This window comes from Paramormyrops kingsleyae, chromosome 11 (genome assembly GCF_048594095.1).
Source record: "Paramormyrops kingsleyae isolate MSU_618 chromosome 11, PKINGS_0.4, whole genome shotgun sequence".
NCBI classification, from domain to species: Eukaryota; Metazoa; Chordata; class Actinopteri; order Osteoglossiformes; family Mormyridae; genus Paramormyrops; species Paramormyrops kingsleyae.
In genome coordinates this window covers 4833182-4977360 of record NC_132807.1, presented here as the reverse complement: position 1 = coordinate 4977360, position 144179 = coordinate 4833182, and the positions used below count along the sequence as shown (strand labels likewise).

The following is a 144179-nucleotide window of genomic DNA, read 5'->3' as shown; positions in this document are numbered from 1 at the left end:
GGATGCTGACCCCCAGACTGAGGGCTGTGGTTCCCGTGTGCGGAGAGACTGTGTTCAGGTGCTAATCTGGGCTGGGGAGTGTCTGCCGACTGCAGGATCCGTCCCTGCATCACTTCTGCTTTTCTTATTAGCCTCCTATTTGGAGCTAAAAACAGTCAAAAGTCTCCTTAGAGCTTAAATGGGAGCTGCAGAAACATCAGAGCCTGGGAGGATTTTGGTCGTTTAATATATTCCTGCATTGTGTGTGTGTGTGTGTGCGTGTGTGTGCGTGTGTGTGTGTGCCCTATGAAGGTCTGACATGCTATCCAGGGTGTACCTCAACCCTGACTGAAACCTGTATAAGCGTTTAGAAGATGGATGGATGGATATTTTCCTCTATTCAGGTAATAAATACTGGCACTGATTCCATGTGATGCCTGTAGAGGGAGCACTTTCTGTCACTGAAGTGTCTCCCTCCCCCTCTTCCCTGTGCGGCTGATTTACAGCCCTCCTCCGCAGTAAATATTTCAGATCGGTTGGCTTATTTACATATGGCCACACCCCTTACCGTAAAGGAATTACTCCAATTTGGCCATGTGCTCCAGTTGCTGTGTCAACAGTTTTTCTGTGCTGCTCCCCTGGGTGTCCTGTTGAATTGGGGGGGGGGCACAGATACAGGGAAGAGAATGTATCACCAGCTTAGTCTAGGCGGTAATATGTGCTGTGCTAGACTCGGTGATCACCTTCAGCTACCCCTGACCTTAACCCTAACCTGATTCCAACCTATTTAACCTCCAAGAACAATCTGGTGAAGAATACTAGGACCCCTGCCCCGCCCCCCCACTTTAGAGGCAAGGTCATTTTGTTTTTGTTATGCTTCTGTTGTTTTGCAAAAAAGAGCAGTGTTTAGTGAATGGGGATTTTAAAAAGGCTGATTTAAATATAGTAATGTAATGAGGGTCTCACACTGCCAATCCCAGCCCTGCATGTGGGGTCCCTGTGTTTGATGGGTTTCCTCCGGGGACGCCGGTCTCGTCACAGCGTCCAAAAACATGCAGTTAGGAGAATTGGCATCATGCTGTGTGACTGTATGTGCTACACTCTGTGATGCTTGTCCTGCAAGGCAATGGAAGTCCGTTCACGGAGTCCCCTGCCTCGTGCCCTCTGTTCCCTGGGACAGTCTCCAGGCTCATTTTGACCCGGTGGGGGGGGGGGGGGGAGTACTGAGAGAAAGTGTCTGTTAAGCCTCAGATTAAAAAGTGGGGTCCTGTACCCAAGTTTTCCTAGAAAGGGTTAAAAGCCATCCTGTCACCCTTGAACCATCCAGAACACTCTACTTTCTCTTTCCACAGACAAAATGTTTCCCTTTTATCCTTGTGACATTTAGCTTCCAGCGTAGGGCACGCTGTGGGGTGGCCCATGTAGGGTGGAGGGGGGGGGGGGGGGCAGATACCTGTGGACCCTGGGGGGGAGGCGGGGACACAGACAAAAGGTCAGAGCCCACCCCCAAAGAATAGTAGAGGGAAGGAGAAGCCACATTTCTCCCAGGACAAATGGAGAAATCACAAGATGGAGGTAGAGTGTGAGTTGGCCTGGGAGGGGGGGCTCCCTGTAGGCAGAGTCTCTACAGAACAGACACTCAGAGATACAGATGTTTTATTAGCTGTGCGGAGGCTTGGGGGCTGACATTAAACATGCTGCTCCCCAGATTTAGACCCGCTTGTTATCTAAATATCCAGAGGAAATGTTTGACTTCTCTGAGATACTAATGTCTGACTGAGGCCAGATACTCTTTTCTGCTGCCCCTTGCTGTGTATTCAGGTAGGAAACACAGCTGTTAGTTTGATTTCTCATCTCTTAATTCATTTTGCTTGAGCTTAGTTAATGTTCATATGCAGTACCCTGTCACATGGTTAAACCAACAGGGGTGTGCGGGAACTTAACGGGATAACTGCTAAACGTCATAGAGGTACGAAGTGCATTGGTACACGGGACCCAGTCTGCATGTTGAAGCTTCACTGGCAAAATGCTTGTATCAAAGACCAAGACACGAAGACCCAGAACTCCAGGGCAGCCAAATTGTCACACAACTGGCGTGACACTCATGCTTTCAGACTCTCACGCTCATGCAAGAAATCCTACGGCAAATCTATTATATTCCATTATAAACCTAAAATTAGCTACTCCAAAAGCATTGAGGTAGTTTGCAAACCCTACAGACTGTTTGCAAGGTAATAAAGCTGTTACATACATGTAAATAGGTGTGCAGACTTTTCTCGAATTGAAAATCTCACGCCAGCCAGCGGTCCAAAGCTGGCAACCCTGTAAGTCAGTGTAAGGAGCAGAACACCTGGACTTCTGAACAATAAAAAAAGAAATATGATCTGATGAGTCATCATTCCCCCAGCATCTCAATATGGGTGGGGCTAACCACCCTCAGTGTATTTCAGTAAACCTGTGGTCCTGTATACCTGTTCTGTCCACAGGTCCCAGAGGCCCAGGAGTGCCCTGTGCTCTGGTCACATGACAGAAGACCTCTGCCTTGATCACATGACAGAAGGCTTGTGCCCTGGTCACATGACAGAAGGCCTGGCTAGTTGGATTACCATCCCACTCCAGGCACAACAGAAACCACGGCAATTACGAAAGATCCGCAGTATGATTCGCCGACACGTGCACGTACATGACATCGTGTTTTTACAGTGGGTGTGTAATATGTCTCCTTAACAGAAGCATCGCTGACTATTTTAGGACTGACTGCGATGTGCAGAACTGAAGGTGACGCTAACTCTAGACACAGAGATGCTAACCTGAGTTTGAATGAGGCTGGGGACCGCTCTGGTAAAATGCCATGTTAGTCGTAATTACAGTCACGCTGGCCCAGAGTTCCTCAGCCAAAATCAGACATCAAATGGATCAAAACCTGCTCACTCTGCTAGACACCCTGCATGAATGAATTGCGGCCTGTGAATCTTCACAGATGGCTGACAGGCCGTAATGCGGCTCCGATTCCACAGGCTTGTGATGAACCCCGTGCCGATTTAAGATGGATACTCCCATGTAAAATACGACGTATGATGTTCTCAACATTTAAATTACATTTTCCTTATGGGAATATATTTAAACGAGTACACAAGTGTTAGCTTTTTATTAACTAGGAGTAGTACCAACAAAAAAAATTAAGTTTAATTTTGCTTAAAGGGAAAATGTTGCATTTTCTCCTCTGGATTCTTCTTCATGATTTAATGAAACAAAGCAACATATGAGGACATTTCCCTCCTGGGGCCTAACTGTCTCGGGCTTGAGAAGTGGGGGGACTAGAGGCTTTTCGATGGCCCGCCAATTAAGGAGAGGCGGTACGATTCAGCACCGCCACCCATGGGCCGCCGTTCCTGGCTGTGAGCGTCCGTGCAGGAAGCTGATACTGTTTTTATATGGCATGTGTCCTTGGGTGTTCTGGTTCCACGGAAAGTCACGGATGGTGTATATAAGTGCTCACGCCATAAAGCACCTCTCTGTGACAATAAAAACTTCATTCTTTCAAAGTTTGAAGCACTTAATCACTAAATATTCACAACTGCTCCTGTGTAATCTTTAACGCAAAGACATTATGATACCTTGACATATGTAATAGCTCTAAAGGAACATCATTTCAATTGAAATGTAACTTAAGGTTTGCCGGCAGCCCTAAGGAACTCCTTTTCTTTTACAGAAGATAAATTATTGTTTTTTTGCCCGTTTTACAGCATGTTAGAGGCATTTATTGTCTTAGATGACATTTTAAACAAATTTTGATGTCTAAGAAATGCATTTTAGATCCACGCAGCTTTTGGCTGGGAACACGTCTGAGAGTGCCTCTGAAATAGCGTCTCTGCTCTCCCCACGGACGCTGTGCTTCGTGACATATTTACTCATCAGGAACGGTCATAAAAAGAAAAGGGGATTTAAAACCACGCGTGCTATGAGAAATCCCACTTTTTAAACTGGAAGAGAGTCGGCTGAGGTCTTACAAAGGCAATGTTCTCACTAAAGCTTTGACGCACTACTGGCTGAGAAGTATTGCTGTAAGAAAACCATATATCTTAATAATAAAAGTTCTGAGTAGTTTTAGGGTAACTCCGTGGGTGTCGGTGCAGCCTCCGCCTGTAGGGGGCATGGGATGAACTCCCACCGCTGGCTCTCCATGTTTTTCCTATGTTTTTGTGGGTTTCTTAGCTGCCTGTGTGGTGTGAGTGTTTGCCCTGCAATGCAGGCAGAAAGGGGGTGCTGGTGGGCACCTGAGCACCTGCCCCCTTTGCCCAAGTTATTTAAAGTGCATCCCTTCCCCTTTAAAGGTACCAAGTGCCCCTTTAATGTGTGCATCAAAGGCTTTAACTGCCCCTCAAGTCTCTGCAGGGTACAACTGCAATGGGCTTGTACCCTGTATTTCCCTGCCTTGTACCCTGTATTTCCCTGCCTTGTACCCTGTATTTCCCTGCCTTGTACCCTGTATTTCCTGGGATTTGCTCCACGCTCCGTGCCACCCGGGATTGGATAAGCAGCTATAGAGAACAGATAATGATATAGAGTGGAATGTTGCTGGCATTTTAAACTTTCACAAGGAGACACAACAATAATCCGATCCATAGTCACACATCATAAAAAACTCATTTTTACTAAGTTTGTACCATGATATATGATAAATGGAAAGTTCTGGCCTCTCGTCAGGAGTTTGTGGGGCTGCTGTTATTTCTGAAATCCAATCAGGACTTTCCCATTGACTAAATGTCAGTTCTGGCTCGCTGTAGTGACGCGTGGTCGTCCCGGTGCGGCTCACAGAACACCGCGAGACGCAAGGTGACGGCCTGACAGTTATGGATAACGTGGGCCGGCCGTCGTTCTGAATGCGGCTGCTGCGATCCGGAACCCAGAGAGCAGGAGTGGAAAAACTGCCGGCAGTATGATAAATGTTGGGTCCAGAGGGTTAGCGAGGCCTGGTGGAGTATAAAACAGGCAGGTCCAGAGGGTAAAGGAAGAGCAAACATCTTCTGAATGTTTCTGAAGGTGACGAACATGGTCGAGGCCTGAGGACCCCACCGGTTGCTCAAATGTTACAGCGGAAGAAAAAATCTGAATGTTTAGCAGAAGGAACTGAAAAGAGATCTGCGAAGGAATGAGATGGATATTGGAAATACTGTCGAGGGTTAATGACACTGCAACCCCATACTGGATAAATGGATAGTGGATGGATGGATGGATGGATGGATGGATGGATGGATGAAAATGTTTGAGGGGTCACTGTGGATCAGGGCTGGGGGCTTTGCATGTAAATGTGCATCGATCACCAGGTGCGCCTGTTCATGCTATCCTGCTGAAGGCCTCTCAAACATCAGAGACTCCTGAGGACACGCCTTTCCGATGTACCGTAATGAGTGTGCCCCCCTCCCTCGACTGTGATCTGTCCCCCAGCTGTAAGAGCCGGCATAATGAACGAGGACAATTAAAGAGGCTTGTTTGCGTAGCAACATGTTCTCCATAACATCAGAATTCTTCAGGGTGCCAGCAAATGGATCATCGACACTGATGAACGCGTCGATGATAAAGGGCATCGTGACATCCTTTGAAAACTCCCCAAGTGTTACTGGGAATCAGCCGCAGTTTCCTAAATGGCGACTCAAGCCGTTACAATGCATGGCGTAATCTACATTAATGGAGGTCGTCATCCTGAAATGCGATCAGCCGCAGAATCACGTCCTTTCGTTGCCCCCGAGCGCAGCGTGGCATGCCCCCGCTGGCGTATAGAGGAGCACAGGGGATGGGGGCTCCGGGGGGAACTGCCCGTATGACCTGACGGTGCAGCAATCCGCGTGAATCATGATCCTTCATTTTTCTGACTCATTCGGGTTATGCAACTTCTGACAGTTTGTCATTCATGTGCTGCTCAGATCAGTCCCCGGATCTTCTGGGAATAAGCCAGTGCACTTTATGCAATCATAACCAGCAGCCACTGCAATCGCCACGGAAACAATATTGTTTGATGCAATATAATGTCATACATCTTACAGTGTTGTTTTCATAGACATGAATACATTTTTTGGTCATTTTGATTTCTGTTAACAACTTCAATTAATTCAATTGAATATTTAAAAAAAAAAAAAACTTTCTGTTAATGCTTTGGTCATAGTCTGGGTATTATCTTTATAATATATGCTTTACAAAAGCCTTTTTGAAGTGTGATTGGAATTATTAATTATTTAAAATATATTCTACGGCCCCAGTGACCACAATGATATTCGATATCTTTCATTTTTAATGAAACAGGCGGGTGATGAAAGCAGCATTCTTAGAGAGCAGGTTTGTATGGCAGGAGTTGGAGATCCGGATGAGGCGGTTCTGCGGGCCCCGGGGCTGATCCGGCTCAGCTGTGGCCCGCGTGTTTAGGTGGGAGTCAGAGTAGCGAGGTGTGGTGAACCTTTGTACAGTTTCTTGTTGATTCAACAAGATAAAACTTCTGACAGAAGTTCACTCCTATTTTTATATTTTTGTATGCATACCACAGACTTCAAAAATTATTTTGGGGATTTTGGATAATATCTTTTGGCTTCCAAGAGCTGCCCGGTAGTGATAGAGGGGAAAAAAAGCAACATCCGGGAAAGAAGATAAGAAAAGGACCCTGGAGCAAGGGGGCGGGGGAGAGTAAGCCTGGATGGGGGTGGGGGGGGGGGGGCTTTTTTGACATGGGAGCTAATCCTGGACCTCGGCGGCAGAAAGGCTCAAAGATGCCGGTATCTGGCGTGAAGAGAGTGGAGAGATTACATTATAAGGTGCAGAGAGGCCCCCGGAAAAATCACCCTTAACGTGCAACAACAGAACGGCAGCATTTACAGGGGCTTTTCATTAGCAATCTCCAGCATTCACTCACTCCTCAGAACCTGGTCCTTCTAATACATAATTTTCACAATTTTAACGTGAGCAGCCCGCCGCTGCTCTTGAGGAGTCGAGGCAGGTCTTTGGTCGGGGTTCAGACACATACTTTGAGTCTCGTTTGAGTAGTGTTGGGACGGTTACTTTCAAAAAGTACATTATCTGTTACCCTGTTAATTAAACACAGAATGAGTAATATAGCTATTTTGATTACTTCATCAAAGGAATGAAGCTTATTACATTTGATTATTTTTTGATTACTTATTTTTTTCTCAGTAACTGTGACTGATTTCAGTTACATTTATTTTTGTAATTTTGTAATTTAATTATGTGTTTGAGGATGAACTTCACCTGCAGTTCCCAGGTTCTCAGCCTCACTTTTCCATGAGTCTTAGGGAGCAGGACACTCTTTCAGCACAATTTCTTATATTTTTATGTCCATCCATCCATCCATCCATCCATTCATCAATCAATCAATCAATCAATCCATCCATACATCCAAAGATAGATGGATGGATAAATGCAACTGAGAGAAGTGAAAGCTCTGAAATAGTCAGGACTTTGTACCCTTGGGCCCACGAGGTGGGGGGGGGGGGGGAGAATCAGCGGGAGGACAGCAATGAACTCCTGACCGCAGCGAAAAGGCCCTTCAAGGGGACGCTCACCTGCAGAAGGGTGGCGAATCAGCACCTCTGAGGTGCATCTGTGGCTGGTGAGGGAGGACAAAACCGTGAGCGGGGACGTCTCCTGGCTTAAAGCAGAAGGAGCGTAAACAGCCCTTTAATGCAGTCCCTTAATGCGGATGACAGCGCATTATTGTACGGAGAGAACACATGAAGACAGGGCTGGTGAGTAAGTCTGAAATGAGAGCTTTCCCTCCTAAAAGCTGCAGCCTCCCAAACATGCATGGACAGCAGCGTATTCCAAAAAAAAAAATGACGCTAATTAAGTCACAGGTAAGCTGTAGCTTCCCCATGGTAACGTGACTGTAATCCTGCCCACTCAGCTGTTCCTCTGCAGAAAGCCAGGGAAATGAGGATTTCAGAGTACCGACGGCAGTAATAGGCACTGAGCTCGCATGATTATTTATACCATATTTTTAGGGCTCTCCACCAATGTCTGCGTTCTGCCTGGCAGCCCTTAGATTACAGCCTGCTGTTTGCTGTCTGTGGCCTTGTGGGGGCTCTGATCCGGGAAATTCTCAATGCGATCGACAGGCCGGCCTCGGTCCTCGACGCATTCTTAGGACATTGATGACACGTTAGCGAGAGATCTTAGTAAACCCACTTCAGCGTAACTCTGCATTGCTACACGTTCATTAGCTAGACGGAGCTCACTGCCGGTAGAATCTGGCTGCAGCAAGCTAACCTTCAACGAAACGGTGATGTTGTTTGCCTGAAAGGGAAGCCGGCTCATTCGCATTCGACAAACACCATGTGCCGCGTAGATATGCGCTGGGAAGGCCGGGCAAACAGTCCCCCTCAGCTACAGATGTTTGCCGTCAGATGCGTGTTCTTGTTCACGACAAATCAAATTTGCGCAGGGTGAAAGCTGAAAATGACGGAAACCTGTTTTACAAAGAGAAAACATCACCGCGACTAGCTCAGCCTCTGTAGGAAGATGGCCGTCTCCGCCGTCCGGTCCGACGTGAGTGGGCATCACATGGTATGCTCCAAGAAACGTCGGCCTTATCTGCCAACAGCCAACAACCCACTTCCCTGCTGGATTCCAATAGATTAACTTTATTTATTACTGGATGAATGACCCTGACCAGAAGAAGGGGCTGGCGGATGGAAGGATGGATGGATGGATTGTTTTGACACTGTGTGTTACTCCAGCCAATGACAGTGGGCCATTTAGGACCAGTCTATTAATTCCTGCCCAGTCATGAGCTCCGCAGCCCTGAAATAGCGTGGTGATCCTCCGTCATCTCAGCCGCTGCCAGTTAGTGCTGTGGAGGCGGAATGTTGTCAGGGAGACCTGAGTATGAAAGGGGAGCACCGGAAACGCCGCCCCCTGAAATGTTGGCGCTCGTGCCGCCTTCTCCGGTGACCCGAGGACAGGGTCTGATTCATTCATTCATTCATTGCGCCCCTCACTGTCCACCCTGAACGGAAGGGCCAGGCCAATACCACATTATCCTGCCTCTGGTGGCAGCATACCTGGTCGCAGAGGTGTCTGCGCTCTGCCGGGCTTGTGGGACTGAATCGGACATCTTGTGCCCTCTGGGTCTGACGTGTACTGCAAGCTGCATGCGGTATAACCATACTACAGAAAGTCCTCATGGCAGGAGTGTATCTAAGGGGGGGTGCCCCTATTGCCACCCCACATCAATAAATCTACCTGATCGGATTGCTGGCACCCCTGTTCCCCCCCACCCCAGCCACAGATTATAATATTGTTGTTTGTTTCTAATTCTCCATCGTTTCACTTTTAGCTACATGGCCGCAGAAGCGACAAACTCGCCCCTGGCTGCCTCCATAAATATGTTTTAAGTGCATTAGGAGGAGCTGCAGCTCATACTGGTTCCCACCCTTCCTCGTAGACCTGAAGCTGACAATATTTTTATTCCCCCGAGTATTCTCATCGTTTTTTTTTTCCCTCTCCACCCCCCTGTCATGATCGCTCTTGTGATTTCAGATCTCAAGTGCAGGCCAGTATGTTTTGGCTCATGTGCAACTTTGAAAATACATGTTAAAAGGCTTCATTCGGAGACCTTCAGCCCTGCTCATGTTAAAGTTAAAAAAAAAAAAAAGAAGTTTAAAAAAACACCTTTATCACAACACTTTTTTGAGCATCCAGTGTCAAGCTCTCCGTCAGAAACACAGAACAAAAAGAGGAGAGCTGTTAAAAAAAAGGGCTCTAACAGAGTCGGACTCAATCAGTCAGTCTCTGGGGGACTGTTTTAGTCCTTGTGAATCTCCTGAAAGAGATCAAATTAAGGCTGACTGCTTTATTTTCAAAAGGTCTTTTAACCGTCCCGTGTCTGTGGCAGCGAGGGGGAGGGCGTGGGGGTTCAGGTTTGACCCCCTGTGTCTCCAACTGTCACAGGAACACAAGGCCCCCAACCTCTGCTTCATTGATTACTTGGGACAGCTTCAATTTCTGTCTTATTTGGTGAGCTTGTGTTTCTTTGGAGGTCACGTTGACGGCATTAATGGACCTTCTCACAATGGTCCACTTGGACAGGAGCAGACCTGAGAAAGAGAACACAATTTAACCCCCCATCCCATATCCTCCACTTCTGAACAAGGCCCATTCAAGCAAACCGATGAGTTCAATTAAAGGCACATTATAGAGATGTGCACCCTGCTACAGTCTCAATTCATCACCAGGCAACTCTCTCTTTCCATTGCCACCCTCCTCTCCCTAATTTTGTCATGTGACTTTCCCACCTATCACCCCCCCCCTCCACCTCCAGGGCCATGAAAAGGACCTGAGAATAGCTTTACTTAAACGAATAAAGATTAACAATAATGGAGTGCGGTCTTTGTGCCAAAGGAGACCACATCCCTCAGGAAGCAGACTGCAGCTGTGCCCGTGTCTCTGAAAGGGAGGTGTCCCTTCCAGTGTTGGGATGGGGAGGAGGTTCTATCAAATCTGCCAAATGGCAGCACCGAGATCCGGAGAAGTCACGCCCTTTGAGAATTTCTGGCCTGTGTCTGGATGACTTTGCCAGCGGGCTGATCACAGAGAGGCAAACCAAATGATCCAGTTTCACCTAGGTGTGCAAAATATACAGTACCAGTCAAAGGTTTGGACACACCAAGCCTCCTAGGAAGGAGAGTGATAGAGTGTCGCATCATCATTAAAAGATAGAACTTACGAACGATGTAGCATTAAGAATGCCTCGGGAAGCTCAACCCTGGTTAGCTGACCTTAACACAGTAAAAATGAGAGGGAGATTTGGAGGAGTTTGCAGGTGAAGGAAAGCAGCCAATGAGTGCTGAGCATACATGTGGGACCTCCTTCAGGACAGATGGAAAAGCATCCCAGGAGGCCACCTCATGAAACTGGCGTAGAGGAGACAGTAGGGGCAGCCAATCCCTGGGAGCGATTGGGATTAAGGGCCTTGCTCAGGGGCCAGCAACCTTCTGTGTCCCAACCCAACAAATTATTTTTTTTTATACTTTTTTGCTCAGCGCATAATCCATATATGTTTTTTTACAGTGTTGATGTCTTTATACAGAAATTATTCTGAAATGTAGAGAATAGTGCAAATAAACCTTTCTATAGGTAGGTGTATCCAAACTTTTGACTTTTGACTTTAGACCCAGCCATGAGCTTTACTGAGTACTAGTTGTACTGGTTGCACCAAGCAGATGAAGGGCCCATTTCGTGGGGATTTCACGTTGGTCCGAGGAGAAAACGGTGCCGCCGCAGGACTTCGTGGATCTGTGAGACGACTTCTCACTTAGAGGGAACGTTTTTCATCTGGTGAAACAAAAACAAAGAGCGAGAAAATCTGAATGTGTCTCTTATTGGCCTGTTCCTCTCTCATCTGACTTTCCTGGTTAAAATCCGTGCATCTTCACTTCCTCAACGACATGCTAAAGATGAATCCTCTCCCCTTATCGGCTTCCAATCAAGCTCTGATTAATACGTTTCAAATCAAAGATGACAAGGGAACAGCTTTGATGTGCTCCCTACTTAAAGCTGGTGAGAATGTTCCGTGCGTGAATGACGTGACGCAGATATACCAAAGGAACCGGTCCAAGAACTCAGCTGTCATCCAGCTCAAGGTCAAAGGTCGGCACCTACTGAGCCTGCTGACAGAAGCCTTAATATTTGTTTACTTTGATGGGCATATTTGGTGGTTTGTAATTGGTGTTGGCTGGTGGCTGAAGAAATTGAGAAGGAAAGAATATAATACATTTTGCAATATTACAATAGTGAATTTTTCCAGAGAGAAAATGTTTTCAAATAACAATAAAATTAAAATTATAGTGATGAGTTATTTCAGTGTTGCTTGTTTTATAATTTAATCTCTAAACAGAGGAAGTCCTAACTCCTCTACCTCTATGGACCAACTGCCTCTGTTTCTAAAGTATTAAACATCAAGTCCTACAATCATTGAGGTCCCTTGCTATAAGTAGAGCCTTACCAGTGTCGCCCCATCGTTTGAGTTTGCATCTTTTTTTTGTTTTCAAACTGCCATATCACCTTCGCCATGCTGCACAAGTTCATTCATCTGAAACAAAGGGCAAGATAAGAAGAATTACTTTACATTTATGACTTACTTTCTGGTTGTCTGAATTGCTCCCTGTCAGACTGTAGTAACAACTGCATCCCTGAGGAACATTGAAGAACAGTTTGCCCAACATCTGCCGTTGTCCTGTGATGGGCTGATGTCATGCATATGTTGCCTCCTACCATAGAGTTCCTGGACTGGATGATCATGATCTGCACTTACAGTGATATTTATTTATTCTGTCCAAAGTGATGTACAAGAAAGGCACCACAGGCATACAGCGGTCAAGAAGTCAAGCTGCTGCCCAGCTGAGCCCCAACGGGTGACTAGTAACAAGTGCAGGTAGTAGATAGTACAGGAACAAGATAGCAGGAGATGGTACAGGGACAAGATAGCAGGAGATGGTACAGGGACAAGATAGCAGGAGATGGTACAGGAACAAGATAGCAGGAGATGGTACAGGGACAAGATAGCAGGAGATGGTACAGGAACAAGATAGCAGGAGATGGTACAGGAACAAGATAGCAGGAGATGGTACAGGAATAAGATAGCAGGAGATGGTACAGGAACAAGATAGCAGGAGATGGTTCAGGGACAAGATAGCAGGAGATGGTACAGGAACAAGATAGCAGGAGATGGTACAGGAACAAGATAGCAGGAGATGGTAGAGGTACAAGATAGCAGAAGATAATACAGGAGAAAGTAGAGAAACATCATTATGACCCGATATCAGAAAGCTTTTCAAATGAATAACACCAGGAGACTCCAGTAGGAACCAAGTCTAAAAGACATTATCAAAGACAGTGGTGAGACAGGTATTTACTGAAGTGTGTATGCAACTGGGATCCACCTCACTGATCTTCAGACAGAGCAAAGTGACACACCATTGATGGCGTCGATTCCCCCATGGATGGATGGATGGATGGATGGGTGGATGGATGGATGGGTGGTGTAATCATTGCATTTTCAAAAGGTCTTATGGGTTCTGGCATTATCATGCCCCCTCCATCTCTGAGATATTTCTGCTCCAATACTGGGAGATGGTACCACAGTGCTTCATTCTGGCCGACGCCTTTCCAGCTGAAATGAGCAGATCGCACTACACCCCCATCCCCGCAGATCTCCTGGGGTAAACCACTGCCACAGCAGCTGCATAAAACCAAACCAGGTCCGCTTGCGGTGAGGTTAGGGGGGTAGCGGCTCATTGACAGCTTTATATGTAGCGGTGCTCTGGGAGAGAGCGGGCGAGAGTGGGATCCGGATGTCGCCAGTGCTCGCCAACGCAGGAACCGAGGCCTTGATCTCGCAGGATGCGAGGCTGCTGCCTCTGTGTTTGTCACAGCCTTCAGTCCTGCTGTCACTCCACCTGTGACTGATGCTGGGTCTCTCTCACGATGTCACATAAGCACTCAGTCACCTATGAAGAAGTCACATTCCTCACTTCAGAGTCACTTAATTTCATGCACACATACCCTCACACACACACACACACATACACACACACGCACATGTAGGGTAAACATATCCTTATGGGGACCGCTCATTCATTTCAATGGGAAAAATGCTAACGCTAAGTATGACAACCATAACCCCCACCCTGCCCTAACCATAACCATAAGTAACCTAACAAAATACAAGAGTTTTTGCATTTTTAGTTTTTTCATAGCAGTCACCGATTTTTATAAAATAGAGTTTTCCCTTATGGGGACCAGGAAACCGGTCCCCATAAGGGAAAAAAGAAACGGATATTTATCACGTTATGGGGACATTAGATAAACCCGCTCACACACACACACACACACACTCATGCAAATGTACATGTTTCACATTTCATTGAGTGCCACTTTCACGCAAAATAAGGTTTCCATCAAAATTCAAGGACTTAGGAAATTTGACAACAAACAAAAACATTCTGCTACTTTTGGTTTTGTAGAAAGAAAAGCTAATTCCGTTTTTAAAAATCAAATTGTGGGGATATATATTTTTTCAGGATTCATTGCTGTGCTGTGGACATTTCCCACAGAAATATCTCCAAGGTTAGGAGCACATTCATGCACAAAGTTACACAAGAATGTCTCTAAATCTGTGAGGACGTCAAACTTTCGATAATAAACAAAAATTCTGGCCCATCTTTAAATCTTTTCTAAAAGTCCATGAACTTTTTAAAAAAAAAATAACAGAGCACAGTCTTGAAAACCTTGCAGTATCTTTATAAGACAAGCATCTCCATAATGCCAGGTTTTCAGGACTTAATATCTTGGTGGATGCATTTTCCAGAAGTTTGGAGAGCACAGACATAGTGGGATGTGCACAGACACCCACACACAGACTTCCTGATACACGTGACACATCCATTGAAGTGTCTGTCTAGATGTGTGACAGGAGATGCAATGAGATTGCTCTCCTAAAAATGATGTTCAGTTTTGAACTGATTATTACATTGTGATTGCCCAGGTCATATGTGGTAGTTTTACAGATGGTTTCCTCTCACATACATGTGTTATTTTGACCTTATGTGCTATGGGCACCTTTTACATCCTTGTCCTGGTTTAATGGACGCCTCGCTACAGTGTCTTTTCTTTGTACCCAGTGAAGCTGTAAAGTCTTTAGCATGTAATCTATCTTCTCAAATTTCTTTCCTAACCCAATGACCTTCATTCGAATTCATTCTGGGTTCTGAAACAGGAGGTTTGATGATGACGTCCTAGATGGTATGACCTTGAATTAATCTGGGTCATCCATCTGTCCCTACCTGTCCTTGCCACATTCATCAGCTTACTGTTTTCTGGTACAACAGAAGGGCCTTAGTCATCAAATCAGTTGACTGGATCTATAATCAATACTACAATAAATCAACGTCAATGGCTTAGTAATGGTGAAAATGTCAGCGCTCCCAATATGCAGTGAGCAATTCCCTGTGATCACACCTGTTACTCGACCTGACACCTTTACACCGTCACAACTCTGGGTTGTGACATCACTCTGGCGTTCTGCGTGACGTCTGGGTCGGCAACGCTGCCCCGCTTTACGTTGTATTTGTCAGGTCATCGCTAAGGCGTCGTGACAGGCCTGAGGTGTCAGCCGTCCTTCTTCCGTGAGCGATTGCCGTGGGCTCCATCTAGCCCGACACCCACGAGCTAACACTGCACAGACTGTTGGTGAAATATTTCGAGAACTGGCATGTGCACAAGAGAACATGTTCATCGAGGTTCCCGCCAGCGTATCTCTTACGTAAACGGTAATCTGCTGTTGTTCTACACAATAATTATTTATCTTCGGCCAGCTATTTATCTCGGACGCAACGATGGAGACATGCTGCCCGGCTTCTTTGTAAGTCCATGGGGAAACAGGGCGTCCAGACAGAAAGGGACGGGGAAACAGCTCCCATCGCAGCAAGGAGTGGGAAGCAGACGGCGCATCCACGCCTGTGATTGCATAACTGAATATTAATTATTTACCAAAAGATAATTATCGCTGTTTTTTGTTTTGCTCTGTACGATATTTAGCGATCGTTGTGTTTCTTCTCACGTTGATGAAAAAACGAGAGCCACAAGCGCAACTCACAGAAAAAGAATCGAACACAGAAATAATAAAAAAAAAAGAAATATAGTGTCCTCCCCAGCTCTCCCATGGATACCTCCTGAGCAGATTACTGTGGTGCTGCTTGATTGTGGTGTCACCATGGCAACGCGGCAGCCCAGTTCGTAGCCCCGCTCTTTTTGGGAGAAGGTAGAATTTGAAATGTATACATAATGAGTAAGTGTGTATATGCTGGGGGGGGGGGGACAGCCATGCAGCTGACACAGAGCAGCTTAAACAAACCTGCCTTTTCCTTCTGCAGGCAACAAAACTATCACATGTCTTCAGAGGAGCCAGGGCTGCCATTAAACAGCCTCATCTACACATTCAAAATGTTTACAACTTCACAGACTGTAAAATGTTCGTAAAGTTTGTGCCATGACATCTTAGACAATATCTAACGGAAAGATGAGGGAATCAGTCCAAGAGTGGCTGATAGCCCAGCAGACAGACAGCCAGACTTCAAACAGACAAGCGTGTGTTGGGGGGTTGTACTTCTTTTGACAGGCAGGATCAGATCAGCCTCAGATCAGGGAGGCAATTAAGGTCACAAATAACCATTATTTAATATCCCCTAAGAGACCAGCTCTGAGTCTGTCCAGTGTTCAGGTATCGAGGCGTTACAGGTGTTGAAGACTGAAGATGGACAGCAGGGCTTGTGTTTATTTCCAGCCATTAATGACTTTGATGAGTTAAAAGGGCTTCACTTGGCTAGATTCTTCCCCCTTACCTCCTCCTGAGAGTGCAGTCAGAATTCTGCTCTTTGGATTATCAAATCGTCTATTACATCATATCTGCCTAAACTGGCTTCTTTGGAGCAGCAGATACCTACATCACTGCAGTGGAACAGCAACTGGCAATACGAAAAGTCCTTCAGCTTCAAAATATCATTTTAGATGGAAGTGGTCAAATATCCAGGTCCAGTAAACCTCTAATGGTACAACATTTGATATTTGCTTTGGTGAAATGTTCATTTAATGAAATACAGTCGAATAAATCGAATTAGCACCTTATCCTGATGCAGAGACAAACTTTTTTATGATCTGGGAATCATAAACTTTATCATATTACTTATTTCTTGCATGGCTCCATGATTTTAGTATCATAATGTAGCTAGACTCATACTACCGTTTTCTAGAGTAATGTTACTCCAATATGATATTCTAGCTACATAAGGACTACTGAATTATAATGTTACTCCATAATTTTAGTACCATAATCTAGCTGAATAAGCACAATTAATTTCAAGTGTTACTCAACTTAATTTTAGTATAATTTTCTACATTGGTATGGCTACTGATTTCTAATGTTACTCCAGTAGATTGTAGTATGACTATCTATCTGGTCAAAAACTACTGATTTCTAATGGTACACCAGTTACTGTAATTGTAGTATCATCTAGCTGGACAAGGACAGCTGATTTTAGTATAATTATCTTGTAGGATAAGGAAAGTTGATTTTTATATTATTATCTAGCTGAATAAGCACTAGTAATTAGTACCATTGATCATAGTATCATTATCTAGCTGATATTACTGCATAGTTACTGCATCCCACTAGTACTGCAGTCTTGCAGTTAGAGAGTAAGAGACCCCATTGCACTCTGCAGTCTCGCAGTTAGGGAGTAAGAGGCCCCATTGCAGTCTGCAGTCTCGCAGTTAGGGAGTAAGAGGCCCCATTGCAGTCTGCAGTCTCGCAGTTAGGGAGTAAGAGGCTCCATTGCAGTCTGCAGTCTCGCAGTTAGTGAGTAAGAGGCTCCATTGCAGTCTGCAGTCTCGCAGCTAGAGAGTAAGAGGCCCCATTGCAGTCTGCAGTCTCGCAGCTAGAGAGTAAGAGGCCCCATTGCAGTCTGCAGTCTCGCAGTTAGGGAGTAAGAGGCTCCATTGCAGTCTGCAGTCTCGCAGTTAGGGAGTAAGAGGCTCCATTGCAGTCTGCAGTCTCGCAGTTAGGGAGTAAGAGGCTCCATTGCAGTCTGCAGTCTCGCAGTTAGAGAGTAAGAGGCCCCATTGCAGTCTGCAGTCTCGCAGTTAGAGAGTAAGAGGCTCCATTGCAGTCTGCAGTCTCGCAGCTAGAGAGTAAGAGGCCCCATTGCAGTCTGCAGTCTCGCAGCTAGAGAGTAAGAGGCCCCATTGCAGTCTGCAGTCTCGCAGCTAGAGAGTAAGAGGCCCCATTGCAGTCTGCAGTCTCGCAGTTAGGGAGTAAGAGGCTCCATTGCAGTCTGCAGTCTCACAGCTAGAGAGTAAGAGGCCCCATTGCAGTCTGTTGCTGTGGTGCAGGAGCAGGCTGGTAAATTAATGCACCTGATAAATAATGCATTCTGCTGATAAATAATTCATAGTTATTTTGAAACTTAAGTGTTTTGAAGTAATGATGTGTCAGTGAAGAATACACATTGGTGTCTCAGTCAGAAAACCGGACTTTCGGCCTTTTGCTTAAACGTTTTTTCCATGTCCAGTTGCAGCCGCTGCTGTCAGGAGGTTGAGCACTGTACGGGTCTGACAGATAAAGCCAGCATGATAAACAGCTCTCTGCTGAACTGCACTGTCACAAAGACTAACATCGTTACATTCAGGTCCTTGAATGTGTGTTTCACCTATAGAAGCTGTATTTCATCAGCATATCTATAACAGCGTAAGTCGGCTTTGAACATTACCTGTGAGGTTTAGGGAGCAATCAAACAAGTGGAGAGGACAGACAGGTTATTGGAGGGAATTTTATCAGCTAAGTACATGAAGGAGCTGACATTTCCTCATGTGCTGTTGGTTTGTTCTTAGGTGGTCTCAGGGTTAATGGAACTGGATACTCGCTCAGCTCCCTCTGCAGATGGTTTTTATTGGCACTGGGGTCTCGCTGCCCTTATTCCTTGTGCTGTAAGGAGAGTTAAACCCATTTCTTTGGTCAGTTGTTCATCTGAATTGCATCTCAGGGACTGAAAATTAAAGTCCGACTGATGAAACGCGTCTTTTGTTCATAAAGGTCTCTTCTGATAGTGCCTGCAAGATGTGTCTGACAGATGGTCCTAATTCCCTACCCTGTCAAAACAGGCCGTCAGCCATGTGCAGTTGGACGGAGATCTCTTAACATCTCATCGGAAGGGAGGTGTAGCGACACGGGCAGGTCGGCGCAAAGGCGGCGTGGAGGGGGGGTTACGCGAGACACCTGCCGCACGCCAAGTCATCAGGGAAGCTGTTTCATTATTTCCTGCCCACAGGTCGTTGATCATTTTGTTGCCAAGAACATGGGTTTGAAGCTTCGATTGGAATCAAAATAATGATGCCTACTGCCATGGGCACCCCAGGCTTTGTATTATTTCCCATCATGTCACTAATTTAAGTGTCTGTATTTATTAAGAAAGTAAAATGGCAATCTGCAAATATACTATAATACAGTTAAAAACATTTTTAAACAGATTTCTAAAAAGTTACATGATAACATACATGTGTGGAGTGTGGGTGCTTGGTGTGGCTTGGGTGAGGGGGGGTGCGGAGTGTGGGTGGTGGGTGTGGCTTGGGTGAGGGGGGGTGCGGAGTGTGGGTGGTGGGTGTGGCTTGGGTGAGGGGGGGTGCGGAGTGTGGGTGGTGGGTGTGGCTTGGGTGAGGGGGGGTGCGGAGTGTGGGTGGTGGGTGTGGCTTGGGTGAGGGGGGGTGCGGAGTGTGGGTGGTGTGTGTGGTTTGGGTGAGGGGGGGTGCGGAGTGTGGGTGGTGGGTGTGGCTTGGGTGAGGAGGGGTGCGGAGTGTGGGTGGTGGGTGTGGTTTGGGTGAGGGGGGGTGCGGAGTGTGGGTGGTGGGTGTGGTTTGGGTGAGGGGGGGGTGCGGAGTGTGGGTGGTGGGTGTGGCTTGGGTGAGGGGGGGTGCGGAGTGTGGGTGGGGGGTGTGGCTTGGGCGAGGGGGGGTGTGGAGTGTGGGTGGGTGTGGTCTGGGTTTGGTTAATGTTCATAGCACCTTTTTGACTTGTACATGAACTTTAAACCAAAATCATACCTGGACCATTTCTTGTCCATCTGTACATGAATATGGACACTCTGATGGTTACTGGGATAGATTTAGCCTGAATTGTTCCAGTAAAATAGTCGAGTATAAGTAGGTACAAGTAGGTGTGGAGTGTGGGTGGTGGGTGTGGCTTGGGTGAGGGGGGGTGCGGAGTGTGGGTGTGGCTTCGGTTGGGGGGGTGTGGAGTGTGGAGTGTGGGTGTGGCTTGGGTTAGGGGGGGGTGCGGAGTGTGGGTGGTGGGTGTGGCTTGGGTGAGGGGGGGTGCGGAGTGTTGGTGGTGGGTGTGGCTTGGGTGAGGGGGGGTGCGGAGTGTGGGTGGTGGGTGTGGCTTGGGTGAGGGGGGGTGCGGAGTGTGGGTGTGGCTTGGGTGAGGGGGGGTGCGGAGTGTGGGTGTGGCTTGGGTTGGGGGGGTGTGGAGTGTGGGTGTGGCTTGGGTGAGGGGGGGTGTGGAGTGTGGGTGGGGGGTGTGGCTTGGGTGAGGGGGGGTGTGGAGTGTGGGTGGTGGGTGTGGCTTGGGTGAGGGGGGTGTGGAGTGTGGGTGGGGGGTGTGGCTTGGGTGAGGGGGGGTGTGGAGTGTGGGTGGTGGGTGTGGCTTGGGTGAGGGGGGGTGTGGAGTGTGGGTGGGGGGTGTGGCTTGCGTGAGGGGGAGTGTGGGTGTGGCTTCGGTTGGGGGGGTGTGGAGTGTGGAGTGTGGGTGTGGCTTGGGTTAGGGGGGGGTGCGGAGTGTGGGTGGTGGGTGTGGCTTGGGTGAGGGGGGGTGCGGAGTGTTGGTGGTGGGTGTGGCTTGGGTGAGGGGGGGTGCGGAGTGTGGGTGGTGGGTGTGGCTTGGGTGAGGGGGGGTGCGGAGTGTGGGTGTGGCTTGGGTGAGGGGGGGTGCGGAGTGTGGGTGTGGCTTGGGTTGGGGGGGTGTGGAGTGTGGGTGTGGCTTGGGTGAGGGGGGGTGTGGAGTGTGGGTGGGGGGTGTGGCTTGGGTGAGGGGGGGTGTGGAGTGTGGGTGGTGGGTGTGGCTTGGGTGAGGGGGGGTGTGGAGTGTGGGTGGGGGGTGTGGCTTGGGTGAGGGGGGGTGTGGAGTGTGGGTGGTGGGTGTGGCTTGGGTGAGGGGGGGTGTGGAGTGTGGGTGGTGGGTGTGGCTTGGGTGAGGGGGGGTGCGGAGTGTGGGTGTGGCTTCGGTTGGGGGGGTGTGGAGTGTGGGTGGTGGGTGTGGCTTGGGTGAGGGGGGGTGCGGAGTGTGGGTGGGGGGTGTGGCTTGGGCGAGGGGGGGTGTGGAGTGTGGGTGGGTGTGGTCTGGGTTTGGTTAATGTTCATAGCACCTTTTTGACTTGTACATGAACTTTAAACCAAAATCATACCTGGACCATTTCTTGTCCATCTGTACATGAATATGGACACTCTGATGGTTACTGGGATAGATTTAGCCTGAATTGTTCCAGTAAAATAGTCGAGTATAAGTAGGTACAATTTATAGCTAAGCAGCCCGGTAATGATACTGGAAAATCAACTTGCGTTATGGAGCCAAAAAAAACAAAACAAGTTTATTATGCTTTTATGTGAAGTTACTGATGTTTTGGGTGATTGTAAACTAACTGGGAAAATGCACTTCATTTTATTTCCTACTATAAATGGGATTCATCTGTAATATGAAAGGCTTTATGTCCACCTAAGCGTTTGCATTTCCATGTTAAAAAACTCTTGCTTCTTTACAGGCTAACTAATGTTGAAATATCTGTCAATAGATTAATAGATTAATTGTCACACAATTTATTTGACACTACAGCATCTGTATGCGTCTGTTTTAAAATATTTTTGTTTATTTGCCAGTTATTTGCTTTGCTGGGGTGCAATTCGCTGTTCATTGCTCACCTGTGAACCTGTCTGTAGAATTCAGCTTAATAAAACATATGGCACAACTTTTGCTCATGTTATCATTACGATGGCTAGTGAAGTCTTTGACTGAAATGTCATGTTTCCTTAGTTTGTTCTGTGCTCAGTCTGACTTTCAGGGTGTCTACATTCACGTCTGAACTCTGGAATCAGAGAGTGTGGGTTAAAAAGGGCATGTAGCACTGAAATACGCCAGCTGAACTGAAATGACCGTTCGCTTCAACGTTTACGCGCTTAAACAGAAAGGATAAAAATAAGCGTCATTTGGCATTGTGAGGGACTGGCATCCTGTCAGTCTGACTGCAGCCCCGTGAGAATAATGAGTCAGTGAGAGTTTTATGTGTGAACGATCCTAAAACCTTGGATGTTATGCTTCAACAAATAGCGAAATCCAATATAACTGGTCATTTGTCTTGCTCACCAGTTTTATTGGGTGTTTAACAAGGAGTAGTGGTAAAAATTGTGCCATTGTCATGTGATTCCTGTAGTGATTGTGCTCACATACTAATTAGTTAAACTGACAGCAGCGCACCACTGTATGCAGGTGAAATTTCGCCACCTTTGGGTGGCATGCTGTCTCACTGAGTAGCATATATGTGGAGTTTGCATGTTCTACCTGCTTCTGTGCTGGCTTCCTGTGAAGACTCTGCATTCTTCCCACCATTTAAAAACACAGAGTGCAGGTTAACTGGTGTCTCATAATCACCTTTAGTCCATCTCCTGGCTGCCCTGTGCTTCTCAGATTAGCCCACAGGCTCATGGCAAAGACAGAGGACGGGTAACAGTCTTTCTGCTCAAAACTTACCCTGCTTATTAGCATTTGAAATTTAATTTGGGCACACAGCATGTTCCTTTGCTATATGGTGTTCTGCAGTGGGCTGCTGGCTGTTTGAAATAGAAAGGTGAAAAATAAACGTGCAACCAAGATGAGACATTAACCATGTGTCGTTCTACCACCCCTAAGGCCAGATCGCTTTGACTCTCATGCATAAGTGAGAAATGAGTTTAGCCTGGATGAATTGGGCAGTAGCCTTTTCAGGCTGCGAAAGCTATTCTTTGGCTGGTCGTGTCACTCAAGATGCTGAATAGGCCAGTTCTCATCTCCCTCAACAACCAAACCATCTCTGTGTACCCTCCTGGGTCTGGAAATTTGCTGGGAAGGCTAACTCCAGCTTTATCGCCCCCGCGCTGTTGATCTCAGATGACACAGTTCCACTGTTTGATTTATTTTAGCTCTAGGCCAGCTTGTCTTGCAAGTTCCCGAGATCTTCTCCTCATATCTGCCTGAGATAGCTGTGGTCAAGCGTGGTTCTGTCTGGGCATGTGATGTGTGGGGTCTCTTTCTCTCACACCATCTCATTTTTGCTGTCTCCTGTCCAGAGTCTTGCATGACTTCCTGTAGCAAAAACCATATTTGTTGAACTGACATAAATTACAAACAGAAATCATCTTGGAAAAGTGTCGATTAGTGTCTAGTCCTGTGTGATAATTTTGTCCCCTATTTCAAAGATACCTACACACTGTAGAATCTTCTTAAATTATTTCTCAAATGAAGATCAAAGAAGACAGTTGATCTGTATTTAAATCTTGTGTCAAAGACAAGGTCAAATTTATTGTCATTCTTCTCATTACAGACAAATGTGAGAGAGAATGAAATATAACACCTCCAGGGACAACAACGCAATTAAAAACAGCAACAGACAATGAAACTAAATAAAAGAGGCCGGTACAGATAGTAACTCTATCTTCTGCTGCAGCATTTTGAATATCCATTGCCAATTTTTATAGCGAAATTTATGACCCAAGAAGTCAAGTTAAGAGGTTTTGGGCTGTTAATAATGTGGGTGTGGTTGCCAGAGGTTGGAGAATAACTAATGTTGTCAGCCATGGAATTACTATTTGGTATCAGAAGCTTGAGACAAGGTTCCACTTGCCATCCATGGAGGTGTTGCAAGGTGTGTTTTGTAGCACAGTTCTGTTCTGGCAGGTTTTAAGCTAAAGTGTTAAGGTTCCTGGAAATTGTGCACAGGGTGGGGCAGTACGGTCCCCGAGTCTGTAAGAAGCAGGTCGGGCCTGTAGTTGGTGCAGCAGATTGGGATGCAAGCCAGACCGTGACTCTCCTTTCGTGGACGTGCTGTATTAATATTTCCATGAAAATTGAGTAATTGATATCTAAGGAGTATTTCATGGATGAAAACAGCACGCAGGAAAACAATCTGATGTCTTATAAGTGACAAGATCTATTGCCACTGGGAAATAAATGACATCTTCAAGCATCCCACTAACTGCTCGTTACAGTTCAGGCTCCTAATTCTCCATGTTGGTGTCAAAATGTCTACAAGAAAGAAAAGTCAATGGAATCTCAGTGAAGAGCGAAGGGTTTCCTTATTTCGCAATGGAAATTACATATAACGTGTTTTTGGAAAACTTCACAATTCTGTATGCATATATCAGCACATACTGGAGTGAAAATTGGCCATTTCTGTAATGTGTGCAAAACCAGGCTTGGCAGACGTTAAACACAATAGGCTAATTCGTTTGTTTTGTAATTCTTTTAAAGCCTCGGTTCCTTTGTTTGACAAACAGGATATGCGAAAATCAATACTCTGCTCCAAGTCCAGCTCCTTTTTAATATTTTACCACTGTGTAGTTATAGCTGCCATTGAGTTGCCAATTTAACTTTAATATGATTTCACAAAAACAAAACAAGTGTAAACGCATGTCCTACAGATCCCCCTTGTATCTGCCCTAACGCTTTCAAGTAAGATACAAGAAAACCAGGTTCCTGCTAGGGTCACGTTTCTTGCATTGGTCCGAAGGAAAATTGGAAAATTTGACCTTTGCATGGTATTGGAGAATTTCGAGCACGCAGCCGTATGTATGCTAAAGCGTAGAAATATTTAACGGTGGACATATAAAAGGCAGAGGCGTGTAACTGTGGTCTGCGGATGTTTCCTCATATCTGATGGGGTGCCTTTCTTGTTCTGCTAGTGTGTCAGTTTTAATTCTGCCCAGTAGGTGGGACTTGATGTTCAGAACACGGACTTCTCGCTTTCCCGTCCTTCTTCCTTATATCATCCATATAAGTCCCAGCGCTGCGCAAGAGCAACCTGGACCGAAGCGACAGCAGAAGACCATACCATGCTAGAGAGGAGCGCCGACCGGGAGTACTGATTTTTTTCCACACCGTCCTCTTCTTTAACGGAGTATTTTGGTTTTCTTTTTTACTTTTCAGGTCTCTGTTATACAGGAAGAAGGCTTCGTTCGACTAATTTTAAATACCGTAACACTTATTAATACCGAGGCGTTAATCTTTCGCACACGCACACACACACACACACATACATACATCACAATTTATATACTACCGCAGAAGGGCACCGACCCTCTACTGGCTCGGGAGTCATGGATCTATCGCTCTTTCCATCCCGAATTTGCTGGTGGAGGGTACTGTTTCTCCTGAGCATCTTCCAGGACTATCTGAGCTCCATGCTGGACTGTCCGCCAAGCTGCAGTTGTTCGCCCACAGAGATCTATTGCAATAAGTCCGATAATGGGAAATTCTTTCCTTTGCTGGCTCTGCAAGACACGGGGAACAATGGGAATAGCAGCAACAGTATTCCCGATATGTTCAAGAACATCTCCTCCATGTAAGTGCAAGATGAGTGAATGTTATGTATCAGAAATGCATATTTGAAAATGCTCCCTGTCCGCTGGCTTTTCGTCTCCCAGTCACACCTGCATATTTCATTCGAAACGCCAGCGAGAAACCACTTGTTCATTTCATTGATGGTCATTACACTTACGTTATTACCATGACGATATGTAGCAAGACGATCAGTCAGTTGATAATGAATTAATATTTTAAACGATTATGAGTGTGTTTCTTTTTATTCCTGTTTCATAAGGACTGCTGGTCATTTTCAATTCTGGTGAAATTTAAAACAAAAGTTTTCCCCTGGTGTTTGGCTCCTATGAGTTTTTCTTTCGGATTAATTGAAGAAAACCTGTTGTTAAAAATGGTTCTCGGTCGATTAACGTCTTCTTCGGTAAAGAGAACACCGGAGGGATTTTCCATTTGTATATGAAATTTGTCTGCGTTTGCGGCTGCCCTTCTTCTGACAAATACCCAGCTAAAGTGGGGGAGTATTCCCCCAAGCATGATAATAACAAGGTTGGTGCGACTGTAGGAAAAGAAAATCATTAAATGCACTTTTTAAAATCTAATTGCCTAGTCTCATAAGTGATGCCGTATGTGACTGTGCCTCACAGAGGCGTCTTGGAAAAGGGCTTGCTTTATATTCCTGAGAGGAATACAAAGAGGCTGACTATAAAGGAATGCAGTCACAGACCTTGCCATCTGTGCTATGTGAAAGTTGTCATGTACTGTATAACTGTGCCTCTCGGGGTTGGCATATTACAGCACATGAATGGGGTATTTACACCTTAGAGCCTTGTTATATAAACAAATGCCAATACTTATATAAAGCTCAGGAATTTTAGTCCGTCCCATGTTAAGCAAACTAAAACCTCTGTATTATAATCGTTTAAGAAAATCAGACAATCTATTTGTAAATTAAACTGGAATGTGTGTTTATAAAAAAAAATGGGTAAGTTACACACTATGAATATGTATGAACCATTGACGCTATTTTATAACTGGTATATATGCTGTAGCGCAGCCGGACAACGCTTCTCTTTTCTTTTTTGAAGTAGAGTAAATCTGCCATCCTAGTTTTAAAACCTAAATAGAACGTATTTTTAAATATACTCCCATACACATCACTATATGCGTTACACACCGTGTAATAGTCTTTACTATAATGATTCGGGCTTGTACGAAGTGATTTTTTAAACCGCTCCACGGTCATTGGTGACATATGTTCTGTAAAAGGCTTTCGCTTTTATAAAAGCCTTAAGGTGTAGATCATATTATCCCCAGGCTGTGTCCTTCTGCTCTCAACCTTAAAGCGATCATATTCTCCTCATTCATTCTCTTATGAACTCCCCCTCCATCCCGAAACACAGACACACACACGCACACAAAGACACACACATACATATATATATATATACATATGTGTGTGTGTGCATCTCGGAATAACGCAAAGCAAAGCTGTTACCCCAGCAGTGCGTCACGGAAATAAAGGATGTATCATCGATTTCTTAATGAGGTCGGGAAGACGCCGCGACAACCTGCTTTGTAGACTTTACAGTTCACACGATTTCTAAACATAATGTGTTTTTGCTCGGCACAACAAGCACGCGTTTTTTTTTATTTTTATTTTTTACTGCGTTTACACGGTTTTGTTTGTGAGCTTAGCCCACTTTACAACTTTGCATCCCGCACACGTCCTGCTTGGGAAGGTGGGCATCCATCGGCTGTCTTTGATATTCAGTGAGAAATGCCTCTTTTTCCTTTGTGGTCTCACATCCTCGGGCCACCAGAGGGAAGACGCTGGTACTGTTTTTGCGCGGTTCTCGGAGGGGACAGATCACGCACAAATTGCCGTATAACAAGATGTCCTGTGTGCACAGCACCGCTTCGCAAACGGTGTCAGGAGATCGCTGCAGATCTTCTCCCCCACGCACGGAAGGATGGGCTGAATCCCGGTGCACCTGTACCGTGTCTATCAGCACCCTGTCTTCCGGACAGCTCCCACGTCTGTGTAAATTACTGCACGGCTGCGACGGGCGCATGTTTTAAAAAGCTGGTTTAATCCCTTAAAGCAGACCCGTATTCCATAAGACGTATGTTCTCCTCCTCTTCGACTGTTTGAACTCAGTCTACATAAGGATGTATTTCTGCAGACCTCCATTGCCTTGAAACCAGTTCAAGTGTTTTAAGTGAAACTTCCCCTGGTCAGTTGATGAGCGTAGCAGGTGTGCACCCTCTTCTAGGCTTAGCTAAGCATAAGCTAACATGTCTCAAACTGCCTGATAAGCACGTAACATTTCTGGGTATCTTTACTTAAGCAGGATTTTGAGATCTTGCAAATCCAACAAATGGGATAAAGCACAACTTATCGGGAGATTCCATATTTTGTAGGCGCCCTGCCAGCTTATATAAGATAGGGACTGTTTAGCCATCCCGTTGGAATCGCCACACTCCTGAGGGCCGCGATTGGGGAATGGATTAGGTAGAGTGTCGCTTACGATGAGGGGGCTGACAGGAGATGCCCACTGAGCTCTGCCTTCATGTGGACTATCCCTGCCTGCCAGCCAAGACCTGGATGCTATTTATTTACTTGAAATGTTCCTACAAATTGGTTAATGGAAATTTATAATGCAACATGTTATTAGTCAACTTTCAGACACATTAGTCATGTGACCTCTTTCTGCTCCATGCTCTCAAAGGGTGAAAGTGAAAAATTGTCATCGTTGTTACACCACAGCACTCAACACTGAAATGTGTCCTCTGAATTTAACCTATATGTGACATTGTGACATAGCGGGGAGCAGTGCTGGGGGGCAGAACCTTGCTCAGTGTACCTCAGTCAGTACTTCGCTGGCCAGGGATTTGAACCAGCAACCTTTCAGAAGTGTGTTTCCCTAACCATTAGGCCACCACTGCTGTACCCCATGGGTCATGTGTACGTTCAGAATATCGGGCTAATTTTTGACCAGAAATATAGCATTCAGTGCATTCTACATACATTATTTTGTTTGGATATGTATAAGGCTTCCTTTCTATATATACAGTCTTCCGTACGAGTTGTCTTCCTAATCGAGTAGCTTATCCATACCTCATCCATTCCCATCAAGGGTATCCATTAAGCTAATTGCCTTTTCTCTACTTAATAAGACGGTTTCTGTATTAAGCATTAAGCAGTGTAATTTTTTACATTCCTAATGGAATGTCACAGCTCATGGCGTGACAAGTATATATGTGTGTGCAAGCATTGGTGTGTGCCTTCATTATTGAATTATGAACATTGCTGTTTCCGCACCAAATAATGCGTTTGTACATATTAATAAAACTTAAGTTTCATTAGGTTATAGTGAGGCTCTCTGCAGTATGTTTGCAACAACACGGCTGGCCTATACCCAGTATAGTTCTAGTGGTATACTGAACCAATATAGAGTAGAGTTACCAAAATATGTTGCAGTATGGTTCTGGTTGTATAGTGAGCAGACATGCAGCACAGTTATCAGAAAAAATTGAGACTATACAGTTTATACATTATGCTTCCAGTGGTAGAGTGTGCCGGTGTAAAGTAAAGTTATAAGACTATGGTGCACTATGGTTCCAGTACTACAGTGAGCCAATATATAGTATAGTTACCAGTGCAGTATGGTTTAAGTAGTATGCATAGTATGAGCTGATATGTTGTATAACCCCAGAATATGGTTATGAATAACTATGGAGGTTTCTGTTATAAAATGAATATATATATGAATGAATGATCCCCAGTCTGATCAGGCACCCTCTCTGCATTTGTTTCTCTCATTAAATTCACACTCTCCGCTTCCTCCCTTTTTCTGGCATGGCATTAAGCCACCATGAAACCGCCTTAGCAGACAGCATAGTCCGGGTTTCCATGGAACAATTAGGTGGTGTCTATCTGAGTCTGCAGAGTCTGACCTTGGGGTCCCGCGTGATTTCTCAGATCCGCAGAGCTGGAATATTAAACAAATGCTCTCCTCTCAAACATCCAACCGAATCATACTCTTGGTCTGTAAAAGCAGGTACCACCCTGCTTCCAAAAAAGTTAGGACGCTGTGTAAATAAAAACCAAATGCGATGATTTACAAATCATACAAACCCATGTTTAATTGAAAACAGAACAACGACAACATATGAATTTTTGAAGCTGAGAAATTTGATTGTTTTATGAGAAAAATGTGGCAGCAACACGTTTGAAAAAAGTTTGGACAAGGGCAGCAAAAGACTGGAAAAGTTATGCAATGCTAAGACAAAACACCTGGTTGAATATCTTGCAACTAATTAGGTTAATTGACAACAGGTCAGTAAGATGATTGGGTATAAAAAGAGCCTCCCAGAGAGGCAGAGTACCTAAGTGAAAGGGGGGGGGGGGGTGTTCACCGTTCACCGTTCACCACTCACCACTCACCACTCACCACTCTGTGAAAGACTGCTTCTGCTGACTTTTTATCATTTACTCTGTGTACCGTGTTATTTTTTTGCTATCTAAGTATAGCTTATTAGTAGAACATAAGACTGAATACAGAAAAAAAAGCTGGCCTTGCGTAAAAGCCTTTTGGAGTTTGGTACCTTTGTTTCTCATGGTTGGGCTACTTCTGTTTTTCCTGTTGAGCGATACCAATCTCATGTTCCCAGAATGTTATCGTTGCACTTTCTATTCATTGAATTGTAGTTTTATTAGGCTTTTACATTGTTTGAAAGATGCTGCGTAGCTCTTGTTCCAATATCGCTTACTCTTATACCTGGGCGGTCATTGGAAGCTCAGCCTAACTGCACTTATGCCTGGTTGACTCATTATTATCTGCCTAACTTACACGTCGCTTCAGACGAAAGCGTCTACTAAATAAAAATAAATGTGAATGACATGTATTCCGTTTAGGAAGGTGGTGTACGGCTCCTCAAAGAGTGTGTAAGTGTTTCTCTTTGGTGAAATATCCATCTGTCTTTCTTTTTCTGAGAAAAACAAGTACCAATTTGTACCTTTGAGGGTACAAATACTCGTCAATGAGGCTGAACCCTTAAGGGTCTGCCAATTGTTCTTTAGTTCTAGGTAAATGTTCCTTTTAGTCTAATTTAAGGTACAAAAATGGACTCTGATGAACAATTTTGTGCCATTGTTATTGTTTGTACCTTGGGGAACAAATCTGTACCAGGGTTCTACCTTTGTTCTGACAGTGCAGTCTTTGTTGAAATATGCGATTCTGAAATGTTTGATTTGAGTCAGGGAGACCGCAAACCTCATGTTTAAACTGTTTAGTCATCTTTAACTAACCTCCAGCTAGACTGACACAGCAGTCTCTTGCTAACATCAGCGCTGTTTGTTTCCTGTTTACGCTGGGCTGAAAGCAACAGGGGAAGGTGCATGAATGATTTACCCCGTAAAGGTCCTTCCTCAATGGCACACACGGCTGTCCTTTTCTTCAGACGGCACGCGATTTATACGGCGCTCTGCCGTCGGTGGAATGGATGACGGCGTGTGGATCGATCGCAGTCCATTCGACTCGCTGACATGGATGTTTGTGTCAGATTTGGCTGGAAAGGAAGCTGACGCCAGTGACACTGGGAATACTCGGGTTTATGAACAGAGCGTGATTTGTTGGTATGAAACAGCCACCCAGCTTTAGTGGCAGGCTGTAGTTATTTCTAAGGTATCGACGTACCATTTTTTATGTCCTCCTGTCCCAGGCTACGATGGAAATATTTCGAATGAGACTTTTATTGACTGGTAAAATAGGAACACTGGGTAACACTTTACTTGAAGGAGCACTAATATGTCATAGTAACTCAGTAAGTACTGAATCTCAAGTCATAAGCAAACATAGTAGCTGCTGGCGGTGAAGGATTCGATATTGATGCAAAAACGCGATCAGTATTTCTTGTGTTATTCATTACTAATTCCTTCAGTAGTTCACGAAGGTTTACAGAATTAACAGATATAGTAACAAATATAGTAACTGCTTGAGATAAAACATGTCACGATTCATTAATGATGAATTGACATGAAATCAGTGTAAGCATCATTAACACATAAGTAATAGTGTAATGCTATATTATTTGTGCCTCCTCAAGGAAAGTGTTACTGAACACTGTAGCTTTATTAAATGGTTCTTTGTACTTCTGTCCCTGTGTCAAAATCAGGGACATTAGATACCCTATTCCATACCTTAGTAAGAGTTTATCACAGGGTACAGATTGGAACGTGAGATATCATTAGTTAAAATGGAAAGAATTTCTGCATGGGGGGTTGAAAGAAGGAATGGAGCAGGACTGATGTACCCCTTGGGGGGGATGTTGGGGTTAATGTAGTCCACTTGTCTCCAGGTGGAAGCCATACCCACAATGCACCCAGTCCGGAATCCAGTTCCCTGTCAAATGAAACATGTTTGCTTGATGTTTTTTTCATTTTCGGTGCCTTTTATTCGCCCCCCCGCTGAGGTGATGGGCAGACTCTCTAGAGCTCTGCGAAGCGTCCCACTGTTTTTGCACGTCTTTCTAGGAGGTGTCCAGTCACAGCTGCCAAACCGTGATTGGATGCTTACAGCAGGTTTTAACGGAAGGCTGGGTTTTGTGTCCTGAGAGACTGCTGCTGTTTCATTAGCCCAAAAATAAAGAAGAAATACTGTAGAATTATACAGAGCGCTGCAGTTACCCAGCAGCCCTGTGTTGTTAACTTTTTCTCCCCTGACTTTAAAATCCTGGACAAAGCAGACACTGCAAGGCCACTGGCAAACAGGAATGTGGTCTTTTCCCCTTCTGTCCTCAGACATTATTCCGTTTTTTAATAATCCGATTATCTGTTCACTGGAAATATTAAGGCCTCGGCAAGATACTTGTAGCCCTGCAAACATACACAAAACATACACATATTTTTTTGTAATACTTCACATTGCTGTAAAACATGGTGTTTATTTGATCTTAATTTATTTTTTTGTTGGTGGTAAGGGGTTCTGCTTCTTCGAGAAGAACCTTTTTGCGACATTCGCGAAAAGACCACTAGCTATCAGAGCGGAAGCCGGAAAATGGAGCCTGCTTTTTCATTCCAAGCAGAAGGAATATTTTTATACCGCTTGTATTTGTCCTCGCATTGCTCTCCAAACATCTTCCAACCACTCATCCAGTACAGTGTCGCTGAGGGAGGGGGCTGGAGGCTGTCCCAGGCACACAAGGCAGGGGTACATCCCGGACGGGATGCCAGTCCACCAAAGGGCACACACACGCGCACATAGACAATGGCACACTATAGGCAAATTCATTTATCTGAAGACAATAAAACACATTGCTTCACACAAAGGATGGTTAAGATCCCAGCAGTGCAGATAAAGCACTGCTTAGATTCATTTAAATCAGCTTGACATTAAATTGTACAATCATTTATTCAACAACCACTTTAGCTGGATGAGATAAATGGTCGGCTCTCATTTTTCATATTTGTTTTGTACTTATATTCTAATGTTGGAAACTTCTCATTTAGCCAACAAGCTCACACAACAATATCTTTTATCCCATCATATGGGATCGCTGGATTCCCGTGATGCCGTTTGACCCAAATGAAAAGCAGATTAAGTAGCTTCTCTGTTGCTATCTAAAATGAACCGGCTGTGCTTAACATGCGGCGTTCTAAAAATAAATAAAGCAATGTTAGGTGTGGCTATTAGCCCTAACTAGCAAAATCCTGGGGGTTGGGCACTCGGAGTAAATAGCTGAAAAAAATGGTCCATTTGGGTTATATACTTGCTTAATTTTTGCATTAGTTTTTTTTCCACTTGCTTATTGAATGCTTTATTATTATTATTATTATTATTTATTTTACCAAGGTAATAGATTTTGACATGTCACAACCTGTAGCATAGGATAGGGTTTGCTGGTTAGATTACAACCAACTTACTCTGCAATAACATATAATAAACTAAAAAGCTGCTGTATATGCATATATGCAAGCAAATAAAATTGCTTATCTTGTTAGAATGGCACCTGAGGGGTATCATTATATATATGGCAAGAGAACAGTCGGATATTGAGGTTGTGTTAGAAACAGGAAAAATGGGAAAATGTACCTTTCTGAGTGACTGAGCATGAGGGCTAGATGACAGTGCGAGAGCATCTCCAAAACGACGGGTCTTTCTGGTATGCAGTGGTCAGTACTTACCAAAAGGGCTTCAACCATTGAACCGGCAATGGGGTTAGGGGTGCCCAAGACTCATTGATGTGTGCGGATTGCGAAGGCTAGCTCGACTGGTCCGACCTCAGAGGGGAGCTACTGTCACAAATTGCTGAAAAAGTTCATGCTGACCATGATAGACAAGTACTGGAACAAACAATGCATCACAGCTTGCTGTACATGAGGCTGAGCAACCAAAGACCAGTCAGAGTGCCCGTGTTGAGCCCTGTCCACTGCCAAAAATGCCTACAATGGGCCGTGAAGCAACGGAAGGAGGTGGTCTGGTCTGATGAAACACATTTTCTGGTACATCATGTGAACAACAGGGTACATGTGCATTGTTTACCTGGGGAAGAGATGGCACCCAGGATGAACTATGCGTTTGATACAAAGCACCTACTTAAACATTGTTACAGACCAAGTATACCACTCAACGGTATTCCTCAATGGCAGTGGCCTATCTTAGCAGGATAATGCGCCCTGCTACACTACAAAAATTTGTAACCTCACTGGCTCTAGGTCACATAGGAGACCAGACTACGCCACCTAAGGTCCTGCCCCTTAGGATGTCTGTTATCCCCAGAATTTGCACACGCAGCTACGTTGCATAAACATGCAGAGACTCATATCCCAGTACTAAAACAATTTATTGACAATACTTTAAAACAACCCAGCTTATCAACAATTGCCAGCATGTCACAGCCTGACTAAAACCAGATCATTGAACAGGGAGGAGGGGTTTAGGTCAAAACCCAGGTACTGGCAGTCCAATTCTATGATTACACCTTGACCGCTAAACCAGCCAGGGAGAGTGATTACCTGGAGAAAGAGGGAAAAGGAAACACCACAGCACACACGGCAAGAGCTCACATATCCAGGTGCAAGTTAAACACACAAAAATCACAGCAAACCACAGCAGAGCGTTAGTGCTTCTGAATTCACCCCTCAATCACTCCATGCAGTGCCGGGAAAGCCACACCAACCCCCAGAACTCCAACACCACGTTCTCCGGCTCTATGGATGGAAAGATGATCAATAAACTACCCTCAGGACTTACACCAATTAGACCGGCCAGTACCCAGTTAGCCTTGGTAGTGACAACCATACCAAAAACACAAACCACATCATCTTCTCACAGAACAAAAAGGAAATAAAAACAGAAACAGGCAAAACAGCAATGACAACTCCTGCAAACATATGCACACAATTTATACCATACCCACAAAATACATGAGTTCAGCATTTATTATATGCACCATATATCCACCTGCATCCTACCTGGGCTTCGGCACAAACCCAGACACGCCCCCGTCACCTGGCACCCAGTCTAAGAAAAATCGGTAGTTATTACATACCCAAAAAAAGAAATAAACACATTGCCCTGGCATTCAACCACCATCGCATAATACCTTACACTGCAGCCCGACACAGGACAACCAGCCGCTCACCACCATCCCAGTCGCTCGCATAAATGTCACGGAAACACCAGACCACGCCCCCCTACCACCGGCTTCCCGCGGCTTTTATCCACTCCGATCCTAAACAGTAATTGCGCGCACGGCTGTTTATACCAAGTTGAAACCTTAGTTGCGAAATGCCCTAATTACCCTCTAACCAGCCGCTCGTGCACCGCAACTCAACACGGGACCTGTGGGTGACGTAACCACCGTCAATCACCGGTTACAAATTGTTTTGGGAATGATTTGAGGAACATGAAAAAAAAGAGTTCAAGGCCTCCAAATTGCCCAGATCTCAATCCGATGAAGCATCCGTGGGATGTGCTGGACAAACAAGTCCGATCCATGGAGGCCCCACCTCCCAACTCACAGGACTGCTGCTAACGTCTTGGGGTCAGATGCCACAAAACACCTTCAGAGGTCTTGTGGACTCCACCGCTCTATGGATCAGAACTCTTTTGGTCTTACACAACATTAAGCAGGTGGTCTTAATGTTATGGCTGATCAGTGAAAATCCTACCTGAAAAAGTCACGTGTTACGTCTCCCACACTTAATTGTCTACTATGAAAAACTATTCTGCATGATTTTCTGGCAGTTTGGCAGGTAATAAATCACGTCTCAGCCAGGACATAGATATTGAAACATTTCAGTATTTACATACAGGGTTGCTCTCCATGGCCTCACCAATTTCTGGGGTTCCTGTCTGTGTAGATGAATGTCCCCTGTCGTGTATCACCCCTGAAACATTAGTAGGCCTACAGTGACTGCTGAGCTCTCTACACAGCGGCCAGTTTGTTAGGCACTTCTGCTTGCTAATGCAAACCAGCCAATTATGTGGCTGCCACTGAACATATATTGCACACACACAAGAGGGTCAGTTAATGTTCAGTTAAGCGTTAGGATGGCTAAGCTGCCCGACCTAAGCAATATGCATACCTGCAAAGGTTTAGGTTTCAAAATACAGCAGTTTTTTTCTGCAGGGAAGGGTGGATAAGTAAACAAATAAAGAAACAAACGAATGAATAAATAAATAAGGATGAGTAAGTAAATAAATATCCCAGATTCATTTTTATTTTTATTTATGTAATGACAAAAACATCAACATCACTTTAGGTGTATATAGCTTTTTTGATGGAACTCTGCCCTACCCTGACATTTTGACACCAGCTAAGTTAGCCAGCTAATTCATTCAGCATTCGACTGCCTGTGGGTCTGCACAGACAGCAGCTGTGCAGAACCCATGAATCAGGCTGCGGGTTGCCAGGTTGTGGTGACAGATGGGTTGAAATTGTATGTAGTGGGTGGATTGTGTGTCAAGATTGTGTTTCATAGATGATCTGGCAACCTAGGTAATGTCAAACAAACATGCATAACTTAAGGATCCATCTACGACAATTAGTTTGAAGGCTAAGCAAATTATGGGAGTTTCCCAGGAGAAACAACATAACGGGAAGGTGCTGGGAGAAGGTCTCGGAATGTAGGAGATTCCCGGAAATGACGGGAGCGTTGCCGAATATGGGTATGATTGTTGGTGTAGTAGCTGGTGGTTCCAGCATCTCAGAAACAGTCACTCCCCTAGCATTTTTATGCACTACTGCTTCTACATAGAATGAAACAAAAACATCCATTGGGTAGCATTTCTGTGGCAGGAAACCACCTTGTTAATAACGATGGTCAGAGAATGGCCTGACTTGTTAGAGCCAGGAATGAAGGCAACCGCAAGCATAGAAATAACAGTGCAGTAAAAGAAGGGCATGCAGAAAGTTTTCTCTGAATGCACAGCTTATCGACACCTGCTGCGGTTCTGGAGACCATAATGAGTCCTACCTGGTACTAGGTGTGCCATAATAAAGTTGGCCCTACTCATTAATAGCTAGGCATTCCTAATAAAATGGGTCCTACCCAGTACTAACTAGGTATAACTAAAAGCGCCTACTGAATGTACATTCAAATATAAATCTGTCTCATCTTGTCTGGTCTATTTTCATATTAGTCTTTGTTTTTATAGCATCACTCAATAGCAATTTGGTTATAAATGTATAGGCCTACTCTAAAATATACTGTAAATGAACACCAATTTTCCAGATAAAAAATCTGGAAAACATTTTGGTTTGCTCATAGCTTCATTGATGATTTTGAGTTTGATATCTGCTCAGTGAACAATCTGTGTATTTTAAAGTTGTCCTTGGCTCCTCTGTTCTGTTGACAGACTTTGTAAGCATCTGTGTTCATGATCCTATGAGCTTCAGGTTGCAAAAACACAGAAAAAGATCAAACTCCGTGCCCAGGTTGTCATGTCCTCAAGATTCTCATGTAAATATTTACCCCGTCTCTTACGTAATAACCTACTTAGTGTTTAGCGATTAGCTTGGCCGCAAGTGCCTCCCTCCTAAGTGCTATATTTGTAAATGCTTGCGTCTTCTTTAATCGTTCCCAGACTTTATAAGGTGTGAAATTTCTACAACGTGAATCGGGGCCGTGTGGTGCCCAAGAACAAGCGGCAAATGGGTCCAGCCATCTGGGCTGAAGCCCCACTGGTTTTATTGGTTTTATTTCAGAGGCACTTAATGTCAGATAAGGAGCCAGATGTGTGGGGAGTCACCTTCTCCCCAAGGTTTCTGACACCAGTCCAGTCGTCCTTCGATGTCCTGCATCTGTGGAGGTTCAAGATTATGGTTCCTGCTGCACAGAGATCATTCTTCTTACACTTTCTCTGTACCCTATGATACTTTGGAAAATCAAAGCCACCGTATTACAGAGTCTACGATGTATTATCTTCCTCAATTGCATCTCACTTTGGACAAAAGCATCTGTTAAATAAATGAGCATAAAGTCGTCCCTCGTATCTGTGGTGTCAGGTTTCCGTGGTTTACTGCGGTCCGGGAAAAAAAAAGTAAAATGTGTAACGATATGTTTTTTCATGGTTCCTTCATCCTTTGAGGGGTATAAAAAGCATGATTTTCATTGCTCCGTTATCCCTTGATACATATTTTTTAATTGCTCAATCATCTCTTGAGAATTAGGCTAAAACATCAGAATTCCCTTCATTAGAGAGAGTACAGTACTGTACAGTACTGTGTAATAATGTACAGTGTACTTTATTATTACTGTACATTGCTAATGTATTACTGTGTGTCCTTTATCAATTATTTTTTACCATATATATGTACACGAAAATGACGTTCTATATGAAATTTGCAGATGTTCACTATTATCTGCAATTTCGGATATCTGCAGCAGGTCTTAGATCGTATCACCGGGGGTGTAGCAAAACATTCTGGCCCCCTTACAAAATGTCACCTATTCATGGGCCCCCGTAAAATGCTGGCCCCCCTGAATCTGACTGGGTATACATGTCCCTGCAACGCCGCTGCCTATCACACATGGATACGGGAGAACCACTGTAAATATTCAAGTGCGAAAAGTACAGTGTACAGTGTAATGAATCTGTCAAATCATCACCGACCTACATGTGCTGCAGATTATTATAGTAAGTATGTTTAATACTATCAGTCAACAGCAAAACAGCACACAGTCCAGGTGGCTATAGCCATCCTTAGCTTTTTCTTAAACTACTGCCATTCAATGTGTTAAACTACTATAATTAAACTGCCCACAATCTAATCTAAATTGTTTTCACCCAGCATATAAATCTTACTTTCATGTCAAACAACCTTTCTGCAAATATCAGAGAAAAGTATTTAAAACAAGTTATGAAATGGAACTGGTAATGCTTTACATTAACTGCACCTTCATAATGCATTCATAGAACATTCATAAGTTGCATATAAGTACACCATAATGTCCTAAAATACCTTAACAGCTATACCAAACATTAATAACAAATATTACGTGATCATTATATAATCATATGCTAGTTGTTAATTTATTTAAAAGTTATTCATTAGGTATTCACACCTGGACTGTGACATCTGGATAAATGTATTCCCTCACACAGACGATAGAGTCTATCTGTTGGTAACCTACTTGTTATGCAAAGGCCCTCAATAGCCCTTTAATAATCTGCAATTTTAATCTGGGTAATATATTAGCCATGATTAGTTTCTTTTTAAAATGATTTCGGGAAAGATTAGCAACCACTTATAGTTCTACAGTTGTAACTCATCAGGTTGCATATGTACTTGACATTATGTATGGGCAAGGTCATGAAAAGCCGTCTAAAATGATAACAATGAATCTCACATGGCATGAGAGCCATAATTCTATGAATGTGATAGTTATATTACTTGGAGTATGGAAGACTTTTATTTTGACGACGTGTTTTGGGAAAACGCATTGATTAGACTGGACACTTGGGAAGAGTACATCATTTAGATTTTGAAAATGCTCGTTTGACCTTAAAGTGTGAAAATATCAAGTTATACAGTACCTTGGAAAGTTTATTTGAGAGGGAGTAAAAATGGCTCCAACCATCTCAAGGTGGAACATACAAAGCTTTATGTTACCGGGAAGGCTGCAGTTACAGATAGAGGCTTGAAACCCTTGAGGTTGCTTGCTGAGGTCCCCTGCAGGGTGAGGGCGGGGCTGTTGGAGTAGTACCCCTGAGTACCTAACCTGTACGCTTTGGTTATGGACTGTTTCCAAGGCTTATTGACTCACATTTCAAATATACTGATGCTCGCTCTATTTGCCAGGACCAGCTGAACATTAACAGTGTTGGCAGAGTTTGTTTGATGAGGTTGCTGCTCCGTTCGAAACGCTCCTAGGCTGTACTGTACCTGCCATACTGGGGACTGTAATGCACCACAGAACAGCAACAGAAAACAGATCAGCGGCACGTCTTTCGACAAGCACGGGATAAAGCTCCCAAATTGATTCTACTTCACAGGCCTCTTAGCTATTTAAAGGATGTTTAAAGCTATGAATAAAGTAAGAGAAACAGTCAAAACAGGAATAGTGCAGAGAGAGAATGCAATAGACACGCTGGGTTAGGTCCTATCAAGAAATCCAAAAATATATATCTGCGTTTCCAGGTCTTTTAGAGCTTGGCTTAAGAGTAGGAACTAACTGGCTGACACACAGAGGAGCAAGGCTCACATTTATTACACCTATTTCTTAATACACTCCTTTTTCTGTAGTGATTTACAAATTGTAACATACTGTAAGTGAGATAGTCTATTCAATTCCTTTATTTTGATACTGCCCACCGGTCGCCCATCGTGATGTGTTTCCTCCCTGCTGAGAAAGATCTCTACCTGCACAGGAGAGCCTGGTTCCCCAGGGGCCGCGTTGCTGCATGACGAGATGAAGAGAAAGCTGGCCGTCATCCATTGGACTTTCTGACGATGTCGCTGGTGTAGAACGTTCACGGGCTTGCCTGGTGGTATCCTCCGGGTGGGGGATGTGGGTGTCGTGGAAGCAAAGTGCTGATCTCACGTGCACCATTTCCAGAGCAGTCACCCCCCCCCCCCCCATTCTTAGCTGCTTCTTAAATAGATCAGCTCCCACTTTTAAAAACATTACAATCAGGGGTGGAATTTAAGAATTATTTTTCTACTAGCCAACTGGGCTAGTTCAGTAAAACATGCAGTTTGAAATGCAGTTACTGAACAGTGGGCTAGTATATGTTTTTTTTGTACTCACCTTTCGTCTAAATTAGCTACCTCAGGCAAGTGGCTGAGCTTAATTTCTAGCCCTGGGTCCGTCCATCCATCCATCCATCCATCCATACATACATACATAGGTACATAAATACATGCATACATACATCAGTTGCTCATAAGATCTTATCAGCTGCAGAATTCAGGGACATAAAGCCCAGGATGCCCAGGACAGAACGCTCCTTCATCACAAACCCAACGACCTTCCCTGAGAAATGTCCAAATGCCCATTAGTAAAACATATAACTTTAAACATCCAGCTGCTTGTCCATTAGGGTGCCTCCACTTTTAGCAGCAGTGCTGTGCTCCTCTAATTGTCTGTTGTAAACAGTTTTAGACTGGGTCACACGGTGCGTTCGACTTTCGGGTGAGATATAGATCTGCAGAGTAAAGGTCACTCCGAAGCGGCAGAAAACGTTCTTTGAGACGTGAGATGGTTATCAATTAGACTGCATGCGTGCCAGTCTTTTTCAGTCTTCTGAAAGAGCAGGTTGGCGCAAATGATTTTTGTGAAATAAGCATCTGCTAATCACGGCAAATCTGGAGTCAGAGGCAGAGATATTTCTGCGTCAGGCAGGTGCAGTTTTTGTCATTGGTGCAGCCAATATTAATCCAGTCATTTCATCATTGCGGTTAATGAGATCTTTCTGTGGATGTGTCAGAGTCCTCTGCACACTTTGTCTTTCTTTCTCTTGTAGCTTGAGTACATTTTGCTATTTGGATGACCTGTCCACAGTCCCTAGATGGATTGTATTCTGGAATTTGTACATACTTAACATTTGTAACGTTTTTTTTTTTCCCATGTCTTTTGAATCCATAGACACTGTCTATTTTTTTAAGTCCTGGTTAGAGTTTCACTCCCTGAACTCTGGGTCTTAAATGGCAAATGTTTCTCATCCGCAGATAATCGGTAACACTCCAGTAAATAACCTTCGGAGTACCTTCAGCAGATCCATGCCATGCACTGGGCCTAGGGAGTGGGAGATGTGGGCAGGGTGATGTCCCCTCCTTTTCAGAATCAGTTCAAAAGCAACAGCATGATACATCCTCCCTCCCACATCGTCACCGGAGGCTGCTTCAGTTTGCATCAGAAATGAAGGATGTCCGGCTTTAGCCTTTAGCCTGTAGCCACAGCATACCGCTGCGGCTTAGTAACGGTTTTCCTGGTTTAGGTTGCGGTTATTATTATGATCTGGGTCATTATGTAACTTTGGTGAAATCTGCATTCACACGCCACATCGGGGACTGTGTTTTATGCCAATAGTTAATCGTTTTAGGCTCCATGGAAGGAATAATGCAGTTTTGATCCTTTGTTCCTTTGAAGATTGGTAATGAAATGCAATCAATATGCATACAATAGCGTAAAAAAGGGCGATAGGTATAGCGCATCAATGGAGAATACTTGACCCATTCATTCATCCATTGCAAATTCTCTAGGACATCATAGCTTAATTAATTTATAATTGCCTTGGATATTCAGGAATGCTCTCTGCTGTACTATTTTCAAAATAATTACAACTTTGCTGCCCGATGGGATGGATTTTAAGGCTGATCATCTGGTCTTCAATTAAATTACTCCTGGAGTATCTTGGACTCAATGAAAAATTTACCTTTAATTAATGACGGTATTGTTCGGTTTGAGTGTCACACTGAAACTATCTCATTATATGAATATTAACGTCTAACCGTGCGTAGTCTGTGTAATGAGCTGAAAAGTTGTCGTTTTCATTTGCGTTGTTTCACAGAGGAAGCTGTGATTTTTCCCGTTAACAACCATGTTTATAGTACATTAAATCTTACTGATTATAGTAAGGCTAATTAGATTTAGTCAATTTTAATTTAGTGACTAATATTTGTTCGGAGTGAAAGTGAAGATTCTGCTGTAATTCTGCCGCTGAGCAGAAGCATCGATTGGCGGCTGTTTGCCAGCTACTTTCTTCACTGCCAAAGCGCAAAGGTCGTCGGTGACGTCTAGGTCACCCAGACTTTCCTGGGACTGCTGTTCACGGGCCGCAGCTAGCTGGCTTTCTCCTTATCACACGGCTTTCAGCAGAGGGAAAAAAAAACCTTTCCGTGTTTCAATTAGCTTGATGAGTGTTTCTGGGCAGATAGTGCCAAAGCTTTCCATTAGAGGAGTGAGCCCCGCTCTTACATAATGGGGGAGGGGGGGAGCATGCGGGTGGGAATGAAAGAGCTCCTCGCTGCGATGCAAATCCAACAAGACCCCCCTGAGACAGGGTATGACGTTTTTGGGCTGTTTGGTGCAAAATCACACAGATGACGCTCGATGATCTCGCGACCCTTGTGTTTCGTCATCGGCACATTTCTTCTCCACGGGGTGATTTCTGATTGGCTACTCACCCATATTTTTCACAGATTTAAACACGCGGGAGGGGGAATTACTTGTAGCTTTCCCACGTTATCTGCGGAGCGAGAGGCATTGAAAGTGGCGCTGGGGTGGACACCCAGAATAACGATATCACTCCTCACACTCATCATGGAAACGTGCGAATAACCCTCATGCTGGAGCTACCACGTGTCTCCTAATACCGCAAAGCATCCCCTGGCTTTCCCCTTTGGTCCTTGAGGTGGCGCTGTTGCTGTTATCACCCTTAATTTGAAATGACCATGCCATCGCGTCAAGGGGTCCGCAATACATCAGAAGTCGCACTGAACTCCAGGTTCTTCTTTACCAGCTTGGTCTCCAGGGACGCGACTGGCTGTTCTCTGCAGCGCTGCTGTAGATTCATATGAATATACGGAAAGATGACCATTGTGAGGACTCCCATGTGCAAGGAAACTAGACAGACCAGGTATCTAGGCTCTGTCCCAGTACAGCTTTTGTCCAGCGAGGACAGACAGGTATTATTCATGGTGTCAGTGGTGCCCATGACCACTGACCACTGGCAGATGTGCTGGTTTAATGGCCCCCAAAAAGGCTTGCCAGGCTTGTGCTAAGCAGTCTGGATCCTGAGAGAACACAGAAGACCCGCTATCATCAAGCTGACACGCTGCCGTCTCCAGGGCGACATGTCACACGCCATCGCTGTCCTTGTGGCAAGGACTTTGCGGGTTCCGGTTATGTAAGCATCCGTTCCGTTCCCTCTCGCGGTGGCATTCTGAATCCTTTCCCTCGTAATGCAGTGGTGTGTGAATTATTCCCTGGAATGTTTCCTCGTTTCAGGTGCCAAGGGAACCTTTCAGAGAAGCTTAATCCCTTTGAGCAGTGAAATACCCCCGCTTCACTGCATTTGTTCACAGGTCTTACAAGACAAAACAAAACAAACAAAAAAATGCAGCTGTTAGAGACGGCCGGAGAGGTCCGGTGGGTACAGGATTTCATTAATATGATTATCTTAAAATTAACTCATGAAAACTGTGGAAACAAGAGTTTATTTTTCTATTTCACATACAGAAGTGTTTATACCAAAACCTCCTGGACAGGGCAAAGCCTCTACACCTGTGTTATGGGCCGATTCAGGTTTTAATTGGACCGCCTACATTAATTCTGTATAATAGGATGCGCAACAGACTGAAGGTATCAGTATTCAGCACAAAATTCATTTTCACTTCTGATATTCTGATATTAAGCACAATGGTGCCCATAAATACCCTATAATTTAACTTTATATAATCAACGTCACCAATACACTGTAAACCTGAAGTCTTTTGTCGTTCTCATGTGTCTGGGTCCTGTCACGTTCTCCAGTTCTCCTGTCGGCTGTGGTGATGGTTTGGTGTCACTGTGGCCTGCTTGGGGGACACTCTGGTCCTCAGCCTGCTGTCTGTCCTGGGAGATGGACCTCGTCTAACGTCTCATTACTGTGGAATGTGGGATTTAGCCTTTCAGACCTATTGTTGGGATCAGTTTTGTCCCCATAACTACACCGACAATTCTCTGCAGCATGTTTTAGTATAAATGGTAACATGCATGATTCAGCCCCATGCTTGTTCGGTAATTTCTTACATTTCAGTGCGTATGTGATTTTTTTTTAATTAAAGGTAAATGATTGTGACATACAGACAAAATTGTAATTAATGTATTTTTTATGGCAATATGTAGAGCCACATGAATCACTATCTCCGTTTATTCAGTTTATCCCAAAGGGCATTCCACTATGAACGTACTTTGATTAAAATTAATGTAAATATCCTGTCATATTTTACCCTTATTTGAAAAGCCAATTGACTTTCTTTGATGTTTCCATTGTGCTGCGGTGGGGGGGGGGGGCGTTAAATGAGCATGTCTTCACAGCATTCCCCTTCATTGTTCCTGGCAAAAATGTTAGGGGGTGGCCCATTTTAGCGCAATTATGGGGACAGCGCAGGAATGTATGTGTGTGTGTGTGTGTTTGTGTGATGTATATATTACATTTATATAAAAACCTGTCTTTTTGACATTGTGGGGACCACCTTTTTGGTCCCCACAAGGGTAAACTCAATTTTACAAAAGTCTGTGACTTCAATCAAAAAACTAAAAATTATTTTGTTTGGTTACTTATGGTTAAGGACCAAATGTTCCCCGCAAAGTAATAAAAACCTGTTATTTTGACATTGTTGAGACCATTTTTCAGGTCCCCACAAAGATCTGCGAATGCAATCAAAAAACTAAAAATGCTTTTATTTTGTTTGGTTACTTATGGGTAAGGTTAGGGCTGGGTAGGAGTTAAGGTCGTCATGTTTGGATTAGAGTTTTCCCTATAGAAATGTATGGATAGATGGATGTGTGTGTGTGTGAGAGAGAAAGAGAGAGAGAGAGAGAGAGAGAGAGAGATAGAGAGAGAGAGAGCAGCCACCTGGCTTTGTGGACCAAGAAAGGCCTGGAGTCACATTTTGTCACTGGAGCGTTAAAGAAGAGCAATGCTGCCCCAGAACAAGCTAATTTTTAAATACCGGGCCGGATTGAATAGTTTCAGTCTTTGCCAGAGCTAACTGGCCAAAACTAACAGCTGCTTTCAGTCCAACCTGAATGAGTTTGGTCTGTATGCGTAAAGGCTCTTTAGGAGAATGTACACATAATTACTGGTGGGTGTTTGATATGAAGGAATTCTAATTATGTATTAATACTACTCAGGGGTGCAATGCCTTTGACGTCCTGCAAGGGGCGCGATCTAAATGATGAATCATTTTCAAAAAATGCCCATCCTTTCATGCATCCATTCATGCATCCATCCATCCATCCATCCATCCATCCATCACCTATACCTACTTGTCCTATGCAGGCTTGCAGGGGTCTGGAGCCTGTCCCAGAAGCTATGGGCATAAGGCAGGGAATAACCCAGGATGGGGCGTCAACCCATCGAAGTTAAGAAAACGTATTTAATAAATTCAACATCCACTGTCTCTTTCCTTACGTGTATGTGTCTCAGGGGGGAGCGAGTGGAGTTTATTTTTTATTTTATTTCTCACTTGTGATTTATTTTATATGTAGGGTTGTTTTTGTTTTTTTGCCAGAACCACAGTGCTGACGGCAGTCACAAGACCCGTAATCTCAGCCAGTGCGTTTGATCCCTGAAACGTTGCATGTTTTCATGTCTGTCACCCTTGTGGGATTTGGTGTTCACATTTGTGAATATTGTGTACTTGGAAACTGATTACCTCTTTTAAAACATTCCTTAATTATGTTAATCTTTAATTGGAACGGAATTGATACATGTATTGTTTCGGAGTAATTTTAGTTCTTGCTCACTGCTGTTGTTTAAATACATCTTTCGATGCCTCTGGGGAATTTCTGTTTCAGGAAAATCCTCTCTTTCTTCAACTCCCCAAACTGTAGCGGTATGTGTTATTGAACATCGTAGCTCTTCCGCATAGCATAATCTCTAGGTGCAGCAAAGATACGATTTGCATATGCTGCAAAACCGGCAATCACAACTCTGTTTGAGCGATACGCCTTAAATATTTATATGTATTAAGGCAAGTCCAGCTAATGTGATTGCGAATCAGTGGCTCAAAACAAGCTGGGGCAAACAGCGGCACAAAACATGGAAAAGGCTGGAAATATAACAGAGTGTTTAACATAAAAAAGATAGATTAACCATTCAGATGTAATTCCCTGTATGTGTCAATGGTTGTAGTTATAAGGTTGGATTTTATCATATAGCAGTGTTTAGTATAATGTATGCAAGCCACATGCAGAAAATAAGCCAATCCTGAAAGATGGGACACTGTGCTGTCGCCGTAGGCAAAAGTAACTAAAGTAAAGGAAAGAGGAGAGCAAAGACGAGTGGTTATGAAAGCGAGGCAGAGCCCCCCCCCCCCCCCCCCCCCCGCTACACTTACAGGCCAGCACCTGCTCTACGCTCAGAATCCTTTCGTTTTAGTCACGGTCCGTCTAGAACACATCACCGTCACCAAACATGGGTAATCTGTAACCAAAATTGTCAATTACAAGCCTGACTGGATGGCTAACTCGTAATCTGTGATCCGTGACATCGGGCGAGGCCACGGAGAACAGAGGAACCGATGAAATAAAGCGGACCTCATAAGGAGGCCCAGAATAAGCCAAACACTACACCCACGGATGATGATGACACACTCAACGCTTTACTCTTCAGATGCATATATTTCAGCCGGTGAGAGGTAACCAAGGTAACCACTCACATTCACAAAAGGATCAGAATCCGACCCACTCCTCTGACAGCTAGTGGGCCACAGCCCACCAAGAATAAACCAGCGAGCTGAGCATTTTACACCTACAAGATCCCACGGCATGACCGTGAGCTCCAGCAGAACTGCACGCCGATGGCACTGACTAATCCCAGTCTCACGTCTGTACTTTGTGCTGCCTTTCATATCTCTGAAGCATGGACCTATTTGGCTTTTTGCAGTTTTTGAAGTGAAAAGATGTGCAGCTTTATTACTACCCTCTGCAGCTTTTGATGGACGTGGTGTAATAATAAAATGGAAGCTTAGGGCTGGATGGTGCAGTGTCCTCGCACCTCCAAGCGGCAGGATCCAGTCCAGTTCTAGTGCTTTGTTTTTTCCTTCTATACACGTCAATTTTCTTCGGGTTCAGGTCAACTAATGGCTCTAAAATTGCCCCTAATGTGTGATGGGTGTTTCTCAATACCAAGAACACAGAGATCGTATTTGTGGTCTCGGTAAGACCGACCTTGCTAACTTGGGGCGCAGTGAATCATTGGTCTCGTTCGGCAAGGATGCAACGGACGCATCCTTGATATATGGAGCAAAAACGAAATCCAGGGATGTTTACCGTCCTCTGTACTTCTGTTCTTGAGTGTTGGAACTGGTCATCGGCAATGGGAGACGACGTAAAATGGGAATGCAAGTACGGTCAAGTACGTATATTGAGAAACACCCAGTGTGTGCTAGAGTGCCTAGAGTGCTCTGCCCCATGTCCTGTCCTGGGGGGTTAGCTGCCCTCCATCTTGTACCTAAGCCATATCTGCTTAGCCCTGACTGGTGGTCGAATTCGGAGGGCAGACATATTACTGTTGTATGATGATATGAGAACTGTGGAGCGGACGTTTATGGAAAGTCTGATCGAAGAAGGAAAATAAATACGGTTTGTAATACTAATCGCTCACATAAATACGGCCATAACCAGCCCTGTGCCTGATGCAGCTAGACCTAAGGCTTGCTCACAGAAGCATTTATCAGCCTTTCCAGACGGGAGGACTTTGAAGCTCATTTTAGTCCCTTGGTAAAAAACGGTCTTAAGATTTGCATGCCGAACGGCACGTTTGGCTGGCTTCCAGCACGATATGATCATTTATTTAATTGAAATATCCAGCATGCTAGCAAAGTTTGACAGAGAGTCAATGTGAAAAATCACCAGGATGTAAATGGTGACCGCGGGGTCCTAACACCCACCAGATAGCCATGTTTTTCTCTAAGGTGCCTCTACCTGCTGCTCTATACGAACTACTGCAAAACTGTACTGGCAAAGGGAGTTTTTAAGTAACACAGAGATTGCTACTTTATTTTGTAATCTTGACCTTTCTGTGGGGACCGGAACAGTACATGGACTTTTTTCAGAGGTGTTCAAAAATAACCACCTGATGCAACTTTTACGTGTGGAAAAAAATTACTATTAAATCTGCCCTTTTCTTCTTTGAACCCGTTGCCAATTTAATTAAATGGCAGAACAAAATAGGGTTGGGGGCATGAATTATGATTGGCTCTAATTATTTAGATTAGCGCTGAGAATTCCCCAGCAATACCAATATTGTTTATAACTTTCACATTTTAAAAGATCTATTAGTCTGCATTAGTATTCAGCAAAATGTCAGGTTTCCATGACAACTCTTTTCAGTGAGTAGTGTTATTAACAGACGGAGTCAGTCTCCATTTAGTGATGAAAAATTTCCATCGTATTTACTAACTGACTCAGTTCAGACAGCAGTGTAGCCCTGCCCAGAGGTAATTCACGAAAGCAGAGTGTTTTTAGTAATATGATCAATGCAGTTGTTATAAAATCATGCGGAGGGGGCGGGTAGGGGGAGAACTGTGCCTGTGTAAGACTCACGCAAAGAGCTCTTTTTATATCCGTGACATGCAGACTTGGACGATTCTAAGAGGCTCATTTATAATGTCAGCAGTAACCAACACTGAGGCAAAATGTAGTAAAGATACCATATTTGTCCATGAAATTGGGGGTAAATCAATAGGCCTCTGTGCTCCGGGAACTTTGCGTGAAAGATATGAGACCTGAGACCTTGAGCTGTGTTCAGCGCCCCCTCTGGGGGAGCAGGCAGGAGCAGTGGCTACTGTTTTTATTCTTGCACTGGACCCGCCCACCGTGTCTGCACAGGTGTGTTGTGCTGTTGCTACTTCGGCGAGTGAGGCCTCCATATTCACCACTGGCCAGTGGCAGGATCCTGATACCCGCCCCACTGCATTGCACTGCTTACTTTCCGTATGGGCAAATTACAAGCAAAGTCCACGTGGCATTGCAACACAAAACAGGGAAACTTGAAAGTAATGCGATTGCATACCACTGTACTAATGAGGCAATACTATTTTCATTACTTCATGATTCAGAGTAGCTGTAATAGCAACGTAATCATTCCAGAAGTGCTGCTATTGCATGATAAGATACAAAGACCTCGAGAGCAATGCATACTTTAAAACTGCTGTTGACTGTTAAAACTAGCATGCCGACCGTGTCATAATCAGAGCAAATGGGTTTTCAGGAAAATGTATGAAGAGTTATGATAAAACAAAATGGGGTGAACAGTTTTGGGCTGAAAGAGGTGGATCTGGAAGGTTTCAGAGCCGACTCCATGCAGAGGGCATCAGGCCAGGCTTTAGCGTGTTCAGGAGTGAGCTGCAGATGGTACAAGGGTTAGGAACCCAAGACTCATTGATCATTTTTGAACACCAGAGAACTTCCTGTTAATTCTGAAGCTTAAAGAGGAAGTGCTTCTTCAGAAGACAATATAAAAGTCCTGCGAAATGCAAGGTACCACCAAAATAGATATAGGTGAAAGAAGCATCGTAATTTCCATCATTTATCAATAAGTTCTTATCCATGGAAGGGAATTCAGGATGCTGGTCTTCCACAGGGCACACTTACATGGTAAGGGCAATTAGGAGACGTCGAACAGAGTCAGGGCAGGACTCAAACCCAGAATGCCGCAGAAGCATGGCCCACAGAGGCATCACCCTGCCTACATCTTGTCCTGACCACAGGGAAATGCTTAAGCCTGTGAAGCAGAACCTCACCGGCAGTGAAACAGAACCCACACAGTATGTGCGGGGAAGCAGCATCAGGGCACGGACACTGGCATTGTTCTGAAGACGGAGGCAGAAAACGAGACAGCAATGCAGAACCTCACTGGCAGTGAAGCAGACTGTATGAAATGGGTCGGGACCATTTTAGTGGGGTTTTACGGATGGGTGAGGTTAAATAAAAGCCTGATGGGCAGTGAAGGGCTCTCACCTGAACATTCAGGTCAGTCTCTTAGACAGACTCAGCTCATTACCGATGATGCCAGTGGGTCACAGACCACATATTGACTTTTAAACCTTGACATTTGCTTCCTAATATGTATGGTCAGTTAAAGCAACTTCTCAATGAAAATTATGTGTCCACTCCGCCATGACGATACATCAAAACGGAAATGAATATAAGGTGGAACCTAAGGGAAAATATGGACTTTTGATGTCCTTAGGTTTTGTCAAGGTCATTATCTACTCTGAGACCTGAACAGTGATTGTTTTTCAGGTTTTTTGAGCTCTCAGAGAGACACCTTGCTTGCAGGAGGGATATGCTGATGACTGGGGACTGAGTAAATTTACTGCTGGGGCAATCCACCCCCCCGCCTGGGTCTCCACATCCCTCACAGAAAGTCTCCGGCCCCGGCAGTCCTGCTCCGTGTTGCATGTCCTTCTAAATGAATCTGCTCCATCAAGCTGCCTTCTGTCATGCTCTGAGCATGAACACAACATAGGAGCAGCAGGGGGCGCCCTGCCTTCCAGTATCACACTCCAAAGACAAAACCTGCATTTTATTAGTTAGCATGGCTGCAGATCATTCCAGATAGACTGACTGACAGGATTTGTGTATGATTCTTGGTTGACTTCAGTTATATATTAAATAAATTTTCAAAAAATGACCTAACATCCATTAAAATATATACTACACAGACCCATGACCCAGACAAAAAGATGGTTGTAACTGGTTAAAAGATTGATGGATGGATGGATGGATGGATGGATGGTTATATAATAAATAAATCCATCAAAGGACCATTTGTTTGTTCCTGCTTTCAGAGCCATGACTGGTGAGAGATACTGAGTTTTGCAATATGTATATATAGAAATTTTGTTTAATTTGACTTTAGATGTGAACAGAGTTTGGTTATTGTAAAAGCTGTCACATCCCAATAAGTACCAGATTGATTTTTCACCCTGGCTGGAAAGAGAAACGGCTTAGTTGGTTAATGGAAATGTCCTTAACTGGCATACGCAGCTTGCTGCTGTGTGGAGGTCTTGAAAATGAAGCCAAATTCAACACAGGTCACAAACCAAATCCTGGCTACCTGCAGGGAGGAGGGCATGATTGCTCTCCAGACAAGTTGTAATTTGTTGGTCTGGCCCAAATACAGTTTTACAAGGCTGTGATTCATTGGCAATACCTATTAAGAGAGGGGAGTGCTTGGTACACCAAATCTCTAATGGCATTAGTGGAAAACTGAACCTGAGACCCTTAATTATACTGAGTTAAACGGGAGCAGGTGGACCTGGACTGCACGCAGTTTAGAGATGAGACTCGGTTGTCCACGAGAGGATTGAACACCAGTGATTACGCCATTTAGGGGCGGCTGCGTCCCGTTGGGAAGGCGTCGCCCTTTCGGCTCAGCAAACATGTTCTGCTGCAGACTCCCTGCCTCAGACTTTATGACGGACGTGTTTGGCCAGGTCCCGCTGAAGGCCAGGAGATCGATAAACATGCATTATTTATTGTGCGCGTGTTTGACTTGTATTTAAGTGCGGCCAAATTAGCTACAAAATATTTAGTCGCTAAAGGTAAAAAAAAAAAATTAAGAACTATACATATGCAGTACATCCATTTTTTTTAAAACCACTGCACCGAATGAGACACGTGGTCTTTTAACCCCTGGTGACAAATACCACATTTAGGGATGACGAACTTTCCTAAGGAAAAGAAGAGCAAGGGCACAGACAGACCTTACACCAGGGGTGCCCAACTCCAGTCCTGGGGGGCCAGAGCCCTGCACATTTTTGGGTTTCCCCTCATTTAACAAACACACTCCTTGTGCTAATTACCACACAGCTCTTGAGCTGAATCATTTATGGTGGAACAGGGAAAGAACTAAGCTACACAGGGCTCCAGGACTGGAGTTGGGCACCCCTGCTTTACACAATGGGGTGGCCAGACAGCCAGGGGTGGGCTATCCCCCTCGGTACATTATGCCTGTCGCAAGCATTATCTATTAATAGTCACGCGATCGGATTGGTAACAAGCAACAATAAACATGTTGAGGTTATTGGTCTGGGCTGTCTTCCTTCTGGTGGACGGGGACACCAGGGTTCCGCACACGAAGCTACATGGATGTAACACTTTTATTCCCTTATAAATAGCCTGTAGGGTTTGCAAACTACCCCAGCGGTTTTGACGTAGCTAATTTTAGGTTCATAATGGAATAATACAAATTTGCCGTATGATGTTTTGCGTGAGCGTCTGGGAGCGTGAGCGTCACGCCTAATGCGTGAGAGTTGGCAGCCCTGCGACACGCCGTGACGAGTGCTGCTTCTCCGGCATCACGCACTCCCCCGAGTCCTGCCTTCCCATTACTGGCCACTTAGATGGTCAATTGATCAACTGGTCATTTAGTCTATTGGCCAATTAATCCCAAGAGAAATTTACGTGTGAAGTCTGGGCTGAACTCGGCAATCAATTAGAATTTTATTCGGTTTCATTTTAATTTCAGTGGGTATTGATTTATACAGAAGCGGTGGAACACTGTTTCTTCTGCTTGTTGCACATCGCGAACCTCATTTTCCAGATGCTTCCGGCATCGTTACTGCGTATGGAACTGAAATATCTGGGGATTGCGAGCAATTACAAAGGTTAATGATGATGATGATACATTGGGATGTGCATCAGTTGTCCAATCAGTGTGGAAAGTTCACCGTTAGGCATCGTCCCGAAAAGTGGCAACTCCATCTTCCATAACTGTTTGTCCATTATAGGGTCTCTGATAACGATAACAGATTAAATGTACTACACCCATAACACTTTCAGTTCGGTGTGTGTTTCAGACACACAAGCTTTTTCCATTTCCTTTATAGAAGTAATAGATGCCGAGACCTCAGATACTAAGAGGGCACCGCACCAACGCTCAGAGACGGGATGAAACCATTTATTCGCGCATGTCTCGGAGTTTATGTTGCATTCGCTTCCCAATACTCATCCCAGTTCAAAGAGAAGAAATAAATCGCGTTGCCGGAGCTCCCCGTTTAGTCTGTCAGCAGATATAAACATCTAAAGTAATTCCCAAAAGTTTCACGTCTGTGATGTTCCCTAGGATGAGCTGCACGGCGTACCATATGAAAACCGCCTGATTTTCCGGGTGACCACGGAAGATCAGAGCGCCTCGTAAATCTGCGCAGCATTAACTGCGTTCACGGTCCAGCGCTGTCGCGGTTCAGCGGCGGGGACGCGCACGGCAGCGCGCAGAGAGACGCACGTACAGCTGATTTACCTCCCGCTCCTACTACATTTACCACGGCTGTCAGCTCCGCCTATCAACCATAATAACAACCTTTAGCTATAAATCACCTTTCCTACGACTGGTTCGCAGCACGAAGTGAGCGGATGGGGTACAGGTGGAAGTTGATAATCTTCTAGGATTCCTCCATAATCAACGTATTTAAAAGTTAGATTCCAGAGAATTCAATGCATACGTAAATAAAGGAAATATCCAGAAAACTTCGAGCCACATCCTCCGCTCCCTGCAAGGCTGGACGGCCATCTGGCGTAGCAGGCATTTTCTGCTGGTGGGCCGACGGGTATGTGGGTCGGGAAAATGTTCCGCTCGAGAAAAGTTATCAAGGAACCACCCCCCCTCCCCCTTCATCGCGGGAAATCCCCCTGTCGGCAAAATTTTTCCAGGGTGCGTGGGGGACCCAAAAGTCCAGGACCGAATCGCAGTTCATTTCATGGATGTACACCAGTGATCAGCACAATAAATGAAGATAACTCGTATAGCTTTGTATTATGTTTGTATTTATGATGCTGTGTCACGGGGGGGCGGTGAGCGCTACATTAGTGTGACCTGAAAAGGTCCGCATGTCGGTTCTTTCGGAGTTTAACCACTCGAGCGTATAGCAGTAGATGGACAGCTGTGAAATAACTGACCATCAGTTATTATCGTTTGGCATATTTAGAAAAATAAATTATCTGAAGTTGAACCCAACTCGGGTTTATTTTTTTCTGTGCCGTCCTGTTGTCTGACTCTCCATTTCCAATCTTGTTACAGACACATAGAGAACTGGACAGAGCTTCAGACGCTGAAGGACGTCGACATGGAACTGTACACCGGGCTTCAGAGGCTGTGAGTATCCAGAACGGGTGGCCATGTCTGGCTTTCTGACGTAGGAGGCGCTATGCTCTGGGGAGGGCAGCAGATTAAGGTAGACAGGCAGGCCTGGCCCAGAATGTCCAGCATCAGCATTAGACTTTCAGGTGGGACATTATTATCCCCTACTGATGGCCTGATGGCTGTCCACCAATCACGGGCAAGCTTTTAATTCCCTCACAGCACGTGCAAGCGGGGGCCCCATGCGGCCATTTAACGGCAATCAAATGACACCTAAAATGCAGGCAGGAAATGTAGTTACGCCCCCCTCCGGCTCAGATTAGCGTGTTGTGATGAGCCCCCCCCCCCCCCAGCACCCACGCCCTCCCCGCCGGCTCCCCTTCCTGACACCGCCCCCCACCTGCCATCTTCCCCGCTAGAGCCGGCTGTCTCCTGAACGGGGCCTTGAGCTGCGGGCCGGCCCGCCGCTTCCTCAAGCCGCCGTCTGGGGGGCCAGGCGTCAGCAGAATTAGCATTTTTCCCATTAACATCGGTCTCACCTGCCCTCCCCCCCCCCACCCGTGCCTCGAGACGTCTCGACGGAGCGACTGCGTCTCTGAAGGTCAGCGGCACAGAGGCGAATGAATCCCTCCTCCAGCCACCATCTGAATATTCAGCTTAGGACGTTTCATATGCAGATGTGGATCAGGTCTCACACAGGACTCTGCGTCTCTCTCAAGCTCCCTGTAGCTTCCCTGTAACCGATTTTAAAAACGTAAAGCTTTTCCCTTAATAATGACCTTTCATAAATGACAGGACTGGAAAAGTACTTTGGGGCAGTATTCTGGAGTCTGGAACATTTGTTGATGAATCCATCCTAACCGTCTAATCTGTCAACTCCTAATTATAGTTATGATCAAATCCAATTCTACTTTCAATTCAGTTATTTGTATAGCGCATTTTCACAACCTTACATTGTTCCAAAGCACTTCTCATTATCACTGCCCAAAGCCCCCAGTGAGCAAGCCAGAGGCGACAGTGGCAAGGAGAAGCTCCCTGGAAGGAAGAAACTTTGGGAGGAACCAGACTCAAAGGGGGAGCCCATCCTCCAGGGCGCAGTGGAGGAAATCAAATTAACAACATAGCAAAATCGTAATTTGCGCTGTCCAGATTTTATGATTTGAGTCTCAATGTGGGGGGGCAGGCAGGTGATGGCAGGCAGGTGCTGGTGCTGCTTCTGATGGCAGGATGAACAGTGGTACAGCAGCAGGGTAGGAAGGAGAGACGTCACAGCGACAAAGGGCAGCCAGGCCAGGCGGACGTCACATGTAGGAGAGGCGTCACAGGCAGCACGGTACCCAGGAGAGGTGGGGGAAATGAAAAGTGCATTAGCCAAAGTAGGGGGGACTAGAGGCAGTGCATACAGTTAGGTGAGTGCAGTGTGTAAGCTCCAGCAGATAAGGCTGTGGCCTTCCTTTAGGGGGGAGAGGCAGGTGGGAACGCAGGCATGGTGAGGCCCTGGACGTCAGCACTCCAATTCCACCAGGGAGTGTGAAGCTAGAGTGACACTGACAGTTCAGTTCATCCAAAGCCAATGGCACTGATCCCCACCCAGCTCTGCACCTCACACTGTAGGTCTAACTGGGGGTGAGCAGTTAGCTAGAGCTAACTGTGGCGGGAGGCACGGGGGACACAGAGAGAGCATGCACAACGCACATGTGTATTGTCCTGTAGGCGGGGCTCGAACCTGCTGCCCTGGAGGCGTGAGTCAGCCCGTCGCTGAGCCTCCTCGCTGCCTGTTGTGAATAACGTGGTTTTTGCACACTACCGATCCTACCATCCGTGTAAATAAAGACAGAATGAAGCTGGTTTTCATAATAATCTCCCCCTAATAATATTTGCTGGGCAGGGACAGCTTAGATCACTGCACAGTGTTTTTACACTCCCGGATATTGCTGCTAGCCGGCTAATTTATTATCTGACTGCCAGATCTGCTCCGTCCAATTTTTTTCAAACTACAAAAAGTAAATGACTCGACTCCACCTGCTATATTTCCTCAGCTGAGCTGTCGGTGTGCATGCCTGACATTATATAAGGTCTTTATCGGATGCTGTTATTAGGCTGGTCATAATGCAGTTTGCCCTGTGGGATGTAAATGTCTGCTTGCAGCACACGCACATCTTGGTTTTCCTCTGTGAATTCCTGCTATTTTTTTAAGGATGCTTTCTCCAGGCATTATTCTGGAACCAGGACAAGGTTGGACATTGGTTTGAAGTTAATAAGCGGCCATTATAGCTGGGGACAGAGCCCCCTCCCTCCCCCGCAGGATCCCTCAGCTTCAGAGGTAGTCAGGAGAACCGTTGTCTAATCCCACATCTCTCCCTTTTTTCAGAACCATCATGAACTGCAACCTCCGAGTGATCCAATCGCGCGCCTTCGCTCAGAACCCCCACCTGCGCTACATGTGAGTCCATGTAACTTTATCTTCCTTTTTCTTATTCTGTCCCATTAAAAAAATTTATGCTACATTAATAGACAGGAATGGCATTACGGATCTGAAAGAGAGACATAATTTTATATATTAGGAAAAGCAAACAGACGGCAATGTTTCACTTTGGCTGTAAATGGATTCCTGTTACGCTGAGCCTGCCTGGTTGGAGGTATGCACGATTGCGCACTATTCCTCACTATTCCGCCCAATTCCGTGGATATCTGTGCTCCTTATCTCCTGCCGTCTCCTTGATGATTTACCCTCTGGTTAGCGCTCCTCGCTGCAAGATATTAAAGGTGGAAGCTTCATGTTTTATTTTAATAGCTCGAGTTGTGTGTCACCTCTCACTGTGCCTGTGACAGTGACATACGGAGAGCGACCTCTGTGCTCTGAGTGCATAAAGCTGCCGGAAATGGGGTGCGGGGGGGGAATTTTCCTAACAAACAAAGGCCGGTCTTGCAGTGTGATAGTATGCAGTTCATCAGTGTTCTTAGGGTAAATACAGAGGGAAAGTGAATTGCTCAGTGCTAGCATGGAGCAGCCATTTGCAGCGTAAGCTACCCATTAAGGGCTGTGTGTAGCAGTGTATGCTATCGCATTTATGACTTACGGAGGACTGGCAATTGGCTCCTTATATGGCCGGATAGAGGATGGGCCGGGATAACCAGGAACACCTCATCAGCACATAAAGAATTCGAGCAAGAGTGAAGAGTGGAGTGCTTTCATCTGAACTGCAAGCGGATCATTTACTGTGCTGATGGATGTTTGGTAGGGGGGTGTCGATCCTCCTCTTGGGTGGAGTCTGCTGTGGGATCCCAGTTTAAAGGGGGATAAAGGGATATGGGCATTTCAGTTGAGCCGTTTTGCCCTGGCTGGTTCATCCGGAAGATGTTGCTGTGGTTTCTGTGGTTACATGCTCCTCGTCTCCGTGGCCCTGATGCGGACTGAGCCGTCCACCCCGTGCGGACACGCCGTGTTGAGTCCCTGACACCCTGTGAAGCCGTGATACGTGTAACCGTCTGACCACAGTCTTGTCCAACATTCTCTTCATATCACAGCTAAGCTGCAATTTTATACAGGAACATCACGAGCATGAAGAGCAGAACTTGGGCGTTTCCATGAAGGTACTAAAGCTGAAAAGTTGTGAAGTTGTTATTAGGGATGAGAGGTGGCCAGGGGCGTAAGAACTGGGGGGTGGGGGGGCCTGCATCGCCCAGTATTTGGGTTCATTGCCCCCCCCCCCCCCCCCATAAATAGACCTTTTCATTTAAAATATTAAGTCTGCCCCAATATCAAACACTCTGTTACACCATTGGGGGTTGAGGTTACTGTTAGTTACTGTTGAACGCCATTAGTAGGAACTTACCCCAGGGGTCTGAGATGAGAGGGCTTCGACCCCCCCCAATCCTCAATACGCTGACGTCTTCTCATTACCGTGTCCTTGAGTGAACAGATTTTCCATCATTTTTAAAACCAAACTTGACTGTTGCCAACCTGTAATGGGACCCCCAGCCCCCCGTAACCAAGGGAAACCGAATTCTGAGAGGGAGGGGCTTGATGCTCGGCAGGGGAGTGAAGAAACATGGTCGGTCCTGCAAAGCTGGACACCTGTGATGCTCCTGGGCCACCTCAGTCAGGGCGACTCATGCCACACTGCCCACGCACCTCCATCAGCAGGGTAGGGCTTTCATCTAATCATGTGGAGCTGCCGGCCGTGGCCGGGATTCCCCACAGACTGCCACTGCTGAAGTCTGTGACTCGCTGTTGGAATAATATAATAATATAACGTGTTTGCTGTAAGTAATACATCTCTGCCGAAATCGATCGAGCAGCATGAGGCGTGCATTTTCTGAGGCTGTGTTTGAAAGTGTTCTTAATTGCTTTGGATAGTAAGATGTAGAGATGCACCGATACCGATATTCGGATCGGTATCGGCGCCGATCCAGACCTATTTGACGGATCGGATATCGGCCATGCGTGACCGATCCACGTCCTATACTTACTTATTTAGTTTTTGGCAATCAATCGCACGACAGCGCTTTCCCATTTTACATTTTTTTTTGCGGCATTCGAATCGAACGCTTTCGCTGCCCCTCAGTCTTTTTTGCTACAGTGGGTGTGAGTACAGTGACTTCCGCCTGCTGTGACGTCATGCGCATACCCTTCGCAGTACGAGGAGCGTAAGATAAGACGTGACGATCTGGGAGTATTTTACGCTTTTAACAGAAACCAGTAGCACAACAATTTGCAATCTATGTAAAATAAAGTTTTGAGGTGGGAATAGCGTTTAATGGACAATCCCATTTAACAAAGCGCACGCAACTGCGAGACAAAACAAAGCAATGGATGATTTGGGAGTCGCTAACGTAATTGGACTGTTTTGCGAACTCGCTGCAGCTTGTGATACAAGAGGGGCTGCCATCGCAACAAAAGTGTAACTGCGCTGACGCCAATGGGAGAAAAAACTGTGTTCAAATTTTAAGCATTCGCCACTTGTGTATACTTGCTTTGAAGATATTCATATTGAACTGCAAATGCCTCAAAAACGCTTAAAACAAACGAGGTGGAACAATACGTTTATTAATGTTTGTATGTTTGTAGTAGCCTAATTAAATGTTTTTTTTGTCATACATTTTTTCCATCTGTATTTACTAGCTTAAAAAAAATAATATATAAAGTATAACAAAGTAAAAAGAGCTCTTGTATGGGAATCTGTATCGTATCGGTAGTTGTGTATCGGAATCGGATCGAAACTGAAAAAATGTGGATCGCCCATTTCTAGTCAGATGTCCGCTGTGAGAAGGGACCCACAGAGGGACCCTACTGTTATTTGACGTATGAAAAGAGTCCTGGGAGATCTTTAGGGACGCCTGTCGCGGGGGCTGTAAAAGGTCACTCCTGGGGCGAGGGGAGCCAGCGATGGTTCCCATTAAACCCCTCTGTGTCTTCGCACTCCAGAATGTCCTTATCATTCACACAATTCTTCCCTCGATGCTGGGCTTATGTCGCCTTCCTGCAGCAAAGATGGGAACAGTTACACACATTTTGTGATCAATTAATGGACACCTCAAGTCCCTCCTGTGTGTGTCGGGGGGGGGGGGTGATCATCACCTGCCCTGATCATGTACATGCTGTACGTAACCTTGGAGAATCGGTCTCTAGTATCTGTGTGTGTCCTTGTCTGGATTATTAATGACTATTTATTAATCCAGACTGCGTCAATCAAAATGCAGACCGGCAGACTCTGTGTGTGTGTGTGTGTGTGTGTGTCGATCTAATTCGACATGTTGCATCGCTAAGTGAGACGTTTTTATCGTTCCCAGGCATGATAGTTGTTTTTGGTTTGATGTGTCTGGCTTTCCTGGTTAAATGTCATCCAACTGTTTCCAATATTCACCTTGTTCTAATGACACACTGACCCTAAACTACTCCCTCTGTCTTCCACTGTGTCATTTGTGTCTGCTTGTCTTTCTGCGGGTCTGTGTTGTGATTGACATTTTGGGGCAGTTGATAGACTGCAGTGCTGCCCCTTTAAGGAAGAGACTGATTTGACTCGCGGCCACCTTACTGGGGAGCAAACCGGATCCGTAAGTGAATACTGCTTTGAGAAACGACGCAGGCGCTCTGAACAAACACAGGACCCTGCTTCACTTCCCGGGATGGCCATTCAGGCTGCTGTACGACAGAGAAATCATTGTGTCATTTACCGGAATCTCAGCCGCTGTTGAATGATTTTGAAGATAACTGCCTTTGTGGATGTTATGTACTTTACTGTGTAGGATAGAATACATTAAAATTTATTGCTTCTGGGCTACAAATATCCCACTGCAGATTATAACTGACTGAAATAGTTCGGCCATTTAATGCGATAAAATTCCGGATGGCGATGCCAGAACAGGAACTCATTAGCGTGTGTGTGTGTGTGTAGGGGGGGGGGGGGGGGTTGGGGGGGTCATTTCTGCCAGTCTAAACAATTCCACATAAACTTATTTGTGTGTTGATCTGTCTGTTGCATCCCCAGCAGGTATGGCCGCTATTCTCGCCCATCTGACAGTGTGCCTTCCCAGGCTTCTCTGCAGTGGCTCTCACGCGCTCCTTCTGCAACTTCCCGAGCAATTCCAGGCTTCCGATTACACCCATACGGCACAGATACAGCAATGCGCCAGAAACACGTAATAAGACTGCAATTCCCTAACAGCCGAGGACGCAGCTTAGAGAACTCAGGTTTATTCTGCTTTGGTGTGATCTTGCTGAGGATTCTCTGAATTCTGCACGGGAGACACTGAAATCACAAAATCATCAGATTTCGCATGGGTACAACAGCCGGCCCCCAGGGATCTGAGGGGAACTGTCTGGCTTGTGACATTCTGGGTTTGCACTATCCCTAAGTTTTTGGTAGTTTGTTCCCAAAATGAAGGGCTGCATTGTGGATATAGCTGCATAGTGCTGGTTTCTTGGAGTGAGATAATAGGAGCAGGAAGCTTGGTTCTCTCTTGTCTTTAGGTAATTCACCAAATGAAGCACAATTAGGCATTGAGATAATCGGTGGATCTGTGCTATTCTGCCTCAGCCAGTTCCCTACATCTGGATATCGGTGCTGTGTGCAGTCACAGCAGTAACTGAGTGTTTCCGTCAGTCAGCATTAGTGATGGCTCTCTCCCAATCTCTCTCTCTCACCCCCAGTCTCTCTCTCCCTCCCAATCTCTCACTCTCTATCCACTGGTTTTCTGCACTTCAATTTTACTCCCTAACCCTATTTGTGAAATCTAGAAATTTTCGCTCGGTGAAATGGAAATAGATTTGGAGGATTTTTCAAGTAGAAATGGCTTGTTAAATCAGTGACTCTCACATTTCTAGCAAAGTGCTATATGAATTTTAGGGCTACTGGAGACTACAATCATCAAGACTGTGACAGCATATGAAACCTGGGACATCCAAGAGAGCAAGACTTATTAGTGATGAGCTTGATCTTAAATCCATTACTGACAATGATTATGATTACATATTATTTTTGGGAATGGTAACCACTATAATGCATCAGTGACCAGAGCTCAGGCTTTCATTTTTAACTGAGGGGCTTTTGTGATTGAGATTCAGTAAAAACAATATTGCAGCGTTTAAAACATGGCTTGTCTCCAAGTGGTCCTTTTGCTGGCCTTTGTCAGGCCAGTTAGTCTTTTGGTCATTTTGACCTTAGGCGGCTGCAACATGCTATGCAAATTTTTCTGTTTCTCTACCTTCCTGATCAAAACACTTAGGATATCCGCTTTCCAAATTAATATTCTTAGCAATTCTGTCTGCACAAAACAAACTGTTTTTTTTTTTAGCTGTTTAAAGCAGAGAGTATTGATTTTTTTCTTCTACTCTGAGTCTCATTATTTGATAAAAAATTCCCCTCTAGACGTTTATATTAAAGAAAAAAATTGAGCCTAAATGGCTTGATTAGAGAAAAAACTCACAATGTAACATCGTGCCTCATTCTCCTCCGATTGCATTAGAGGGAGAATTTGCAGAGCGCATGCGGTTCTGGGTTTTAGGTCCCGTCTCCTAAGCCCGGATTCGGGGGCATGACTAAAGGACCGGGGTGATCCATGGAGGTTGTTCTCACAGGGGAGAACCAGGTCATCGGCCAGCCCAAACGGTGCCGGTTCACCGTGGCCTGGTTGTTTGTGATGCTGTTGCTTTGTGGGGTGTGCGGGATGCTGCATGTCCAGCAGGAAATGCCCAACCCCCTGCTCCTTCGTGTTATAATACATTTGGGATCCTCTCTGGCTGATGGATCAATCTAAATTCCCTTTCCCAAATTTTTTTGTAGCTTGGCTAAGTGATTCTTTTCTCATTGGTGCTGTCCTTGTTCTTGGGGGGCTGGGCTGTCGGGATCCGCATGTTCTCGTTCGACACACTGCAGGCTGCGGTGAGCGAGGAGGAGGGCGCTCTCCCTCCCGTGGCCAGTAAGCGTCACTGTGGAGCGACATTGGGTCCTTACAAGCGTAGCAATGTTCAGATTCAGGGATTCTGAGCTCTCGTCACGAGCCAATTAACCAACTGTCATCCAGCTGCTGAGTGTATATAGTTTTTGAGAATGATTCACGTTAACGACGCGTCAGCGTGTTAAACGGAGTGGCTGTGTGGTCAACCTCGGCTGCGGCTCTTAACCCAAGTGAAGGGCTGAGCTTTGGAAGTTGGTCCTTCCAGAAGCTGCTGTCTGGTCTTTCCCACATTTGGATTTTTGAAAGCTGTCTTGGGTTTTTGGCCATGAGATTCCTTCTGGTTCTTTCCTTGTTAAATTGTGATGATTAACAGGATCCGGGACACACCGTAATGAGTTAAGCTCATCTCTCATCCTGTAACCAATTCTGGAGGGAGATCCAGAGCCAAAATGCCTGTTCGTAATGTTTCATTAGATTTTAGAGTTCAGTGTACTGTTTTATAATAGTCACTGACTGCTTGGTATTTACAAGCGATAATGCATTTTCCTAATAAGTGTCTGGGAATGTTCACCCTTGGTTTGTTCTCCATCCATCCATCCATCCATCCATCTGTCCATCCATCCATCCATCCATCCATCCGTCCATCCATCCATCCGTCCATCTGTCCAAGTTTTTTTAATAACCATTCGTCAGATCCATGGTCATGATGAGCTTGGAGCTTGTCTTAGAAAACACCATATCTCGGTCTATCACACACACACACACACACACACAGAGGCAGGAACCAGACCCACCACCCTGGAGGTGTGAGGGCACGGTGCCCCCCCCCCTTGCCGTCAGCATTGAAGCCGGCCGGTCAGCACCTCTGCCTGCTGGCTTGCATGTGTCCTGTATGGATGTGCTGTTGGCTCTGAGTGAGTGATGTAAGAGTGACTCTCCATTCGCTGCCAGGTGGGCGTCGATCTCCGCCGGTCCCGCAGCATTGGCCGACGCTGTTACTATGTGGGAAAGGTTACCTGCCGTCTCGTCCCGTTCCCCCACGGAGCTCGTAACTCCCTCCGTCGTACACTACACACTGCGGTGAGCTGGAATGGGCTGTGATTGGGAAGCAGAGACAGGGTGTGGGACAGTTAAAAGACCCCCCCCCCCCCTTCTCAGTTAGCTGTCAGCCCATGAAGCCCCTCACAGCTTCCTCCTTTCCCCCCGGAATGGCGATGTTCCTCTCTGGAGAGTCTTCTCTTCCACTCTGTGCTAATTCGTCCCATTGCACTAATTCAAGCAGACAGACTCCTGACAGAGGCTGGAAAGGGGCGGGGCTTCAGTAATTAAGAGTGACAAAGGCAGGGACCAAGCTGGGCAAGTTGAGGTTATCTGTCGCTAGACTTAATCGCTCCCTGAATCTTGCCGGGACTTTGTGTCAGCGTGGGCAGGAGGTACAGCAGCCACTCAGCAGCGCCTGTGGGGGGGGGGGGGGTCGGCTTGGCATAGCATTCACCTGGATCATTTTCCAGAGGAAAAAATCATAACCAGTTGGAGATGATGTGACCTTTTATCTTGCAAAATGATGACATATAATTAAACTGTGGATGATCGGTTGGAAGATGGGTGCATGTAGTAGCTTTGAGTTTCCAAAAATGTAATAAAACTCAGTCTCCTAAAAGTGCTCTTTCAGACTCATGGCTCACAGCCCAAGGACAGAAACCTTTAGGGCTGTAAAGGGAGAGTTTACTCCTCAATCCGCAGGCCGCTTTCCGATGTGGGAGAGCGGGTATGCACTCAGGAATTTTTTATGAGGAATCCTAAAGAGTTATAGGGATTGAAATCTGTTATTTCTCCTCTGTAGCTTTTGAAAAAGATCAGGGAAGAACCTGCCAGGGGCTCAGAAAAACACACTTGGCCTGAGAAGCGGCACTAATTGGTTCCTCTGTTAGTTTCACGGGAACCTTTGACGGCGGTGCACCGAGAGACCTCTGACAGGGAGATGGCAGCCCCTGAGGGATCAGGGTGTTGGGGGATGGTGGAGGAAGGGGTGGGGCTAAGTACATACAGGACCACCCAGTGAGCCCATAGCCACACCCACACCCTCAATGTGTTTGATGACAAGTTAAAGGGCCCAAATTTACATTTGGCATAGTACAAGGGGCGTGTTGAGAAACAGTGGGTGGCAATGTTCCAATACCTTGGCCATCATGCCAAGCACATGATAGTAGTGGTAAATCAGCACTGCCCCCTACAGGCACCTTGTTACAACATGAAATGAATATAAATGCTCATGGCCGTAACCGCAGTGGTCGGGGGGTGTGGGATTCAGATCTGGGGCTTAATCTGGGGAATGTTAGGCTATTGGGTTTTGGAAAAAGACAAAACAAAAAACAGTAACCTTCTTAGGGGTGACACTTCCGTTCTCTTGGTGACCTTGTGCTCTGTATCACATAGACCCCTCCTTCAACCTGGGGGGGGGGGGGGGGCGTTGAGGAGTTCAATTAATTTGTACAGTGCTTTCTAATTACAAGGAGCGGAGAAAATGCGAGGGGTTCTGGTGGTGATTTTCCGAAGGCAGATGAGAAGCCCACATGATTAAAACTGCAATCGCAATTAGGGCTGTCACTTTGCCGATTAGAGACGTCACTCCCATGGCCGGGCCCCCATTCAGTGGCCCTGAGCCGCCTGTCATCCCAGCTTCCATTACAAGAATGCATAAAAAAATATAATAACTCACATTAATGGCCAGCATTGCAAACTGCCATCAAAATTGGCAGCAATTAGAGGAATACTTAGATCCTGCTAATACAGTTCCTACTATTGCCGTTTATCATATCTTCCAGCAAAGCTGTTTAAATCGCCTGCTGTATATTAAGGAGTGACGTCACGTGGCATAGCATGTGTTTCGATCGACTATGGTGTCACTATCAGTGTTTATGTAAGACACAACGTGAAAAGCTCACATTTATCCCGCTCGCCCACGTCGCTAAGCTACGATGCCGTCGCTAGGATACTCTCTCGGCTTGCTTACCTGCGGGGTGCCAGCCGTCGGATTGCAGATTTGTGTGCGTGGTCCTACCAGCCATAGCCAAATAAGCTAAATAACGTTAATCATTAACTTTGCGTTAAGCATATTTAAGCGTATTGCGACTTCATAATGCGCGTGAGAAGTTCCCTCATTCGCTCATATCTGATTTTGGATGATTTCTGCTCCCCAAACCCAATGCACACCTAACCCTCCTCAGACTCAGTGCCCCTGTTTTTTTTGGGTCCCTTTATCTCTTTCGCTTTGATGAACCAAGATGGCGGTCAGTCTTCTCTATATCCACCATTCCCAAATGACACTGCTGACCTGTCTTCCCGTCCCCAGACCCCGTGGAAACTTCTGCAGGATGTCCCTCCTGCAGAAGGTCTTATGCCTCTGAGCCAAACACACTGACCCATTAATCCAGTCTCACCTGAAGCGGGGCAACTTACAGCATTATCACCTGGCACTGGGTTCCTGCTTTGGCGCTAGGCCTCAGATGTTGCAGCTGGTTTCTGTGCTTTCTGCCCGTGTTGTTCTTTTGGGGGGGGGGGGGTGCAGGTATGCTGTGTTCTCACCCCCATCACCACCTACTCCCCTAACCTTAGCTCCCTACCCCCGACGGCTACCACTTGCGTCATCACCGACAGCTTAGAGATGCACAGCGAACTCACCTTCTATATTTGGAGGGGCACGTGTGGAGGCGGCCCCCCCACCTTTCGGAAGGCCGGCGTGACTCAGGGTGCCTCCCCCTGGGGAAAAGGCCACGATATTCCTGCCGGGATCATCTCACCTTTGACATCTGAAGCTCTTTCATCCCGGCTGCAGGCCGAAGCGACGCTCTGTTGGTGCTCTCCATGACTGTGTGTGTGGATAACATCATGGATAACATCAATTTTATAAAAATGTACAAAACTAAAACTGCAATCAAAAAAACTAAGAATATCAAAAGATTTGTATTTTGTTTGGTTACTTATGGTTAAGGTTAGGGCTGGGTGGGGGTTAAGGTCTGCATGTTGGGATTAGAGTTTTCTCTATATAAATAAATGGAGAGTCCCCACAAAGATATTATTACAAACCTGTGTGTGTGTGTGTGTGTGTGTGCGCGCACACGCGCATGCCCCTTGGAAATAGGAGTGTGATGCGTGGTAGCCTTATGCACAGGAACGTACCAAAAAACCCCAACAGAATAGGGGGGTTACTCAGCCTGCAATAATAGCAGGCCAGTCCTAGGTTATGAGGACACAGGGGATAGCAGCCTTGCTTGTAGCCACTTTACCTGTTAGCGCACCCTCCATTCTGGCACTGATGGCACGTTCCTCTCCTGTGCTCTGTGTCCTGCGCAGGTAGCCGGTAGCCTTGTCAGCTGACAGGCAGCACTTCACACACTCAGTTCATCACCCCTAAAAAAGAAAGATGGCTTCCCCTGTTCATCAGTCCTGACTGCCCAAAGTGGCCTCAGTGTTTTTTTTTTTTTTCGGTGTTTGTTATGACGATAAAGGAGAGAGGGCGTCAGTGGCATGGCGGGGGCATGTTGGGGCGATGAGCCGAGCCGGGCTGCAATTTACCGGGCCCTTGGATCCGTGTTCTGCACTCAGCCAGGCCTGTGTGCTGACAGACAGCTGCCCGGCCTGAACACAGCGGCCGGGAGTGCGGGAGCGTCCACCTGTCAGTCACGCTGCGCGGAGGGACCTGCTACTGTACCTGTGGAAGAACAGCGAAATAGGGAAAGGAATTCCGTGTAGGATTTGAGTCCGTTTCTGTAAGAAAACGGAAGGCCTGCATCTCCTGGGCATTTTCTCAGCACTGCCTGAGCTGACGCTGCAGTCAGTCTCGTGCTGGAAGAGCCGGGATCCCGCATGGGGGTGAGCATCCGTCACCTCGCATCCGCCCCCCTGCTCGCTCGCTCTCCACTCCGGCTCCTCGGAGTCTGCTTCACTGCGACATGTGAAGGACGGTGTGTGTTTACATTCTCTGTCTCCTCTGAGAGCAGCCGTCCGTAGTCATGGCGGCCCGTGCTCAGGTGCAGTGTGCAGTGTGCAGCGTGCGCTGATATCTGTGAAGATGAGGGAAGCTAATTTGTGAAACACAGCCACGGCCCTCTGAGAACCCAGAATGGTAACAATCAGAATACCCTTCATGTTCTGGATTTAATGCTGAGGCCCTTACGCTTGATTCCGTCTGTTACTCTAAAGGTGAATGCTGTTCATCAGGGAATCAGTGTTGAATGTATAGGCCGAGCGTATGGCAGTGCATGGATGTGGACAAGCAAGAATCTGGACAGGGGCAGTGGGGGGGTTCATCAGCTTTTTTCCAGTGAAGGATGAAGGATGAACATGTCATAGGACTGCGTGTAGGGGGATTCCATGCACTTACTGCCAGGAATGCTTTCCTGATCCATAGCGAGTGTAAATGCGGTGAAATCTGAAGGGATGCACAGTAACAAACGGCGAGCAGCTTCCTTTGAACGTTTGCATCTTTTCTGCTCTGTCGGTATATTTACCTAGTAAATAGTGTGAAAAACCCTTCTGCCAGATGCTTTGATGATATTAATGAATATAAAAATACCGTAGCCGTTTAAAATAAGCCACATTAATGTTAATACCATGGGATGAACGCTCTTCAGTGCTGTTAAAATGGAAGATTTACACTAACCTCCAGTAAATTACGCACTGAGGAGACTGCAGCCTTTTTCCTCTCGGAGTGTCCCGTCTCCCTCTGCCTTCGATGTTTTTATTTCGCTGCCGCCTGATGGGGGGCGGAGGGAGAATGTGGGGGCGTGTGCTGCCGTCATGCTGGGGTGTCACCGGCTCCAGGAGAGCGCGTGGGGGCGGCAGGAGGGGGAGGAGCTGTGCGAGTGGGCGGGTATCCTGTTCCCCAGCCCGTGACGCTTCTCAGGGGGTCACGCAGTAACTCGCAGCGCTTGGACACGCCAGCCACACGGCAGCCACACGGCAGCTTTCACCATGTATAAAACACACATCATGTCTGTGGATTGTCACTGCGGTGTGTTAACATCAGTATGATGCCGGTATTAACGATCTGTTCATGTGTGACTGTGTGAATGTGAAAATTATTTATTCTAAAAGTTATATATTTCATGAAGGCAGCTTCATTCATTTTAGCGGCTCAGTTGCAGATGCTTGGCCACGCCCCCTGGGGTCCCGCTCTCCTCACACAGAGAGGCTTCCTTAGTCACTCTGCCTCTTTGTGATGTGAGCTTTGACTCCCCATGTGAAACCAGCTCAGACTGCAGCTCTCCCATGGTCACCTGGGCCAATGGTGGTGGCAGCTCCCCCCCACCCCCCGATGGCCACCCTGTCTGCCCCCCCCCCACCCCGGCGCTCTGAGTTATTGATCAGCCCTGCGCCTGTCAACATCTCTGCGAGAAAGTGACTGATGGTGTGGGGGCGGTAGCAGGTGAAATAGATATGACATGAACTGGGGCACACTGCTTAACTGGATGGGGGGGCTGGAGAGAAGAGAGGAAGTGAGGGGAAAGAAAGGAGGAGGGTGAGAATGGAGACCGGCAAAGGGAAGGAGAGAGAGGGGGAGGGAGAGATTTTGCAGAGGTTCAGAACAATCTCTGTTATCTGTGCATTTTTCCCATTTTCAAAGCAAGAAGTCTTTGGGCGTCTGAGCATTTTTTCTCCCTCTTTCATTGACGTTGAGGATCAGTAATAATATAAACACATGATCTACAGCTTCCTGATTTGACACTAATGGGAAAATCTATTTCCTGTATTTTGTTTTTTTTTTCATTAGTCATACATTACTGTGAAGTATACTTTGTTTCTTTATGACGTGCCGACCTCTTACCATGTGAAAAATAATGTCTACCTTTATCTCTACATAACACCCAGTATGATGTCCAATGTCCTTTTCGTCCTTCACAGCTTGTCTAAGTTGATTACATTGATTTATGTGCAACTTGTCATATTTACATAAGTTTTGGCTGAGGCCTGCAGACTGTCATCCAATGACAAACGCTCTTGTGGTCACCTGACTGCTGTGTGTGTTTTAAGTAGCGTGGGTTAATAATACCTGAATAATCCAGAGGACACGTCCCGATTGTCATTGGGACAGTGTGTTTGGTTTGGGGCCGGTCGTTATCTCTGCGGCTGTGATGCGGAGCAGCAGTCCTGTGGTTTGCTGTTGTTTGTGCTTCCCTGTTCCTTTTGTTTTACACTCTGTGGGAATGATGAATTAGTGTAGGTGAATTACGCCGGTAGCTGCAGAACCGCAGGGATCATAAGCGAAACAATTAGTGAGAGTCTAAGTGCCCGGCTGGAGTTCGCGCCGGACAAACAGCCTTGTGTCACCTCCCCCCTGCGCTCTGAGCCAAGTCAGCCCTCCGCCCCACACCGGGCGCATTTCAAGGAGACGATGGGCCTTCATGCCTATTCACTTATTTGCCTGGCACACCAGCACCCGAAAGCGCTCATCATCGTCATCATCATCATCATCGGTCCACACTGTGAATTCTCAACACTGAGCCACATTAGATGGTGGATACTTCTGGAATGTCATCCAATTGCATTTTTAAATTAACCAGTAGCTTAACCCAAAGAATTATGTTTTTTTCCACTATGTACAGATGGACATAGTTTCTAGAGCAATTTGTGGTCCTGGTTCCTTATTCTGGATCACAGCCTGGCCATTTCTGGGATTCGAACCAACATCCTATGGGTTGCAAGTTGATTACTTTAGTAACACACTGCTGAAACATCACATCTTCGTTATATACAAAAGTAAGTTTAACTAGTCTTGCCCGGTTTGTCGAGTAGTGACAGGAAGGAAGGGGAGAGGGTGGATAGGGGAATTAATTAAGAGCAGTTGTTGAGAGATAATTATTTACTGATCAAACAATGACAGTGTTGTAATGTGGAGTTGGGGAGATAATTCCGTTATCACTCGTTATTTCCCACATGGATTAAAGGAGAAGAATATGCATTTTGCTTTAATTATACATGTTTGAAGTCTCTACTGCAGGTTTGATTCATTGTGCCGCATGCTGGGAGACATTAAGAAGCTCTCTAATCTAATTAAAATCGCACTAGTAATTTACTACTACTCGTCCACCAGATCATAAACGGACACAAGATCATGGCTTTGATGTTTCTTAGTCTTTTCCCTGATTTGTGTATGAAAATCATGATGTGCTTGCCCTGGTCTCCTCCTGGAGACCCTGAGGGGCAGGTGATCCCATCGCTGTAAGGTCCAACATAAACGTTAAAGACACAGAATAGTAGCAGCTGTGTTCGACAATTAGCTAATGCAGTATTTCTCAATCCGGTCCTTGGGGACCTAGAGACAGTCCATGTTTTTGCTGCCTCCCAGCTCCCTTCCTAGGACCTAGGAGGGAGCAGAAATGTGGACCATCTGGCAGGGAGCTGGGAGGGAGCAAAAACGTGGATTGTCTCTAAGTCCCCAAGGACTGGATTGGGAGACACTGAGCTATCGTTTTTGTCCAAGCGATTTATGAGTTTTCCCAGGGAAGATCAGATGAAGTATCATACCCAGGAGTACAACAGGCGGCCCGTTGTCAAGGAGCTTCAATTTTGTTCTCGTGTCCTTAAGCACGCTGCCATTTTCTATCTCGAGCGTCACATGTTTCTGATCTTTCATATAACTTCAATGGCCCCATGTCTTTAAAACTTTCTTAATAATGTTCCTGGAAACGGCACCATCGAGAGCTTTGCCCGTAAGATGGTTTGCTATTGAAAAGGTACAAAATGGTGACAGAACAGGCCTGAGGAAGAAGGAAGGCCGAGGAAGACAGAGCGCCCTCTATAATTATGAATAATGGATATTCCAGCAATTTCTCTGCTCAAAGACAGACAGAATGGGCCCTAATAATGTTGCATTTTAAATGGAAATGGGTCTGAGCTGAGAAGTAATGACACGGACATTTTAAAACAAAATATCTAGGGGAAAAGACCAAAAAAATATCAAGGGTGAGTCCTTTGTGCCTTTGAAGCCTCTGGTCCTGTGTTACACTGATTCACTCATTGCACTGATCCCTCTCAATTTTCATAATTGCACGCTGCCCATCATTGGGTTTCTCGTCACGTGTGACGGCTGATTTATTTTTTATTTATTGCCTTCCACCAAATCCAATTTGAGTTGACATTTCTCTGCACTGTGGCAGAGGATGACCTTTGAAAAGGACACTTCCTACCGGCTCTGCAAAGGCCGCCTGCGAGTCCGAATCGGTCCGTTTCGACCTGGCCCACCTCTCTGGAGCTGGCCCACTTTTAGCCGTTTTCAAAAGCAGGCCGGCATTTTGCTGAGTGCGCCGATAACAGACCGTGTTCAGCAGAACCTGGCGCTTTCGGGATTCCGTGCAAATCTGGCCTTTTTCCCGTCACATGATGACCGAGGCTGTTTCGTGGTCGATCTGTACGTGAACAAACAAATCGAACATAACAGATAGAATGAGACTTTCTCACATTTATTTGTCTGATCGGATGGTGACTGTGCTTCTAGAAAGATACTGAGTTTCCTCTGTTTGGGCTAAATACTGTCTATTATTGATGAAGTCGGCAGATTGATGTCCTGCTTTCATAAAGACCCAGTTATTAATTGTAAATCTAATGGTAGCGGTTGTAGAAGTAATTAGTGATAATAGTTAAGGTAGTTAGCAGTAATGATAGTTCTAGTACAGCAATTGTGCCTTTGAGAGCCTGTTACCCTCTTTAGAAAAGGAGATCCACCGATCTATTTCCCAGAATCCCCCACACGAGCCAGAGAGATAGTGCCAGGTCGTACAGGACATGAGGCAGGGGGCACACTGGGAGAGAGTGCCACCAGCATGGACATGTGGAGAAGCTTCACGTGCTCAGCCTGGGCTAAAGTCGAGCCCACTGGCTGGGATGTTTGAGGCCACAGGGCTACCTTAGACCCCTTGGCTGTTTAGTTACTGTTCGGTTCTGTGGTGGGCAGTGATCCAGGGATGTGCTCACAGAGGCAACTTTGTCCTTGAAGAGGCATCCAGGAAATGCTTCTGGGAATCTGGCAACTGGGTGCCTCACTCCAGCCATGGAATTTCCTCCCATCCTCTTCATCCTCCCCATTCCCTGTACACTCCTCATCCTCCCAATTCACTCCATCCTCCTCATCCTCCCAATTCTCCCTGTGCTCCGCATCCTCTCCATTCTCTTCCTGATCCTCCCAATTGTCTCCATGCTCCTCATTCTCCCCATTCTCTCTGCTCCCCTCCTCTTCATCCTCCCAGTTCTCTCCATTCTCCCATCCTCCTCATCCTCCCCATTCCCTTTACTCTCCTCATCCTCCCCATTGTCTCCATGCTCCGCATCCTCTCCATCCTCCTCCTCATTCTCCCCATTCCCTCTATACTCCTCATCCTCTCCATCCTCTTCATCTCCCCATTCTCTGTATGCTCCTATCTACGTCGTCTTCCTCATCCTCCCCATTCTCTCCATTGTCCTCATCCTTCCCAACTTCAGCATCTTCCTCATCCTCCTCCTTATCCCTCCCATCCTTCCACATTCTTTCCCTTCCTCTCAGCAAAAGCGCTGACAGGAAAGGCTCTCTCTGAGGAACGCCGGCTGCATCGCCGAGATGAGAGTCAGAGGGTTCTCAGCCTGCCGTTGCCATGGAGACTGGTCCGAGCGGGGAGCGCTGCTGCTTGTGAGCGGATGCGGTGCTGGGCCGGCGGAGCGGCCACACTCAGGATTTAGTCGCCCTCGTCTTCGACGTGGGTCACAGCACTGAAGTTCCCTCACTGGGTTTTTACATCAGTGCGTGAGCCCACAGCCCCAAAGTGACGACGTGAAAAGGAGCAAACAAAAGCAAACAAGTACAGCATAGCAGCATTAAAGTGTTTCTGTTTGGTCTGTGTGGTAAAGTGTGCATTAATGTATGGAATACATTGATAGCCCTCCCCCAACACACACACACACATGCATGCACGAACGCACGCATGCACGCACGCGCGCACACACACGCGCACACACACGCACACACACACACACAGAAAAACAAGTTTGTAATTATATCTTTGTGGGGACTTTCCGTTTGTTTCTGTGGGGAAAACTCTAATGCCAACCTGATACCCTTAATCCCTACCCAGCCCTAACCGTAACCATAAATAACCAAGCAAAATACAAGGCTTGTAGCATTTTTAGTTTTTTCATTGCATTCACAGATCTTTGTGGGGACCTGAAAAATTGTCCCCTCAATGTCCAAATAGCAGGTGTGTATGACATTGTGGGGACGCACAGACACACACGGTGACAGACCCTTATTCCTTTACATGGCACCTTGGGAGCAGCAAGTGACTCTCCCATTGGCATCTCCAGGCTGCAGGAGCTAGCAGATCTGCACGCCCCCTCATACCGGTGTTGGAGGTACGGGGTAGAGTGGATTGAACTCCAACCAGGAGAGTTTACAAGCAGTGAATGCCTTTCTGCATGAGGATGCGGCCATTTTGGTGTGAACCTCACTCCCCTCCCCCCACTCACCTGACCGCAGTCAGCACCCCCTGTGCTTCACCTGGCCGAGCCAAGTCTGGGATGATGCACCACGCTTGGCTGCAATAAAGTGCAGGAAACTGCAGAATACAAACTGATTACATGTCGGCGGCTTGTGCTGTGATCTGACATGGGTCATGGGGGGGTTTTTAGCTCTCGACTGCGGGGTGGGGGGGGGGGGGGGGGGGACTTTTACATGTGGCAGCATCATCATTTAATATAACCATGAAAAATCATCATTGTGCTGGTGCCAGAGCTGTAGCTCAACTGGTTTTAATGTACAGACAGCATTTATTCCTGTGTTTCCTTTAATCTCCTGTGACTTGCTGCAAACAGGAGATTGCCCCTAAACCAAAAATCCAGGGGCCTGTATCACAAAGGAGGATTTCTTGCTTAGCCAGATAACTTGTTGGATTTAAGGTAGTCTGAGCTAAATGTAAGTGAAGGAAGATATAGTCCATTTAGCCCAAACTGCCTTAAATCTGACAAGTTATCCAGCTAAGCAAGAAATCCTGCTTTGTGAAACAGGCTCCAGATTTCATCATTTGGTTAGGTTTGCTGAAAGGTTTGTGTTGAATTTCCTTCCTTATCTGGTCTTCATGCTGTGAATTTCGAGATGATAGGTTTTCTGTCCTTCATGTGGAATTATTGTACCATCCATCCATCCATCCATCCATCCAGGGTTTTGGGGGGCTTTGAGAAATCTGCTCATTAAATTAAATGCAGCATTCCCTGTTGCTGTGTGGTATGGTGATTTTTTATTTTTTTTTATCACTGCAGATTTTGAACACCTTCCCTTCTTTTCCTTTTAGAAACTTGTCCAAGAATCCCTTAAGCACCTTATCATGGCAGCTGTTCCAGAACCTTCAACTCACCGAGCTGTAAGTTGCACCAGCCGCCTTCACCTGTTGTTTTGTCTGTGTTTCTCCTTTTAAAATGGGTCATTAGTAGCCTGTGCGTCGTTCCTTCTATTTATGCAGTAACATAATTGTGTTTGTATCTCATAGAATCTTTAGTAAATTACATCCCATGCCTACTGGAGGTGTTCAGTTTGTGGCCTGGGGGTTTATGAAGCTGGATTCATTCTGAAGAAGTCACATTAAGTGCCCTGTTGGGGACTGGTTTAGAGGTGGAGCCCCCGGTGGTCAGTTGGGGAACATTCATAAACACACATGGTAACTATGTAGGTAAGATGGCTTCTCAGGCATGGAATGGGCCACAGTATCTGTAGGTTACTTTACAGCGTCCCTCTATTGGATGTCCGTGTGAATCTAGATCCCAGATCCTTGTTAGCTACATGCCTTAAGCCACCCGCCAGCTCACGGGATAAAAGTGACATTTGTACCTCAGTGTCATTTTCCTGGACCTGAGTTGAGACGTTCGGGTTGAAATAAAGCCAGAGTTTCCTCATTGGCTATGCGAGCGAGCGAGCCCAGCCGTGACGTGTGCCCAGCCTGTGTGGGTGCATTGAGAGGCACCTCGCACGTCCACAACGTCTCTTTGTCCCGCCTTCGTGAATGCCACCATTCATGCCCGAATCCTGCCCGCCTGCGCGCTGCGTGGGCGCTGCGTTGGACACACTCAAACTAGGAGGGGTATTTTTAAAGGCGGTGATCTCCAAAGTGTTATTTTAAGGCATGGAAGCGGGACACCTCCCCTGGGGGCACCCATCTCCTTTACGGTATTTGTCCCACCCAGATAACACTGAGGAGATGTGAGATGGGGGAGTGGGGGTGTCTACATGCATGTAGACCCCAGTATCTGCATTGCACCCCTCTTTCAGCACTTTGCTAGCCTGAGAGCTTAGAAACGCCCACACCTACGCTCTTACATGGGTGCCCCCTGAGGACAATGACGCAGTGACACGGCTCTCGGTGATCAGAGAGAGTCTCCTGCACGTGGATAATCACAGCCAGCGAATCAGGCTCCAGGTTCAAGCGAGCAGCGTAAGAACAGGGCCTCGGCACACGAACGACGAGCACAGATTTTGCTGCAGAGTAGGAGCATTTCTGCTGAATGTGCAGGTGGATTCAGTGGCTCAGTAACACACAGGAACTGTATACATTCATTTAAAGTGGTAGGCGTATATATATTTCAATCAACAAGTGACTAAAAACCGGCAAAGCTGTTTCAGGTCGACGCTTCCAGAACTTTTCCCAGCAAGTTCTCTGTATATCTAGGTCTTCCCTCAAAGGCTGCAGTACACAGCCTGCATCACGGATTAGACATTTAACTGAGCTGAAACACAGCAGGGGGGGCATTGGGAGGACCACAGGGGGGGGTACAGGGCAGGAATTGGGCCTCGGGCGAGTTAGAGAGAGTGGGAGAGTGGGGTGGGAGGGGCTAGAGTGGAGACAGACAGCCGGGGAACACGGCGAGAGCCGGGAACAGCTGTCAGCGGCAGCGCAAACGAGCGCTCTGCATCTAAAGCGAAGTGTCCCCCCATTCTGGGATTTCGTCGCAATTTATCCCTCAAGAGGTGTCATAAGAGAAAAGAACAAACTCAAAAATGAAAGAAAAAAAAACAGAAGAGACCAGCGTTCTTGTTCGCGTGAGCATCCAGTCAATCAAAGACAATAAAAAAGGATCATTTGTTTTAAAGAGCTTGAAGTATTCATGTTGTCTTTCTGTGGGTAACTGAAGCATTGATGGATTTAAAGCAGGAGGATGTGATTTGGCGTTCAATCGTATTGCGGCTGGAAGTTGACTTGCAATCACCCTGTTTTTTAGCAGTAGATAAAATCCAAGAAACGTGAAACGTAACCTAACATGAAGGAGCCAATGAAGGAATCAGTTAGTAGTTTGGAACTTGGAGGTTTAGTCTTGAGCTGCAGTCTGGTTTATAGCTCAACATTTAGAGCATTGTGTTAACAAGATGATGGTTATGAGTTCAAATCCCAGGACGCACACATAAATTGTACGTCCTTCTCTCTACTGTAAGTCGCTTTGGGTAGAAAGCATCAGATGAGTAGTGTTTGTGAATTTTACATGATGTCATCATCAAGCTGGACAGTCTGGAATCAGTAAGATTTACTCAGGGAAAGGCACCCAAACTCACAATGATTTCTATCTGAAGGCAAATCGAACGTAATCTTACTGTTCAGCTTGGTATCAGGATAAAAGGCTGAAAGCCGGCTGCAGATGCAGTAAGGATAACGCAGCACAGTGAAAGGGGAGGCGGGGCAGTCGCTTTCTTTTGTGATGCTGAGGTATGGCCACTAGGGGCAGTGTTCCTCAGCCCTTTGGCTGCACTGTGAACGAGCCAATGGATAACCATTCACAATGTCGCCTATCAGCCCCAACAAACAGCCAATGCTGTGTCATAGCCCTCCAAGCTCGGGGAGATAAAAAGTTATGAGCTTATTAATTTGTAATAACCTTTCATTCATAAGAGGTCATGAAAAATGTGCTGAAAGTTTTATTATGAATATGTCAAGCGGGCTGCAACACAACAGCATGTTTACCCTGTTATGGGCATCATGGGGAACAATGTGGGTTTTATATTCTGCATTATTTCAATGTCTGTATAGAAACTTCAGAAGGAATTTCTCATTGCATCTAGAGCTTCTGAGTGGAAAGTTAAAGTTAATAAGCATCTGGCTCAGAGCATGGACTCATTTATTGGTCTAATATCTCCTCAAAGGTTACTAAATACCTTATCCTCAGCTGGCCAGAGTTTAAAAGCAGCGTGTGTATGTGCTCCCCTTAGTAGCCAAATGGACGTCTTCCCAAAGAGTTAAGGGATGCCAGACGCGGATAGTGAAGCTCGTTTGGCCAGGTGTGCAAAGAGGGGAAACAAAACCAGACTGAAGGAGAGAACAGGAGAAGAAAAGATGTGACAGAGTGATGAGAGAGAGTCACCTGACCGAACAGAGCAGCTGCTCACGCTTAAAAACGTAGATGGTTTGCGTCGGTTGGTTGTTGGTTGGAGGCGAATTAGGCCTCTCCCTGCTTGCTCACCACACATCACCTTCTTTTACCGTGTCACCTGTGCTGTGACTGGAGGAGTCGTTTAGGAGCAGCTGTCTGCTCCACACTTTCGTGGAGATGGACGAGGAGCGGCAGGAGAAGAGGTTACGGAGACGGCGTGAGCGACGGCGAGAATGGGTTATCACTGGTCATGGTGTCGTCTGGGGCTCTTGTTTCACCTGGGGCTGGAACTCGGGGATTCCAGGCCTGAGGAATCACTGTTGGGGTGACATATGAGATGGGGGGGGGGGGCTGTCCTGAGCTCCGACTCACCCCCCTCCCCCTCATTTCCTCCCAGGTCGCACCTTTTAATGTGACGGCGTGAGTAAACACTGGCATTCTGACGGAGCCGGGCCATCTGCTTGGGCTCTGGCAGCCCCACCTGTTCCGTTTGGTGGCCTAGAGGCTCCTCGGTAGCGACAGGCCCAGCGAAACGCTGCTCGTCATCGACAGCAGGGGGACCGGGGGCCGTCCAATGGGGCACCTTCGGGATGCGGGTGACCGATTCAGACTTGCCGCTTGGGTAGTTTCCCTACAGTATGTATGGATAACGAGCTGGAAATTTCCAGGCTTTTCAGCTTCTGTCCTATCTCAGTTTCCAAGAAAAAAATAAAAATGATGCATCCAGTCTGAAACCACATCACATGCCAAATACGCCTGTTCCCCCTTCAGGTGATACCGGCTGCTTCTGGGCCAGTGGCAAAGTATGTCAAATAAATTTACCAAAAAAAAAGCAGAAAAGCATATCTTAGGACCACGTTCTTCACCACTTCAGGGATATCGCCTCATGTCCTGTGGCACGGGGAACTTTATGAAGCATGAGAGCCAGTCCAATGCCCACGTCCGGTTGGATGAGTCAAAATGACATTCTTACTATGGGACTTGATGCTGAGAGATCAGTATAAATGAACCTCCCCCCGTGACCTGGTCCAGGAAACTGCAAGGATGTACTGTGAAGCTAAATCATTAACCTCCCCAGAATTATTTCAGACCCTAAGACCAACAGGAATATAGAGAACAATTCAGCGTTGTTCTCATGCTAATAATTCACCCACATATCTGGGATTCTGCAGTCGCCTCTGTTTCGGGAACAATTTAGCTCTTCAATTAACTCTAAATGAGGAAACCAGACAAGTGCGTCCATTCCACATTATGCCAAGAAATAAATAGATTATAAATTCAGATCTGCAATCGTGCAAGAGTTTCCTTAGCCTGCGAATCTCTTAGGTTCTCACGATGATTATTAGAAATTTCTTGGGTTGACATCAGCATTGTATCAGTATGGAGAACAACCAACTCTTCTCCTATACAAATAATTGGCTTCATCCTCGGCTCGGTTTTACAACCCAAAGACAAACAGCACTGGACGGCTTCTTAACCTCTGTGCGCCACTTTCACTGCACCCCCTAAAATGGATTTACTTGCACTTGCCTTTGAAGCATAAGCGATTTTCCCTGCTGTGTAGTTTGAGAGTAAGGAGAGAGCATTTTTAATTGAAACTCCACTCATCAGCTGATGTTGAAGGGCCTGTGCCATTATAAATAACAATTAGATTGTTAAAATAGCTTTAAACTGAAATTAAAACATAAGACGGTAGGTTTTTTCAGGAAGCAGGGAAACTCTTGTCTTTTTCGGCATTTTATTTCAGATGCTTGTGTGTGGAATGGGATGGATTGGCGCCACCTTCAGGGAGGTCTGTACCTTGTGCGGCCTGGGATAGGCTGCAGGCTCTTGTAGTGGACACGGTTGTCCGTCCATCCATCCATCCATTCATCCATCCATTTTCTGTAACCGCTTGTTCTGTTCAGGGTCGCTGAGCCAATCCTGGAGACTACGGGCGCAAGGCAGGGAACAATCCAGGATGGGGTGCCAACCCATCACAGGGCACACTCACACACCATTCACTCACACACCATTCACTCACACACCATTCACTCGCACACCATTCACTCACACACCATTCACTTGCACACCATTCACTCACACATGCACACCTACAGGCAATTTGGTAACTCCAATTAACCTCAGCATGATTTTGGACTGTGGGGGGAAACCAGAGTACGCGGAGGAATCCCCGCGATGACACTGGGAGAACATGCAAACTCCACACACATGGAACCCTGGCAGAGACTCGAACCCTGGTCCCAGAGACGTGAAGCGACAGTGCAGCACTGTACCACCCCACGCAGAGTTGTATTTATAGATAATAATAAATTGAAGATTTTTTACTGGGTTAAACATGAAGTAGCTAGTGGTTCTCCTGAAAAATAGAAAAATCAGCTCAAAGCAATTGTTTTTGTCCTGTGGGGACTCACCCCAGGTATGAGGGAAGCACCTGCAGGCTGCAGACATTCGCAGCCCAGCTCACATGATACAGGGCTGACGAGGCTGCCGTGCTGATGCAGCACCACCAACGGCCTCCAGGGGGGGCCCTGCTGCACCCTGTGTACGAAGCCACTCCACTTATTTTACACAGTTTATGCTAGTACACTAGTCCATATTATCACCCTAACAAGAGAACATGCTAGTCATTTTTTTACATTTAAGTTAACAGAGTTCAGCTGTAGAAATTAAGTGAAAGTGGGTCGGGGCTCCGGGCCACGGTCTGCACCTGCAGACGGAGGAAGGTAATCATAATGTCCACCTCAGTCGTGTTCTTCACGTCTGCAAGGGAATTTCCACGTAGAATAACCTGTATCTGACGTATAACAAGTGTCAAACATTGCTATACTGTAGTTATATACTATTGTATGTCAATTATTAATCAATATAAACAGATAATTTATTTGATTTATCTTTCGTATCTTTTCATAAAGTAGGGTGGTCCTTAGCTGAAATAATTAGGACTGGATGATTATGGAGATCCACAATAAATGACTTTAAGAAGCCCCCATTAAAGTGGCTGCCGTCTCTCTGATTGTATTCATGGGTCTTTTTCCGAAAGCTTTGATCACGATTCATCAAAGACTTAAAATGCACATACTTAACAATGACCCTGGATAGTTTGGCCTTGAGCAGAATACAAAACCATTTTTTTCCTGTCAGATTTTGTTATTGGGGTGAGATTGTACGATGAAAAACATCTCTCCTTCAGGACGTTAATTTTGATACTTCTCCCTTTTTTAAGTTGCGTTGCCCGGACCCGCTTGTTAGATATGCCTGCCTGTGTTCTTCATATCTTCGGCCCGATCTTGTAACGGGGAAAGGCTATCCTCCCCGAGTGAATGAGCAGAAGGGTGAAACTCCTCGTCCCAGCTCCTCTGAAGGGCTTACCTGCCAAAGACTTTGCGGTCCAGATCGCTGCTGAGATGCTCATCAAACATGCTTAAGATCCTTGCAGATTAGCCGTATTGTTGCTCTTCGGTGTTGCTAGTTGATACGTAAAAAAGCTGATGCTTTAAGTATAATAGATGTGCACTAATTCTCCACAAGGCAGATGGCAGCTGCTGCAGGATTCATATGTGAACTTAAATTCTTTGCTGTTTAATTGTCTCTGGATCAATGAAAGACTCTCCAGTTAACAAAGGCGACAAGTAAGCAGTGTCAAAATACTGCTGACCGAAACCGACCCGAAACCGACCCGAAACCGACCCGAAACCGACCCGAAACTGACCCGAAACCGACCCGAAACTGACCCGAAACTGACCACGCCGACGGGTTCCAATCTAATCTGCGGCTGTAGTGTTACACTGAATACTGTAATTCTTTAGTTTAAAGTAAAACTTTCTCCTGGGTATTCATTGATATTTAAAGCATTGATATGTTCTATGTTATGTGATATATTTGGTTTTAAAATTTCAGATTCATCGTAGACCAGTGATGCATTTTTTTCTGCACTGTGTTGTTATTCACGGTCCACGTGCTAAATGTACAGACACTTCTGATTATTGTGACACTGCACTTATTCTATTATATATTATTATTATTTATTATTGTTTGTTATTTATTATACTTAATTATTATTAATAATAATAACAATAATAATAATTCCTTGATTATTATAGATACCATTATTATTATTAATAATAATAATTATTATTATTATTATAATCATTTAAATAAAACCAAAGACAAAGAAGCAACAAATAGTGAATGATATTGCAAGAAGATGGAAATAATCTACGTAAAATAAGTAAATAAAAGCTACACAAATCTATAAATAAAAAATAAATGGAATGGAATATATACAATATAAAGGGATGAAAAGGTCAAAAGACATAATAACTATAATAAATAATAAAATAATTAATCCCCTATTTTATGGACATGGTCTGTATTTACCATACTATGTTCACATCTCTATGCCATATAAGAGTATTACTGCATCAGTGACTGTGCTGCTCACTTAAAGCTATAAACCTTGAACTCCAAGCTTGACTCTCCAGTCAAGGTCCCCGTTAGGGGAGTCTGCTCATGGCAGCTACGGTGTGATTCTTCTGTTTCATGATACTTCATTTCTATCCCTGTCACACCCCCTCAAACCCCCACTCTTAAAAATACGTGCCCTTTGGTTTCCCCTCCAGCCTCCCATGATTCTCACATCCAGTCTGGCGATCCTGAGGCCTTTGAAGCACCCAGGTGCACTCAACTTACAGAATTTCCAAAAAGTTCTTTAAACGTAGCTGACTGTGAAGGTATCTACAGCCAAACAGTGCAGCTCACACCATCTTTGTAGAAGACGTGCAGTCCTGTAATTCTCACCACGGTGTTAGAATGTCGACATTTTCTAGACATCCTGGTATGAGCTTCTATTAAATTATAGAACTTCTGTCCTGCTGTGCCTGTGACGTTCTGGGGGTGACCGAATAGCACAGATTTATGCTTTACACACAGTGTGGCTCCGGTACCTGCAAGAGCTTCAGGTCCTTTTCCTCCATACCCAAGACCCAACCGATGCTGTATTTCAGCAAATAACATCCTCTAGCTTAGTTTGACCTGGCTGTGAGTGACAGAAATGGCCTTTATTAGTGATCATTTATTTATTGATCCATTTCTTTTTTATGCTTATTTTGCAGGAGGCTGGAGGGAGTGGTATTTAAGTGTGGCTGCGATATTCGCTGGATCCAGCTGTGGCAGCACAGAGGAGAGGCAGGCCTGCACACGCAGAGGCTCTTCTGTAACAATGGCGTCTCCAAGATCCTGCTCAGCAGCATGAACATCTCACAGTGTGGTAGGCCTCTTCCCATTCTTACTGTGCTCAGAGGTGGGTAGTTCAGGTCAGAGAGTAAAAGTCCAGATCACAATTTTGTTTCAACCAACCAGTTGAGTATAAAGAATCACAGTCACAAAGTACTCAATTGCCTGGTTGAAACAAAATTGTGGTCTAGATTTCTCTAAACTCGAAACTAGACTGCCCACCTCTGATAGTCTGTGCTCACATGAGAACATCCACCATGCCCTCTAGGGTTGCTGAATTACGGTAAAAGTCATAATCATGATTATTTTGGTCAATATTGAGATCACGATTTTTTAACACGATTGATTACTCCATTGACATTGGAAAATCACACTTTTATTGAACTTAAAAACTTAATAATGGATTTACTTGAATTTTAAATATGATTCAACTGAGAAACAAATAAAATGAGGCTAGAAAGGGGGGCGCTGGATTTATAACACAAGACAAGACGGGAGCATCATTGTGAAATCAAATCACAAATCAGCAGAATAATTGTTTTATTGCGATTATTTTTTGATAATTGTTGGAAGCCGAAATGGTGATTGAAATGAAAATGTAATTGATCGTCCAGCCTTGCTTTCCACTCAATCCCATGACTCGTCCTCAGATCTGCCTGACATCAACCTCAGCAGAACCAACCTCGTTGTGATGGAGGGAGACAACGTCACCATCACCTGCAACGGGACAGGAACTCCACTCCCCGAGGTCGACTGGACCGTTGGCGGCCTCCATTCCATCAACACTCACCAGGTGAGCCGGTGAACTGACTACGGCACCCCGACCCCCCCGTGAGCTGGCGCGACACCCCCTGATGTTGCATTCCTCCACAGTCCAACGTTTACTGGCCCAACGTGCACTCCATCAACCTGACGCTGGTGAACATCAGCCGTGATGACAACGGCTACATGCTGACCTGCATCGCCGAGAACGTGGTGGGCATGACCAACGCCTCGGTCCAGCTGGTCGTGCAGTGTACGTCCCGGCCGATAAGTCACTTGCTCCCGGGGGTCCGTCGTAGATCACGCACGTCATAAACATGCCGTCTAATGTTCTCTTCTTGATAAATGAACCTCATCTTCAATTCATCAGACACAGCGACAGCAGTGCCTAATATTTATCTGCCTTGGTGATGCATTTAATATTAACTGTGTGCAGCTGGGTTGGGTACAGAACAATTTTGTATTTAATCATGTTGTCCAGCGGTACAACAGCTGAATTGTGCTGGGACTCGAACCAGAACCATGGCTACATGGGCATGTCTGTCATACCCTGGTTAGTAACCCCCAACCCCCCACTTCCCGATTAAACAAAAGTGACCCGATTTTTGTCATAAAACGCCACTAACAGCTGCGGTGATTAGTCAGACTAACGAGCATGCAGTTATGTTATCGCTGTTAGACCGCTCGCTCCTTTATTGCACCCGTATGTTCTTTGGGCTCCGTGTCCCACCTGCCTCTGGGGGTCCTGAGATTGTACCCCGCAGCCCCAAATGCGTTCTGCCGTGTCAAACCACCAGGGCGAGACTCAGAGGGGCAGACATCACGCCTGGGGCAAATTTGGGTACTAAAAAAGGACTGTGATCCTCCCCCAGAAGATCCCGGAAAAATCTCCCATCTCCCATTACACAGGGGCAGCAGCCAGAAGCCTAGTGGTTAAGGACATGGGTCACTGGTTTAAATCCCAAAAAAGGCTGGACAGTGGAACCCATGAGAAAAGTACTCAACCTGAATTTCAGTAAAATATCCAGCAGGTTCTCTGGTTTTGGATAAAGGCCTCAGCTTACAAACTTTATGTGAATTTATGTTAGCTGTCAGCAAACAGCAGACGTGATTGTCCACTGATAATCCCATGGTTTTTACCTCGTGTGTTTCGGATGGATGAAAGAGGGAAATGAAATGGACCCCGGTGGGGTATTCTGAGACCCCAGACTGGCAGTCTCTGGCGCTGTGCAGGGAGGTGGGCTTGTATGAATCAGGAGGCATAGCAGATTAAACAGAAGAGCTGAATGACAGTAGACGTGTTCCACTCAACATGCTTCGCATCTCCCGACAGTCCCCCCCACCATCCTGACCCTGGATGAGCCGGAACGCCGGCATGACACCTGCATCGAGTTCACGGTGCGGGGCTACCCCCACCCCACCTTACGCTGGTTCTACAAGGACAAGGAGATCCCTGTGGGGGATTACATCCGCACAGAGATGGAGATCTACCAGGACTATCTGGAGGGCTGCCTCACCTTCAGGAACCCCACCCACCAAAACAACGGCAACTACACCCTGGAAGCCAGCAACTTTTTGGGTTCTGTCACGAAAACTGTATACGGGCACTTCCTGGAGTCCCCTCCCACTGATTATACCGGTAGGTGGCTGATGGTCACTGTGGTGTGCGGGGGGGGGGGGGGGTTGGGGGTGTATGGACTGGTGACGTATTTCTGAACACATGAAGCGCCGCGTTCCACTGGCAGCTTTAAAGCTCAGGTGGCCGTTCAGAGTGTCTCAGAAACGAGAAGCACTTCCTGTGTGTTTGACTCGGAATTTGATTAATAATGCCTGTCTTCTGCTTTATCCCTTTCAGAGTATGACTATGGTGAGTGTCTCACATCTCTTTTCTTTTTCTGGTGTTCTGTATCTCACTTTGTCTACAGTCAGTCAGCACAGACACAGAGCAGGGGTCATGATTTCTGATGAGTAGTGGAATGCCGGGCAGGGTGGAGTGAAGAGACAAACGTTTGTAAAATGCTAACCACACAAGCCTGATCGCTTGGTTCTCCCTGCACAGCTCAACACCCCCTAGTCTGGTCAGTTTGAGCACCCATCCCCCCCGCCCCCCCCTCCACCGATATGTATTCGGAGAGCTCATCAGGGTATTTCACGCACTGTGAAGCCCGAGTGTGTTAAGGGGTTGGGCGTGTGGGGGGGGGGGGGGGGGGTCAGTGACAGATTGTTACTGTCATTGCTCTAATGAAGCTGAATGATGGAGTTCTCTTTGGACCGTGTCCAGTCCTCCATGAGCCAGCCCCATTGGAGGATTAAGAATGGTCATGCCCGCCCACCCCCTCCCCATCTGGGAGCCCCTGTGATTTTCCCCCAGTTCCTAAAGAGATCATGGGTGTGAATAAAGGCCAAAAGGTTTGGTACTGCAAGCAGTCAGGGAGGTAGGAGTGGTGCAGAGTGTCTAATTAATTATTGAATGACAAGATTGTGGGTGGTGCCCAGTGCTTAGCCCCGCCCACTTCTGGTGGGGGCGGGGCTATGGACCACTGTACACCCAATTTCATGGCTGTGTGTGCTGTTTGAGATGGGTCTCCCTGACGAGCTGTGCAGCTGTTAGCTTGTGCTGCTGATTCCCAATGTGTGTGTGCGCACACACACACACACACGCACAAACACACGTTTGTATTCATATTCAGATTTATTTCACAAGGAAGTGGGTTGCATGTGATGGATTTCATAAAGGGTGCTGATGTGGTATTTGGAACTGTTGGGAATGCCTTATAAAGAGGGGGATTGGAGGGTGCATACACACACACACACACACACACACACACACACAGCACTGTAACCTTCATGACACGCTGCTCTTCTTCACAGAGACCCCAATCCCCACTGTCAGTGCCACCCCCAGGCCCGAGGAGGACACGTTTGGGGTAAGTGATACTGTACATATTTCAGTAAAAAGCTGTTTCTTTACGTTCCTGGGGGGGGAAGAGAAATGTTTTATTCCATATTTCACAGGCCAGTCTTGTGCCTCTTATCTGCCTTACGGCGACCATGTTCGACTGGCGACTAAGTGTAATTTTCTCCCCGGTTTTGTGTCATAATTGTCTAGATGGCGTTCATTTCCCTTCACTTTGAGAGCCTGAAGGAGCTTAAAAAAAGCGCTCTTGATTCTGCAGGGGTCTTAATTGCATAAAGGTTCCTGCTAAAAATAAGGGTCTTGAGGGTTTTGTTCTGCGTGCTGCAGCCTTAGAATCTGTGTTCATGGGCGAAAAGCGGCACAGAACAGGCACATCACAAGCCGTGCCCAAAGACGAGAGCGATCTCACGCTGACGGGGCTGAAGGTCCAACTCGACTCGCCCCCACTGCATGAGCAGGCATTCGTGGTGTTTGTGTGCTTATTTATGCTCACCGCGTTTGAATTAATAAGAATGATGTTATATAAATCGATTCAAATATAATACTATACTGTGAGGATGCAGTCAGCATATGGAATCATGAGACATGAGAAAGGGCTTTTGAGGGCACGTCTGCCTCGGCTTGGGCGTCACCAAATTTTTCATGATGTCATGCCTTCCAGGCATACAGTATTTGAGGGTATTTTCAAAAGCAGAGCTAATCTGAAATTCTGAAATGTTGTGCTGGGGCTGGCAGGGGGTGTGGTTCTCCGTGATAACCCCCATCCCCCTGCATGCTGGGCATATTTTCCACAACGTTCCCAAAATTCCGTAGCCTAGTGTTTTACCGTAATTACAGCCTAATCCTCATCGATCTTTACTGAGACCCTAGTGAAGGCCCCAAGCACTCCCTGGTAGCGTATGGTCAATGTACCCCAGCTGGTTGCACTATATGGCCACAGTCGTTGACTAGCAGTTAGGGTTGGGCATCGTTTTGATTTGAACGATTCTGATTTCGATTCCGATTCTTCCTTTCGATTTCGGTTCTTTTCGATTCTCAATTCCGATTCTTTGTGGGCTGGAGTCAAAACATGTCACAGGCTCATTTGATTTCACAGAGGATAATTTTATTTTGATTCAATATGAGTTTTAGTTTTAGGAGCTGCAGCCCATGTAGGAGAAAATTAGGAATGCCTCTGCACCAGACCAAAAAAACAGATTTATATATGCAGAACTTGCACCCTGGTCTGGACTCTCTGTACATGTATAAACTTAATTCATTAAAAACAGTTCTTGTTCAGAAATATGAGCATGTCTGCCTTCTCAGGCTGTATCCGTGAACGTTCAGACCAGCAGTAATATTAGGACTGCTACTAGCGTGGGCAATTTGCATAACGCTACATTCATCTACGAGGGAAAAAAATATTTCAGTAACGTTGTTGTTCACCAAATTTGGTCAAGCGCTTTATTGTTAAACTACAATCACTTACCTGATTGTTGTGACGAGGTAACGTTACTAACGTTGGTTAGCGCAGGGTTGCCCGAGGAGGACGAGACAGTGGACCTGCGCAGCACGTCAAACACGCTACACTCCTTAATTGTTTCGTCACATTCGTAGTGCATCCTCCCGTGCAAGATATCATTTTGTCACATGTGTTGCACTGTGCCGACCCAGGCTTTTTTAGTGTGAAATAAAGCCACACTTTTGAGCGCCGCTTACCGTGCTCCATAGCTGCAACTGAACAAGCGCGCGGCAAGCACTTCCGGAAATACGGTGGCCACAATGGAAACCAAAACTTGCGTGTTTGGAACCGATGATCGGAATCGAAAACAAATTTTATAAACAATTCCAATGGCATCGTTATTTTTTTAACGGTTCGAAGTTGGAACCGGTTCTCGATGCCCAACCCTACTAGCAGTTGTGCAATAGAGACCCTAAGCCCCTATGAGATACTCTGTCTTGCTGAATCAGGTTCCCACAGCCTGTTATGTTTCCCTTCATCTTTTCTTTTATATCTTATAGTCGGCGGTTTTGTGTCCCACTGTCATGTTCAGGGTTACAAACTGCTCTGAATTCCAAAGGTGCTATTGAATTAAATTGTATTCCCACCCCCCCACGGGTATATGTTGATGGGACCTCCTTTGTCGTAGGTGTCTATCGCTGTGGGACTGGCCGGGTTTGTTTGCCTCGTCCTCGTCATCCTGTTCATCCTCATCAACAAGTACGGCCGGCGCTCCAAGTTCGGAATGAAAGGTGAGCGGAAGCAGCGACCGGCTGCACTCACATCTGGCTGCCAGTGATTAACATGCCTCCTATCCCCGTGGAAATAGAGCGCAGGAGATGTCTGTTAAACTTGGGATTGTGTCTGTAAGGTGGCGTCATATAGTGGATTATATGGTCATCCATGTGAAAGTTACTGTTACATTTTTATGGAGAGTCGAGTGAAACACTACGAAATTTGGACAGTGCGGGATGTGAAAATGAGTATTTTATTTTAGGAGCTTTTAGTTTGTTTTTGTTTAACAGGAGATTGTATATCACCCAGAGGTGTCACTTCACTGCTATTATAAATAAGTATTCCCATTTAAAAAGTGGCAGTTCGTATTCATCACCTCGTGGAGGAGGTCCTCAACCGATGGCAACTGCATGGTCAGTGTCGCTCTGAAATTCGGAACGTCATGTTATTGAGGTTTTGAGCTGTCATCCGGGGTCCATTGCAAACTCGCCAGCCATTGACTGTGGTTGGTCACAAGGTGCGGGAATCCTGGGACCTTATCACTGGATCAGAGCTTGAGGCTGTCTGCTTTCGACTGGGTGGAGGATCCTGTTGACACTCTGCGACTCTAGGCCTCTGTGGTTGTTTTGTCATTTAAGACAGAATCAAAACGGATCAACCAGCTATGGTTAAAAACCATTTTAGATGGAAAGTTTATCTAAATGTTTCCTGTTGAATGTAAACTGGCTCTTAAATATAACCGTGAGCATGATTTAAGCTGGAACATCAGTGCATGTGAGTCGGTGCAGGAGAGGTGTGTTTAATGATTCACTTTCATCCACTGCTCAGTGGGGCTTTCTGATGCGCTTTAAACATCAATGGGATGGTAATGGCTCACGCTTCCCACGCTAATGTCAGCCCAGCGCGTTCAGCGGCCTCCGTGCTGGGATCCTGTTGGGCAGTACATTCAGCGTCAGGAGAGTTCAGCCACTGGAGTATTGGGGGTGGGAGCAATCAGGGCCAGGTGTGTTCAGTGGCAGGAGTGTTCAGCAGCCGGAGTGTTTAGGGGTGGCATGTTGAGCGAGAGGAGTATTCAGCAATGGGAGCATTCAGGGCTGGCTGTGTTCAGTGGTGTGCTCAGTTGCCAGCGTGTTCAACGGCAGGCACATTCAGGGGACTGGGCATGCTCAGTGACGGGAGTGTTCAGCAGCAGGATCATTCAGGGTGGGAGCATTCGGGGCGGGGCATGTTCAGTGGCGGAAGCTTTCAGTTGTGGGCACATTCAGCTGTCGGGAGTTTTTGTCAGCCAGGGTGTTCTGCGGTGAGAGCATTCAGGGGTGGGAGCATTCAGTGACTTGAATGTTCAGGGACGAGCGTGTTCAGTGGCAGGAGCATTCAGTGGTGGGGGCCTTCGGTGGCCAAAGTACACAGGGGTGAGCATCTTCAATAGTGGAAGCATTCAGGAGAAGGAGTGTTCGGTGGCCGGAGTGTTCAGGTATGGACACATTCAGGGGTTCAGCGCATGTAGCGGGCAGAGTGTTCAGTGGTTGGAGCATTCTGGGACGGGCACATTGGTTGGTGGTTGTTTCAGGGTGACGGGATTGGAGGATGGGTGGGAGTCCCTTGTGTGATGACAGGGCGCAGAGATTTTAGTCTTTTTACAGTTTATGAAAAGAGGATTTTTTTAAAAAGCAGAAGTATCATACTGAAAAGTAAAAGTGGAATAGAGATGGTTTTAATGTGCTGGAAGGGATATTTAGTGGGATATTTTGTGCTTTGATCCGTGCTCAGATCTGTGCTCTGATTCGTGCAGTTCCTCATACATATTCTCCATATCCGGAGTCGTGCTCTGGCTTAATGACGTGCCATGATGAGTCTGTGTGTGCTTTTTTTATTTGACGCCGTCTGTTCACATGGACAGACAGGTCCAGAGTATATATCAGGTGGTCTGGTATCGGAAGTGTGGAGGGGGATTTGGAAGCGGGGGATTTGCTGTTTACTTTTTAATTAAGTTCTCAATCTGTGCCTGGATTGGAGGAGTGCGTGAGGAGAGCGAGGAGCTGAACGCAGTGACAGGCACGGCCCCGCGCTCGACCCTGTGATCGTCAGCGGCTGTCACCATGGGAACCGGCCTGACTGGCATGTGACATTCGGCGAGGAGGAAAGGCAGAGACAGAAATCCCCGATGAGACGCTTCCTCTTTTACAAACAGTCTGCTTGATGAAGCCATTTATTGCTCCATGACTTCAGGAGGAAACGAATACACAATGATGTTCCATACCGCTTTGGAGATATCAATGCCCTTCCCTCCCTGTGTTTTAGGCAAGGCTGTTGTCAGTGGTAGTTGGTTCTATGGGTATTTTTTCTGCAGGTGTAGTCATAACTAATAAATAGTGTTTGATACTGATCCAATTTAACATACAGAATATAAACTCAGCGAGAGCAGTAGCAGATGGATCTCATGTTTGGGATGATGTATTATTATAATATTCGTTGAGTATCGGACTTACTGGGAGATGTAGAGTCTGTTAGTCCTTATTGTTATACCATGTTTATCTGCTGTTATATTTGTTTTGTCTAAGGCAGCGTTTCCCAGTCCAGTCCTCAGGGACCCACAGACGGTCCATGTTTTTGTTCCATTCCAGCAAACAAAAATGTAGACTGTCTGGCAGGGACCTGGGCGGGAGCAAAAACGTGGACCGCCTGTGGGTCCCCCAGGACCGGATTGGTAATCACTGGTGTAGGCTACTTTTCCCCCACCTCATCCAGCACTCTGAGAAAGTCTGGGATAGTTTACAGACAAGAGTAGATTAGCATAGTAACTGTTCCAAGTTGCCTTAACAAAGTCTACATGAGAAACCTGTGTCTGTCTGTGAATCCAGGGAGTATTTAGACTCAGTACCTGCTGGATCTCAGAAGACCCCCTTCAGCGGCTTACAGAAAGATTCGTTTATTACCATTTTAGAATTTGACAGCCGGACTGTCAGATTCCAACAGACGATTTTATTTCCCTTTTGAAAATGCTTTGTGTGGCATCGTGTGATCTGAGATTCCACATCGCTGCGTCCCCTTTGTCCTGAAAGGAACTGGAGCTGTATTACTAGCTAAAATTAATGGCAGCAGTCTGACATTTTGCTGGCGGAGTGAGATTTTCCTTTAATGTTAACCGTGGTTGCGTGTCAGGGCTTGGAAGTCGCACATCTTAGCTTTGGCAGTTACAGAAAAACGTGTCACCTGGAAACCGCACTGCCTGCATATTCTGAACTAAAGCCTAGTCGCTATACCCATAAAAGCAAAAACAATATGAAATAGACCAGTGTTTACCGCTGGGTTGTAGCTAATGCCGTATTTGTGTGTTGTACCTTTACTGTGGTGTAGTCGTAATTCAGGCAGCATCATGAAACGTTGCAGGGTTCATATTTTGATATGATAAAATTATATGTAGATTATCATTGAGGCCAGTTGCCATTTTCTCTGTAATGGTTAACAAAAGAAAATTAAGCTTTTGAAGGTGATACAGGAATTTTAAAAATCAGTTCCTACTCCAGAATGTTAGTGGCTAATTCGGTGTATGTTTTGTGAGGTTTAACTGAACTAGGGTTGGGGAGCAGTTGCACTAATTCATCTCATTATGAACAATAACCTATAGGGAAACAGAAAGAGGCTATTAAGACATAAACAAACTATATATATATATATATAGCTTCAATTCAGACCTCCACTCCACATCCGTGTTGCATTGATGGATTTTCTGCTTGAAGAAAGATTGGATTAAAGTGGTTTGTTTTTGTTTTAAGATGAAGACTAGGTCTAGAAAAAAATGGATCATATGTGATTGTATTTAATCAATGTTTGTGACTCGTTATGTCTGCCCGTCATATCCCCTGAGGTACAAAGAGAATTTAGCACGCACCCTGGGGATGGATTTCTGAGGCTAACATAGCGTGTCTAATGCATCACTCTGATTTTTGGAACAATTTTCCAGGTAATTATGCCAAGTAATTTCTTAAAACAAGTCCGTTTACAAAAGGGGATGTTATTTTTGACCGTGTGAGTGATATCCTGCCTTTACTGTTAGATTGACCATGTATTGGTTGCCAGACAGTCTGTCCGACTCCAGTCCTGTCACCTCCATGCAGTCTTGATCATGCTCTGTCCAACAAGAAGATCCTCTCTCAGTCCACTACTACCTGCATCCCTCAGGAAATCTGACGTTACTTATTTACTTCCCAACGTCACTCGTCCCTACCAGTTTGACAGGAACATAGTCTCTTTTTGTGACCACTCTAAGGTTCTTCTCGTTAACATTTCCAAACGTCTGATTTAATTAGAGTGGATTGTGGTGCTTACATAACAGCTTGCATCCTCAGAACTTCGCAGGCAATATATTTCACGTCAAAGGGACCCTTTTTTTGTTTGGTATGGAATAGATTGCTGGAATTATGCTTTGCTTTCAGAAACGAAAAACAAATTAGAAAGTAAATAGAAAATTTCCTCACTGATGAATTTCTCTGTGCCTCTGAAAAATAAAGGGCGTATTAAAGATTGCAGCCGCAGAGGGCCCTGGCTGGCTGCCTGAGCATGAAGCCGGGGGGTGGGGGGTTCTAAGCCAGGGGCAGGATCAAAGTGAGCCAGAGAGGTTTCTTCAAAGGGACCCTCTTTAGCGGATGGAGCTTGCCTGTCTATTAGGGGTAAGTTGGCTGCTCAGTGCTGCGTGAATTACGGCTCTCTTTGCTGGTGGAGGGGGTCTACCTCGGAAAGCTGACCCGCTAAGCGTGCCGTGGAAGACACGTTTAGAGTGAAGAGGGGGTCACTAATGTAATAACTATATACCATACAGCAGTGTGTCCCAATATGGTCCTGGACTGACAGACAGTCCACTGCCGGGAGCTCGGAGGGAGCAAAAACATGGACCGACTGCAGGTACCTGAGGACCGGATTGGGAAACACTGTCATGCACACTTCCTGGAGCTGGACAGGCTGGAATTATATTTCCGATGATCTTATTCATTTGCCCGAGCCGCTCGCTGAACCCTGCCTGTCAACCATGATTATCTGAGTCCTTCCAGATATTTTTTTTTTAATTATTTTTGTACTGATAAGAAAGCTCAGACAATAAGATATTGGTTCATTCTATTAGAAAATGAAATAGTAATCGTTCTGAATTCAATTATGTTTGATGATCTAATTGCTTAGATTACTGAATAATTTATTGCCTCTGAACAATTAAGTTAATGATTGATTATACCTAAATAAGATGAATACTCATCTATATTATTGTTTGAGTCGCACAGATGAAGCCATTAAAAGCTAGCTAATATATTTATTTTACCCTCTATACGTACAGCCTTCTTCAGCTAGTATGGCAAATACAACGATGAGGGTCGTTATTTCATAATGGGTCCTTCAGTTGTAATTTATCAGGGTTTCAGTGGCTGAAAATGGCTGTTGGGAGAGTGAGGGGGGTGGAGAAGATGGTGATTTGGGAATGGGGTTTGTGTTGGGACTGGGGAGAGACAGGCTCTCCACAGAACATAAAGAAGATACCGGGGCAGAAGAACTGAACAGGATTTGGAAAAGACAGAGCCGTGTGATATGAGGATGGGATGGGGATTTTCTTAGGATTTTACAAAACCGTTGAGAAGGTGGGAGAGAGACAGGAAGTGAGAAACAGCTGTTTTAGCTTTGGTGCAGGCAGAAAACGGGGGGATACAGGGAATACCAACTGCAGAAGCCACTGGGAATGTGATCTGCGAGCAGAGGCGTTGGTGGGGCATGGATACCCTGGCAGATTCTTGGACCCAGAAATCTACCATCAGGGGCCCCCCAGCCAAAATCTACCACCCCCACCCCTTGGTTCAAGAAATTTGGTCTGTCATGGGAACCGTATTTCTTTTCACTGAAAGTGCCAATTCAAGTGGAGAACCCAAGGTGGCATATCCAAGGGGTTCCTTTCCCTTCTAGCGATGCACCTATCTGTCAGACACGCAACAGGAATCATTACGTTAATGAGCCGCTCATGTCAGTTTTACCTGCACAAAAGTGTTCTGAGGGCACAAAGTTCAGGGTGATAACCAATCAGATTGTAGTGGAGGTGGGTCCAAGCAGCTAGAGGAGGCTGGACTATCCAATCACGTTTTGGTCCCACTTCCTCTAGTTGCTTGGACCCACCAGCTCTTTAATCTGATTGGCTATCTCTCTGAACCAATAATTTTTTGTTCTGCCCTCAGAACATTTTTGTGTAAGTAAAACTTCCAGAAGCGAATGAGCCACACCCTGGTGGATCTGGGATGTTCTCCTGGGGTTTCTGAGGGTCTAGTTTGCAGGACATCTGGCCACTCCTGTCTGGGCACCCCCACAAGTGAGGTTACAGTTGTCCCAAAATGTTAGGGTTCTGTTTCTGAGCCTGGTTCTAGATCTACAGACACAGGCATTCTGGGGGGAGCTGCTCGGCGTGCCGGAATTCCGCTTCTCCGTGGGGTGGTCATGGTGACCACCGTGACCGCGGTGACCGCGACGTGGTGAAGTCAGAGAATGGGATGGTACGGGGCCAATGAATCCATACAAAACACTGGCATCAGGCAGCGATAAGGCTGCCTTCCCACAGGATGTCATTATCACGCACGGCCTCTGTTTTCTCCCAGCATTTATTGATTTAGTTTTTTAAGCTCCTCAATTTATATTTGCGTGCAAACAGATAAAGCTGTCAGCTCTTCTCAGCCAGAGTAACGCCAATTCAGATTCTGTCGCACCCTAAAATGAAATGGTAGCGTTGTTTGGTAGGACGAGCATCTAAACGGTGAACAGAAGATAATCACGAAAGTGCTTGCATCCCTCTGAATATGTGTTGGGTTAAGAAAAGGGAGGAGACAAGTCTCTGGGGCTGCTTTATTTATTCATCCGCATTAAAGATACATTTGTGACAGCCTGGGGACCCGTGTCTGCTTGCATGTCACTGTCCTAGAAATAGAATGGAGGCAGAAGAGCCGTGTGCTACAGAAAAGCCAGGCAGGAAGGAAGGAAACTGCAGATGCCGGCTGAGGTGCAGCCATCCTTCTGAACGCATGATTATTTGTTTTTAGGGTACCTGAAGGTCCCACTTGGTAGCCTGAACACGTCCAGGAGCCGTCGCAGATCGTATTTTATGCGGATTCGAGCCCACAACCTGCAGGGGCAGGGGACAGATCTGAGACTATTGCTGCAGTTTAGCCCAAACAGCAGAGACGATCTCTAAAGAAAGATGGTGTATTTCTATGGAGTTCAGTCCTGGCAAAACCTCAGCTTTTCAGAGAAGTTTTTTTGCGTAACAAGTGAATCCCACAGCTTTGAGCTGCCGTGGCGAAGTTCCTACATACTGTATATAACCTGTTATTTATGTGTGTTTCTTTCTGTTCAAAGCCCACCTTGTCCTTCTTATGATCATTTTCTCAGGATTTTTTGACAGGTGCTCCTGTTATCTCACCAAATGTTGGCAAGCTTCTAAGCTTGTAAGAAATAATTTCAGTTTCATTTTAAAATACACATGCATATTCAAGGCGTATTTTTTTTCTGCAGTCCAAGTTTATTTTGCGTGGTTTATGATTAAAAGCAACTTGTAGTATTTGTACAACCTCCCTTAAGACCATTATCAGTTACACGCTAAATGGTTTCTTAGCAACAGAAAATATCAATTATGAAGCGATTCCCCTTTTCTAGCCAGAGACAGTCTAAAAGGTTTATAATAGAAAATTGCCTGTAATTGAGGGAAAGCTGTAGTTAGCTGTCGTGTGAGCAGGAGTGATGGACAGTGAGGAGAGAGAAGGGGCTTCTTGTGTTGGGGGGGGGGGGGTTCTCGTGTTCCTGGGGGTGTGGCCATTCCCAGCATGGTTTAATTCTGTTTTGCCTGTCCCCTCCCCCTTCCCCGTCGCAGAGTCGTGGGTGTGTTTTGTGCTGCACTCTGTCATCCTCGCTACGTTGTTTATGCTGCAAACAAACCTTTGGCTTTCTTGCAGATCCCTGCCAGTGCCTCAGACACTCGCGCCAGCAAGAGAGACCAGATTTCCCACCGAATTCACATAAACCATCAAATGTTTTCAGCCCCTACAAGTGGAAAACACGGAATGCAAGTTTTCCCTTCTTCGGTCTTAAATATGAGTCTCTCGTGTTAAATTCAGCAGATAGAGATTAGGCGCGGGTGTCAGCCATGGGGAAGTGAATGTGGGGCGGGCATTTCACTGCAGTGAGCTGGGACCAAGACACAGCGGCCCGGCAAAAGCCTGCTGATCTGCTTTGCATTGAACTCCATGCGAGCTGCTATGATCAAATAAAAATGTCTTACGCGATCTGCCTTTAAAGGAACGTACTGTATATTATATGTAATGAGAGTTTCTGTGGAAGGTCTGTTTTATGTGAATTTGATGATAAATCAAAGGGGGGGGGGTGTCTGACTTACAGATGTAGGTCATGAAAGGCTCACTCCTCAGAGCACCGGGAAGGGGGGGGGGCTGCTCTGGCAGGGAGCGGCTAAGATCTGACATTGCTCCTTGGTCAGCTGACTGGCATCTAAGGGCAAGTTGGCACCATCAATTCCTTTATTTACTTGAAAGTGATGTTAATGAAATATGGAGGTAGAGTAACGCACCCCAGTGGGCAGGCATCGTTTAATGTCTGCCACAGGGTGTCGTATCGTCATGCTTTATCTGAAAAGCTCATGTTTGCTTTGAGGTTAATCAGTGTTGTTTTTTTATATGTTTGAAGTTATTTTCATTTATTGTATTATTTCCTTTGCTATTAAATCACAAATGGAATGAAGCTGTTCTAAATCTTCACTCCATCTGGTGGAGGGTGGTTGTGGGGTCTGATCCTCACAGCCCAGGCTTTTGTCAAAGGGTGGGATTTGAGATAGAGATCGAGACAGAGATAGACGTTATTGTCATTGTACCGAAGTACAACCAAATTTCTTCTGTGCCAAGCCTGAATAAAAGTAATCTACACATGTACACACATATACACACATACATACCTACACATGTAATAAATTTACTTAAAAACCAACATCTAAAACAATAACGTGAATAAAAGCTTCTCCTATATTTTATCTGAATATGAGGCAAATTTCCATCCATCCATCCATCTTCCAAATACACATCCTGGACAGAGTCAAGGGGGGCCTGGAGCCTATCCCAGGTAGCACAGGGCATAGGGCTGGGGTACACCAGGATGGGACTGTTTACGTTTAAGTAACCTGATACTTCCTTGGTTAAAGGTGTTGGTGTTCTGGTCAGTTCTCATCACACAGACTGATAGACTGTTATCTCAACGTGGTGTTGTGACTATGTGTAGACTTTGACCCATGTCTACCCCCCCGGGCCCCAAGAGGAGGCCTGGAAACCTGGGGATGGGCAACACTGCTGCCGATGGGTCATGTGACAGCTTCAGCGAATCAGAGGGCCAGAAGGTGTGGGTGGAGTCAGTGCTTTGGGCAGTATGAGTCTCCACTACGCTTCCTTCTGCTCTCCGCCTGGGCATCAGCGTGAAACATGACTATAATGATTTTAGTCAGTAGGAAACGCTGCTTTTAGGTCATTTAGTTGTAGCCTCAAATTGAATTAGATTCCTTTCTGATAGAGGTAGGTGTGCGATTAACTCCGTTTAGTTATATCTGCTGTCAAGGTATGGGATTCCAGAGAGCGAATCATGGCACAGAAGCCGGCATGCAGCGTTAACCTGTTTGCCGGCCGCTGCTTAAGGGAAGCGCGATGCTGGGCAAGTGGCCCTCAGTGGACGGGGACGTGTGTGGGTCGCGTGTGGGTCGCGTGTGGGTCGCGTGTGGGTCGCGTGCGGGTCGCGTGTGGGTCGCGTGTGGGTCGCGTGTGGATCTTGAGCACGCCTGCAAAACGGCAGGCTTCAGGAACCGCAAATAAACTACGTTTACTCTCTTTGTCATCGCCTCCTGCTACTTTGCGAGTTTCAAGAAATAATAAAAATTAAAAACTGGAAAAAAAAAAATTCAGCGCTGGATAATTCTTATCCAATTCTGGTTGAGCACCTCCCAGAGATGGGACCCGGAGGCAAACAGGCAAAACAAATCAGCCGTTAATAAATCCTTTGAAGGTAGCATCAAATAAAATAAATGCACCGCATTTAGCGAGTTGTGCCTGTGTGGGGCGCTCTCCTGATGCCGACCGGCTCGCGGGGTCCTGCTGTGCCAGCCCAGATCGGCCGCAGTGACCCACATGTGGTCCGGTGCTGTGTGCCATTTTCCCGCTGGGCCCGACTCATATCTGACCATCATATTAGGCAGCTAGAATGAGATTACGTCTTTTATTATTATTTCCCGGGAAAAATAAATCTAAAAAGCAAGTCGAATCTATCTGTCACTGCAAATGAATATTAGGGGGGATTATGGCCGTGCATGAAACGCATCAGTTGCGAGGGAAACGTTTCTGATGGGATTAGCGCTCTGGCTTTAGCAGGAGACGGGCAGCCATAGGGGAATACGTCTGCTCTCCATCCCTCTCTCCTCTATCTCTCCTCCAGCGTGAGCACCAGGCCCCTCATCCATCTCTTCATCACACCCCTCTGGGAGGTTTTGCTCGGTCACCTGCCGCTCCTGTTACTCTGAGACAGCCGGGATGTACTTTTGAGGAGCCGTGCTTATGACACGCTGTATCAGTCTGTGCTACTGTCTCTGTGGGATTTCTAACATTTCATTTCTTAGTTTGGCTCTGTTAGCCAACACGTTTTGCTTACATTCCTCCGTCAGTTTCAGTCAGACGAGCGTCCCATGTGTGTGGGAAGGGATGTCTGTCCCCCCCTTCCACCCCCCCCAGCCCCCTCCCCCACCCCGCCACCACTCTGCTGGTCTTTGTGTCATTTTTTTCTGCTTTGCTGGGGACAAGTCGTGCCAATTTCCCTTCTCTGCGCTTCATAATTATCGACAATTACACAAGTCATTTCAGGCTGGAGGAACCTCAGCGAGCAAATGCTGCCAATTAATGTTAGATGGAATTTTTTTTGTAAATCAAACTGGTTGGGGGGGTGCCCATTAGTGAAAGCACCCCCCCTTCCCCCTTGTACTCTCATTCTGAAGGACGGTGACCTTCGGATGTGTAGTGGTGACACGTCCTCACTCCAATGATGAGGATGACGTTCCTGGCCGGGTTTGTAGAAAACCTATCAGTCCTTAGGCCAGACTGATGTCGCAATCAAAACAGCGATGAGAAGGGCTGTGTGGTGCATCATTGTAGACACTGTCTGAAGGGTGACATGACATTGTATGGTAATGTTAGTTTTACCCAATAAGAACTGATATTTTTCTTTAATTGGTGTTTCTGGGGTTGACCTGCCCACTTCAGCCAATTTCAGCTGCCGCACATGTTTCATCAGAGTCTGAGATGGACAGAATCTCGCCTCGGTCCATGTGGCTGCCTCAGACAACACCAGCAGGTGAACTGATGTTCAGTAGCTGGACTGCAGCTGTCAGACAGCAGGGAAGCGGAGCGGCGAGGAATCTGTCAGACGGGTCTCTCCAGGCTGAGTTTATGGCATTACAGATGTTGGATGTTTGTTTAAATCGACCAAAATATCGTTTAACTGCTTGGGTGAGGGATAGTAACACCAACATAAGTTACAGAGGTGTTACTTATTGGGAAGTTACAAGGGCGAGCTGCAGCAGGTTTGAGCTGGTTCTGCAGGGATGACTTGGGACCGATGCACAGTGACCACAGCAAAGCCTTTCATCAGAAAATCATAAACTGTATGAGATAGACCTGTGCTCCAGTGGGACCTGGCAACCCCGCACCTCGTGCTGATGAAGCTTCTCCCGTCACATTCCTGCTGCAACGCACATCTATTAGTTCTATTAGATTTACCTTGAGTGTTTCCTGGCTTTGATCAGTAATTGAGCACATTTAGGCAGAAACGTGGCAAACGCACCAATGAGAACACCCCCCTCCCCCCGCCAGACCTTGCATTCATAGCCAAGAGTAAACTGCAGCTATCCTGGGGAGGTTTGTTTACAGCCTTCACCAGTCCGTCGGCAGCTGGCTGCCCCCCATTCCTCCGAGAGGGCGCATCCGTGACAGACAATTAGACATTGAAACAGCTCTGCGGCGCCGCCCTGCGGGCATTGGCGAGATCACCGCTTAACACTGTTTTTCTGTTTGACCCATCCCTGAAAAACGAGTCACTTTTTGGGGTGGCAGGCGGACAGAAAGGGCCGTTTTCCAGGCGGAGACGTGTGCAGGGAGCCCTGTGAGAGGCTGATTTTGCTGAAATTGAGTCACTCTGGAACCAGCTCATACTGGAGGAGGTCGGAAGATGAGTCGTAGCTGTGCTTAGCTGTGTCTTTTTTCAATGTGGTGGCCAGCTCTGACTCAGTAGCGGTTCCGACGTGGCCAGCTCTGACTCAGTAGCGGTTCCGACGTGGCCAGCTCTGACTCAGTAGCGGTTCCGACGTGGCCAGCTCTGACTCAGTAGTGTTTCTGACCCAGCTAGCACTGACTCAGTAGCGATTCTGACATGGCCAGCACTGACTTAGCTGCAGTTTGGACGTGGCCAGCACTGACTCAGTAGCGGTTCCGACGTGGCCAGCTCTGACTCAGTAGCGGTTCCGACGTGGCCAGCTCTGACTCAGTAGCGGTTCTGACCTGGCCAGCACTGACTCAGTAGCAATTCTGACATGGCCAGCACTGACTCAGCAGCGGTTCTGACATGGCCAGTCCTGACTCAGTTGCGGTTTGGACATGGCCAGCTGTGACTCAGTAGCGGTTCTGATGTGGCCAGCTCTGACTCAGTAGCAGTTCAGACGTGGCCAGCTTCATCTTGGTGGAAACTCTGAAGATACACAGTTCCACTTGAAGGCTCAGTAGAGGTTCTGAAATGGACAGCTCCCCGCTGGTAGTTGTCCTGATGTGGATATATCCATTTCAAAAGAGGGTCTGTCCTGAAATGTACGGCTATACCTCAGATGCTGGAGTAGACAGCACCCAGTTGGGTTCTGTGGGTCCTTCCACTCATGCTCAGGTCAGGTTCAGAGCTAAATCCTTCACAGTATCTCTGGTAGCCTCAGCGACTGGTCAGAATGAATGGAATCTTAGTCTGCAAAAGTTAACTGAAGGAAGCTTTCATCCACAAGGTCAGGCAGTGTTATAAGAACAGGTAAATAGTGAAGACGTGGTACAGAGGGGGGTCAGTGTGCTTCCCCTGTGTGATACTCCAGCCCTTTGCACACTTGAGCCACGTGTTTCTGGGTTACCGCTAAAGTTTTTGAGTGCCTGTGGAGGGCTTCGTGGTTTCGAGAGACAATTCGTTGGCACCATGCAGAGAGCGTAGATTACCGAGGTAAGCCTGATGCGAACACATCTCAGTGAACTGAATTTGTTACCTTCAGATCTGCCTGCAGATACACTGTAACATGAAAACTCTGTGTGGTCACAGTATTCAAAAATATTTAAGTAAAGGAAACATCTCAAGATCTTGTCTGAAATCTTCATGTGGTCTTGTAGTTCAGACCCAGATCTGCTCTAAACCAGTGTTTCTCAACCAAGTACTCAGGGATTCCCAGTCCACATTTTTGCTCCCCCACAGCTCCTTACCAGGGGGCCTCTGAGGACCACTATGAGAAGCAACAATAGAGGACTTTCTTCTACTGGCTTTGGCTGGGAAGCTGTGTATTGGGATGCAGTGAAGGTCTCCACTCAGTCTGCGAAGATCAATTCCGTATTACACTCTGAACCCTGCCCCAACCTCCTTTCTTACTTAGAACAAAAAAAGAGGAAAATGCCTATTAACCGCAGTCTCACCCCACTGGGGTGGGGTGGAGGAGGGGTGCTGTTTTGATGGACTATTGATTTGTCTCTTTTCTTATAAGGCAGAATTATGAGAGTGGGGTCTCCCCCTAGCTGTGGGTAGATATCTAAGTCATTTGTCGGATGTCTGTAGGTAATCCGCTCATACGCAAGTTCAGAGTTTTCGGCAGCAATCCGCTGAAGGCTTATTAACTCTATCAGATCACTTAAGTGTGCCTGACTGTCTCTGGGACTTTGTGCTTCCCAATTAACAAGAACACATACAACTAGTTCATGTAAACGCAAATAATCTTATTTTTTAAGACAATGGGCTGTTTTTAGGTCTACGGTTGTTAGGCCTTCTCTCGAGTCACTGTGAGCAGTATGGGTGAAGAGGGTGTGGCAGGGCATTGAAGGGGTGTCGGTGGGGATGGGCGGGGCATGGAGGGGGTGTGGGTGGGGCATGGAAGGGGTGTCGGTGGGGATGGGCGGGGCATGGAGGGGGTGTGGGCGGGGCATGGAAGGGGTGTCGGTGGGGATGGGCGGGGCATGGAAGGGGTGTCGGCGGGGGTGGGCGGGGCATGGAGGGGTGTGGGCTGGGCATGGGCAAAGGGCATGGACATTCCGAGATGGGGTGAATTTAGGTGACAGACACACTAATCCACTTCAGTTGTTCCTTATTCCAGGCCATTAAGTATGATTGATTATGATTTTTTTGGCCCTTAAAAATGCAGCCAGGCCCCAAAACTTGACCCCACAGCTGAGTTTAGCCCTATCCCTGAATGCACAGCCACTTTTATCCACATACATGCTTTCCTTGCTCTCCAAAACTCCACGACACGTCCCAAAATAACATCCCTGTTCCTTCCTCCTGCATGGTTTTGTTCTTTGTCTCTCACCTGGAGTGGGTCTTACGCTGGCGTTTGAGTATAAGTATTCCTGGCCGTGTCAGGTGTGAGTTGATTGAGGTTTGATAATGTACCTTCTGTGTACTTCAAAATGGACACGGAAAACCACTTCTGCTGTAGAGCCAGGCGATGGTATGTAGACCCGGTGATGGGTTTAACACCGTGCAGCAAAACCATCTCTTTGTGGTAAAAATATCAGCATATCTTCTAGCTACAAGACTCATGTCTGAGAGCAACTTATTCCCGTTGGTTAAATGGAATCTGAAGGTTCATCCTCGTTCGTTCGTTCGTTCGTTCTTTTGTTCGTTTGTTCGTTTCACTCCCTGCACACGTCCCCCCCCTAGAGCTTTGCTATGACAGCAAAGGAAAAGAATCAGTATGGAGACGATCAGATCAGGCTTTCAGATCATGCCAAGCAAGCCGGTTCCTGACGTTAGCATGTGTATGCGGCTCTGCCTTGGCTGTCTGCCCCCTCCGTCTCCTGCACGTTGTCTTTACTCAGTATTGGAGCTGGATATTTGAACAGCAGAACGGTCCACCGCGAGGTGTCCATACTGTACCATACTTATTACCTCCAACTAATAATTAGATGCTAAGATGGCCGAATCCATCCAGTCAGGGAAATCGGAGCATTTTTGAGTTGAAGTGAAAGCTGTGATAGGAAATGTTACGTTAAAAACAGCAAACTGGAGTGTAAAGGTGTGGCAGATACAAAGATCGGAGTCCTTTTTTTTTAATATTGTTATATAAAACACTATAATTTTAGCCTTGAGTGCTAATGTAATTGAACCACCAATTAAAGTCTTTACCCACTTATACAAGGCATTTATTACTCACAGGAGACACTCTGGAGCCCATTTAACACATTGTCTAGTTTTATGAATATTCTAACAACTTCTGAAACATCTCAGGAACATTTTTGTGGTTTTTCTTCTGTTTCTGGTTATTTATTGAAAATGCAAAAAGGAGTTTCATCCCTTTGTGTTTGGGACAAACTGAAAAATGTCCGCTTATCACAACAGAAAACATTAGAAATGGTCATCTGCTCAGATACGTGTGTCGGCCGTCCGCAGATCGATTGTGGGTCAGTTCTGGCTTCTGTGCTGTTGGTTTAGGAACAGCCGAGCTGTAACTGGGATAGCTTGAAATGAGTTTTTAATGTTTTCATTTGAGTGCCGAGCGAGAGAGCAAAATGGTCATCATGAGTGACGGTATCGAGGCGGCACCCCGCTGATGGACTGAAAATGGGGAGAGTGACTGCTCGCCATGCAAAGAGATGGCCCGCTTCCTGGCGTCACGTCGAAGGTGACGTCCCTCCTCCTGGTACATTATTTCAGCTTTTCGCACTACGGCCATGTTGAAGCACCACGATTATTGCTGGGAGTACAGGCCCAGTTGTACTGCTGCGTGTCTTGTCCCAGCTACAGGCAGGCATATAGGAAGGTGCTTCTTAGGCGAAGGGTACTTCCTGTCATGTGACTCGCTGGAGAGCTGTTCTCTCTCAAGTTCCCCCAGCAGTCATGTGTTTTTCAGCCTCCCCCCCACCCCCTGCTGTTTTCTGCCTAAATACAGAGGTACGGAGATCCTTTGATCTCTTTAGCTCGCTAAGCCATTACCTGAGCGAACGCCTCGGACGCCTAATGGAAGCGATTTGGCTCCGAAAGCGGTCGGCTTTCATTAAGCACCTGAGAACGTAGCGTTAACAAATCGAGGGCACTTAGACGCTGCCCTCCAGTGCCGCAAGGTGAATGTGGCGCTGGGCAGGGGCTGTCTTTACCCCAGTGCATGCTGGGATTGGGTTTTTTCCCAACACTGTTACCCGCGGCCCTGCCAACTGGCAGAGCGCGGCCCGTGGCCAGGCCTTGGAAGCCTCGCCGATTCTGTTCCCCCCCCCACCCCCCAGTGCAATATGCTCCTGGCATTGGCTGAAGATGGGGTAGGGGTAGGGGGTGGGGCTTTGTAATTGCCCCACATTAGCTCTCGTGACCCCCCCCCCCCCCCCCCCCACTTCCCCCTCTGTGCCCCGCAGCTAACGAGCTTAGCTTTCCGCCTTCTGCCCCCCTGCCACTAATCTGGTCGAGCAATATGGAATCCATATCTCCTGCTGGAAGCCCATCAGACACCCTGGAGGCCTCTCCGGTCCGGTCACTCTCGTCGCCTGCGGCGTATGTCATGTATGGTAAATTTCTAAACGCTTGAACGTTATTTCGTGACCATTTTTGGGGCCAGATTTTTTTTTCCCTCCTGCTAAAAGTGGCTCCTTTCCTCGTCACGCAGTCCCACGCTGACGCTGACTGGAGGTGGACGTGCTCCCCTCGCTCACCCCCGTCACTATGGGCCCCCGTTTCACTGTAATCCGCGCTGAGTCAGCCAGCTGGCCCGGGCAGCGGTACCTCAGGTGCTGCTGAGGTGTGCTGCCCATCGCTGTTCCCCCAGTAACCGTATCTGTGCCTGCATCCCGCGCTCGTCAGCATCGCCACACTACAGGGGAGGCTTCAGATTGCTCTGCCTTTTCCCCCTCAAGCACCACGCACATAAACAGATCGCAGCAGATCTGCCTGCTCATCCAGTCCCGTTTCCCTCCTGTCCTCCATTTTTCAATAAATTAAATAGGAAACAGAAGAAGGACTCCAGCAGTTTGTTGAAGATAAAATCATTGGACAGTTAAATGTGAATGGCTTTGTCTGGTCTGTACTGTCACGCATGCATCGCAGCCTCAGACCTGTCAAAATACTTTGACTTCTAGCTAATATGTTTTATCTGAATGAAGAGGTTTGTTCTATTAAAGGAGGGAATCGTGGTTTTTGTTTTTAGTCTATGTTGCCCCAGTGCCAGGCTTAAATGGGCGATTGGTAGCACAGTACCAGTGTGCTTCCAGCTGAAGAATCTGCATTCAACTGCACTGCTGGGGGCAAGAGGTGAGGCATGAAAGGGAGCCCTCTAGAGGCTGGAGCAGGAAAGGCAAGGACAGCAGTATGTGGGTAAGGGACAGGAGAGATAGTGTGCTGCCAACATGCCCTCTATTGCCGTCCCACAATGCACCTTTCCATGCCTACAAGCTCCGCTCTTCTCTCCGGGGGCGGCACAGACGCGGAGCGCTAACCGCCTGGTGACCCGACGCACCAAAACCAGACAGAGTCGTGGGACAGGGCCCGGCTGCACGATGAACCCAGAAAGTTCTGCTGTAGATACCGGCGGCAGGCACGTGCTCCCGTTTTCGCCACGTTACCGGCGTGCCTGGGTCTCATATCCCACGTGAAAGAATGAGGTCTGTTTGACCCCCTGCACTTTGCCGTGAAATATACCCGGACAAGTTAAGCTTCCCTGGAGAGACGGCATCTCCTTTAAGCCCCATGATTTAGTATGATAATCGGGCGCGTGGTTAAACTTACCGCTGGAATCAGTCCGGATGAAGCGTCCAAGTCCCAAGGTGCTGACTTACTTTTTTTTGTGGGGGGGTTACCGAGACTTTCTTTTATCCATCAGCAAAAAAGAAAACCTTAATTGAGCTACATTTTTAAAGACAGGTTGACCTTCATGAAGAGAAAATAGCAGCAGACACAAAAACTTAACTTTATTTTGTCATATAAAATCGTCAGAAAGCCCTTACTGAGGCATTTTCATTGTATCTGTGTTATTGTGCCTTTACAATACAGCGGGAATCGCGTGCTGAATTGATTGGTTATGTGTTTTTTCAGTAACTGGGGACTTTTTGATTCGTCACTGGTGTCATTGCTTGGAGCCCAGTAGCGCCTTTCGGGGTCATTTACAGCAGCGTTTTGGGATCTGGCCCCCAATTCAAACGCCATCCGAAGGGCTGATGGCTCGAGGCCAGGATCAGCCCTGTTGTTGTAACCTTGAGCAGGTAATTAACCTGGATTTTTTTATTAAAAACTCCCTGCTGAATGCATGGATAAAAATGATAAGTACACTTGCATGAAATGCTTCTCTGCAGCCTCCAAATAATGCAACATGCACATGTGAGACAGGGACGCAGCCTCGTGAATCTGCTTGTCAAACGACCTTCAAGGTTAAATTCAGCTGTGAAGATTCTTAATGAAACCAGTGCCTTGTGCGTCAAATGAAGAATGTTACAGCGACGGAAAATGTTTCCCTCTCTCTGCCGTAAACGGAACAACAGCCCTGACTCTCTGCGGAGTCTTTTTGTTCCCTTTCCAATTTCTTTGACTCCTAACACATTCGTGTGTGACATTGCAAGTCCCAGCTAACGTCGAGTTCCCGCACTCACCCGATAATTAACGACAAGAGGCACTCTAATGGCTGTGTATGCGTTCAACTGAAAAACTGTGTTTTAACATCCATCGTGGTGCCTGTAAAATCATTTAAACGGTCGGGAGATGGATAATCCAACAGTTAAAGGCAATGAGAACCAAAAAGCTCTCAGCAGAACAAGAAAATCATTATCAGTAAAGACACGGGTGGGTGAAAGAGTGTGCCAGAAATTGATTAGTTGACTGATTTATTGATCAATCAATCGATCAATGGAATAGGTCATTGATTAAACATCCAGGTGTAGTTAATGGGTCACTGAATACACCTTGTTCAAAAATTACTTAAATACTATAGCAAAAAGAAACTATCCTGACATTAATGCTAAAACTATATTATATAAACTGAAGATTTATTTATTATATATATTTACCTATTTAAACTATGGAGCAATCTGGTGCAGTGGGTGGACTGCTTAAAATGGTGTGTAAAACATTGCAGAGCTCCCCCAAAGTTGAAGTGTTAACTGTCGAACAGACGGATTTATATTAGAGGAGAAAATAGATGATGTGAAGTGTTGTTGTGACCTAAGCGGCTCCTTTTCCAGATGTACTGGCAACGTGTTACCAGCTCAGGGCTTTATTAACATGCCTGGCATTTGTCTTTCGTGGGTTGTGAGAAACGCCCCCGGCGGAGGTGGAGACAAAAATAACACGGAGAAGCAGTGGAGAGCTCTCCTGGGGATTTCCCCGATCATCCTGCCTCATTGACACAGCCTGTCTCTCTGGTGTTGGGTGTTGTTAACCGTAACTATCCGGTGTGAGCAAAGGAAATCTGTGGCTAATTGCTAACGGATGTGTTGAAGAGTTTGCATTAACCCTACAGTGTACATCGTCATAGGCTGCTATATTAATAATCTTTATTTTTATGCCACTTTTCATACATGGAATATAACACAAAGAGCTTCATTTATGAGATTACAATAAAACTGTTGGTTTTGTTTTGTTGGTGAATAAAAGATGTTATGGATTAGTAGTTATGGATTAGGCAGATATTGAGGGCATGATATATTTCAGAAGTAAGCCGGATGTGGGGATAGCCTTTAACCTCACCTAGTTCTCGTTTGTGATTTTTAGAGTGATGAAGAGTCTCTCTCGTGTTATCACTGGGGGCTGGACAATTCCTCTGTCCTTAATGCCCCAATGTCCTCTCTCAAGCACTTGCCAAGCTAGGGTTGCAAAGGGCTGGACAGTTGGAGACTTTCCAGGGGAATTAACAGAAATATTTGTGAATTAACGGGAAAATTCCCAGAATTTTGCAACCCTACTGGCAAAACATCTCTATCCTCTGTCATCTGTGTCTCATCTGTGCCTGTTTTGCCTTTTTACAATGATGCCATTCGTCCATTAGGCTGTGACCTAGACTGTGTCCTAATCCACTGTGTGACACGCCGCCCCTGAGGATGCCTTTCAGAGGAGCTGACCGTGGGACTGATCGATGTCCTGCTTATGCACCATCAAAGCCGACCTGACTGAGAGGGCTTGAGTTCTCCTTATCATGCTTATTTCAAATCCGGAGCGACCTGTCATGGTGTACTTGATGACACGCTTCTGAATTTCGGTGTGAGCCATTGTTGAGAATATTCACGAGGCTCGTTGGGTCTTTGCGGTCTTAATTCTCAGCGGTTTAATTCCTGTTTGATATCTTATGTTTGTGTATGGATTATTATTTTCCATTAAATACGTCTATATATGATCAATTGATGCTTCTTTTAATGAAGACAAACAGGGCTTGCAGTAGGTTTTGTTGTCTTCTCGACACGTCGTTCATCACGCCCAGCAAATACGAACGTGTTCAGCACAAAACACACACTGCCACCTGAGGGACTACTCATGGCTGCGAGGTGAGCGGACGAAGGCCGCAGAGACGACACGGCTCGTTTGTGTCTCCCAGCCCATCTGGCCGCCTCACAAGCGATTAACTTCTGAGACCCGGTAATAAAAATGACGGCGCAGACTCACCCCAACACTCAAAGCTGCGAAATCGATTTAGGGAGAGCGTGGGGTGCAGGGAGGTCTTATTCATTTATTTACGTTTCTTTGTACTTCAAAATGAATTGCAATCGGATAAGCAAAGACACATGGATTGGCAGTTTTTCAAACAGACAAGGCATTTCTGTTTCTCTGTGTTAAAAACAAATACTTTTTATTGCAAATCTGTGGAATTATTTTGTCCTTCAGGATTTTGTGGATTGCGTGAGGTAAACATCGATGTTGACAGGAGAGCACAAGCCCTTCTGATGACACACTTGTGTGACACTCTCAGTCCAGCTGTGTGCAAGGTGCCCCCCCCCCCCCCCCCCTCCGCATTTTCTGACAGACAGCTGCTCTCTCTCACGAAGCAGAGTACGAGTTTGCCGTCACTTCCTGCCCACCGCCAACCACTGTGTGCGGGCACCTGGCATTAGCATATTGCTGCTAAAAATAACAGGAGCTGATTAGATAGCCGGTACCTGCTCTTTCATCCAGGTGGGGGAAGTGAAGGAAAGACGGACGGAGGAAGGTGAAGAGATGCTTCATCGCGCGACTTCTCGGTAGTAGCTGCTGTCTCCCTGAAGATGGAGCGGGCAGAGGGAGACAGGAGTGAATCGCAGCCTGCAGACTGGCTGTTGCCTGTTAGCCGTAGCGGCGTGCAGTCATGACCGCTACCTGTTTTAGAACAGTAAACAGATATCCCGGGAATTAATTCAAGCATATTAAAATGGGATTTTAATGCTGCCGGCTCTGCATGGGGGTGGGGTGGAGGCTGGGGGGGTGTGGCAGAGTGTATAAATTGCTGTGTTCTGTTTTTTTTAGTCCCTGGTAACTTAGGGGAAGTCGACACCGTCACAACCCTGCACTCGTCCCACACACTCCAACGAGCCCAAGCTGTTCCACCCCCCCCCCCCTTCTTCCCCGTCTGTTTGGTTTTCCTTCTGTCCCCACAGTTTCCTTTTTCAAACTAACTAAATCTGTCCTGCTCTCTACAGAACCATGTTTACTCTGAAAAGGACATGGTATCCTCCAAATAAAGGTCCCATTCCCTAGGTCTTACTCATGGTTATGCTACCGCTGCTAAGACTCATTGTATCATTGTAGGTTTCTTGATGAAATATAAACTCTGGCACAGAACTGAAAGACTGAGGCTGCCGACTGCTGGTTAATGCTCTAATTCAATAATGATCAGTTTTTCGTCTGTGATCATGCTAAATTGCAAAATGCTAACGTGGTAAATGGCCCTGGGCAAATTACACAATGCTAGCATATGCTAATCGTAACTGTGCATTCTACATATCACTTTAATTATATGTTTTTCCTACGTTGGTGAAATAAATGCACACCCTAATACTGGTATAAAATTGGATTTCGATAGCCAGTGCACCAGGTTTTAAACAGCATTGGACCCCCTGCATTTTTTCTGGTTTGTCTCTCTCTCCATTGTGGGCTGTTTTTCTTACTTTTGAGCTGTTGTTTTTCACACCCATTAATGTTCTTAATGAAAGCCCCTGCTTCTCCCTCCGCTTCTCTTGTTAGGGCCGGTAGCTGTGATCAGTGGGGAGGAAGACTCGGCGAGTCCTCTTCATCACGTCAATCATGGCATCATCAGCCCGTGTTCCCTGGATGCTGCACCAGACGCGGTCATCATTGGCATGACCCGGATCCCGGTTATTGAGAACCCACAGTATTTCAGGCACGGGCACAACTGCAACAAGCCAGCCACCTGTGAGTATATCAGCTGCTGCCGGCTCTACCTACTTCTACCTGAATAATCAGCTCTCTTCTGCTCTGTTAGAATGATCAGCTTCAGTCTGCTCTGTGAGATTGATCAGCTTCTGTCTGCTAGAATGATCAGCTTCCATCTGCTCTGTGTGCATGATCAGCTTCTGTCTGCTCTGTAAGAATGAACAACTTCTGTTTGCTTTGGGAAAATGATTAGCCTTTGTCTGCTCTATGCAAATGAGCAGCTTCTGTTTGCTCTGTGAGAATGATCAGCTTCCGCTTGCACTGTGAGTGGTCAGCTTCCATCTGCTCTATGAGAATGAATAGCTGCCACCTGCTCTGTAAGAATGATCAGCTTCCGTCTGCTCTGTGTGAATGATCAGCCTTTGTTTGCTCCATGAGAATGAGCAGCTTCCATCTGCTCTGTGTGATTCACCGGCTTTCATCTGCTTTGTATGAATGATCAGCTTCTGTTTGCTCTGTGTGCGAATGATCAGTTTCTGCTTGCTCTGTGAGAATAATCAGCTTCCACTTGCTCTGTGAGAATGACCAATTCTACCTGCTCAGTACGAAAGAACAGCTTTTTCTGCCCTCTCTGATCTTGTGAGGCAGTGTTTCTCTGTGTTTGCTAAGTGAGTTCAGCCTCTGAATAACTCATAAATAAATTTATACATCTAAAAATCAGAGACCTGTTTTCCTGTATTTAAAATGCCCTTTCAAATGCCTCAGTGGTTCCTAAATCAGACTCTTATTTGTTTTATGATCTTGACCTTGAATGTCCACTATAACGCAGTCTAGGGCATTCCTCTAACACACCTTGGCATTTCTACATCTGCTGAGCTTAGGAATTCAATTTTATCTTCCTACTGCTGAAGCTGGGTTTTGATTGATCACCAACATCCAGATGTGTCACTCAAGCCTGTTAAACTGTTGATCTGTTGTTCTGCATAGTGTATTTCCTGAGTACTCTTACTGAGAATTAAATTTTTTCCCCAAATTAAATTAATATGCCAGTAGAGGATTTGGTTGGTAATTAAATCATGACGAGTCCTTGTTCATTAGTGTTACGGCATCTCCCGTTAGAATAGCTGACGTTTACGTGCAGACTGTCGATTTTTCATGGCATTATATTCCTATCCGTTTTTCCTGCTGGTAAATTCAGTGCTGAGTGATCCAAGGGTTATGTGTCGATTTCCAAAACACTCTGATTGATTAGCACTGAGACCTCAAATGCATCTAAGATATCCTAACGACTTTCTCGTTGGAGGAAAGCCTTTGATGGTAAAACTGTAATATGGAGAGCGTGATTTAATTATGATCGGGGCACAGTGATGTGAAATAGAGCATCATGGAGGGTGTTTGGCTCTCAGAGTTGCTGTAACTTAGTAAGAACCTCGGGTCTCATCCAGCAGCATTATTACCATCTCAGTGTTCTCTGTCAGAACAAAAATCAAAATGTGGACTCAGCCTATAGTATCAGGCCCGAAAGGAGCACTGCACAGAGGTAGGTTTTGCTGGGATTGAAGTGTCCTCAATTGGACATGAGTTCAGAGTTCAGCAGGATGGAGGGATGGTCTGACAGCTGCTGAAGCTACCCGTAAACTTTCTGCCCAGTCGGCCATGGAGCAGCGGTTGGGAGCTCAGGCTGAGGTCAGTGATCCAGGCAGCAGGAGCCTTCCTACCTCACCTGGCCTGTCTTCTTTGTGGTTGGACTTTCCAAGCTTATTTACCACCTTCAGGCTGAAGTCGAGTTCGTTCTCCCGTCTGTCCGAGTTGGAGATCCTGACCACTGGTGGCCTCAGGAGTGGACCGGCATCCCCTCGACGCAGTCACATTTCAGCGGAACCCGAACCAGAACCAGAACTGTCATCACCGGGAGCTCGAGGACAGATGCTGGCGGCTCGATGTCACCATCACCATGCCAGGCAGCCGGGCCTGGCCCTTCAGAACCTGGAGCCTATAAGAGATGGCTGTCCCAGTTCTCGAAAGTGGTGCCCGGGAGGGGCAGGGGGGTGACATATGAGCTGTTCCAGCAGATGATGTTGATGTAGCGCCAGCAGAGGGCCTGTGTTTGCCAGCTGTGTTACACATAGAGGCCCAACGACACCAGACCTTGCTGGTGTATCACCACATAACATCATCAGTTTATTTCTGTGGCTTGGGTCACCTCCAGCGTTTGATGGTGTCAAGACGGGAGGCCAAGGCTTTAATCGTCCAGGGCCAGCCTCTGCTCTCTCAAAGACTGGGGGAGGCTTTCTGGCTGATCTGTGTCACAGTGGGTCAGGGAGTGGACAATCTCTCCGGGATGTCACTCACCATCTGGCTTATACGGAGGTTCCCTGACTGTTTACCGGCAAGCTCAGCTGCCCAGTAGAAGCTTCCTCTCTCCTTGCCAGCGGGGTCAAAGTCTCGCGCGCTTCCTTATGGCAACTCGACGGTCTGCTTGTTCCTCCAAGCCCCCGTGTTCCAGGCCAGGCCCTGGTCCCTCGTCTGGTGGACGTTCTCAGTCTGCCATTGGCCTTTCTCCACATGCTGTCTCACATCACTTCAGGCGGTGTAAGGAGCAGCTGTCCCTGCATCAGGGCCTCGGACTCTGTCCATACATGCATGGCTGCTCTCCCACTCAGAGCCAAATTCACAAGTGTTACTCAAGAATCAAGTCCTCAGACTCCCTACACCCACTCTACTTAATGTCAGGGACAAGGACCCCCACCCCCCACCCTCAACAAAGTGATTGTTTTCCGCTGTCCTCCCCCAGCATCTGTCAGAATTAAACGGCCACTGTCCGCAGACTTGACATCCCCCTTTCCAATCTAAAAATGCTCCTCCTGCATGCCTCAGAACCATCTTCTGACGTTTGTGGTCAAAATTTTATAGCCGTTTTATAGGTTTTTCAGATGCTTTTGTCCAAAGTGGCATTTGGGGTCAGAGAGCAGATTGGGGGTTAAGGCCCTTGCTCCGGATCGCCGTGACAACCCTGGGATCCTGCAGGTGTTAAAACCACTCAATGATACCAATAACATTTTGCAGTGTTAGGTATGAGAGCACATTTGTACATTTTGTGTTGGATTTGTATCCGTGGCCTTGATAGAAGCCAGCAATTAAATGGCAAAGACCTCTTAATGTTGACCTATGTGCTCCTGCAAGTTCACACGGGCCGCACACCAGTTTGACCTGAGATGGCATCTCCTATGGTCCGCCCCTCTTTGGGTCTCTCCTCGGTTTACTTTATGAGCTATGAAGGGCTCGCTGACACCCTCCTCATTCCTCGCGTTTCCACACGCCCCGACTCTAAACCCTTTTTAATGGACATACAATGATCCTTTATTTGCCATTTGCACGAATATGAGTACAGGTATATTGGAATGCTTCTCTCATCCCATTTTGTACTATGTGAGACACACAGACAGGTGAGAGCAGGTTTGGGGGTTACGGCGGAGGGTCAGCCAGCATGCCGCCCCCCTGAAGCTGGGGGATAAGGGCCTCACTCAAGTGCCCACAGAGGCCAGGACTCAAATCGGCGAGCATCCGAACAAGGGCGTAGAGACTGAACCACTGAACCGCTCACTGCCCCATTGCATGGGTGTCACGTTCACTGTGAGAATAATCAGCATAACAGTCAAGTCTCACAGAATAGAAGAGTGTTTTGTTACTCCCACGAGTACATTGACTCTCCACAGACACTAGCCTGACAGGAAGAGAACACCTGTGCTCCTTAAGAATATATATACTTTCTTTTGGCTATTTCTGAATTTTTTTTATAACAGTGTTATTAGCTTATTGATCATGGCTCTCTTGAAGAGTGTTGATTGATTATAAGTGACCAGAATTATTATTTTTTTTTTATCCCAGTGTTGAACCAACCCACCCCAACACTGGGTGTTGTTTGGCAGTAAACAAAACGATGGCTGAAGCTCACTGGGAAGCAGGGCAGCTAATGCTGAGGATGGGTACCAGGACAAGGGTGGTGTAAGGAGTGCCGGGGCGCCCCCCGATGGCAGGGGAGATGTTGGAACCGCATTCGTTTCTCAACCATGGGGAAAATGTTGCGCTCCGCTGACTCTCAATTTTTGCCAATCCCTAAACCTGCCATTTTCCGCATCAGATTTCACGAAAAAGTTCTTGTTTTCATAAAAGGAGAAGATGAGCCATTGAATCTGTCTGTCCGCAGAGAGTTCAGCAAACGTCTGCTTAATGCAATCATTTGGAGAGTGAGATCGTTTGGAACTTGGCATGAGCACAGTAGGCACGCTTCATAAGCCTCCCATTGCCCCTTCACGGTCCTTTGTACGTAATAATGTACATATTTCTGGTCTGGCAGAATCGCTTCTCATAAGCACTGTAGCCTCATGCACAGTAAAATGTGCTGTCTTGTTTGAAAAAACATAATTAAACACCAGGCTGATTATGCTTTAAAAGAGGATATTTAGGGGTGGTGGTGGTGGGGGGGGGGGGTCTTTCATGTGTTCCAGCAGGAAATGTCCAAGTCACTATAGTGTCCCCATAATGACAGAGGATTTCCCCTTTGCCTCAGACAGAGCCAGTCGATTAACCACAAGAGTGAGAGCTAATAACCTTTTATGCACAATTGACTGCTGTCAATACCGAGTGTTTCGCTCTGTGTGAATCTTTAATCATTCCAAGTCTTCAATGTTTGATTATGAAATTCTAGTAATAACAGTGAGTTTTCTGCTCCAGCAAGATTAAACTTACATGTCACACAGTGAGTGTCTCCCCTTGTTAATGCTATGGTCTTGTACTCCTGTTCACCCCCTGAATTTCTTCAGTAATATTTCCTGGCCCTATAAACAGCTCCATAAAGTCTCTGAGAGGCTCCCTCTTGCTCTCCCTGTCCATAACAGCAAGGGGTGCCCAACACATCATTAGCATTAGCTTACTGTCTGGACGCTTTGTCCTTGTCTAATTTACACCAAAGGAAGGCATCTGTTCGGACACCGTCTCATGGATTAATCCCTCGATAGTCTGGAAGATCTCAGCAGCAATAATTGTCACGTGTTGTTTTAGGTGGCCTTGAGAGAAACTAAATTCATTAATTGTAAATGATTTGTATAATTTATTCATCTATTCATAATTTATTTGTCAGAGAAGTTCAGCCATGCTGAACCCAGCTTTCACTGGTGGTACGTCCAGTTCCAAGTCATCGCAGCGCCTCCTGGTGTCTGAGAGTATCGTCCGTACGATTATGAGCTCTCGTTTTGAGATTGGCTGCCTCGTCCGCCGGTCTGCGTGCAGCAGGCCAGCCCCCGGCTTGTCATGACGTGTTCGCGGGCTTCTCTTACCACTAAGTCACATCACGAAGGCACCCGCGTGGTGACATCCGCAGGGCTGGGTGTGAGACGGCCACCCCCCCTCAGGGTGGGAGTGCTCTCTGACTCGAAAAACAGGGCCGCCTTGTACACAGAAGCGAGTGATTGATTGGGACACAGTGAACGATAAGGCCTTTCTCATTACCACGGGCAGCGGACCCGCGGGGAACGAGCCCTCCGATTCTTAGCCAAATAAAGAGCGGCGTGGCCGAAAGGCAAGGCCCAGCTGCAGATCCTATCTCCCCGACTCTATTATCACTTCAAGTGGCTTCTTCATCTTATCCCCCGGCCTGCTGTTTTAATTAAAGATTTGTCACAATCTGCCACCCTAAACACCATAATGCTTTTTGATTTTTCGCCATGAAAATGCCGTCTTTTCATAATAGGCCTATTAGTGAGCGGCATGATCAGACACTGAAGCAACCCTTTGTAAACCTCCCCTCAGGTCTCTGATTATGAAGATTTCACGTAAAATTCATCTTGACGTGATTAACCGAGTGATTAAAATGCGTGTAGAGATGGGTGCCTGTTTCTGCTTTTAAATCCCGTCTTTGGGCTGTATCGCACATGCCTGTAGTGTACCGGGACACGGACTGAACACGCATGTGAGCGCACCATTTCAGCGCATGGTGTGGAGTGCAGAGCAGTGAGTATGAGTAAGCATGGGCGCCCATCATCTCAGGAGAGAGAAATTCAAACATCCGGGTTTTTTGCTAATCTCCAGTTTTGAAGAAACAGGAGGGGGCCCACAGGCCTCTGGCGTCTGATGGGAATTAATTCTTCTCCTCTTCTATGCACACACACAGGAGCACTGTCACTAACATATAAGCACACATACACATGGCCTTAAAGTGACCAGGACAGCGTGTCCCTTGTTTGGCCTCTGGGTCACCAACGGGCCAGTAAATTGTTGGTTTAAAGAAGGCAAATGACAGCGTGTAAATCCCCAAGGAGTCGGAAGTGCCGGGCAGCAGAGAAGATGATGTTTCTCTCAGCCTAAGGAAGACACACGTGAAGCTCTCAGGCTAAGCATAGGACTGGATGGTGCAGCATAGCACTTAATGATGGAGTGAGGGAATATTAATGGGGTATTTAAGGCTCCCCACCCCCACCTAGAGCCTGGGACCCTGCAGGTCTCTGATGAAGGTCACCACCTCCACTCCTCATGTCCAAAACTGATGCTCATATTGGGTTAATGATGGCGATAACCTCCACTGTAAACCTGTCAGTGGCTCATGTATCTATGTTGCATTTTGTCCTATAAACCCCACTGCTTTCTCAGGTCCTTCCTCAGAAATCCAACACATATTGTAGGCCACAGAGTGCTACCCAGCCCCCCCCCCCCCAGCCTTAGAGTCAAGAGAAGCGGACCACAATCGATATGAGATTGATGCTACGCCGGTGTTTATTCACCTCACGTACCCACGCCTCTCCCGATCGAGCCTTTAGCTCAGAAATTCTGGACCTGTCCTCACCAAGCACTTTTCGTTCAGGTTTCTCCCTGTTATCTCATCTGTCATTTCCAATTCTGTCCACGGTCGACAGTCGGCCACACGAGCCATCCGCCGCAAGCGACAGACCGAGCGAAAGAGCTGTACGGCGTCTTAAACCTCTTAAACTTACTTACCGTATCCTTCCCAGATTATTCTGTTTGCTTGTTGTGTTTCTCACCCTTTATGCATCAGAAGGAGCTTTCAGACTTCCATCGCCACCTCTCTGACTTTCTCCCCGTGCCTGTAAGCTATTATTATCAGGTTACACAATAACATGTGCTGTAGGTCAAGGTAGACCTAGATTGGTGAGACATAAGGAACAAGGGAGACCTTAACTTTTCCCTTAGTTGACACCAGAAATAGGCAGTGGATGTTCAATAGACAGCTCAGATGGTGCTGGAATAGGGCTCCCCTGGTGCGAGTGGAGAAACCCCATACTGGTCAACCATAAACACCAGCAGCTTCACTGCGGAAGCACATCTTCACTGTGGTCACAGAACCGACACCCTCTATACTTCACCACTACTGATGAAGACTGACCAGTAGCTTAACATCTACCAGGAAGGAGCAAACCAAGTATTGGATAAAATAACCTGCCTGGGCAAGTTGTTTTTTTGCTTGAGAAGTACTATGTGAAGCAGAATGTGTACGTCTTGCATAGCCCTCACACTGCTGGTAGAGTGTTGGTGGTTTGTGGAAAGAGTAGGAGGACAAAACGGGACTTGCGGCTCAAAGAAGCGTGAACTGCGTGCTTGTGGCAGCAGCTGATTCTGTCCCCAAAGCAGGAAGCACGGCTTCTCTGTAACCCGTGAAAAGGCGTCTTGCACATCTATTTATGAATCTATTTCAGCACTTTAAAGCTCATTACCTATTGATGACTTTGTGACAGCTGTGCTCACTGTTCCAGGTTCATCGGTGGTTCAGGGCTCTGTTTGCCCTCATCCGTCCTTCAGAGCTGCTCTCCGGAGACCGTTTTTGCACATTTCTCCTGGTGTGTGTCAAACGTACGATAAAACGGGAGGGAGGGAAATACCATGAGCGTCATGCCCCATTATCGTATGCATTCACATGTTTGTGATCAACATAATATTTCAGGTTTACATTAACTTCAAAACATGGCCATACAGACTGAAATGGAGAATATCATGTCCAGCCAGTCCAGATGTTGCTGCGCTTTCTGTTCTTTGGTGAGATCCTTCTGTCGCTGCTGTTTTATTTGGGATGCTTACCCGTCCGATTTTAAAAGAGTCAGTGGAGGCTGTGCTGGGTTTAGAGCAACAGAAAATATGGCTTCCAATAAGCTGTTTTTTTTTCTTTCTTTAATGTGTGTTGCCGTAACGCTTAAAGTTATCCTTGTCCGTCGTCAACATCCTGCCATCTTAAATTATTCGCTTCCCGAGCCCAAAAGCATTCTGCAACACGCACTTGCCCACAGTACCTTGAGCGCTATCCTCTGAAATCATGCCATCTATTATTTATCTGGGTTTCTGAGTGGGGGAGACATTCTGATCTGGGTCCACTGTGGCCCTCTGAATAAGGATGAGATGATTCCCTCAGACACGGTGACTGCCTCCCGGTGATCAGTTAGCACGTTTTGTTTTTGAGGCCCTGTAGCTGAGCCGCTGTTTGTGCTGGTTACAGAACAGAGGTGGGGGTGTGAGGTGAGTCGCATATTTGTGAATGACACGGTTAATTGGTGTGGCCTCGGTGCTCCGATAGACCTAGGGCGTCTATAAAGTGTCACACAGGTTCACTACCTTAGGCCGACACATGGCACTGCCCCGTCTAAGCCCTCACTGACCTTACTTACTAGATCATTCTCTTCCTCCTCTGCAGCGTCAAAGCAAGGGCATTTTTCTTGAGTGAGGGTCGAGTTCTACAGCCCAGATTTCATCCGGAGCATAAAATATCACATTCTAGTTCTGAACCTCACGAATGTCACACTTTTGGAGCAGATGTGACATATTTTTGTTTGTGATTTTGTGCCATTACTTACAGTTCAGTTTGATTCCCTTGAATCCCGGTTTTGGATCCCTTGGGCCGCTTGCACGGCCTTTGTGGACACAGGGCACATATAAGGTAGACGCTGTTCCCTAGTGCTGAGCGCAGACTTCAGCTCCCGCTGCCTGCCATTGCTAACAGGGCCTTGGGGAGCTGCTGAAATCAGCTGTAGCTGAAGGAAGGAGCCAAAACGGCAAAAGAACAGGGCAGGGGGGTCAGAGGACCCCAGCAGAGAATTAGCCAGAGGCAGTTTGCATTATCCTGCATGAGCAGCTACATGTTATAAATGTCAAGGCTTAACGACGAAGCCCAACCAAAGGCCTTCGGTTTTTCCGTTTCATTCTGAATCATGAAACGAATGTGGGACGTTTCATCCGATTACGTAAAGATCCCCGCAGCTCTCTGTATGCCTGTTTGTTTGCGGCTGATCTGAAGAGTTCATCAGTCTCATCAGATGTTTCTCAGCTGCCGGGTCCCCGAGGTTTGTTACGATAGCTATAAACGTGGAATCAAGTTAAACACGAGCCGCTGTTTTGTATTTCCCGTCTTCCTCGACGCTGGGAGGATGAAACGCCTCCCGATTTTCGCGGCTCCTCGCTATGGAAAACATACCACTATTTGCATATCATCAGCAGATCATAGCGCCACTCCTGTGCGGCAGAGTGACTCTAATTTCGCTAAGTACCCGGCAGTGATTAGCACCCAGACTGAGACCATTTGTGAAAGTTTGTTTTGACTAATATCTGTTGTTGTTTTTTTGCCCTGTATCTTCCATTATTCCACAAGAGGCTGGGGTAATATTTCAGTAAATACCAGATGGTGCAGAAGCCGCCTCTGCAAATTCATTCTGCGGACGTTAACGGGCAAATTTTTCAGCCCTTCATTGTGGTAGATTTAGTTAATCAGGATAGGAGAAGGCAGGCTGCTAGTTAAGAAGGTGTGTGGCCCCATGTCAGTAGGGTGTGGCACCCCCCCGCCCCCCCCCCCGGCCCTGGATACATGCGGCCTTACGGTGCGGAAGGGAGTCGTACAGCCGTTGTATCCTCTCCTGCGGCAAGTCGGCCCACAGCTGTTGTAACTGGCCCTTGAGATCCTGCAGATTGGCATTGGGTCTGAGGTGACGTCCGAACTGATCTCACACATGTTCGACTGGGGAAAGATCGTGGGACCTGGCTGGTCACGGGAGGACCTCAACATGACGCAGGTAGACGGGCGTTGTCTTGGTCAAATACTGTCTCAGGAGGGGTAAGACATTTGGACACAAGATGTCACTCACACAGCGCTGTGCCATCCGGGTCCCCCGAATCACTACCAGAGTTGACCTGAAGTCATACCCTATGGCTCCCCACACCATGATGCCAGGAGTAACGCCAGTGTGTCTCTCCACAACATCGGCAGGATTGGTCCTCTCCCCTCGGCGCCGCCATACGGCACATGACGGACATGCAGAACCTATATTCGTCGTGAACATGGCCACTCGTCATCAGTCCATGCCTCTTGGTTACGGCACCACTCCAAACGCAGCTGTCTCTGCGTTGGTGTTAACGGCAGCCTACGCAGGGGATGGTGACCCTGTAGTCTGGCTGATGCCAGTCGTTGAGACACAGTGCAGGATGACATGGGGTGTTGTAGAGTCCAGGACCTGTGTCCGGATAGCAGGCGCAGATGTCATGGGGTTCTGAAATGCTCGCCGCACAATCTGACGATTCTCCCTTGGTGCGGTCTGTCTTGGGCAACCAGAAGCTTCATGACGTGTGTGTGTGTGCCCTCACGTGCCCATTGGTTCCAACATCGGGCGACCGTGACACCTGCATGCCCCACGTGCAATTGCACGATCTAACCACCTGGCCTCATGCAAACTCACAACGTGACCCCTATCAAACTCCATCAAGTGCTGGTAATGCTGTCTAATGTGTCTACGAGGCATCCTCTGTATCTGGTGACTAGACGTGCCAGCTCCTTGCAAATCTAGTCATTTATATACCCACCGCTGGTCTGCATGTGTACCAAATTACATCCAAATCGTACCATTGCTTCTGCGTGCTTCACTTTTTTGTAACTGAGTGTACATATCTATATATTTTTTTATATTCATGTGAAATTTCTTTATTTGGTCATCAGTCATTTTGACATTATATATTGTAAATTACTGGAAGTGTGTGATGTCAGAGAAGGTCCACTGTTGTAGGAATGATGGAAGCAGTCCTGTAATCTGATCTCCTGCCTCCGCCTCCTGTCTGCAGACGTTCAGCATATAAAGCGCAGAGACATCGTCCTGAAGAGGGAACTCGGGGAAGGAGCCTTTGGGAAGGTCTTCCTGGCTGAGTGTTACAACCTGAGCCCCACCAAGGAGAAGATGCTGGTAGCTGTCAAGGTCAGGCTGTCGTTTCTGACGGGTCTCTGGACTGCATGAAGCTGATCTTCAGGCACACTCTGAAAGCCACCAAACTGGCCATATTCTTTGCAGATCATCAAGATTGCCTTTGTCTTTATGGATATTTCTGTTGATTTACGCCCCTCCTACATGTGTTACACATGTATGTGTCGCAGTGCTTGTGAGAGTTTTACTTACACAAAAATGTTCTGATTGGTTCAGAGAGTGGGACCATGACATCTGATTGCTTGGTCCCACCACCTCCTTTTTCTTGGACCCACCTCCTCTACAATTTGACTGATTATCTCTCTGAACCAATCATTTTTCCTTCTGCCCTCAGAACATTGTTGTGTAAGTAAAACTCCCATGAGGTGTTGCAGTGTGGCATCTCCTCCAATGTGGTAGTTTTGGATACCACACCTCCATAAATGCACTTTACATGCTGTGATAGGTTTATTACTGTAGGTAAGAAGGAAAGGTAGCTGATGTAACTTTCAACATTTCCTGTGTTGATTTGCATCACGTGTATTTTCTTGTTATTGTGATATTTCAATCTGCTGATGTTTCACTTTAAACAAAAAACCCTTATTTCCTTATTCTTGTTCTTTGGGGGGAGGTTCTGCTCGGGGCCACACAGGTGGGCCCACAAACGTGGCATTTAGCAGCACAGGAGTGATTACGTGCTGCAGATAGGGATTGATGCGTCGCCACCTGTGCATTTGAGCCAGCATCCATCTTTATACTTCTGCACCCAGGGAAATATAATCAAAATTAATTAGTGCCATGTGTCGCTGAAACTCCCGATTAGAGAGGGATCAGCGAAAGTGTATCTCAGAAAGAGATGCAGACTGGACCCTGTAGGATAGAGACAGAAATGTCATCGCTAATGCTTTTGGGAGCAGGACATTTTCAGGATGGTGTGGCGTCCACACATACTGTTAGGAGGGGGTCAGGGGTACCTGTGACCCGGAAGTGAAAGGGCCGGGCAGCCTTCTACACATCCTGCTAGTAAGAGTCAGGGGTACCTGTGACCCGGAAGTGAAAGAGCCAGGCAGCCTTCTACACTTCCTGCTAGTAGGAGTCAGGGGTACCTGTGACCCAGAAGTGAAAGAGCCAGGCAGCCTTCTACACTTCCTGCTAGTAGGAGTCAGGGGTACCTGTGACCCGGAAGTGAAAGAGCCAGGCAGCCTTCTACACTTCCTGCTAGTAAGAGTCAGGGGTACCTGTGACCCGGAAGTGAAAGAGCCAGGCAGCCTTCTACACTTCCTGCTAGTAGGAGTCAGGGGTACCTGTGACCCGGAAGTGAAAGAGCCAGGCAGCCTTCTACACATCCTGCTAGTAGGAGTCAGGGGTACCTGTGACCCGGAAGTGAAAGAGCCAGGCAGCCTTCTACACTTCCTGCTAGTAAGAGTCAGGGGTACCTGTGACCTGGAAGTGAAAGAGCCAGGCAGCCTTCTACACTTCCTGCTAGTAGGAGTCAGGGGTACCTGTGACCCGGAAGTGAAAGGACCGTGACAAGCAGCCCTCCACACTTCCTCTAAGAAGGGAGTTAGGGGTACCTGTGACCTGGAAGTGAAAGGGCCAGGAGGCCCTCTACAGGTCCTGTTAGGGGAACTGACTTTTTCACAATAGCATTACCTTTGCCATTTGTTTAGATTTTATTGACTCATATGGAGAAACCCCCCCCCCCCCCCAACCCAAACACGAGTGAATGCTTCATGAAGTTAATGTATTGAAATGAGGGTCGCTGCAGTGCAGTTGCACAGCAAATCCCCAGTTGGCATCCTCAACGTAACACTAGTTTGGGTTTCACGTCATATATATTCAGGACAGATACTGATGCAACCTGAAAGTCAGAATAACTGAAATTGAGTAGAGAGAAAAGCTAATGAGATTTCAGGTAATCTGCACGCGCCATCACAGCGTTTCGGCAGATTGTGAAATGCTCATTTCATGTTCATCTCTGCTTCCAAATCCTTTACTAACAAGGTTACATATTTGCCTACATGCACATATGATAAAATATTTGCCTTTTAATTTAAAGCAAGCATGTTATTTTGTGCAGTAAATGATCACTAAACAGAGAACAGCCCTTAAAATTATAAAACAGACAAATAATTCAAGGCTTTATGCTTTGTTCTATCGTTGATCATTATCATTCACATTTTGCAGTTACTCTGATATTTACTACCGTGTATAAATATGTAAATTTAAACGCCCATTTAGAGTATTCTTTCTTATTTTACTTTATTTCATGTTATCAGTTTTTTCATTTCTTTAAATTACTTTATTAAATGAGTTCCTATTGCATCTAATGAAAAAAGAGTCATCAGAAACCTTTCATTTTCCTTGTGATTTTCTGTGTTTTCTGATTGTGCTGTCAGGCCACACTGTGTTCCCAGCAGCCAAAACCTGAAGCTGTCAGTTAGGTTTTTTGAGTAGATGAACCGACTCTTTACTCTACAGTAGGCAGACCAGTACACCAGTGAAATGTACAGCTGAATACTGGACTGGGCTACTCAGAAACCCATTACTGGAAATGTCAGAATTTTTCTGGAACATTCTGTTGGCAGTACAGGCCGCAGCAGTAGATAAGTAACTGGCAAAGGAACAAAGGCTCCCTTGGTTTTCAGACCCTGAAGGAGCCGACCCTGGGGGCCAGGAAGGATTTCCAGAGGGAGGCGGAGCTGCTGACCAATCTGCAGCACGACCACATCGTCCGCTTCTATGGCGTTTGCGTGGATGGCGACCCTCTCATCATGGTCTTCGAGTACATGAGGCATGGAGATCTCAACAAGTTCCTCAGGTAGGGTGGGGTTACAGCCACCATCAGTAAGGGATGAGAGCTCTCACCCGGGGGGGCACACATTAAAAGCCAGCATGCCTTTGAGCCATTTCATATGGCACCATTAGAAAATCTTCCACAGGGAGGTCCTGATCTTCCCTCTGAAATGAAATGACCATACACATCCTAAAGCTGAACTAATCAATACACATCCTAACACATACTAAAGCTGAACTAATCAATACACATCCTAACACATCTTAAAGGTAAACTAATCAATACACATCCTAACACATCCTAAAGCTAAATTAATCGATACACATCCTAAAACATGCTAAAGCTAAACTAATCCATACACATCCTAACACATCCTAAAACTTAACTAATCCATACATATCCTAAAGCTAAACTAAAGGCTACACATCATAACACATCCTAAAGCTAAACTTATCAATACACATCCTAAAGCTAAACTAATCCATACACATCCTAACACATCCTAAAACTTAACTAATCCATACATATCCTAAAGCTAAACTAAAGGCTACACATCATAACACATTCTAAAGCTAAACTTATCAATACACATCCTAAAGCTAAACTAATCCATACACATCCTAACATATCCTAAAACTTAACTAATCCATACACACCCTAAAGCTAAACTAAAGGATACACATCCTAACACACCCTATAGCTAAACTTATCAATACACATCCTAACACATCCTAAAGCTAAACTAATCCATACACATCCTAACACATCCTAAAACTTAACTAATCCATACACATCCTAAAGCTAAACTAAAGGATACACATTATAATCCATCCTAAAGCTAAACTAAATGATACACATCCTAACACATTCATAAGATACACTGATAAAGCTGAACTGATAAACTAATCAGTCTTTACTTGATATTATCACCTGATCAGAATCACATTCAGCATTTGTGCTAAAAATATTTGGCATATTTTTTTGTGTACATATTTAAGATGCAGTATTAGCCAGCTATTTTCTACACTGCTTATCCTGGGCAAGGTGACAGTGTGCCTCTCCCTGGAAACAGATGTCAGTCCATCTTGGGGCTGACAGTGACACACTAAGGGTGACTCAGAGACAGCAGTTCTTAGGGGCGACAGTCAAACCCGCGGCCCTGCCGGCTGTGGTGTCAGCTCACTGTGACCCACCTTGGCACCAGAGCTAACAGCTAACAGTCAGCCTGAAGTACGGGGAGTCAGAGAAAACACCGGCTTGCTGTGAAGGAGGAGAGCATCTGCGTCTTCTTCTGGAGTTCAATTTGTCCTTGAGGTAACAAGGGAGTGGCTTGTGTTTCCCTTCCTTAACCAATCACAGTCTTCATCGTATGACATCACTGCATTGGTCTGTTTTTTTTTCCTCATTTTCAAACTCAAGGCTTCCAGCCATCCAGTCACCTGGCCTGGGGTGGCGTGGGGTTCAGCTGGCTAAGCCTCTATGCTTCTGAAGGTTGCTGGATCAAACCTTATTATTATTATTATTATTATGAAATAAAGATGCACCCCTACATTGCTCTGTACAGCTTTTTTAAGTAAGCATGTTCCTATATTTTGTACCTACGACATGTCCCTTAAAAGGCAAACACTATAAAAGTTACTTTAGAAATCTGTGCACCTTATCGCTTAACAGAAAACAATGTGGTGATGTCAAACAATGAAGACTGTGATTGGTTAAAGAAGTGAAACGCAAACCTCTCCCTTGTTGACCCGGGGACACGTCAAACTTGGCAGAATCAGGATGCGCTCTTCATCTCACGGGTCCTGCTGGGGATACGTGACGCCGTGTGGCGGGCCCCTCTGGCCGTGCCATGTCCCCCACAGATCTCACGGCCCAGACGCCATGATCCTGCTGGACGGGCAGCCTCTGCAGACCAGCGGGGAGTTGAGTCTGTCGCAGATGCTGCACATCGCCACCCAAATCGCCGCCGGTATGGTCTATCTGGCCTCTCAGCACTTCGTGCACCGTGACCTGGCCACTCGCAATTGCCTGGTGGGCAACGGCCTGTTGGTGAAGATCGGCGACTTCGGCATGTCCAGGGACATCTACAGCACCGACTACTACCGGGTAAGAGCGCCTCCCACTGGTGGCTAGACAGACTGTGGCTGCTTCTGTCCATTTTTAATGTGCTTAATTGTCTTTGTGTTTACCTAAAACACAGTCAATTCTACAGCAGTATTTGTAGTCTTCAGAGTATTTAAAAAGTAAACAAAACCTTATTATGTTTGCATTAGCACATTAATTGGAAAACACCTAATTGCATCTTAATTTCCCCTCTGGGATAAATAGTCTGTCTGTCCATCTTTTTATTAATATTTTGATTTATTGCAGTGTATAAAGAAAACACAGGTACATAACTAGCTAGATTGCATGAAATTGAACAGGAATAGAGCTCTTCATTTTCTCTGAAATAAGGAATTCCCATATGCATGTAAAGGCGGAACGGCCATTTTTAGGAAGGCGGTTAGTTCATGAACGTGGTTATTGGTGAGCGGTCACTTGCATTGAAAGGATCCTCCCTGCTTCACTGAGCCAAGTACAGAAATACAAAATGATACAAAAATACAACCCCATGTTCCTGCTACCCTGCCAGTGATTTTCAGCCTGGCTTACTTAATATCTGAGTGATTAAAATGATCCTTCTTTAAAATGACACACAGCCTGTAAAAATACCAGCCAGGAAACGTGTTTAATCTGTGCTAAATGTGCTTCCTATTCTGCCAGATCTGGGTGGCTTGTCAAATGTGGCGTGTGTGTGTGGAGAGGGCTAGACTATGGAGGCAGCTTCGGCTTCGAGGCTGGGCCTGGATGGGATGCCAGTCCATGCTGGGCACACATGTGCACACTGCCTCTCTCACACGCATACAGACACACTATGGCAAAGAGAAAACTACAGCACTTCGCTCAGAAATGAAATAGCAGGCCCTGTCGAGGGCCTGAATTTATCTGTATAATTTTCACTTCAGTTTTGGCATCTGTGTGCCAACCCACTATTTGGGGAAGTAATGCAAAAATGTTTATAATTCCCAAAACACAAACGTGGAGATGGTTTTATGTATTCCGTTCGGCGCATTTCCCGAAAGTGGGACGGATGATGGATTGATAGATCCCTGCCTGAATCTGCGGCGGTTTGAAGCAGCGGCAGGAATTCGAGCTGCTCACTGGATGCCTTGAGCTACTAAGAAATCTGCTTCTGTGGCTTCAATGCTTCTGTCAGATCAGCACAGACCTTCAGGGGCTGACGTGAGCTTCGGGGGAGGCGCAGCTCAGCGTTCCCCTCTCGCTGCTTTGGGGGGGGGTTGCACCTCAGGACGCAGTGGTACCTCATTCTGCCTCATGGCCTCCCATGCCTCCATATCTGAGATGCGTGCTTTCAAGAATCCCGAGCAGATGAGGTTCTAGTGATCCAGGAGACCTCCATGATGTCCGTTTTCCTTTTGGGGCTGGGGGGCAGCGGGGCCAGAGCGGCTCAGACAGAGAGATGATGCTGGAGCATTTGCTGGCAGCTGGTGTCACACTAATAATGACAGCGCATCGACTCGCTGCCACTACGCTGCTCGTCACGCGCTGTGCATGTGGACTGAATGGTGCCTTCCAAGTCCTCGCTGACTTCCACTCCGTTCTGAAAAGTGCTGCTCGTGCTCTGAACCCCGGTGACCTATTTAAATCCCCCGCAGGTTCTTGCTGGCGTCCCGCTACTTCTGCGGCATCTCGGGGGCGGTCGGGTCCAGCCTCAGCAGTTTCGGTGTCATGCCGAGAGCGTTTCTTAAAGTCGGCACTTTTTCATAGTTCTCTGGCCTTTTTGTGGATTCTCGAGGGTAAGCGTCCACGCACTGTCCGTAACTGATTTTCCCGCCCGGGTCACTGTGAGGCCGAAGCCTGTCCTGTGAGCCCAAGCCATGAGGCTCGGGACACCCAGGACGAGATGCCAGTCTGTCGCCAAGCCCAGAGACCAACTCACTATTGGCAATTTAAGGGCACCGATTCACCTAAACTGCACGTCTTTGGAGGGCTGAATCATCAGGACAATTTGCAGAATTTAGGGTAGGAAACTTCCAGCCCTGGAGGGGTGGGGCTACACCACTAACCCTTCCGTATATATCAAGTGTGATAAATCTTTTGTGGAAGACATAAGTATGAAATGTCCAATAATTCCTGCTGTAGAAAAGGCTCTTTGTACTTTTGATGTAAGCAGTCAGAGAGAGCAGCAATGCTTACTGTCAGTTCTCCATTGTGATCTCAAGGTTGAAACGTTGATTTGAGATTCTGTATGAACATATAGGATGTCAGGTACTTGCTAGATGAGTGCTGATTTTGTGTATTCTGATGCTGTTTGAGCAGGCAAAGCAAAAGGGAGCAAATACTTTCTATACAGCAGTAAAATATCCTAAGGCAATGTTAGGAAACAGACATTTTCACACATACATTCAATATGGCTGCCGGTCATAATGTCATAATGCTGACTGTTCATTTGCATATTTTCACACATTTATTTGAACTGCAAAACAATGTAATCTCATTTTCTGTAACTGATCTACCACAAACTTTGATCTTGGGAAGTTAAGGGGGAATCACTCCTGGAATTTAGCAAACATAGTAACACATCCATGCTGGATAATTCTTAGCTAAACATCATGAATATCATCTCAGATGTCCACCAATGTTGCTCTTGTTTTGTGTGTGGAAGACAGATATTGGAAGGATGATCTGAAGCCCAGAAGATTATCAAAAAAACGTGAAGTCTGAAGTGTAGGAAGCAGCATGACGACTCAGAATCCGAGTGACGTCACGTTGAAGCCGAGAGCAGATACTCACTCGCTCACCGGGCTCGACCCATCTTTGTCACCACGGAGACGGTCTCGAGATAAGCAGTGGATTTGGCGCGCCGTACGTCACGCCTGTAATGGCACATTAATGCACTGGCTCCTGTTGGTTTATCTATACACACCGGTTACTGCAGGCTGTATTTCAGCATTATGGCAGCTCATAGAAAGTGTCTGTAAAACACACAGTTTGGAATGAAAGAGCGGGATGCTCAGCCCTGGCTTCCGTTGCGTTGTGTGACTACAGAGCTCATCGTCTCCTTCTGGGGTTCGTTCCTCAGAAACTCCCCTTAGCAGCTTACAGTACATGGTCGACACCATTCTGTTTCAGAGTTAGGAACTGTGGATCTGGGGCACCAGGGTTCCCAACTATCACGCATCTGGCGTGACACTCAAACCCTACAGACTTTTTACGAGGTAATAAAACTGTCACATACATGTAAATATGTGTGCAGACTTGTCTCGAATTGGAATTGATCTCACTCCAGCCAGCTGACCATGGTTTGCATCCCAGGGGGCTGCATCCCTGATATGTTTGTGTGTCTGTGTGTTGGGCCCTAAACAAGACAGCGAGGTTGGAGGCTGTTCCAAAAAACTGCAGGCAGCTTAGCTCCAGGTGAGGGGCAGCGATGTCCGGTCAGGCGATCGCTCCGTGTCACGGCGTTAATTGCTGCGTAAAGATGTGAAAATGGATGTGGGAAGTTCTTGTAGGAGGAGACTGAGAAACGAGAGCGAAAGGTGGAGGCAGGAAGGAGAGACAGTACTGTCCAGCCCCGGGGAGCCCCGTGCTGCTGACGAGAGTAATATATGCTGTGCAAAGACGGTGGGGCTCGGTGATGCCCCACATCCCTGCCGAGCCTGCGCCTTATTTCATGCCGTGATCCCCGGCGTGCCACAAGCCTCTTCCCGAGATGAGCGCTCCGAAGGCATACCTGCACTCCCACGGAAACAAATGGCCCATTAACCCCGAGAGTGCCACCGCGGTAGATCGCTGCCCAGTGGCGTCGTGACAAATGGGCCCTTTTTAAAGTGCGCTCTGCCAGGTGCGGCAATTAATAAAAACGCCGGCGCGCTCGCTTCATTTGTTTACGCTGAACGGTGTGCGGATGCCACGGCGTCTAATGCGTAATGAGGACCTTGATGAGGAATCGATTTTATGGATGTATTTTTGAAGTGCCTTTAATCATCTGAAATGCAGTTTTGCTACATGCTTGTACCTGTGCCCTCATTTTAAAGGCGGAAGCTTCGGCCAGTCTGACCCTTTTCGCTGAATCATGCTCTGAATGCGGCCTTTTGCAGTGTCTTATGTGCGTAATCCAGCCAGGCCTCCTCTATCCACCTGATTTCCTTAAAGGGCACATCTGAACACCTGTGTAATATCCTGCTGGAATGGAGCCCCCATTTACTTGATTAAAGGGACGTTTGATCCAGCATCTGTGACACACGTGTGGGCCCAGTGCATCCCCCCCCCCCCCCCCCCCCCGCTCCCATCAGTGAGCCGGAGAGCCAGGGACTCTCCTGCCTTCTCTTGATGAATGAGTCTCTGTTTTTTACAGGACCATTTGTCTCAAAGCACGTTTACAGCACGTCATCCGTCTCATGGGCACGGGGCCGGCGTATCTCACGGAATAATGGTGCAAAGGCTGCTAGTTTCACACTCCTTTCTGATTATTATGTTCCTCACGTTTACGGTGTTATTTTACAGAATTACACTCTGTTCCCCCGAGTTTCACGTTCATATTCCCCTCATACATGCAATTTTCATGCTAAAAAATACTGAAAAACACTCTTGTAAAAATTCTGTATGGAACGGGTAGAATGTGCAAGGAGTTCCGATGAAGTGAGTTATTTGTGATTTTACATGCACTGGATCTTCGTTAATCCACTCATTAATTACTGCATGCCCAAAGCAGCCAATGAGAAGACTGTTCATGTTTGCTATGGTCTCACAAACAGTGCTATTCATGTGAGAGAGAAACAGATAGTGTCTGCTGGCAGACGAGTGGCCACTTTATCTCTTACTCAATATCTAACTGCGGGTGGCTATTAGAAAGGCCCCATTTAAGTTGCTGCGCAGTTTGAAGATTGTCGATTGTTCCAAGACTCAGTCCTGAATTTCCTCTCCTTTTTAAAGCCTCAATCGAAGGCCCTTCGGTGCCTTAATTGATTCCCTCTGTCTGGGTATGTTGTGCGTGTTATGTGTGTGTGGGGGGGGCGGGAGGGGGGGGAGGGCTGCAGTTCTTCATTTTCTGGGTTCCTGTAGAACTAGTTTTGGGATTTCATTATGTCTGGCTTTTAGCGCAGGCAAGTTCAGTGGCCCACTGTAAAAGGGTCCTGCTTTAAACACCCCGCCGCAGACATAAGTAACTCGATGATGCTGTTTTGATGACGTCGTGCCAGCGTATGCCATAAGTGATTTACGCAGCATGTGTTTTTCGAGCAGCTAAGAAAAGAAACACAGAATTAGCAGAGACTGCTAATCTTTCTAGAGAAAGTGAGAAATTAAAATAGGGCCCTGTCATGTTTGCATGCCGTGTTTCACCTCATTGGCGCCACTTACGCTGCGTTACACACTTACCCGTGCTGCTTGTTTATTTATTTATGTATTTATTTTCTCAGGGGGGGAGATTGTTGCATTAGGATTTATCTTTGTAATGCTGATTCTCCCCAGAAGCATCAATGATTTCCTATCTTATCTTACTTACAATGGTGGATGATGATTTCCTGTAGCTCAGATTAAGTGTCTTCCTCAAGGATCCTCTGCTCAGACGTTCCATGTCAGCCCTCTGATGACACACCGTTAAGCACTAAGCCTCCTGCTGACATACCAGTCGCTGTGTTTTTTGGCTCAGGTGGGCGGACACACTATGCTGCCCGTTCGCTGGATGCCCCCAGAGAGTATCATGTACAGGAAGTTCACCACGGAGAGCGACGTCTGGAGCTTCGGGGTCATCCTCTGGGAGATCTTCACCTACGGGAAGCAGCCCTGGTTTCAGCTGTCCAACAACGAGGTGAGTCGCGAGTCACCGTGACGCCGGACGCCCGAATTTCCCGCTCACTCCCCTTTCTGCTCAGCTGCACATCCAAGGCAGGCAGTTTTTGGAGGTTTTCCATCTCTTACCATCGAAAAGTATCTCGTGTGTAAGCAGAGGTGGATAGTTTGGATCAAGAAAGTAAAACTCCAGACCAAGATTTTGTTTCAGCCAACCAGTGGAGTACTCTGTGATTCTTTATACTAAATCAGTTGTTGAATCAAGGTCTTGAATCATTTTTGCTTGCTGGATCCGAACTATCCACCTCTGCTTACACACAAGATACTTCTCGATGGTAAGAGATGCAAAACCCCCAAAAGAATGCTAATTTATGGATTTCTACCCATTGGTAAACATGAAATATGTGTTATTCAAAGAGGCTAATGTGCTAACATTAACTAGCTGTGAGTTACAGTCAGCCACACTGCCCTCGAGCTCACTATTATATAGTACCTGTGTGTTTCATCTTGACCAGAAAAACAACCTTTGTAAATACTGTGACTTTTTTCTGGAAGCTCTTTCCACTTCAGATTCTCTTTGGTGACAACTTTTTGCCACAGACCCCGGCAGATGGAGCATAAATATCCAATTCATTTGTCTGCTTTGAACCAGAAATGTGAAACCATATTCGTTGTTCTTTTAAAACTATTGAGGTTTCATCGCACCAGGGAAAACCATCAGAAATAAGTGTTTGTGATGAATTAATTGCGTTCAGCCTGAATAGACCAGAATGCAATGTCCTGTGAACATGATCTCATTTTCAGGTTTCATTGGATTTGCGGAAATCTTGCATCTGCAGACTTGTCAGTGTGTCCGTCTCGTGGAATTTTTCTGGTGGCTTGGGTGGACCTGGGCGTTAGAGAGAATTCATCCGCAGTGATGAATTAAGGCTCCTGTTCCCCATGTACTGCATGAATTTGATTTCCATGGCGACTTCCTCAGTGTGTCGGCACGCTTTTCAAAATTTGTTTCTCTTTGTAGCCAGAGTCACAAAACTCGCTCTGAAGAAGCGCCAGAGTTTAGGAGGGAGACGCTTTGAATGACAACAGCCTGCTGCTGCTCTGAATTTTTCAGAGCTCATCATGTCTGTCCTATTGCTTGACAGGCAGCACTTAAAGACGGAGAATTGTTCTTTCCGGTATATTATTGGATAGGTCTTTTCTTGGTGTTTGAATGACAACAGCACGCACTAACTTTTCCACAGTTGTGAGAATGTCTTCGGTCTGCAAACAGAAAAACGTGACACAGAGACTTGGCTGTAAGGAACGGGTTTATTTTCAGTATTTTTTCTGTTTGGGATTTGGATGGGGAGGGGGCAGAACTGGGATGACTCAACATAAGCGGAAAAGCAAAATAAGAGCTGGGCTGATAGAGGAGGAGAAAAGAGAGGTGCCTAGAGAGGTGAGAGACTTGTGTGTCAGGGATGAGCATGCGGACGGGATCCAACTGGTATCTGGGGTACTGGGCAAATCGTTCATACCAGTTTGTACATGTGGCATTGACTGGGGGAGAGGTGAAAATGACCAGTACAGATAGCCACAGTTACACAGCCATTCCTCTCAAATGAGTCAAGGGTCTTCTGGCGGACTGACTCCCCCTGAGGCAGCTGTATCTCAGGTTCGGCACGAAACCCTCGGTTTCTCGACGATTAACCCTCTGTCTTCATGGGCCTCTGTTGCTCACCAGCCGGGCCGTCCGCCTCCAAGGCCCACAGACACCCGGAGCTGAGCAGCGCTCCTTCACCACACGCCATTAGCAGTGTAGCAGTCACGTGTTATCACCATGGAAACCCAGCAGACCCTTTTACACTAAAGCTTCCTGGACATTAAACCACTTTTCTTTAATTTTTCATTCTCCTCATGACATCTCTACGACGTTCCTCCCACAGTCCATTTTAACCACAGCACACATTATTACATTATTTATAATATACATATTACATTTAGAGGTATTGTGAAACCATTTAAAATACCAGAAAATAAATTGTGATGTTTCTAAATGGTAACTGGATTGTAACAGTAATGGGTCTCCGTTAAATTTGACCATTCAGAATTTATGATGGGATTCCAATAAAAAGTAATGTAAATGTTTGGCCAGGAGCTGCCCTTTGCATGGCTGAATCCCATTGGGCGAAGTAACTGTCACTCAGTCAGCCTTGCCTCTCATTGGCTCCCCCAGTGTTGCTGTGAGAGTGTGCTGCAGTGAATAACGCAAGCTTCCCTAATGCATTCAGATTTTAGGCTCTTATTCTGAAATGGGGTTTTACCCCATTCTGCTCCTGACTGATCTCTCTAGACCTACTTGTCTTTCAGTCAAAACTCTGTTCTTCCAGCCCACAAAATTCTAGCCTTTATGTGGCAAGAAATTATGGGAATAACCCAGAAAACTATAAACTATATGCCGGACAAGTAAAAATATGTCCATGTCCTTGATTTGGGTTAGAGTTTATTCAAATAAGAGTGCTCATTCATTCGTTTACTAATTGTACAGGAATTGCTCAGGGACTCGGAACTGTTAAATAATTAATTCATCGATCGAATAATTTAATATAACGCTATGTTGCTTATTCAAAAGGGCACAGCTAAGCTAGTGAGAAGTAAAAGAATAGAATAGAATAGCTTTTATTGTCATTGCACGAACGTACAACGAACGTGTCCCCTGAAACAGATTCAACACAACACTAGCATAGCTCTGCAGATTAAACTATATACATATACAAAGTAACAAGGTTTAACGTGGTTTATAAGCTGGCTTTGGATGCACAATGGATGTGAATGCACCAAATAAAAAGTAACATTCCAGTGTAATACATGTTTATATGTATTTATATAAGCAATATATTATATAAGGTGTGTGTACTTTGGATACTTTTAGCCAGTATGTTCAGAAATGGAGTCATGGATCAGGTGACCATGCAGCTGAACGCAAACCACATTTCTGTTTCATTTGCTGGTCGGCATTCACTCTCATCAGACACACTCTCAGCGGCCTGTCTCTGTTTGCAGCACGAGAGAAACAAAATCAACCATATAAATGAAAGTCAAATCAGTCACACATGCCAAGACACGTCCCTGAAAACCATTCCCGGCCAAATCATTTTTTTTGAACACGGTACGGATCTGTGTGGGAATACAAATGTAACGGGAATGGCTCGTATTGCCCTAGAAATTTGTCAGGGGTCAGAACTTTCATAAATCACCTCTGATTTTCATGCGGGCTCCTGGGTTCCTCCATACTGCCCACTGTGGAACGTCTCTGGCGTAAAAAAAAAAAAAATTCGTCATTCATTCGTTATCTGCCAGTGAGCGACTCGGTTTCTCGCTGAAATGTCTGTGTTTTCTTGCATCATTTCAGCTAAACAATTTCAGCGGAAAATGACACATGGTCTATGCTCTCCTGCCGGTGGGATGGCTTAAAAACTGAAACAGGAGCCCATTTAAATGCCTTTTCCTCTCTATAATTGCTCCTGGCCGGCCCCAGAGCTGCATGCCTGCCTGTATCTGCAGTTTATTGTAATGTCAGGCCGCATTTATTTATTTTTTTTTTATCTCAAACGGACCTTAGGAGTGGGTGTGCTGACGACAACTTCCCCCACGTCGCTCAGAGGAGCCTGGACTTTGGAGAATAAGCTCCCCGTCCTCCCCATGCAGCATATAAAGGAGCAGATGAGAGAGCAGATAGCAGAGACCTTATCGGAGCTGACGGCTGGCTGCTCTTTGCTGTCACTCAGGCCCATCGGCTGTTTATTTTTACTTCTGAGAAAGAGTCCTGCTTTGAGGGGGATGAGATGCTGCAGTATGATGCATGCCCTGCATTTTGTGTGGAAAATATTCGTGACATGATTCAATTGTATTGAGGAATAAAAAAACGTTTTTCTCTTTGTCACCAGCTTGTCAAATTTATGACAGAAATACTTAAGGTCTTTATAGTCATTGGAAGATAAGTCATGTGGTTTGGTCAGGCACCATGAGAGAGGTCCTTCATGTTCTGTCTGGATAAGCACAATCGGCTTAGGTCACATGCCAACGGCCATTGACCTTTGCCTGTTGACCTTTGGTCATTGACCTTTGGCTCTCGGTTCTCCCCAGGTCATTGAGTGTATCACGCAAGGCCGGGTCCTGGAAAGACCACGCATTTGCCCTAAGGAGGTCTACGACATCATGCTGGGCTGCTGGCAGAGGGAGCCGCACCAGCGGTTGAGCATCAAGGACATCCAGAAGATCCTCTACGCCTTGGGGAAGACCGCACCGGTCTACCTTGACATCCTCGGCTAGCGTCGGCCGCCCCAGACTTGTCCCGTCCTCTTCTGCCGGACGGATGAACATGACCCAGGAAAAAAAAAAAACCAAACAACACGTTCCACTGTCAGACACCTTGGGGATGGAGGACCTAAGTGCCTGCTACGCCTTTCGATACACTGGAGTAAAATCTTTAAAAAAAAGCACTTTTACATTTCGTTTGCTATAAAATGTACAGAGATGCACTCTATGACGCAAAATCTATGTCTTTTGTTAAAAACCTCTTTAAAAAGGGGAGCACAGATCCCACAGAAAAAGAGGCTTTCAGTAATTTTTAGACTCTTGATTTCTTATATATTTTTTTTGAAGGTGGGGATCTGTGTCACGTTTGTTGGCGGAGTATCTCGTTTTTTTTGGAGGTGACGGCTTCCTGTTGCCACTTCGGCCAGTGAGACGTAGACTCACGGAAGAAAACCTTACCGTTATCACCCGCTGGACCTGATCTTGTCTGAGATTCAGGAGGGATTTCTGCAGAGTGAAGACACCCTATGAAAGGACCACCAATCGAAACAAAAAGGATAATTTAATAATTTAATGTACATAATGTAAATTTTCATAAGTGTCCAAAAAATTATGTTAACTTATTTTTGTTTCTGCTTAGTGCTTTTGTTCTTTGGTGTGCCGTTTTGGTGAGTTAATTCTATAAATGTTTTCAGAGTACTCTATATTTTTTTTTCCTTTGGACAATGTCATAGAATGTATGTTGTATTTATTTTAGTGAAGAGTCCCAATTCTTTTTTAATTGCACAGTTGTTTTGAGGATTTGCAACCAAACCTGTGTCAGGCCCTGAGGTGAAGACCCATGAGAATCTACGATCAGAGTGTAGCGGATATGAGAGATTCAGCATTTCAGATTTTCTTAATCTGTGTCGAGTCATCGGTAGGTATGGTGTCACACTCTGATGCTTGTTGGTGACGTTGTTCTCCTGTCTACACAGGTTTGTGTCTTTCAGGATGTCCTTCACGTTGCTCAGAGTCATGAAACATAATAACATTATTAATATTTTATTTACCATCAGAAATCAGTGATGGATAATAGAAATCTGTGGTAATTTACCAGTTTTCTTTACATTGTAAAACTGGTAAAAGTATGGGCTGGCTAAGGTTTGCCTGTGTAAATAGTTTTTGATGCAAATTAATACCTACAGACACAAATTTCACGCGAGTTTGAGTCTCGCACTACATGGAAGCGACATCTGACACAGGTGGAAATTTATTTAGCACTGTTAATTTCATTCTTCATTCCTGCGCAGCGTGAGCTTGGCACATTGATGCAGGTTCGGGTAAAAGTACCTTTATCTTCTCATGTTCGCCTGTGTTTTATATTTTGGGCAAACGGTATCGTGTATCGCTCGTGGCCTTTCAATGATGAAGCGTTGCGATAATAAGGAAAGGCCGCGTTAATTAATGCTGTATCATAACGACAAATTCCACAGCATTGTGTTGAAGTGTTCTTTTTAGTTTTGCTGGCATATTAAATAAATAAAATGACATTTAAATTTAAATTGGGGTTCAGTGACATTCCAATGGTGTTCCCCCCTCACACCCCCCCCCCATGTTAGACAGAAATATGCAAATTTAGTCCAAAGTGACTTTCAAACATCATGAATGAAAGGTTATATACAGGTTATGTTCATCAGACTCGTTAGCCTTTTAAAACTCTCAAAAAAAGAAATAATGAGTCAGTTGATATACAGTAACGTACAGTACAACAAAAGCAGCAAATTCATTAACATTTCTTATGTTCATTAGGCTGAAAAAAATCAGCCTTGGGCTTTTCCTTCAGGAAGCATCAGGACGCAGACAGTTGGTTCCTGCCTCTCTCTCTTTTATGTTTCACTCTATATCCATGGAAATCCTCCTATTTTCTGGTTTGCTTGTAAACACTGCAGTGATCGCTTGATTACCTGATTTCCTGTTCAGCCGATTGCTTACCTGATTGTCTAGCTGCTCACCTGACTGTGATCCTCATTTACCCCAGTGTTCACATGACTGGTCACCTGACTGTGATCCTCATTTACCCCAGTGTTCACATGACTGGTCACCTGACTGTGATCCTCATTTACCCCAGTGTTCACATGACAGTTCACCAGACTGCTAACCCAGCTGTCCACTTACTGGTTTTCCTGTCTGCCTCTGTTTATTTGGTTTTACCTCGTCCACATGGGTCTGTCGGTTGCAGTGAAAATGCACCTAGATTGTAAACAAACTGCTTTAGTCAAACTGATGCTCCTGCATGCTTCAGCTAAAAAGCAGCGTTAAAGTTGGAGGCTGTTGTCTTTCGTGGCAGAGACGCCGTGACTCGGTGATGAGCTGTGTGCTGGCTCTGTGAAGAATAGCAACATCATTCCAGCATTATTATGGGGGTTCATGCTCTGGGTTGAAAAATGATGGATGTTTTGGCTTGTGGGGGAATAGGTGTGCTGACGCACATGACCAGTCCACCCACCCGTGCTGTGCGGTTTGGACGTCCTGCAGTCCACTCTGCCAGTTTTCTTTCCCAGCATTAGCATATGCTTCCTCCCAGAACTCCAGCTTCCTCCCGGAACTCCAGCTTCCTCCGACTGCTGCGTCTCCAAGTCGGTCCTTTGTAAGTCTTCTGTATTGGGTTTCTGTGCCCTCTTATGCTTTTTAGGGGTTGGGAGGAGGGGGGGGGGGAAAGGCAGCTGTCATGTAAGACACCGAGGTTTGACAGCATATCAGACTCAAGTCATATCACATAAGGAGAATCTTGCCACAGTGTTGTCCATCTCTGAGCATGAGTACAGATGGGGTTGGGCAGGTCCCTTGGGAGCTGAGATCTCTTCCCCATGTTCCTGAGATTTTACCACCTGAGTATCTGCGGCAAATATGTCAAAAAATATATTTTTATATGTTATTATAACTGCATTAAACTTCTGTCAGACTGAGAGCACGGTGGCTGGAGCAGAGTAAGGTTATCCTCTCGTCTGAAGATCCCAAAATGCAGGTGGGGGTGCCCTTGAAACGGGGGACAGCGTGAACCGTTTCCACTCCATTTGCAGTAGAGCTAATCAGCGGCCAACGAGCCATGCAGGGGAGGATAACACCGACGGCTGCAGTAACGAAGCTCGGTGTGTCTGCATGCAAACTGTACTTGCCCTCTCAGACCAGCTGTGGGACACAAAAGTGGAGGTATTATTAGCTACAGAAAAAAGCAGCCGTTTAAGCGATGAGCAATGTGAGCGGAGGGAGAGGAAACACAATAGCAGGCGTGGCGAGGTGGTACATCAAAAGGCTAATGGCTTTGCCCTCTGTGATTGGCTGAAGACTGACCAATAAATGGACTTCGCAATATTCACGCGTCCGCCCGCTGTGCGATACTCAAGGTCAAACGGATGTGTCTCCAGTTGAAGGTGAAACGAGGACAGGTTGAGACGTGACTATTTGTGCCGTCAAACAGAAAGCGGACCCTTTGCCTGGCAAGTTCTGCCTTTATCGGGTACCATGCCAACTGCAGTGACTATGCCAATCAGCTAGTTATGAGCTAACTGTTAAATGGCGGAATGTGGGGGGAGGTGGTTAATTACAGCCGTGTAATGGTTACACGAAATTAACAGTTAGAGAGTAGCCTGTCACAGCTTCACCTCAACATCACTATTCTAAAACTCAGCTATACGTTAATAACTAGCTATTATCTGAAGCGGTAGCTGGGATAATGTAGACAAAAGCTCCCCCAGTAGGACAAGAGAGGTACTGCAGGGTCTCCTGATGGGATCAGGCCTGGCGTTTGTGCTTTCTTGTCGGGGTGGAGGAACGTGGGGAGGGTAGTGTGTCCATGCCACAGCCACAGGCATCCACACAGGAGCTGCACTTCTCTCGCTCAGGCTTCGCAGCCGCAGGTGTGAGGTCGTCCCCACATTCCAGCTGGTAGCCACTTCTGACGGCCAGACTGACCCTGTTGCCCAGGAGTCCCCCGATAGCCCCTCATCGAGATGCACGGCGGATACCCAGCCCTGACCTCCCCGTCCCGTTTAGTCTGACACTTTCCCAGAGATCTGAGGGACGTTCTGCCGGATGGCAGGGTTCTGTGAGACACGAGCGGCTCAGAGCCGTCCTCATACAGAACCCCTCCTGCTCTGCTTCTCAGTCCCCGACGGTCCGGTTCATTCTGATGGAGCTGCTGTTCTTTCAGAGGGACTCCTTTTATGGTCAGGATGGTTTCATGCACACTTTTGTTTGCCCGCACGGCTGCACATCCCAAAACATGTTTGTGTTCTTTTTAATGAAGAAATTTGTTCTGAGGGACGCATCTGCGACTGTTGCTCTTGTGCACATATTTGTTTCCCTCTCAAAGATATAAATATTGATTTAAAAAGCCAAAAGAACCTCATTTACCATAAAACAGGTGTGCCAAGGTTGAGTCCTTGCTGACCAGGGGGTGTGATTGTTTTTGTTCAATTTTTTTTTTGTACTGTAATTCAACTTTTGCCTCAATTGAGCTGCTGAATGAATCACACATATTGGACAGGTAAACTATACTAATGGAGAACATGCTGAAATGTATTAATTGCCAGTACATCTGTCCATTTTCCCAATACGGCTTATGCTGGGTGGCAAGGAGCTTGGAATCCATCTGAGGAATCACGAGGCGGGGATGCAACCCGGACCAGATGCCAGTCCACTGCAGATTTAATATTTCACATGATCCAAATATATCTTGTGGTAATATATATCCAAATGATGACATGAAAATACAACATGTTTTTTTTGTATATAGAAACAGTCATTGCTGAGTTGTTTTAGTCATACATAGAACTTTTACAAAGGAAGTAAAAAAAAATTACAAAGAATGACCAAGCTTTTATTATAATACGTCTGGCAGTGGTTGGGAGTCCTGTCACTCTCCTCCACCTCGTCATCTTCCTGCCCAATGGCGGCAGATGAATGAAGACCCAAAGAGGAGATCTTTTCAATAACAAACCTATACAGTTGCAATGTAAAAACATTGAAAGTGAGAGTGAGCACGGGAACAATTTTGGTTAAATGAGACTCGCACGGTTTCTTCAGTAAATGGTTTGGTCCAAAAAAAAGGTTCTATTTGGTATCATCCAGCTGGGAGAAATTCCAGCAGACCTTGTAGTCTGAACGCTTGTTATATAATAATTTCATTTTAGCCCCACTGCAGGCTTTCTTTATTACGAGTTCTGCTGAATTAACAGCCAGTAGTTTGTTACTTTGGACTCGTTCCCACTTCTCTGTGTGTCGGATCCTGTAAGTGGTCTCCAGCGCGACAGACAGGACGTGTGTGCTCAGAAATTCTGAGGGGGGCTATATCGGAAAACGCCAGCGTCTGCGATCCCAGCGAGCCGTGCTAATCCCACTAGCATCATGAAGACGTACAGGCCTATTCTGTGTTCTCCATCTGTGCATTCAGACATGATCCGTTTGTGCTGGAACATGTTAACGCTTTACGACGACCCACGGAAGATGGCAGCTAAGAGCCGACATGGTAAATTAAATTGTCAGGCTAGAGGGCCATTACTTAGATCCTATATGACCCGTTTGTCTGAAAGCTAATTTAAGGAGAACATATTTATGGTAGCTAGTAGAGCCTCACACTGTCTCGCCTATCATTAGAGAGAAAAGCTCTGCAGAGTAACAAATTAAGAGGCAGTTTTTAATTAGAGGTTGCACTTCAGTCTGTCCCTGTGAAGTGTAGGTAATCACAGGCTGTCATTGAGCTCATCCAGCCTGCCTTGAGTGGCAGAACAGAGAGGCATCCCGGATCATAAAGCAACGTACGGTAAAAATAAAAATAAATCACAGCATGCTATTTCGGAGGGCAGCAGGTGGTTGTTGCAAGTCCCAAGAGGAGGCAGCTGTTGGACCCTTGAACCGGAACTGGACTGGTTGTGAGTCACTTTGGCTAAATATGTCAGCTTGGCGATGAAACGATACCGGCTTGCATTTTCAGCCATTTTTGTGTGTATGGTCCATTTTTTATGATCATATAGAGCCCTATTCAAATCATGGTCCATGAGGTCC

At 46.1% G+C, this 144179-nt stretch overlaps 1 protein-coding gene across 1 annotated transcript; it reads left to right on the top strand.

The window, feature by feature from the left end:
- The first annotated feature begins 24562 nt into the window (after positions 1 to 24562).
- Positions 24563 to 139680, top strand: LOC111845116 (NT-3 growth factor receptor-like). The gene is made up of 17 exons (XM_023814257.2): positions 24563 to 25172; positions 54400 to 54474; positions 56831 to 56902; positions 75174 to 75242; positions 83346 to 83500; positions 84117 to 84259; positions 84340 to 84481; positions 85562 to 85867; positions 86084 to 86095; positions 87100 to 87155; positions 89275 to 89377; positions 111819 to 112007; positions 123069 to 123199; positions 125833 to 126005; positions 127844 to 128087; positions 133696 to 133854; positions 137964 to 139680. Exons 1-17 carry the CDS (start codon positions 24928 to 24930, stop codon positions 138147 to 138149), a joined length of 2460 nt encoding a protein of 819 aa, XP_023670025.1. The 5' UTR covers positions 24563 to 24927; the 3' UTR covers positions 138150 to 139680.
- The last annotated feature ends 4499 nt before the right edge of the window (positions 139681 to 144179 follow it).

Excerpts from the sequence above, each read along its gene's own strand:
- LOC111845116 (XM_023814257.2), top strand. The coding sequence starts at position 24,928 with ATGGATCTATCGCTCTTTCCATCCCGAATTTGCTGGTGGAGGGTACTG. Across the intron at positions 84,482-85,561 it reads GGTCCAGCTGGTCGTGCAGT|TCCCCCCCACCATCCTGACC; the intron begins GTACGTCCCGGC and ends ATCTCCCGACAG. Across the intron at positions 112,008-123,068 it reads CTGCAACAAGCCAGCCACCT|ACGTTCAGCATATAAAGCGC; the intron begins GTGAGTATATCA and ends TCCTGTCTGCAG.